Raw genomic sequence first — 141,673 nt, 5'->3', positions numbered from 1 at the left:
AAAAAAAAACTAAAGTAGCCTATTTTTACGAATCTGTCAGTCTGAGGTGTCATTGCCATAACGCGTTGCTATGGGTTGCGTCACTTGCGTGTGTCTTGCTTCGGGCTTGACTGACGTGACCACAGACATAATAAATACTTATGTTACTTATATCTATGGAGGTGACGGGGTCAGTCTGCGTGATCAGTCCAGCGATGACTCGCGTCTATGGCTCATCATTGGTCAACTCAATCAAAGCGCTGATTGGCCTCACATCATCGCTGAAACCCAAAATTCAAAAGGGATGCACATGTGTATATACAAAATTTAAAGTTACACAGAATATACAACTTCTATAAAAAAGGGTCCATAAGATGAATTAAAAAACATGTCATAAAACTATGTAAATAAAAAAAGATGCTTTTTTTTCCTTGTGCAGTTGCTAGTGTTAATAGTGTACAAAATAAATATGATTTTAAACGCATGCGTGCTCACACACACACACACACACACACACACACACAAACCAAAAAGGAGCTTAACAATGAGAAAACTACACGCTTTACTGTATGAAACAAATCTACAAATACAAGAAAAAGGTTAGTCAAAAACAAAAATTTTGGGGGATTCTTAATTGTTTAATATAGTTTTGCAAACAATATGAATTCATAACCTGCAGTCCTCCTACCTAGCATAACATTTAAAAGTATTTGTTTGCATAAAGTTAATGATTACCAATGATCACAGAGCTGATTGGCCACACAAGGCTGAAAGATTCTGACAATTTGTGGCGTACCCTTACAACCCTTTTCCCTCCTTTTCCTGAATGTCTACTGTAGTCATGCTCTAAACCAGAAGTACTTTTTCTGGGGCGTCCAGCTGTCAAATGCTGCCTCGAACCTCGAACTCGTAAGAATTTCATTTTCTTAATGGCATAAACAGGCTTTACTCCCTTGAAGCTTAAACTGGAATCTCACTGTTTCTGGCACTGCGACTTCCCGAACAGGCGAACACAAACACAGACGCGCGAACGCACACAAACACTTAACAGCCGTTGCATATAACATACCCAGCACTCGATTCATCCTCGTTAACCACTTTGCTAAAACGCTCCCACACGGTACTTTTTCTTTCCTTACTTTTGTTTTGTTTTTAATTCTTCTTTTTTAATTCAATCTCAGACCTGCTCCATTTCTGCTTAAAAAAAGCGGACCCCGCACAGCGTATAAAGAGAGTGCACATTAGTGCCCGTCTGCCTGGGGGGGGGGGGGAATTACATTTTAGACATGCTCATATTTTAGAGAATGTAGTTAATATTTTAATTAATAATGATTTATCATATCCACCCGTGACCCACCCGAAATTAATCAGAATATTATTACTTGACCCGCCCGATCCGCGTGTAACCCACCTAAAAAGGGTAACCAGTTAATTGTGTGTAATTATTATCATTATTTATCCATACTTTACGTTTATGAGTAATGGGGGTTTTATTTTGAAAAATATTTTTTATTTTGTGGGAAACCGGAAGTAGCGCGCTAAGATACTTCCGTTAGACTAACGCCGCTAAAAGCAGATGGAGCACTGCTTCGGTTTTCCCCGCGAGTTCAAATAAACTGAGAAGAAAAGAATTTGGAGAGCCGTCCAGAAATCGCTTTTATCTGTCCTGGCTTCTCATACTGAAAATCCTCTCTTGGTCAGGTCTTTTTTTGACGAGGTGAGCAGAAATTCCAGAAGCTCCAGTCCTTGAATTATACCAGGTGAACCATTGATCCATAGATGGCGAGCCTTCCCAATGAGCCGTGAATCTCCACCACAGCATTCCGGAAGCCTGTGGTAGGATTGTGTCAGTTCAACTAACCGGCACCAACGATTTTTTCCTACAAATTTTCCCTTGACTTTGACTATTTCCCTTGACTAACTGACTTGAATTCTGGATTTAACTTTGGAATTCCTAAGGAAAATTTCCAAGGAACATTTTCAACAAAGAAAGGACATTTTATTTTATTTTATTCTAAATTTATTTTGGGCCCATAGGTATTGTGAACAAAAATTGTTGTGAAGTGTTGAAACATTTAGTTGAACTAAAAGTTTACACATGTCAAACGTTACACCTGTGTTGCTTGGTTATTACTGTACTTCTCAGCTCCTACGAACCTAGGGTGTACATACTCTGAAGTGGGTTACACGCGGATATAACCGCGATCCGCGCATCACTAATACACACATAAAATAACGAAATCAGAAACAAATGCACACAAAATATTTTTGAAATATTACATCTGATCAGAAATTTGCTCTTTTAGAGATCGCCGGAAAGATCAGTCAGTTTTGATCCATTGCAAGGCTTTTCAACGAAACGAGTCGTCAGAAGGATTGTCTCAGAGTCCAGCGAAGATTATCTTCGTCACTGAAGGAGAATTAATCTGAGATCCTACGGTGATGTGCGCTGTTATATAGACGGGTGGCTCCCCCATTTCGGCAGGCTTTATCTCCATAGGTTTGTGCAGTTTCAGGTTAGGTTAGGCAGACTTTATTAATCCCACACTGGGGAAATCCACTTATTACAGCAGCTCAAAAACAAAAATCAAGTATGGAAAATATTTTGAACACATTGAACATTGAATACACATTGAATAAAAGGTTACACTTTATTTCAATAATCCACTTTAGACATTCAACTAACGATAAGTAACTTTTCAACTACATGTCAACTAACTCTCATTAGAGTATTAGTAGACTGTAGTAGACTGTAGGTTATGGTTAGAAGAATAAGTTGACTTGTAGTTGCCAAGTTACTTATAGTCAGTGTAATGTCTGTTGGGGGACCATCAAAATAAAGTGTTAGCAAATTAAGCAGACAGTCTACTAATCCTCTAATGACAGTTAGTTGACATGTAGTTGCAAAGTTACTTATAGTTAGTAGAATGTCTAAAGTGGACTATCAAAATAAAGTGTTACCGAATAAAAATATTAGATAGAATATAATAAGTGCTACATAGTGTTGTTACTAAAGAGTCATTGATCATGATTGTCGTCCCCTTAATGAAACGGTTCGAGCTCTTGTGAGTACTCACAGCTGAAGATTAATTCATCCTCGCTGTTATAAAGAGCGTTTTAGGAAGTATTTTTTTCCAACCACAATTAGATTGTACAACCAGCATTATACAAGATGATAGACTATATTCTAGGATTACTTGGTTGTATATAATCATAATGGTTTGTGAAATTGATACTGGAGAATAAGTCTTGTTGCTGTTGTGAATGTTGTTTAAGTTTTCTATTTAGTCATTTTATTGTTGTGCTGCTGTGACATGTACATTTCCCCCTGGAGATTAATAAAGTTTATCAAAGGAACTGGTCAGGGACCCAGAGTCTCATGCAGGGGGTGAGAGATGTTGTCTATGATGAAGTCAGCTTAGCTAACATCTCCTCGATGGTGTCCAGAGGACAATCCAGGATAGAGCTGGCCCTCTTTACCAGTTTATTAAGTCTCTTTCTCTCCCTCTCAGTGCTTCCGGCTCCCCAACACACTACCGCATAAAAGAGCGCAGAAGCCACCACAGTGTTCAGCAATGACCTCCACACACCAAAGGACCTCAGTCTGCTCAACAAGTGAAGGCGACTTTGGCCTTTCTTGTACAGAACCTCTGTATTGTTAGACCAGTGCAGTTTATTGTTGAGGTGAACACCCAGGAATTTGTATGTTGTCACCATCTCAATGTCCAGACCCTTGTGTCTGGAAAAGATAGAATGATACTGAGAGATAAGCTGCACCAGTTTTGCTTTGCAATCTGCAGACACATCACAAGACTCCACATCCAAGTCAGCTAAGCCCAAGTGGTGTAAGACTGCCGTGTCATCAGCAGAACAAGAGTTGTTGGGTCCAGATTTGACTGGTAAACTCAAAACATCTGTTACATCTCATCCTGTCTGTCAGTGAAAACATCAGCTGTTCTCTGAACTTTTTGCTCTAAATCAAATGAGGAACCATCAGAAAAAGGCCATGCAAGGAAAAGCCTCAGCAAGTGTAGAATTCCTTTTCTAAGTCACTGCTTTCTCTGAAGGGTTTATCACTTTAAGCGGAACCCTTCCATCGTCACGTATCAAAGCTACTGTACTGTTTTTCCCACCAGCACTGTCCTTGGCCTTGATTTTACTCTACTGGGCTCCAAAATGACAGCGCTGCCAGCTGAGATGTATTGAGTGCTTTGCAGTTTGCCCCAAACTAAGTTTTCAGTCATGGGCTCGAGTGACACTGCCTTTTTGATCTTTACTGTTCCCTAAGTCAGGGACAGTACCATTTTTCCACTTCTCCACATTGGCTAGTAGATCAAGTTCCTTGTTTTGCTCATTGATATCACACTTACGTTCAGACGCAGCTATTAGTAACTCTGAAGAACTTCTCAGCTGAAGAATCAAATGTTTCAAGAGGATACTGCCAAGAATTAGATCATCACCCTGGCCTTTGCCTTTGACTATCAAAGTTGGGACAGTGACATGACAGCCGTACACATTCATATCTAGCTCGGACAGTCCTAATGGGTTCGTTCTTGTGCCTCCACATCCAACCAGAACAACATCTGTTGGGGGCCAGGCTTGTGCACAATTCAGAATTGAATTGAGAATGACTCCTTAATTCCAATTCAATTCTTGAATTTGAATTGAATTTGAATTGATGTCAAAAACAGGATCTAGAATTACAACACTCTGGGCAGCTTTTGAAACATTGTGGAGGATTGTAGCTGGTTTATCTGAAATATTTATATATCATGGCATAATATCATCAGAGCCGCCTTGTATTTATTTGTTGAATAAACAAACTTAACAAATACAAACAATAAACAAACAGCTTTAATTTTAACTCTTAAAATTCACCTTTACCTTGTATGCATTGGCAGTTGCAGACTTGCTCCCAAATGCTGTGATCACCCAAGAAATAAATGCAATACACATTACATATCCAATCACCATACTTACAAAAGCTATCCACCGTTCATCCACACCTAAAAAAAACAAACAAAAGGGAATCACTTTAGTTCAATGTAAACTACTTTTTTTTTTTTTTACAGTTCTTCAGTGGTGTTTGCTCATGCAAAACCTTATGCCACAATGCTAGGGTGCCATGGCATGGCTAAGCCATTTCCTTTTTTGTTTTCATCTGGCAGATGGAAATCATTTGTCTGATCACTTAAAAGTAATCATAGATTAACTAACTTTGTATCACAGGTTTTGAAAAAAAATCCCAAATCCTGATCGTAAAAGTGATGGTGTCCTTAGCAAACGCCACCGATTAAAGTGATTATTTCAGGAGACATTTTTCTGTACCAAAGACTGATTATTAGATTGATTATCATTTCTCAAAAAATAATGAATGTGGAAAAAATGTTGTGCGGCGTACGTGTTGGTGAGTCAGTTGATCTCCAGACCACTTGAGAGAAAGCTCTGAAGGAAGGATAGTTGTATTTTTCCCCGATTGAGGTATTCTGCAAAATGTAACAGAAAAAAAGGAAGACATGTTGAACACATCATGTCAAACAAATGCCTGCATAAGCAATAAAAAGTGAGACATTAGACATACCTAAATTATCTCTTTCACAACTAGCAGTCTTGGGGAAACTCTTCCATTCCAGATACGAAGTAGTGAACACAAGTGTTCCAGTGCCAAATGAGGACCATCATCAGGAAAACTAAGACAACCCTGAATAACTTCTTGACTTCAAGCTGTACAGTACATCAGACACCTAAAATGATAGATAATAAAACAAAGTATCCATAGAAAAGTAAGGGTGTACAAAATACAACCAAAAATGTCTTGTTGCTTGCTGGTTTATCGTGTTATGACAGAGGCGGAAAAATGTGGGAAAATACTACAAAAATTAAATAAAAAATCCTTTCATCTTATTTTTAATTTTAATTTTTAAAATGTTATTATTAAATACATATTTTGTGTAGTCATTCTATATCAGAACCCCTGACATACAATCCAAATAGTCTACAAGGAACTTCAGAGTGTTACCTTTCATTTGAGACCAGGATTATGCTTCTACACCAGGAGGTTGCCACACAGTAAGCCTTTTATTGTCAGTATGCATTTTGGGTAACCAAAAGTCCTATGGGGAGTTTCCATAGGGCATTTTACAAAACGCATGAGCATACCGTGGCAAATAATGGTCTAAAGTACTCATATTTCATTCTATATTGATCTGCTTTTGCACACAGCTTCACAAGACCTGGTGCTAGGGCTCAGTTGTGTTTGTAAAGTCATATCAAGTGACCTAGAGGGCTGAAATGTGGTCAGTTCAGAAATGCTTGTTATCCGGCAGAAAGAAAAAACAATATTCTAGCCTCTATAACTCTGTGCCAGTACTTCACACAATTATTCTGATTATTTCCTAAGAAACTGCAGGGTCTCAGATTTCTAAAGAGGTCAGGCATTTGATGGTAGGCCAAAATAGGTGGGACAGTGATCTCTGGAGTAGGCACAGTGCAATGTCGGGGGAAAAGCTTAGAAGTGGCCCGACCAAATTTTAACTGAAGAAGTTAAAATAAACGTGATAATTCAAATTATTTTATTATAATATATTATAAAATGTGCCAGGTACCACAGCCACATGTGCCCTCCTTGGCCAGCGTAAGCTTACTCATGCACGTGCCCTTTATGGCCAGTGTCAGCGTGCTGCAGCTGGCGGACTGTGACCGCATACATTTACTTATTTTGGACTGATTCTGATTCTCTAGATGGGATTGAAATGTGCAAAAAAAAAAAAAAATTATGTATCCTGTTACTTGTTGCAAAAAACACGTAGCTTTTTATTACAACAATTTAACTGCTGCAAAATCAGATAAAAATGTTTATAATTGTTTTGTTTTTTTTACCTGACTGGTGATAATGATAGGGCACTGAGCATGTTATTTCAAAAATAGGACCAACATGTTTTGTGGACTGACATTTTTAGAATAATACAATTATTTACTTCCACATCAAATGACACAACTTCCTTTTTATATACTACATAATTTGGACATAACTAACACAAGTTCCATAATATGTTGGTGTAATATTAATGTTACATCCAGGCTTTCAGTGCCTGACTGCTGCTCTGATACAGTAGATATAATGGATACATTTTGTACCAACCAGTCCACAAAGTGTCAAATCAGAATTGTCCATGAGTTTCTGTGGGCTAGCCGAGTAAGTGATTTAACAATTGGAATAAAACACTGCTAAGCATCTATCCCGCTGCCATGTGGCAGAAAAAGAGCAGCAGCACGTGGCTAGCAAATTTAAAGTTTATCTGTGCGTATGTGCTTTATCATTATAAAAGCTTATGGATTCATGCAAAACTACTCACTAGATACTCCTTAATGAGTTGGTCCAGGTCTTCTCGGAAGTAGAGAATTAGACACTTCAGCAGACACTCTTTTTATATTGACTTCAAGGCTCTAGATGAGTACACACACATACAAATATATATTTTTACATTTTAAAACGGAAACATGGACAATATTATAAACATTTTTTAACATTTAAAAAAATGGAAACAACACAAGACTAAGATGGGGACAGAGTTATAGTAATTGTGATCACATTTAGGTCTTTACCTGAGGTCTTAAAGTATAAAGGTAGAATGAAAAGACATAACTGTGATGTTTTGCAGGAACAATATAAAAGGAGCTTTATCCTGCTTTTTTAAGTCTTTCACAGTCAACTATAGGTACATATACAAATGATAAAATGTTACCTTTGGCACAACATAGTTCGCATTTGCACTGAAATATTACTTAATTTCTGGCGCTATGGCTTCATGGAAGTGCTGCCCATTTCAGGAAGTTTGTATCAAGCAAACTTGACATTAAACATTTTATTAATAGCCTTGCATTTTGACCCAGTGTCAAATCATAAATTTAACCTCTTAAGCCCCACCTAAACCGAGCACATTTTCTCCAGTTTGGCATCACCCAAATCTAAAATAAATCTTTAATAAAACTATAGATAAGACATCCCCACAGTAATCCACTGGAGAAAATGGCAAGCTCTGGCGGCCATGTTGTGAGTGGCTGTTCTCCTGTTTGAAATCTTAGTGGGACTGTCTCTCCCAACTCATATAGACTAATAGGAAACTTCTTATTTCTTTTCTTGGAATTAATGAGTATTTGACTGTGTATGTGCCTGATCTAACTAACCTGGCAAGAGCCAGATTGATATTACAGTGCCAAGAACATTTGCCCTGACATCAATCTGGGACCACGCCGGCTTGAATCGTTCGGGGAGAGGTTTCATGTTTGGAGCAGCATTTGCTGCTGATTGGATCAAGAACACTGCAAATCCATTCAATGTTTAGTTTTGAAAAAAGTTATGTGTGTTTGTGTTACGTGTTGTTCAATAGTGTCTTTTTCGCCAGAACCAATTTTGGTTCTGTCCGAACGGTGAAGGCGGGAGCGGTTCAAGATGGATTCTCGTGTGTTTGTAAACTCACAAATACAGCGAGAATTCAGCTTGCTGGAAAGGTAACGATCTAACAATATTAATAGGAAAATATCTTAAAAAAATATTTTGAAGTTTGACATGGAAAGATACTGTTTAATGCAGAGCTCAGTGCAGTGTTTTTGGAGGTTAATATTCCTGTTCAGTGTAATTATGTAGAATTATGTTCAGTAGAATTATGTCCTGATAAAGACAGATGCCCTTCCCTGTGTTGTTAGGACTCCAGCATTACCACTGGATCTCTTCTTTGACCTTCATTCATTGACATTTCTGTCCCTCTTCTTAAATTACTTAAAATAAGAATCCAGCTAATCAGCCACTCACAAAATGTCCGCCACATTTGCCACGTTAACGGTTACCATGTCCTATCTAGAGTTTTCTTAAAGATATTTGGAGGGGCTGCTTCTCAGCAAGCAGGATCCACGAAGATTACTCAAACACGCATGAATCAAGTTAAAAAAAAGTTTGCGTGATATAGCTCCTTTAAGTGACAAAATTGGACACATAACCAACATATGATAACTTTTACGAGGGAAATAAAACCATGAGAGCGTCACTCGATTGGAGTGCATTTACCATATCGAGTAAAATGGCACTTAATTTTAATTTTTAAAACTAATTTCAACCCACAATTGTAACTTTCTAATTCAGAATACAAGTTACAAGGCAAACAAAGGATCAAAGGATAGGCATACAAATGTATCTAGATCTATCTATATATACACAACATACCCGAGTACATACCAGATCAAGAACTTTAAGTATCTTCTGGGTCTTCTCTCTGAGAACTCCTCCCTTCCTTCTGAAGAGCTCGATCAGCTTGCTGTGGTGCTTGTCCAAAGAAGCCAGGAATCTTGTCTGAAGTGAAACCGTTGTAATCCGAGAAATTCAGCGTTGATCTTAAAAATATGAAATAAAACAAAACACAGAAGAATGATTACATGGCAGCTACATGTGAGATACATTCTGAAATACAAAATTTTTTTTTTTTTTAAAAATGCATGTCATTTTGAACAAAATTGTAATATTTCATAGCAGATTTCTTATAATAGGCAATTAGTATCCTCTACTTTACAGGCCATTACTTATAGTTCAAAATACTACATGCCTCATCCTCTGTGAACAATGCAGGCCATCTTTCTATCAACTCTTCAACTCCTTTTCCACAATTTCTTGTCTTTGTAGTGAAAAGGTTTTGGCCATTTTGTCCTTTACCACGGCACAATTGTCTCGTTTCTTTACTTCTGTTAAAAGTGAGTGTCTCTCATTTTCCAGTTTTTCTCGAGTCTCTCCAGTTGGAATGTCGGGTATGTGGTTAGCTTCTCCTCTCTTTGGTCTCTTTACTTTTTTTGCTGGCAAGACATCCTCTGGGGCTTTGGACTTAAATGAATTTACAAGTAACTCAGAACACCCAGTGCCCTTTAGCTGAGTTCGGTAGTTACCCATTTTTGTCTTAAACCGCTGCTTCCAACCATAGCAGCCATTGTCAATGTCAATGTCAAATTTATTTATATAGCACCATTTATCCCAACCAAGGTTGTCCAATGTGCTGCACATATTGTAATAGACAATTGCACAAAACAAATAAGCAATAAAAACATCATAATAAAACAAACATTTCAATACCACTTCCTCACTAAGTATATGCTAATTCAAAAAGATGCGTTTTTAGCATAGTTTTAAAAACAGATAAGGATGATACAGAGCGAATACACAGAGGTAAAGCATTCCATAATCTGGGGGCAGCTACTGAAAAAGCCTGGTCGCCTCTGCACCTCAGCTTTGATTTTGGGATACATAGCAGTTTCTGGTTAGATGACCGGAGAGAAAGAACAGGATGATACTCAGTAAGTAATTCCGAAAGATACGGAGGGGCCAGACCATTTAATGATTTAAACACCAAAAGAATAATTTAGAAATTTACTCGGTAACGCACGGGCAACCAGTGCAAAGAACGTAAAACTGGTGTAATGTGCTCCCGTTTTTTAGTCCTGGTTAAGAGTCTAGCAGCTGCATTTTGAACTATTTGTAACCAGGATAAAGCTGACTGGCTAATCCCAAAATATAGTGAGTTACAGTAATCCAGTCTCGTCGTAATGAAAGCATGGATCAATTGTTCAAAATTTTTACTCGTCAAAATGGGTTTAACTTTAGCTAGTAGTCTAAGCTGAAAGAAACATGATCTAACCACAGTATTGATGTGTTTGTCAAATTTCAGCTTATCATCAAAAATGATCCCTAAATTTTTAACCCAAGGTTTTACAGAGGAAGATAACTCACCAAAATTTATTTTTGGTGTACTAACAGAGTCTGAAGGACCGAATACTATTATCTCAGTTTTACTCTCATTAAAATTAAGAAAATTTAAAGACAGCCAGGCTTTGAGTGCTTCTAAGCCATTGGAACTCTTTTTTAAAGGCAAATATATTTGAGTGTCATCTGCATAGCAGTGAAATGACAGACCATGCTTCCTAAAAATAGAACCCAATGGTAGCATATACAAAGAAAAAAGAATTGGAGCTAAGATGGAACCCTGAGGTACACCACATGCTAAAGGAGCTGACTCAGATGAGTGTTCACCCATATTAACATTAAAACGTCTATTTAAAAGATATGAATTGAACCATTCAAGAGCGCTTCCTGTTATGCCTGTGCAGTGCTCCAGGCGAGTAAGAAGGACTGCATGGTCAACAGTGTCAAACGCAGCACTCAAATCTAGGAGCACAAGCACAGAATGGTTTCCAGAGTCGCCAGCAAGTAGAATATCATTTAAAACCTTCAGGAGTGCAGTCTCTGTAGAGTGGAATTTTCGAAAACCTGATTGAAAGACCTCAAATATCTTATTTTCATCTAAAAAACTCTGCAATTGTAAAAGCACTATTTTCTCGAGGATCTTTGTAATAAAAGACAAATTTGAAATTGGTCTATAGTTTTCTAAAACAGTAGGATCTAGATTATGTCTCTTGAGCAAAGGATATACTGTAGCATGTTTTAACACATCAGGTACAGAACTAGTTTCAAAGCATCGGTTAATCAAAGTCACAAGATATGGACCCACTGCATCAAAAACTTGTTTCAGGAAATAAGGAGGCAAGATGTCAACGGTAGAGACTGACGGCTTAAGCCGGCATACTATTTCTTGGAGATATTCAAAAGAAATAGGTTTGAATTGACTAAACTCTGCACAACAAACAGAGTAGATGGACGGATCAGAATCAGGGTGAGATATCCCCCATCTGATAGAATTAATCTTGTCAACAAAGAATCTCAGAAAATCCTCACACATTGTTTTTGACACAGCAGGGTACTTTGAGACCGTTGGGTTGACAACAGTGTTAAAAACAGTAAAAAGAGTTTTGGGCCTATGGAAATTATTATTGATAATGTCTGCAAAATACCTTGATTTTGATACTTGTACCATTGTACGAACCAGGTTCGGAAAGGCATGGATGCTTCTTGATTAGAGCTTCTGCAACTTCACTGAAGTCAGCATCTGATGGGTAAGCTTTGAACCTGAATATTTCTTCAGCTACCTTTTCCAGAATATCGGACTTTGTTTTTGTACTGTGCTTAAACCTCGTCTTGTTTGACCTATACTCTGCATTTCCTTTTTCTAACTGCAGTTCAGTGTCATACGAAAACTTGGGGATTGGAAACTCTCTAGGCCACATTTCACGTCTTGTAGACACTGAGCTTGATGGTGAGGAAAGGATCTCCGTGTCATCTGAATGGAAGCTTGAAGATTGAGCATCCTCCAAGACAGTGACATTGAATCTTTGGCTGCAATCATCAGTTACCGGGATGACCTTGATAGTTGTCAAATCCTCTAGTTCAGCTGTAGATGTCAAATTTACACGTGCATCTCCAAAGTCTTTGTCTTGGTACTGTAGTCTGAATTCCCCATTCAAGTCACACACTTTCCTGACTTCATCCGTGAGTTGCTCCATTGTTTTTGTTATTCCATCTGGCAGAATTAACTTCCTGGTGTCATCGGACTTCAGAATAATTCACAACTTGACTGGCATCTTCACTGCTGTGTCACCCAATACAGAACAATCTAAAAACAACAAGAACAAAAGGCGAATATTATTACAAATAATGGATTACACTCATGTTAAGCTTTACAAGCCTGTGTGTCAGGTTTAAGTGCTACACTGACATAATTTTTCTTTCACATGGTAAGCTACTATTCTGGCCACATCTGCCCTGGGGTAGACTAACAGATGCAAGGCTGCCAATCTGCACCATAAACCCCTCCGACCAACATTTCACCAACACACACTATATTCACACAGGCTGTAAGTGTCTTATACTGCTAAGGACATCTTATACTGCTCAGCATTAAACTAATATATTTATATATTTTTAAAAGATAATCAGTAAAAATATATATTCCATTCACACACCTATATACTCTATACAACCTTATGCATGGATGTATCTCTTCAGTGAGATGAGGCGCCGTCCACCAACCATGTAGTAAATTAGAGGGTAGTGATCTGTCAGTTCATGCAGTCCAACAAGCTTTAGCACTCTAGTAGTAGACATGACCAAGTCATAAGCTCGATAATGTTCCAGGTACCAGGCATCCAAGTTTTTTTTACAATGAAAAGCAGGGTCTCTTGTTCAACAATCATATGAACAATTTCACAAAACTCTGGAAGTCCAGACAGCGATCCATGGGATAACACCAATCCAATCCTGTAGTTTAAACCATTGTAGAAAACGTTTTTTGCAAGGTTCACAGTCTCCATTTGTGGGTACTTCTGTTTCACTGCCCATGTTATATATTCGTTAATAACATCAAGTGTTGATACCTCACTGACCTCTAAAGATGGTTTAGGAAACCTACAGATGAGCAGATTATGTGCAGAATACAAAACGTTTTTGTAACAATTTGTATGACGTATTACTCTTTTGAAGAAACTATGTTTAGCTTCAAATCTCATAGTCCATAGTGCAACGAGCGGGCCAAACTGACGGATCAGTCGTGGATAATGCTCCAAGAAAAAATGTTTAGGTAGAATTCTTTCATGAGGGAATACTTCTTGAAATACTGTCCTGTGTTCTGATATCTTAAAGTCTAGATAACAAATGGAGTCCTCAGTGTGAAAAGGTGCAACAGCAAGTTCTACAATGTCCTTCAATTCACAGAGTACTTGCCACGCTGGTTCATTGGCAGGAACTTTGTGTCTGATTAAGAGAGGGAGAAATCTTAAAAGGTTCCAATTCTCGTGCGCGTTTCCTCCTATTGTTCTCTTTGTTGTGTAGGTTTGGGGCACAAGATGGGGACGGTTTGTCTTGTCAGTCCATTTAAATTGAAACGATGTTATTGCTTCATTCAAATTGGATAATGCAAAATATTTTTTGGAAATTAATACATTAAGACAAAGAGCAATCTCAACCGGTATAATCCCTTCAAACAAATCATGAACAATATCAGGGGGAAAGCTTTGTGTCAAATTGAAATATGACAGATTTTCTGACAGCACACACTTCCTTTTTACACCAAAATAATTAGCCAATATTTTTTCTCTAATTTCTTTAAGATGAGAAGCATGAATTTCCTTGCTTCTCATGCAAAATGCTCCCGAGTTCACTTCTTTTGTTTGAATATCCAATCTTTTTGCAGTACAAAATCTGCAAGAGTATCTGCCAGAAAAGTTTTCCACAAATCCTGCTATACTGTGTGCTCCAAGATTGTCTGCTAAAACACAATGAACAAAGCCTTTCACATTTTCCCCAATTTGGCAATAAACAGTCCTTCTTGTTCTAATATAATAAGATCCTGTACTAAGGGCTTCAAAACATTTTCATAACCATAACATTTAACATCATCACTATGAAAAAGTGCAGCTAAATATATGTTAGACAGTGAGGAGTGACAGCTAGCAGGTAAGTTACCCAATGTCCAATATACCCCACAGACCTTATACTTTTTTCTGGAGGTACCGAGGGGATTACAGATTTCAAAGTCATCTATGTACAAAAAAAGTGAAATAGCACACCCTTTTGACAATTGAAAATTTTCTTCGTAATTACTCCCATCATAAAATGACTTGTACTGTCTTTGACCAGACTGAATTTGATTTGGAGATTTCAAATTAATGGCAATATCCAAAAATGTTTCACAACTTAAAATCTGCTGTAAGGATTTTAGTAAAAGGATGTATTGAAATGATTTTTTGTTTTGGGGGTCAAGCACAATTTCCAAATGTTTTTTATAATATGCCTTTCTCTTCCAAGCAGTGGAAAGAGTGCCTGGACTTCCAAGAGAGGCTGTAATTGGATGTGATTTACAAAGAGCAAATACTAGATCTTTTACAACCGTTTCATGACTGTTACCATTCCGCAAGTGCTGAACTATACTTTGATGGATAAGAGGGACAGAAGCAGTGCTTATCAAATGGACAAACTCTTGAAAAAGTTTATCAACAGCAACACTAGAAACAAGATAAATATGTTCGAGCTTCAACAAGAGAGAGGCTAGTTTGAGCTCAACGTTATGGTTCAAGTCAATTAAATGTTCCCCATCCAAAGACGTATCATTGAAATCTTCGGTACTGAAATCATCTGTGGGCTCAGGAAGAATGCTATCAATGTGGATATGATCAGAATTATTTGTTTCAGCAGAACATGTAGTTTTTTCAAGAATTTCAGGTTTTAAGTCATTCACAAAACGTGACTGATCGCCCCCACAAAGACCAGACTGGTACGCATCAACTTGCCTAAGCTCAGGTAAGAACATATTTCAGTATGGAAAAACGGTGGCCTGTTCCTTTAATGCTATTTTCATAATGCAAGAGATAATGCTTTTGCATATTAGTTCAAAAGCCCAATTACGACCCCGCTACCGATTAAACAAGCGAGCTGACTGTGGCAAGATGGCCACCAGGTGTGGACGTCGACCTCCATTGGCCAGCAGTGCAGACGAGACATCTAGCCTTTATTATTTATATCTATGGTCACGACACCATTGTAACAGTGTTGTCTCTGCACTGTGTTGTGTTTAACTCATGATGGACACCAATTCATGCTTTATGATGGATTTTCATTCTGTTGATCACATAGAACAGAGGTGATCAGATTCAGGAATCACCCTTGTGCATATTCTATTCACCTTATTTTTTACGGAAATACGGACGCAGCCAGTTGACGGTATTTTGTGTGAGACTTCCGGTCAGGCACTTCCGGTCACTGGCCCGCTAACTCACTTTTCACCATAGCGGTTAATTAAACAAGTGTTCGTAACACCTAACTCATGGTTATGGCTTCGGGGAAGACCGGGATTGTTTGTGCAGTTAGAGGTTGTCATAATAACTGGTACAAAAGAAAGGTTTACTTGGAGCAGGAGTGTTTTAATCATCGAAATCATTGACATTTTAATTATCAGGCGCCCTACGACCAGAGACACACTGACTGCGTGGCGTTTTACATGTCTTTGCACACCAGAAACGTGTCTGACGCAGCACTGCTAGGTGACATATGATAAGCCTCATTCATTGGTGATTATATTCGACATAATGGGGAGAGAGTTGTGGAAGGCCTATACTTAATGTTAAACATAAATATATAGCAGCAAAGACAACGTCGGCAGTATTGACGGCAAAATAGGCTACAGAATATTTCGTTCTGTATTGACAGGTGCAATATTAGAAAATCGATTTTTTTTTCATTGCATTATATCTGCATTTGTCAAAACCTAAACTTTCAAACATCAGAATGTCATTTATTAATATGTATTCATGTCAAAATGAAATACAAACATCTTTTCCCATTCTATTTTGCCTGGAAACGCTTCCAAAACGCTTGCGTGTCGCGTGAAAAATAGGCGTCGATTCTATTTATAGCATGCACGCGTTTTCCGCCTGTGAGACGCGCGTGTCACGCAGGCAGTGTGCACGTTCTAACCGGTTCTAACCTGTTAACATGGGATAAAATCTAGTGATCATGGCATAATGGCATGATCATGGCATTTATTTTGTATGATTTACAATTATTTATAGCCATCTACTTATTGCTATCCTATGCTTTGGTTGCACTCTGATGGCATTATTAATACATTTGACATGACAAAATACCTCCATAGATATATTAGTCCAGCTAGGGCTGGGCGATATGGACCAAAAGTCATATCCCAATATATTTAGGCTGAATATCGATATACGATATATATCCCAATATTTTTTTCCACAAAGTGAGAGCAAATGTTCAGTCAAAGTCAAAGCCAAATATGACATGTCACAAGTAGCCTAGTTTTATTGAAACAGGCTATTTCAGTATACTGTTGCAAAATCAAATGAATAAATAATAAACAGGTTTCTTCACCTTAGGGCTGCACGATTATGACAAAAATCGTAATTGCCGATTATTCCCATGGAATTGTAATTGCGATTTATTAATTATCATTATCAAAGTTGAACATTGAATATATATATATATATTAGGGCTGCACGATTTGGGGAAAATGTCATATTGCGATAATTGAGGTCAATATTGCGATTACGATTGCGATATGCGATATAATAAACAAATGGTTTCATGAGTCAACTTGCTTGGTTCTCAAGGAAAATAAATGCACACACAGATTAGTGATAATCAGCCTAAAGAAAAAAGTTCTTTAGTCAAGAGCAGTGAGTGTTTTTCTCTGTTCCCTTTGTTCTTTGATTAACTTAGCTACAGATGTTTTTTTTTTTATTGCATTTTAACAAGAACAAAACATAATTTACATACAAGAGTACATATAACCATACATGTCAGGGGTAAAGAAAAATAATAATAAAAAATAGAAAAATAAAAAAATAAAAAAGAATAACTTTAGCACATTAGTGGCTACTGTACTGTCCCTTTAAGACCAGCCGCTGTCAGAGACGCGGATCTCACACGCGCCTCATTCTTTCATGAGTCATCACAACTCTTCATGTTCATCATAAGACTACTCTTATGTTATGAAGACATTCGACAAAAAGACATTTTTGCATAATTGTGTGTGTTATTGTTCGTTCAAGCTCGAAAGAGAACTGTATTCTATCATGCTGTTTTGTGCGCACGCACGGTATTAGAACGAGTCTTTCTGTCTGTCACAGTCAGGACGTTCACAGGCAGCGCGTTCATTTTGGCATACATGTGTGTTGAACGTTCTACCGCGAAAGAGAACTTGATACTGGCGCGCGTCTATCTGTGTGTGTGTGTGTGTGTGTGTCAGGAGGACATTCACAGGCAGCTCGTTCTTTTATGTCTTATCGCGCATGAATGGTCTAAAAGCATTTGCATTAATGAGTGCGTTAACAGCGCTAATTTGTTTATTTAATATAAAATCGCAGCATTTTGCGTCATATAATCGCGTAGGCTTGACATCGCGATTGCGATAGGCTACGATTAATATATGCAGCACTAATATATATATATATATATATAAAAAAATTGTGTAAACGTTATAATTTGCCTATATATATATACAGGCAAATTATAACACGTTTACACAAAATTTGTTAACACACACAAGTACTTTTCCCCTTTACTTAATGTAGCAGATTGGGAATTTCCCTTTGTTTCTCCCCCTTTGTTTCTCCCCCTTTGTTTCTCCCCCTGGTGGAGGACTGAATTATCTGCCCAGTAAATTTAGTGGTGTCAGGTAACCGTCTGGTGAGTAATTACCATGATTGCACTCTAAATAAAAATGCAGTATTCAAATGGCTGGGGATGTTATTTTTTGCATCCTGGTTGCCTGTTCCTAGTGGAGTCATGTGGTTCGGGGCATTTAGTCTGCTCATTGCGTGATCAGTCACTACACAATTTGAGTGCAGCGAGAACCTGTACAGTCGTGTTACAATCATTGAAAACGCAGTTGGAAGGAACGTGCATAACAGGCTTGCTTCCAGCTCTGAGCGGTGTAAGCTTATCTTTAATGGCAAGACGCACGGCCCCGGATTACGCTGCTGTTTTGTTTCTATTTTGAATGTTTTATTTTCATTAATGTTTCTGTTTTGTGGTATTTTCTTTTATTAGTAATTGTTATAATCTGTATGATTTGATTTTCTTTCTTTGTTTATATAATTTGTAATTAATGTAAGCGCTCGGGTCTCCTGTGGCCAATGGTAAAAAAAGGGTACTTTGCCCACCTCTCTTTTTGGGGGTATTGTGTTTAACACTTGAGTGTGAGTTTCTCATTCCCTTTCTAGTGTGCAACACCAGTGTGAGTGGTTGGTTGTAGTGAGCGATTACTGTTTGAGGTGGGGCAGGATTCTTTTTCCCTGTTAGTGTCTTTTGACGACCCAAGTGCTGCCCGTAGTCTTTAAATCTTTTTTTTTCTTTATTTTAAGTACCTTTTTTTTGGTATGTGTCGGTAATGTAAGAGGTAAATGTATTGAAGGTACTTATTAGTGACTGTCATGTGCAATAAAACAAAAACTGTTTTAATTTGCAGAGCTGTCTCAGTCCTCTCTGGAAAGAACGAACCTGGGGTTTAGATTTTCTGAGTACTAGTATATCCTGGGGTGAAAGTCCCTAGGTGGCGTAGTTGGCTACTGTTAAGACTTTGAGTATCTTCATGTGAGCTTTTGCTTATTTTAGTTCTCATCTTGCTCTCCGCCTCACCATCGCGCCACATTAACATAAACTGTAAGAATAAGACTAATAGTAAAGACTAGTACTAATAAATAAACATTAGGCCTATGCTAAAGCTATTAAAGAACAGTCCCAAACTAGTTATTGTTAATACAATGTTGGTATGAGCCACTAGTTATTTAAAAATATAAAAAATAACACAAAGAAAAAAAAAGTGGCATTTTGGGGTTAATATGGAAACGACAGTAGGCTAACAATACACAATACTAACAAGAACTGTTACTGAAACATGGAAACCGCTCCTGGTGAATAGAATGAGAATCATACCTGCATTACTTTTATTTCGTGTAATTTACAACGTAATGGCGTTGCATGCTCGTAGTTTCTTTTGCACAGTGAGGTGATACACAGTGGGCGCCGCCACATTTGCGCGTGTAATTGAAGAGTGCGCTAACGTTACGAGTACAGGATAACGGCTGACAGGACAGGAAAGTCCGTTTTTCTGAGGTGAAAGACTTTATTTCAGCGTACACTTACGTCACTGCCTGGTAGTTCCTATTGTACTTGGTTTTCTGAATTAATCATGATTCGCCTCTCATAACATAACTTGCTCTAAACACGCACGCAGAGTGGAAAAGGAGGCACCGGGAGCAAGGATCACAGCGCAAATTTGAACTTTATCGATATATGCGATATGGTCTAATTCCATATCGCATTTCAAACATATATCGATATATATTTTTATATCGATATATCGCCCAACCCTAAGTCCAGCATTGGCTCGACTGTGTTTAGGGCGGTGCTGAAGGCGTCGGCGAAGTTTTGGCACTCTGCCAGCTAGATGCATGAGTGTTTTCAACCAGGTCCGGTACCCTAACTGAGTGAGGCGGGGCTTTATGCTGCCTTCACGTGCTATGGAAAAGATGATATTTTCCACTTGGTATTTACCAGTGTGTTGTGTTCAAGTGCTTTTGTTGTCGTAATGTAGTACCCGCAAGGTCTGTGTCAGTAGAGTATCTTTTTTATCTTTACAAAAAACAAAAAAACAAACAAAAAAAAAAAAAGTAAATGTGGTGCTTTCTGATGATTAAAACATAATTAATAATAAAAAAAAAAAAAACATGACATAAAATGATTAAATATGAACCAAGGAAATTGCGGCGAAGTTGAAAATTGAGTGTTAACGCATTATATTACAATCGTTAATGACACAACATTGTATAGGCTACAAAAACTATCCGCTAACAGTATTCAAGACTCTTGCGTTGCTCTCCGCCATTTTGAAAAGGTCAAAGGTTATCTCATCTCGGCAACTCGTGCATCAAAATATTCTACGAGTTGCCCAGTGGAAAATACCACATGAGGGGGTGTTCATGTGCATTTTCCATGTCGGCTTTTTGTATTTACCATAATTACCATAGCACGTGAAGGCACCATTAGTTCTTTGTAGTATTCATTTGCTACGACATGTGTAACATTTTTCTGTCAACCTATGCATAATCCTTCGCGATCGATATCGTTATTTAGCCCAGGGAAGCGAGGAAACGGAAGTGCCGCACAAAAACCGGATATTGGACCCATGTTTACTTCCGCGTTCGAAAATAAGGTGAATAATGGAAGTGAGCATTAAACTTGATATTACAATCTAACCCAAATCATATAACATACTTCTAAACACTAAGTATTAACCCATACAATGGTTATACAATTCCTACAATATATTTTACTCATGGAGCGCTCACTCACCGAAGTCATTCACTCTCTCGGCTGGCGCAAATCTAAATGACCCTACCGGAACCAGTTCATCACACTACCAGATCTGGACGGAGAGTGCGATTAAAGGAGCCATACATGAAAATAAATGTAGCGAGTGGAAGCAGATATTTGACCCGTTACACGAGCACTGAGCCCTGTGGGACCCCTGTGCTGCAAACCAACACATCACACACACAGGTCTATAGCCTCACACACTGTGGTCTGTCAGTGAGAGAGCTGATGGTCATGCAGCAGATGGCGGTCGTCTCCGGCTCCTAATAGCTGAGCCCTGAGCAGTGACGGCTGTATTGAAAAAGAAATCTGTATTATGAATTTTTAAGGCCAGACGGGTAGTTTGTTGAGGTCAATTTATAGAGAAAGACTACACGCCTGTGAACATATATATTCAAATGCGCATACCTAGACTAAACACATACACAAGCGTACCTTTCCTGGGGATCCGCCATTGGTTAGCAAGCTGTTACCTGCTGTTAGCATTCCATTGACTCCCATTCATTTTGGCATCACTTTGATAACGAATAACTTAAAGACTCTATTTATCCATTGTTTATTTCTAAAGAAACACAACAATGTATAAAAGGCTCCATTACCTTGTATCTTGTGTTATGGCCCCGTAGAAGCAGTTTTTGAAAAAATAGGCTAACGATTGCATCATAACCACGCAACTCTCTGTCGCACAGTAGAGAAATTACTGTATAGACAGGAGAAGCTCACAGGCAATCGGGGGGACGTGGAGGCATAAAGTCCGATAAAGTCAAGGGAGAAGCCCATAGAGAGTCATAAAGTTTCTCCTGCTCTTCATGGACAGGTCCTACTCACGCTCTCCATCTCTGCAAGATTCGGAAGGGAATGATTCAGATTTCTCTCGGCACAGCTACTAGAAGACAGACGGGTTGCTCACGTCACATCTACGTCATCAAGCTCAGTTTGAGTCTGCGTACGCTCAGCCATCAGGAAGTGAGTGCTTCTAATTGACTTCACTTTTCTCCGTTGAAGTCTATGGGGTCGCTGTGTCCATTTCTTATACTGTCTATGGTTAGAACGGTGTCATGTAAGCGGCCCCTAAGTTAATAACTAATGATCTTTGCAACGGAAGTGAATCAATCAAAACTAACTGGACAATAACTTTATTCTAGAGTTGCTGTAAAGCCAAAACAATCTTTGTTAATGTAATATCCTATAATCTCAGTAAAGCTGCTTTGAAACAATCTATGCTGATAAAAGCGCTATAGAAATGAAGGTGTTGAAAGTGCTGGAGAAATCACTGCTTCACTGCGTGATTCTATAAGGCTTCAGTAATCAGAGGAAACAGGAGTTTTCCCATTGCTTCTAGTGACGCAGTACGAGTGAACCGTATCGATAACAGAAGAGATCACTTTACAACATCAGGATTTATTCATTAGTATTTCTAAATAATTTCTGTCCTTTCCTCTTAATGACTTTTGACCATTTCAGTTATTAAATTAAAAGTGGTCCAAAGTGCAATAAAGTTATCAGTGCAGGAACAATACATTAAACCAACCATTAAAACTGTTAAAAAGTTTACAATACAGTATTTTTTACAGTATGGCTTTAATTGATCTGATTCTATTGCTAAATTACTAAATGTAATTATAAACATGATTGGATGATGACAAACGTATTTCAGATGTGATCAAACAAAGTTCTTTATGATTTATTATCAGGAACTCTACGGAGCCCCTAAAGGGACGTGGTGGTGGAAAATTTTTTAGGTTGGGAGAATTTTTTTTTTTCAAATCTTTTGCGTTACCTCGCAAAACTTTTGCGTTCCCCCGAGAAACTTTGCGTTCCCTCGCAAAACTTTTGCGTTCCCTCGCAAAATTATTTACGTTCCCACGCAAAACTTTTGCGTTCCCTCTCAAAGATATTTGCGTTCCCACGCAAAACCTGTTTTGAGCTTGGACAGACACATCCTGTTTAATGTCCCGCTGGCAGTGTTTCAGAGCTCCGTACGTTAATGGAGCGTTTCATAGTGTTTGAACTTGGACTCAAATATAAAGAAATGCGGTCAGTGCTTAACTCAAGGCCAAGGGGTTCAGTGAAGCGGGCAATATTCACATAGGCTATTCGAACGTCCCTATTCTTGAGCTAAACGTTGTTAAAACACAAACGACACCTATTTACAATCATAGTAACCTAGACAACGAGCTACAACCCAATTCTCAGCCCAATTATACGAGCTTTATAATATTAATTTGTCTCTAACCAGACGAATGAGAGACAAGTCCAAATAAGGGACCGTCTGTAAAGTGCAAATCCCCAAACCTTCTGCACATTTTATATTATTGAACATATTCAATAGCTTCACTGTGATCACACTGTACTGTCACCAAATTCAGTTCACACATCACTGCTCTCCTGCTGGTTATACTACATATTTTGATTTAAAAAAATGCATAATTTTTATAATTATTTATTATGAAATAAAATCAATAACTTCACCCTTTTTAGAAAATATATTGTGATGCCATCAAATTCAGTAAGCAAATATAATGCAAAAGCTGCATACAGTACCAATATAATTTGTGTAAAGAATAGGCCTACTTATTTTTTATGTGCAATTACTTCCCAAACTAAGTGTTGTAGGCCTATTACCAACATTAGAGTGGTGATGTGTGAACTAAATTTGGTGTGTTACAGTGAAGTTATTGAATATTTTTCATAATATAAAATGTGCAAAAGCAGTGTAGTATGACCAGTGGGTCACCATTGATATGTAAATTGAATTGGGTGGCACTACAGTTTGTAACATTGAAGTCAATGACTATTTCTGACTATGAGTTGAGGTGTAGTCGTTTTTGGGTTATATTGCACTTTGCAGACGGTCCCTTTGAACTTGCCGCCTGCTCATAGAGATCAATTTAGCCTATATTATAAAAGCTTGTTTGGATGATAATTGGGTTGTAGCTCGTTGTCTAGGTTACTGTGATTGTAAATAGGTGTCGTTTGTGCTTTAACAACGTTTAGTTCAAGAATAGGGACGTTCGAATAGCCTATGTGAATACTGCCAGCTTCACTGAACTCCTTGAGTTAAGCACTGACCGCATTTCTTTATATTTGAGTCCAAGTTCAAACACTATGAAACGCTGCATTAACGTACGGAGCTCTGAAACACTGCCAGCGGGACATTAAACAGGAAGTGTCTGTCCGAGCTCAAAACAGGTTTTGCGTGGGAACGCAAAACTTTGCGTGGGAACGCAAATATCTTTGCGAGGGAACGCAAAAGTTTTGCGTGGGAACGCAAATAACTTTGCGAGGGAACGCAAAAGTTTTGCGTGGGAACGCAAAGTTTCTCGGGGGAACGCAAAAGTTTTGCGAGGGAACGCAAAAGATTTAAAAAAAAAAAAAAAAATCTCCCATCCTAATTTTTTTTTCCACCACCACGTCCCTTTAGGGGCTCCGCAGGAACTCTGCGTTCTGCAGAAAGATAAATGAAAGACAAAACTGAACAAATGAAGGCAAGGATGAACAAATAAAAATAATGAACGAGTGAAAGACAACAAAATAATAAACAAAACAAATAATGAAGAAAAACTGATGAACAAACAAAAACTAAGAAAGTATAAATTAACAAACTAAATAGAAGAGAGAAAAAAATCAATTGAATATTTAAAAATAATAATAAAGTAACACAGATAAAAGCAAACTGAAAAGACGCGGGTGCTTTGTTTGCGAAAGAAAAAAAAACATAATTTACCACTTAAATATTAATCTCCAACGTGCGTTCAACAACGTCTGCTCTCACGCGCATGCGTCGTAGTGCTCTCGTGAACGCGCGTCTGTTCTCTCTCTCTCTCTCTCTCTCTCTCTCTCTCTCTCTCTCTCTCTCTCTCTCTCTCTCTCTCGTCACACACAGAAAGTGAAAGTAAGTTTTCCTGTCGCAGAGCCAGACAGTAACTGAGTACATTTACTTGAGTACAGTACTTAAGTACAATTTTGAGGGATCTGTACTTTACTCGAGTATCATTTTTGGGGAGTACTCATGACTTTACTCAAGTACATTTGAGAGGCAAATATTGTACTCTTTACTCCACTACATTTCTATCCATAACCGTGAGTACCCGTTACTTCTTCTTCTAAAAAAAAAAATAAAAAAAAATAAAAATAAAAAAGAAACATCTCGGAAAACCTCTCAAATGTGATTGGATTGTGCAGGCGCCACTGATTGGGACAGCCTATCAGCAATCACCTTCAGCTTTCCGCCAAAGTCAACTCCATGGTCAGATTTAGATAAGAGAAGAAACCATGGACGAAACAATGGATGAAGACGCAGAAGGTCCATCCCGGGAGCGATATTTTTTTCTCCAGGATGGTAGGGGAAGACTCATGAATATTCATTAGGGAAGTCATCCCTGATTGGTCTTAACCCCAGTGACGGGTAGGTTTAGGGGCGGGGTTATGGAGGTCATAACACCCCCAGTGACGGGTAGACCAATCAGGGATGACTTCCCTAATGAATATTCATGAGTCTTCCTCTACCATCCTGGGAAAAAAAATATCGCATCCCGGGAACGTGCCAAGCCGTGGCCCCACCTAGTTTTCTCTTCAAGTGTTTGCTGTGTTTACCAATGTAAGCACTGTGGCAGTAGTAATGCAATATTTAGAAAATGTACTCTTGTACTCTTGATACTCAAGTACTTTTAAAAACAAGTACTTTAGTACTTTTACTTAAGTAGACATCTGACTGTAGTACTTTTACTTGAGTAAAATTTAGCAAGGGGTATCTGTACTTTTACTCAAGTAATGTAGCTGTGTACTCTGTCCGCCTCTGGTTTTCCTGTCGACATTTTAAGCAGGACAAATGCGAAATACGACACGGAAAAAACAGAGCAACAATGTTAATGTTTATCAACCATTATAAAGGAATTTACGTGTAGTTTTATGATTATAAAGCTGGAGGATTTGAGAACCTGTATTTTGTAAAAGTTTGATCAAGGTGAGTGTTCATGTGTGACTTTCTCATATTAATATGAATCTCTGGACATTTTACGTGATTGTTTATGAAACCTTTAATAAAGGGTTTCTTTCACTTCAATGTTTCCTTTGAGTTTCGTGATGTTTGTGATTCTTCAGAAGTTTAGCTTATGTGTAAACGGCCAATTCACACAAACGCCAACAAAAAGTTTTTTTTTTATCGCATCAGTGTGTGTCGATGTGGGTCGGGGTTTGTTTTCTTTTTCACCTGAACTTGTTTAATCAGTGTTTCTCGGTGTCAGTTATTTTTCATAAAATTCTAAATCCAATGGTCGACTTGTTTGTGTGTGTAAAGACCCAATGCTTGAGTTAACGCAGTCACATGTCATGATCCTTTTTCTCCCACACTCCAGAAATGTTCAGCTAAATTATGAAAGTTGTTTAATTTAACCATTTAATTTAGTGTCTGAATGTTTTTCATTCAGAATCAGTGGAGGAGATCAAACTCATCAGATTCTCCTGCAGCTTCATCATGGCTGATTCACAAGGATCCAGAGATGGAGATTTTTCTCCAGGGTAGGCACTTTCAACAAACATTACATTACCTCCACCACCACCACCACACACACACACAAACAGTCAAACACACACAGATCAAAAAAAAGTTTACTGAAATAATGTTTTTTAGCCTATTTTTGTTTTGAAACTTACATGAAATATTAAATAAAAAGATAACTGTTTCCTCAAAGTACTTTTTGATGCTAGATGAATGTAATCACAGTAATGTAAAGGATTAAACTGAATCTGATCTCTGTTCCAGTTCAGTCCAGCAGAAGAGCTCAAACCCAGAGTCCAGCTGTGTGTCTATGAAGAGTAACTTCTCTATGGAGCTGCCACATAACTTTAAGAGTGGAGACAAACGGCCTGATCTCAGGTATATGATTTCTATAAAAGATGTGCTTATAGTATGACACTTTTGAATTAGTATTATATTTTTTTTCTCAGTCAGTCTAATACTAGCAATGACATCAAGTAAATGTAAGCTGAGATTTTTTCCACCTTTATATAATGGAGTAGGTGTACAATTGAGTGGATTTTTTTAATTGCTGGTTCAGGGCCCGTATTTATCAAGCTTCTCAAAGTGTCATTTTAGTTTTAAAGGGTTAGTTCACCCAAAAATTAAAATTCTGTCATTAATTACTGACATTTCATTCATCTTCGGAACACAAATGAAGATATTTTTGATGAAACCTGAGAGCTTTCTGTCCCTCCACTGACTGCAGCGTCATTGCAACTTTCAAGGCCCAGGAAGGTTGTAAAAACATCGTTAAAAAAGTCCATGTAACTAACTACAGTGGTTTAACCTTAATACGTCAGAACGTAGACTCACTTTTGGCCGACGATGGTATGATGCGTGTGATGCTGGCCAATAGTGAGCCTACGTTCTGACGTACAACCCAGAAGCGCTGCGCTGTTTATACTACGTCAACAGCGTTGGAGAATGACATTGAAAGGAAGAAATTGTTGAATAAAGTCGTTATTTTAGGGGTTTTATTTGCGCACAGAAAGTATTCTCATCGCTTCATAACATTAAGGTTGAACTACTGTGGTCACATGGACTATTTTAACTATGTCTTTACCACCTTTCTGGGCCTTGAAAGTTGCAATGACGTAGCTGTCAATGGAGGGACAGAAAGCTCTCAGATTTCATCAAAAATATCTTCATTTGTGTTCCGAAGATGAACGAAGGTCCTACGGGTTTGGAACGACATGAGGGTGAGTAATTACTGACAGAATTAAAATTTTTGGGTTTAAATGCTGAGAATTCAAAATTGACTCCTACTTTCAATCTTAAGAATAAAAGCAAGTTATCAAATTTCTTTAAGCTAAGAATCACTCTTACTCCTCCAGTTATTTAAGACAGCTAGAGAGGTCTCTCAAGTGGTTAGAAGGTGCCAGTAGGGGCTTGTGACGCACTGAGGAGACAGAGACATGCGCAAATATTTCAGGAGAGGAAGAATGTTTTTGAAATTTTTGACAGATATCGTTTGGATAGAGCAGCATCATCTTTGTCAGCGCGGGTTAATGTTGGGTTGAATTGGCCTTTTATAACATGTTTCCGCTGTTTGACTAATTCAGCAAGCGGTAGCACCTCTTCCTCCCGCCATTTCAGTTTTCTTTTTGGAATCCATGGCGTCTGAATATATCATAACATCTAGCTTTCGGTATATATAGGCTGATCAGTTAACAGCACACAGGTTTAAAATTTGTAATTAAGACATGGTGGAAAACGTGTTTGTCTTTCATTTCCAATGTGTATCATAATGTATTCTCTTTAAAATAATTTATTGAATGATTATTAGTGTTGAATGTAAACTCCTCTTAGGAATTTCACCATTCAACGGGAATTTATTGGATAATATTCTTAAAGGAACACACCAACTTTTTGGGACTTTAGCTTATTCACCGTATCTTTAGGTTACTTACGTAACCCCGGTTCTCTGATAACATGAGTGAGGTATCTCACTATGGGAAACGCCTCTGGGCGTGACAGACCTGGAAGCACCAATCACACCACGTCTGTCAGTTGTAGGGCTTGCATAGACTAGTCGAGTAGTCGATAGATCGACTACTTCAACCACTAGTCGACGCTGTCGGAAACAATCGACTACTCGAACGTCCATTAACCATAAATGAATTAAAAATGGCGAACGTCACCAACAGACACCACACGACAGATGTGTGGAAGTATTTCATCAAGGATGACAAAAATATTGTAATTGGTCAACTGTGCAAGAGGGCGTTCACATATTGCGTCTAAAAACGTGTGGAAAGCGCGGCCGTGCCGCTTTCTCCTACAAGCGCTTGCGCTCCCATGGCGTCTGTCGTTGCTATGCAACATGTACTGCGCTCTCCATGATGACGACGAAGAAGTATCAGCAAAGGATTAATTGATTTCTAGCCCTTGCATTAGCTTTACTATTAGATATATTTCTGGAGATGAGAAGGAAAAACCCGCCTGGAAAAACTAGCGCACCACGTTGCTTCCATTATGAGTGCGCTCGCCGCGCGCCTACATTTGAAATAACGACCTTGCTTGAGCGCGAAAAAGACGCGATATGTGAACGGCCCCTAGAAGCAGACGTCTGAAATGAAAGGCAAGAACGGCTATTTATTTGGCTTTAGACTGTTACATGAAAATTTAAAAATGAAATGTCATAATTATAATGTTTTGAGAGTTTACTTATGTAATTGTTGCATTAGGCTATGAATTAATAAATGTTTAGTGATAAGATCTAGCTATTTCACGTCTTTTCATTTACAGTAACATGAACCACGAGTAGTCGAGTAACTCGAGTATTGTTTTGGTAAAAAATCGACTAGCAGAAATCAGTAGTCGTGCAACCCCTAGTCAGTTGACAGACCAATCACGACAGTGATGCGGGAGCCCGGCCTCCCTTATATATACCACTGCCGAAGGTCCCTACTCCATTCTCTGCAGATCTCTTCCCCGTGCACTGCAAGGAGGGAAGTGTGGTGAGATACCTCACTCATGTTATCAGAGAACCGGGGTTACGTAAGTAACCTAAAGTTCTCTTTCAAACATTCGCTCGGTATCTCACTATGGGATATAGACAACTCGCGTATTGCAGATATGCTGTCTGAAGCAGGCCTGTCAACCAACTCAGTGATGTATGTAACATAAACACACCATAACGAGTGTTTTTCTTTTTTTTATACACTTAGGACGGAATGAGCCAGCGATGGCTCAGTGACATCCAGTCTATAAAATCGGACAAATGTGTGAGGCGAAGCCCAACTTGCTGCAGCACATATGTCCTGAACTGAAACGCCCTTAAACAGTGCCCATGAGGTAGCCAAACCTCTGGTAGAATGAGCCCTCAGCCCTTCCGGAGGACAGAGACCACTGCTATTATAACCTAATCTAATAGCTTCCACTACCCAGTGGGACAGGCGCTGACGCGAAATAGGTTTCCCTTTATGAGAATCAGCCCATGAAACAAACAACTGATTACTCTTCCTTAGCGCTCTTGTTCTGTCCACATAGTGACGCAACGCACGGACAGGGCACAATCAATGAAGCCGCGCATCCTCTGATGAGAGAAAAAGGCTGCGGATGGAAAGCCAGTAAATCCACCTGTTTACAGGCGAGAGCTGACTCACTAACTATAGGCACAAACGCTGGATTCGTTTTGAGCGTTACTCTCGAGAGATCCATAGCGAACTGCATACAGGAGTTATGAACCGACAAAGCGTGAAGTTCACTAACATACTTTGCGGTCGAAAGAGCCAATAATAAAGCAGCCTTTAGCGAAAGGAGCTTTAATTCAACACCCTCTATAGGCTCAAAAGGGGGCTGAGATAGTGCGTTAAGGACCACCGACAGATCCCACGGCGGAATCAGTGGCTTTGAAACCCTGTTCAAACGCCGTGCACCTCTCATAAACCTGCATACAAGTGGGTGTTGACCTACAGTGTTTCTGTCAACCCCCACATGACACGCAGAAATTGCGGCAAGATAAACATTAACAGTAGAAAAAGGCTCTGCCCTTATCCAAAAGTTCCTGCAGAAAACACAACATATCCACAACAGAACAAAGAAAAGGAACAACATGTCTGTGCGCACACCATCGCTCAAACAGCCCATATCCGATCATATGCCGAGCGTGTTGAAGCCGCTCGCGCGTTCTGAATTGTTTCAATCACCCTCGGAGGCAAACCTGTCACACTCAAGTTTAACCTCTCACGGGCCAGGCCCAAAGAGCCACTCTGTCTGGGGCTGGGTGAAAAATCTCCCTGCGCGCTTGCGAGAGAAGGTCCCTGCGCAACGGGAGGGGCCAGGGCTGTGCGTAAAGGAGCTGAATTATCTCCGTCAACCACAACTTCCCTGGCCAGTTCGGGGCAACCATTATGACCGAGTGACCGTACTCTCTTATCCTTCTTAAAGTTGGAAAGATCAGACTCAGTCAGGGGTTAAAGTGAAAAAAAATCCTGAGCCTGAAATTTTCTTGGGGGGGGGGGGGGGGGGGGGGGCTTCATTGGCACCATTTATTTTCAAGCATGTTAATGGCATATTTTTATGAATGAAGACCAGTATCACTGATATAGCTACTTATGTCTGGATGAAAATGTATTTTTCCAAAATTTGAAACATTTATTAGGCTTAAAAAAATATAACAACTTTTAATTTAAGTGAACTTAAAACAATCCTCACTTAAACCCATAATAAATGTCATATTTACCTGTACCTTTCCTGTCTAACCGATGTGAATTATATAGAAATTGAATACGTTTATAAAACAGTTCGCACTGCATAAATTATAAATGAAAAATAGATTAATCCTTAAGCGTTGAGCAGTTAGTAATTTTCTCTGTTCCCATTGTTCTTTGGTTAACTTTACTAACAGAGAGAATTGCTGTCACTTTAATACCCGCCGCTGCTGACAGGATCTCACGCATCTCATTCTCTACTCTTTACTTCCATTTAAGATTGTATTTAACTCATTTGACTGTTCTTGTGAAGATACTCGACAAAACTGACATTTTGGCATAAATGTGTGTGTTATCGTTCAAGCGCGAAAGAGAACTCGATGGCGCGCTGTCGACTGCGATCCTGGCGCGCGTCTTTCTATGTGTGTGTGCAGGGCCGTTTCTAGCCTTTTTGGCACCCTAGGCAAGATTCCTATTGAACCACCCCCCCCACACCCCACACCCCCCACCCCACACCCACACCAACACCCACACACACACCCACACACACACACACACACACACACACACACACACTGTACCTCTAGGGGGGTTCGGGGGCATGCTCCCCCGCAAGAAAATTTTGTACATTTTAAGGTTAAATTAATGCATCAATCTGGTACTTTGAGAGCAAAAAATTAAGAGCTTCAACCCATGAACTGTGCACATTGAACAAAGAAAAACCATTGACTTGTACCTGGACACTAAAGAGGGCTCAAACATCTTATTAGTTATCATGATATAGAGTCTCTGTCTACATTACATTATCACCGGTGTTTATGATTTATATAAGTATTCCTATAATGTAAAATCCATATAGCCAATAATATGTAGGCTACTTTATAAATTAAAATGAATATTTCAAAAGTATATTTTACATTACACTATAGTATCGGAAAATTACAATACTTTTGTCCTCCTAATTTCTTCACTTGCAAGAAATAAACCCTTGAGCTTTTATTTTGGAGAAAAACACCAGATCACCATGCTGATCGCATGAGCAAAGTGCGCACTTTTCTTTAAATCACGCAGCACAAACAAAATGTCTAGGCTACTTAATTAAAGTCTTGTGCTGTTTTATAAAGGCACAAAGCCATATCACAATTTCGATTTTAATTCGTTGACAAAATATAACGCTAGAGACCTTTATGTTAGGCTATAAATTTTACATCTCAAGTGTTGGGAAAAGGGAGAAGAGCGATTTCGGCAAAAGGCGGATTCGAACTCGGGTCGAACGCATCCAAAGCTACTTTCAAGCACCTCACGCCTTACGACCTACGCCACTGTAGATATTTAGAGATGGGCGTATTTTTGCTAAAAAAGACAGGCACTTAGTGCAAATATACGCTCCATTATCGGAAATGTAAAAAAAGAAGGATTTTTCTTCCACTCGCTTGGGCAAAAATCTCTTGGTGGGGTGGGGTCTCTCAATGGCGCCCCCAGCTGTTTGCGCCCTAGGCGACCGCCTAGTTTGCCTATGCCTAGAAACGGCCCTGTGTGTGTGTGTGTGTGTGTGTGTGTTTCAGGAGGACATTCACTGACAGCGCGTTCTCTTTTATCTTCTCGCGCATTGATAGTTTAAAACATTTGCGTGAAGGAGAGCATGATCATATAACCCAAAGGATGACAGAAAGAACGGACGCTGCAATAAATATTTAAACACGTTAAAGCTGGACAAAAATTAATCGCATGCGTTTATGTTGTCATACATTGCTGACAGAAAATGCTGCGGTTTAAAGTGGACTCGTTTTCATGGTAGGCCTACACAGAATGTTTTTGGTTTTTTGTAAGCTACACAGAATATTTAATTAAATATTAAAATTAAATAAGTCTGAAGTTACCAAGCAGCAGTTAGCGTTAGCTCAGTTATCAACAGGTGTAGACAGAAAATATGATTATCCTGACCTGAGCTAATTTACTGAATCAACCAACTCACATCTCCTTTCTTTCTTTTCATCCATGATGACATTAAAGTCACCTGTTGTTGTTTCTGGCGTTTCATCACTGTCTGTGCCGCAACCGCGTTTGCTCATTAGAACATTCAGTGAGCTTTTACACAGGCTCGGTCCTGCTCCTCCGCGGCAATGACGGCGTGCGGTTAAACATAACAAACGAATTTGAGTGGGAGTGGGGGTGGGGGGGACAACGGGATTTTGGAAAGTGTCCCCATAGGAAATTACGCCCGTGGGTAAGACATCATCTCCAAGTTTCATGAACTAGCGCTCCTTTCACCGACAACATATAAATCTCAATCACACTGTGTTGCCAGGCCCCGCCCTGCTCCGCTTCTGATAGGCTTGTAACGTTAGTAAGAGCTGCGTTCCTTTCATATGATTGGTAGGTGAAATCAATTGACTCGAAAATATTAAACCGCATGCAAGTTACAATTTTTTTTATTTTTTTTTATTCCTCACGGCCGCACGCCGGAGATCCGGCACGGTGCCGGAATACTTTAAGCCCTGCTCAGTGGAGGAAACGCGTACAGTAGTGCGTTTGGCCACGGGTGCGCCAGAGCATCCACACCCATAGGCGCACCGCTTCTCGCCAGAGAGAAGATCAGAGGACACTGAGTGTTTTCGTGCGAGGCGAAGAGATCGACGGCAGCCCAGCCGAACCTCTCCCACAACTGGCTCACTACCTGAGGGTGGAGAGTCCACTCTCCATACAGAGGATTCCCCCTGGACAAGAGATCCGCCCCCACATTCATTATTCCCGGGACGTGGGTTGCCCGTAGTGAATGAAAATGCTTCACGCCCCACAAGATTATTTTCTGTGCCAGACTGTGAAGCAGATGGGAACGTGTGCCTCCCTGGCGGTTTATGTATGCCACCGGCGTTGTGTTGTCCGACCTGATCAAAATGTGGTGGTTCCTTAGGAACCGCACAAAATGATTCAGAGCCAGAAAAACCGTTAACAGTTCTAGGAAGTTTATGTGTGCGTTTTGTAGCGAGACGGGCCATTTCCCCTTCGCTATCCTGCCCTCGCACACTGCACCCCAACCTGTGAGCGACACATCCGTTGTCACCACCTTTCTCAAAGAAACTGTTCCCAGCGTAGTCCCTGACTCGAGAAAGGACCGATCTCTCCATTGACGGAGAGCACGCATGCAGAGTGACGTCACTATCACTTTGCGGTTGAGGTGTCGTTTTGGACACAAGCCCTGCGCCGCTGTCCAGTTCTGAAACTCTCTCATTCGCAACAGTCCCAGGGGAATGACAGAAACTGTCGAGGCCATCAGACCTAGAAGACGTAAACACAGTCTGAATGACACTCTGTTTCCTTTCTGAAAAAGGGACAGACAACCGCGAATTGACCTGACGCGCTCCTCGGACAGATAAGCTCGATATAGGTCTGAGTTTAGTCTGAGACCCAGGTAAATTATCTCTTGTGTAGGCACCAAGCAGCTTTTCGTTTCGTTTATCTTGAAACCTAAGCTCTGCAAATGAGACACGAGCATTGTTGTCTCTCTCTCTGCCTGTTGCCATGACGGCGCACACAGCAGCAGATTGTCCAAATATGCTGACACTCTCAGACCTATCACTCTCAGCGGTGTGAGCGCTGCTTCCACACATTTGCTGAATACCCTGGGCGCTAAACACAAGCCGAAGGGGACTGTCAAAAACTCGTAGGCTGTGTCTCGATAGGCAAACCTGAGGAATTTTCTGTGTGCTGGGTAGATGCTTATGTGAAAATATGCATCCTTCAGATCGACTGACGTAAGCCAGTCTTTGGGACGAATAGTTTGAGATAGCGTCTTTAAGGTCAACATTTTGAACTTGTATTTCCTGAGGTGTTTGTTGAGGTTCCGTAAATCCAGAATAGGACGGAGACCCCCCCTCTCTTGGGAATAACGAAATACCGGGAGTAAAAACCCTGATGGCTGTCCTCCGGCGGCACAACTCGAATAGCTCTTTTGCTCAATAAAGAGGCTATTTCTTCCTCTACAACCTGAGCTGACTCCCCCTCTGCTGCTGACATTAACACACTGTTGAAAAGTGGAGGTTTTACAGCAAATTGAAGACAATAACCCCGGCTTATTGTGGATAAAACCCAGGGGTGTACTGCGCATGCGCGCCAGCTCTCTGTATGAGCAGCGAGCTGCCCACAGCCGCTCTCGTCCACTAGTGACGCGGTGGCGCCATCTAGCGGTAGAGCTGGGAACTGCAGCTCTGATCTGGACATTTTTGTTTTTGTGTGTGCTTTTACATTTACATTTACATTTAGTCATTTAGCAGACGCTTTTATCCAAAGCGACTTACAAATTAGGACTAAATTAAGCGAGTCATCATGAAGAGGCAAAAACAACAACAACGCAAGAAGTGCTCAAAATACGAAGTTCAGGCATTATTCAGAGTAGCATAAGCCTGATAAGTGATGTTTCAAAGGGAAAAGATTTTTTTTTTAATTTTTTTTTTTTATGAGGTTAACCTGTTAAGCTGCAACCCCACTTTTGAAAAATCCCCAGAAATGACATACCCAAACTGAAACAGATACAGTTCATGAACCCTTTGTACTAAAAGCACAAGTATGATCTCATTTGAAAGCTGACACCTGGCAGTTTATTGTAAATGTATAATTAATTATTGTCATAATGAAAAAAATTGTTATAAATAGCTTCAAAGTTTTGTAAAGTTATTAGAAATTATTTTTTATGAAACATCCTCATGAAAATAAAATTGAAGTTGGCACTGGAGCAATCTAGAAATGCACTATAGCTAAAGCCACATGTCTAAACATTTTATGTTTAAAATCTGAAGATAATAAGTCCAAAACTCTGTATTTAGTTAAATGTTTTTCAAGACCATGTCAATGACTTTATTTTGATTTGACGCTAAGATGCTTCTGATGTTTATTGTCATCTTCTAACCATCTATCCAGTATATTGTCTCTATTGTTTTGTGGTGCAAACGAGCCCCATTCAGTCTCAGTCTCCCCCTGCACACATTCACACCTCTCCAGCCTGGTTATGGCTCTAAATATGCATTTCTTTTGTCTGCATTATAGCTACTAACGACTGGCTATTCACAGGCTATTCATAGGGTTTCAGTCCCTAATTTCTTTTCTCAAAGTTCACCACACATTTTAAACTGTATCAAATACATTTCTTGAATAAAGAAACTTTCAGTAAGCATTCGAAAAATAATAAAAGTATAACTTCAAGATGGCAGGTGCACCTAGGGCTAGCTAGCATGTTAGCTTAGCACACCATCAATACACGACAGTTTATGAGATTAAAACCATGTTTGTGCTCCAAACTTACTTTATAAAACGCAAGTGAGTATTTTAAATAATCTTCTGTGATCTAATTTGGCTTCAGATAAAAAAATCAGAAAGAAAATATACTATTGTATGGTATTCTGCACAATGACAGTCTATATAGATTAGCATTACATTATAAATATAATCTATTATTATGGAAATACCTGGCATGGCTTGAAAAACACAGGTAACTCAAATATCATTGCAATCATGTTTATTGTCTTCAAAATGTCTGTATCTGCATGTTACAGCGATCTCTTGTTAGCTTTGTGTGTATCAGTGACGTCCTGGAATGTCACATGATCATGGCTCTTCTTCATGTTCCATATATGGACTATTATTGTGCATAATAGCGCCCTCAGGCTATTGGTATGAATTGAAAACCCAGCACATCTCAGTAAGAAGCGCTCATAATGATTACATCGACGCATTTGGGTATAAATTCAATAAATATTATTCCTGTCTATAGAAATCTGATGTAAATCTATGAGAATCTATCAATATCTCTCCAAATATGCACATTTTTGAGCTAAAGCCCTGAAGGACGTTGTTTTGTGTATCGCTGTCATGACAACAGCACGGGAGTTTTTTATGAATGAAAGCGGCTGACGCGCATAATTCATATCAAAGGTATCGACTCATTTTTTCATTTCATAACTCCTGACACAAATTAAGACATAACTGTCACTATGAGTTTCTCAGAATACAATAGTGGTCAAATACTGAAACTTGAGTCTTATATCTTTTTAATGATGTATAGTTTGTCAAGGTATAACATTAAATCTGATAGTAACTTTGAACTATATATTAAAAAAACCGCTTCAGTGCGCCCGCGCACTGGCAACGGTTAACAGGTTAAGTGCTCACGGAATAGATAGGTTTTCAGCTGTCTTTTGAATGTTGTCAGGGATTCTACATTCCGGATGAGGGTGGGGAGTGCGTTCCACCAGCACGGAACTGTGAATGAGAATGTTCTGGAAAGTGATTTTGTGGCTTTCTGTGATGGAACCACGAGACGTCGCTCGTTGACCGATCGTAGGCGACTGGTAGGGATGTAGACTCGTAGTAGTGAGTGAAAGTAGGAGGGAGCTGAGCCTGTGACAGATCTGTAAGCAAGCGTCAGTGCCTTGAACTTGATGCGAGCAGCGAGAGGTAGCCAGTGCAGAGAGATGAACAGAGGAGTGACGTGTGCCCTCTTGGGCTCGTTGAAGACAAGGCGAGCTGCAGCATTCTGGATCATCTGTAGGGGTTTGGTTGCACATGCTGGAAGTCCAGCCAGAAGAGCATTGCAGTAGTCAAGCCTAGACATGACCAGGGCCTGGACGAGAAGTTGTGTTGCATGCTCAGTTAGGAAAGGCCTGATCTTCCTGATGTTGTGCAGTGCAAACCTGCATGATCGAGCTGTCTTTGAAATGTGATCTGTGAAGGTCAGCTGGTCATCAAACGTTACTCCAAGATTTCTGACCGACCTTGATGGGGTGATTGATGATGAATCTAGCTGGATGGTGAAGTCGTGCTGTAGAGACGGATTGGCAGGGAGGACGAGAAGCTCAGTCTTTACAAGGTTGAGCTGCAGGTGATGTTCCTTCATCCATGTGGAGATGTCCGCCAGACAGCTTGAGACCCGTGCAGCTACTGTGGGATCATCTGGTTGAAACGAGAGGAAGAGCTGTGTGTCATCAGCATAGCAGTGGTAGGAGAAGCCGTGTGCCTGTATGATGTGTCCCAGTGATGTGGTGTAGATGGAGAAGAGGAGGGGACCAAGAACTGAACCCTGGGGAACACCTGTGGTCAGTTGATGTGCTCTGGATACCTCGCCTCTCCAAGCGACCTTGAAGGACCTACCTGTGAGATAGGACTCAAACCAGTGGAGTGAAGTTCCTGTGATGCCCAGTGATGAGAGGCTGGACATAAGGATCTGATGATTCACCGTGTCGAAGGCAGCAGACAGATCCAGGAGAATGAGGACTGAAGATTTGGAAGCAGCTTTTGCGATCCGTAGGGCTTCTGTGACTGACAGTAATGCAGTCTCAGTTGAATGCCCTTTCTTGAAGCCAGATTGGTTGACATCTAGCTGGTTGTTTAGAGACAAGAAGGATGTTACTTGGTTGAAAACAGCTCTTTCAAGTGTCTTCGCAATGAATGGTAGGAGAGAGATAGGTCTGTAATTCCCTACAAATGATGTGTTTAGCGTTGGTTTTTTAAGCAGTGGAGTAACCCGAGCATGCTTGAATGCTGTGGGGAAAGTGCCAGTATGGAGGGATGAGTTGATGATGTGTGTGAGTGATGGTAGAAGTGTGGGAGAGATGGCTTGTAGAAGGTGTGAGGGGATGGGGTCTAGAGGGCAGGTGGTAGGGTGACTGGAGAGGAGAAGTGTAGATACTTCTTCCTCGGTTAGCGGAGAAAAGGAGGACAGAGGGTTATTGGCTGTGGAAGGGGTCGGTCTGGGTTCCTGTGTGTGTGGTGCTGAGAACTGACTGCTGATAGCTGTTGTTTTGTTGGTGAAGAAGTTCGCAAAATCGTCAGCAGTTAAGGAGGCGGCGGGTGGTGGTGGAGGTGGACAGAGGAGGGAGTTGAATGTCTTGAAGAGTAATCGTGTGTTGGAGGAGCTGTTGATCTTGTTGTGGAAGTATGAAGATTTTGCAGCATGAACATCAACAGAAAAGGAAGAGAGGAGAGATTGATACATACTCAGGTCAGATGCGTCTTTTGATTTGTTCCATTTCCTCTCCGCTGCCTTGAGTTCGGTCCGGTGTTCACGAAGAACCTCAGACAACCAGGAGTTAGAGGGAGTATCGCGTGCTGGCCTGGAGGAGAGAGGGCAGATAATGTCTAGAGAAGAGGTTAGAGTGGAGCATAAGGTATCTGTTGCGGTGTTCACATCCAGAGATGAGAATTGTGAGGGTGGGGGAAGAGAAGATGACACGGCAGAGGAGAGATGGGAGGGGGAAAGTGAGCGCAGGTTTCGTCTGAAAGTGACTGGTGGTGGGGGTGGGGGTGGTGGTGCAGGGGTAGAGAGTTGTAGACTGAAAGTAATGAGGAAATGATCTGAAACATGGAGGGGTCTCACCAAAATGTTCTCTGTGGTGCAGTTGCGTGTGTAAACCAGGTCCAGTTGGTTGCCTGATTTGTGAGTACCTGTGGTGATGAGTCGTTTGAGATCGAAGGAGGCTAGGAGAGAGATGAAGTCAGTTGCATGCGGCTTTTCGAGATGGATGTTGAAGTCACCAAGGACTAGAAGTGGGGTGTCGTCCTCAGGGAAAGAGGACAGCAGCACATCCAGCTCATCTACAAAGTTACCCAGCTGACCTGGGGGGCGATAAATGACTACAATATGGATCTTAATGGGAGTTGTAAGTGTAATAGCATGATATTCAAATGAGTTGTTGTTGCATAGAGAAGAGAGTGTGGAGTATTTGCAATTGTTAGAAACGAGAAGCCCTGTACCCCCACCTCTCCCAGACTGGCGAGGGGAGTGAGAGAAGGAGAAATTGCTAGAGAGAGCAGCGGGGGTTGCTGAGTCTTCTGGACAAATCCAGGTCTCAGTCAAGGCCAAGATACTAAGAGTAGAATGAGATGCAAAGGCTGGAATGAAGTCAGCTTTATTGACTGCTGACTGACAATTCCATAGACCCACGGAAAGAGAGAGAGGAGTGTGTGAGGATGAGAGAATGGGACGCAGATTGGCAGTATTGCGCTGCCTTTTGCGCGTGATGAAAGGGCGTTGCCGAGAGATAACAGGAATGTATTGAAAGCACATGTTGATTAAGGTGAACAATAGGATCAAAAGAGGGAAGGAAAAGGGAAAAGGAGATACTTAAGTGCCTTTCTGGTGTCCTTGCTCGGTGGAGTCGCGCAGGTAGAGTCGATGGTCTTTACCCAAGTCGGTCTTCACACGAGGAGGCTGAACACGAGAGCTGAACGCTTCCGCTGACGCTTCCGCTTCCTTTTCTTTTCAAACATTGCTGTGCCCTCGGCCCACTGCCTGGATGCACAGGAAACGTGTTTATTATTTTCACAGCACACATGTCTTTTTGAAAACAGCCCTCTGCCCTCTGTTGTAACCCCGTGGGTGGAGGGAGGGAAACTTCTCTGTGAGGCACTGGGGGAACTGGTGCAAACTTCACAAACGAACTGGTCATCGGATAACTTTCTGTGAACAATTCCCGTGTCCAACGCCTTCTCTTGGCTGGAGGGGGAGAAAATGACCGCTCTTTTTGAGGGAGGATAACAGATACTCCGTGAGTGCTGTTGTTCATCCCTTTGTCCTGAACATAATGAAGCATTAGGTTGCTCGCCGTTTCTTCCCTCCCTGAGGGTTTGCTGGTCGGTGTCTGGCTGCAGCCGCTGCGAAGGATGGCTTTCCCCTCGGCTGAGCTGGCTTAGACTGTGACTCAGTCTGCTGAGGCTGAGAAGGCCTAGGGCCTCTGAAATCTGACCGACCACTCCTCTGGGGGGCTTCAAACCTGGACCGTGGTGGTTGAGGAACCCTAGCAGCGAATCTGCGAGGGAGGCAAGTTTGGAAAGCCTCTCCCTCCTGCTTTTTCAGATCACACCGCTGTCGCATAGCAGTGACAGATGCCCCGAAAAGGGCTTTGGGCTCAACCGGAGCATCTAAGAATTCTACCTTTTCTCTGTCTGACAACCCGGACAGTCCCAGCCAGAGAGATCGCTCGCCGACCACTGCCAGGCCCATGCTGCGGCCGCAGCTCTGGACCGCACCTCTGGAAGTTCTCAGGTTGAGATCTGCAATGACACAAATCTCTTCCCAGAGTGCTGGGTTTGGTGTCCCAGCATCCATTTGCCTCCCCATCTCTTCCATGAGCTCTGCTTGATAAGCAGTGAGGAGAGAGTTGGCATTAAGAGCTCTCACTGCCAGTGCAGAAGAGCGATAAATCTTCTGAAACACTGAGGCCGTTAGACGATCAGTGCGTCCTGGCAGTGAAGCTGAAGCTGAGGAAAAGGCTGCCCTGCGGTTAGGGTGGAGATGATGTGCAACTGACAGCTCAACAGGAGGGGAATTTGACATCCCTAACTCCTCCATGTTATCCACATCCAGCCTAGAAAATCCTTTTACAGGAACCCTGTGTGAAAAAGGCTTATCCCAGAAACGTTTCATCTCTGAAACGCACGCGGGGACCGCTGGAATGAGCTGTTTCACTGGTGGGGCACGTGACGGCAGTCTCTTGCCGTCATAGAGATCTCTCTCTGCCCCTTGGCCCGTCTGCTGCGACGGCCAGTCTATGGAGAGTTTAGCGGGGTTAGCGAGGGCTGCCTGAGCGTGTCTCACCCCCAGGCATGCGATGCACAAAGGATGATAATCCTTGCCCGATATCATTGAGCCGCACGCACACGGACGTGAAGTTTCTGCTTTCGGTCCGCCGCTTGCAGAATTAGTAACGTTAGTTGCCATAGCAAAATAGTAGGCTATCCAAGCTCACCACAACGTGTCACTCAGAAAAGGAATATAGAGAATTCGCCGTAACACGTTAATTTTCTAGTAGACCAGAATAAAATCAAATCACTGTTACAGTGAAGAAGACCCGCCAACAAAAAAAAAAAAAGCTGCGTTCGGTGACGTACCTTGACGGCTCGTCTTAGAACAGTTAAACAACTCTTTTTGAAAACAGGTCCTGCTGAAAATAGCTTCCAATTTCGATCTTCACGGGGAAGAGAACGAGAATGGAGTAGGGACCTTCGGCAGTGGTATATATAAGGGAGGCCGGGCTCCCGCATCACTGTCGTGATTGGTCTGTCAACTGACAGACGTGGTGTGATTGGTGCTTCCAGGTCTGTCACGCCCAGAGGCGTTTCCCATTGTGAGATACCGAGCGAATGTTTGAAAGAGAACCCCCAGAGTTAGATCCATAGTCCATACATACCCTTCTCATCTCCGTGCGTGAATTGTTTTACTCTTAAGTCCTTAAGTTGCTCTTGTTCCATTCTTAGCAGTGTTCTTGTGAGTAATTCTCAGAGGCTTGATAAATACGGGTTCAGATTTGTTGAAAGCTTCACGGTGTCTGGTCAGAACAGTGATGTTTCACAGCAGGACTACCGTTACAAGAGTACAGTAAGGTGGTTTATCTTTAAAGGTCAGCAAAACATTGGTTGAGCCTTCGTCCTCCATTGTGCCTTTGAGAAAAGAGTCATGTGATCGTGGTTGATGTTCACCTGAGTTGAATCATTCTATAATTCTATAGTTGATTTCAATTGGTTTGTTTTGAATTCCTAATTCTTAATATTACTGGTTTTCTCAGTCGCTTTGGTACAATTGTTGAATCATGCTTAACATTTGCAAACCAGTGAGTTAATTTATCAAAATAATTGTAATCAAAGTTTGAAACACAGTGCAAAACAGTTACAGACATTAAAGCAAAAGTAGACAACATTTATGTGGTCTTTTATAAGTCTGTATTCTTTATATTTTACTTAGTTTTGAAACCAGTTCAGTCCAGCAGAAGAGATCAAAACCAGAGTCCAGCTGTGTGTCTATCAAGAGTAACGGCTCTATGAATCCGCCACAAAACTTTAAGAGTGGAGACAAACAGTCTGATCTCAGGTATATCATTTCTATAAAAGATGAGCTTATTGTATGTGATTTTTATGAAATTGTTATTAATATACAGCAGTTTGAGTTACAATCTTGCTAGTTTCAGTCACTATTAATGATTGTCATTGTGCTCTTGTGTAAAGCTCTATATATTGTATTGTTAATACATTCACTCACTGTAAAAGCTGTTGGTCTGTTACTCAGTTAATGACACAATTACATCAATATCAGTGTGTCTGATTTTTAACCCTCTTCATTCTGATTTAAGGTCAAACCTTCTATCCAGACCAGTTAAAAACAAAACTGTGTACAAGCCTGTGATTCAAGCACAAGACTTTAATGAAAGCATGTATCCTGGTTTCAGGTAAAATGCAGGACTTTTTTGTTGTCGTTGTTTAATTTTAGGTGCTGCAATTCACATCACAAATCACTCAAACACATGATTAATGATTAACACATTTCAGAAACCTAATGATGTTCTAGGGCTGTGCAATTAATTGAATTTCCCAACGATCACCAAAATTGTACAATCGAGTAAAAACGATTATTTTGCCATGTTCTGTTTTGAAAGAACGCTCTAACTTTGTCTTGTGTTCTGAATGACACGCACACATCCGCCCCTCCTGAAGCAATGCACTCTCTCAGCTTGAATGTTTAAACTGATAAGAATTAAAAAGAAGTGAAAATTATCAACTTTAGTTACGATGCAATGCTGGCCCGATTGTGCAAGTGACAATTCCGTCATGTCCCGACTCCTAAACGCGAGAGTGTAGTTTCAACGCTTGCTTTGTCCAACCCATTTTGAGCGACAGAGAGAGAGAAGACGCAGCACCGCTGAACACTCACGCGCTTTGTGAAATTGCGTCTTGGAGAAAGTTTTAAAATGATTGATTTGATTTTATAATCTGTGTGGATTAATTTAGGCTACTCATACAATCTACTTGTTACCCTCTGGGGACCAAAAACGCGCCCGCGCGTTTTGCTCGGTTTTTTTTTAGCAATGAAAAATAAACACTAAATGCTCTGTTAATTTTGATCTTTCATTTTCGTGTAATACATCAATCGATCCTGTTCAGTTTCTATTTTTTTTCTATATACTCACAATAAAAATAAAGTGTTTTGCTTTTTGACAAATAAAGAAAAATTAACATGATGCGATTTCTGCCTTCTCTCTGTCAGTAAACTCCCATTTGAAACGCGTTCGAAAATGATCAATAACTCCGCGAAAATTCAGTCAAACAGGCAAACAGACCCACGGGCATAAAGCTTGAGATCGCATCTTTTAAATGAAGTAATTTATATGAAAAACAAATATTCTCATCTTCTGTAATCTGTATAAAAAGAGAGCGACTCCAGTCGAGCTCATTACGAGATCATTCAAAAGTAATGTGACCACTCCCCGGAGAGCGCGTGCTATTCAAACGCAAATTCTGAGAACCATTTCAGAGCTGTGAAACGCCCACATCAGCTGTAAACAAAGCGCGTCGCGAGTGAGGCATGATAAAGCCTACCTTATGGAGAAAAGATTCCTCAGAACAGTGCTGATATGAGGAGCAATATCTCCTGATATGAGGAGCAGATCCCGCTGAGGAGTGAGGTAGGCTGTTTTCTTTTCTCAATGTTGATGTGGAATAACTTTATGGAATAACGTTAGTGTAGGCCTATGTAAACCGCAAAAAGATGATTCGCATTTCTATAATATGACTCGCCTTTCTGTGAGATGAATGAAGGGTACATATTTGTAAAGACTGTTTAGCCTAAATAGGAATCGCGCGTCTGTGTGTGAAAGAATAAACTGCTTTGCTATAGCCTACTGAGATGAGTAAAAATCGACTGGAATATGTTGAAATAAAATGTATTTGTATAAGCAACGTATTAAACTGCAAATTAGCATTTATATGCCCTAATATTTCATAAAAACAACGTTACAGTCAGGCGAAGTATGAAAGACAACATTTTGTTGACTATTTGGGTACAGTTTTTAGGCTACTGTAGAATATACTGTCACATCAAATAAGCTTTTGTTTAGCAATTTCTGCTCATATCTAACGTGTTATATATATATATATATATATATATATATATATATATATATATATATATATATATATATATATATATAAAATACTATTTTTGTCAAAAATTAAGATGTTAGATGTTCCAATGTTGGCTATATTCAAACTAATGAATACATATGATAAAATGTAGGCCTATAATCTTTTTTTGTTGTTTTTTTACAAAGAAAGAGTACACTTGAAATATTGTTGAAATTGTAATTATTGCTGTAATTGTAACATTTTTTAATAAAATAGCAAAACATATTTACAAGAGAGATGTAAGCGAAATCTTAAATGGTCAATATAAGTCTAAATACATCTTTTGTCCTTGCATTGTGGCTCAGTCAGTGTCACACCTGAATGCATGGCTCATTTTGCAGAGTCATTATGCAGAGTGGGTGGGACATTGTAATCTAAGGTGTAAACTACTCCTCCTTCACGCCCCCCCCCCCCCCCCCCTCGCATATTGGCTTTCCAAGCAAAACCTGTTTTACACCATTTAAATTAATGTATTCTTTTTTGGTGAACGATAAAGCAAGACTATTTTCACATCATTTTGAAGCTAGAACTCAAAGGGACAACATCCATTAGTCAAAAGTCTTGTGGACACATATTTAATATGTGTTTTGTGGCCTTAATTCAGCAACTTTCATTTTAATTTTTTCCAATAACCACGCATAAACATTATTCTCTTAAAAATACAAACATCTACATACACGTTGCTAGCATATTATGGTAGCCCTGTTTGTGCTATATAGAGTGAATTTACACCTTAGCCATTAACATGTTTATAAATAACTGAAAAAAGCACAAATGTCAAGGTATGTCAGAACATCTCAAGGACCCCAAAAACAGCTTGGTCCCCAGAGGGTTAAAGTGAATCAGTGTTTGCGGGGGAATTTTCCGCATTATATTAAGTGGTAGACCTGCTGGAAGTATTAAAATACTCATTGAAGTATTATCTGTTATATTATTTATTTTAATAGTTCAAAAAGTACAATAAATGTTCAAATTTCGATTTTTTTAAGAATTGTTGAAAGGTGTCTTTTTAATAAATGCAACACGTTCCCAAAGTCATGTGAAATAATCGTGTTACATAATCGTGATTTCAATACTGACCAAAATAATCGTGATTATGATTTTTTCCATAATCGAGCATCCCTATGATGTTCTGTGTCCCATAAATAGTTTTGTAAATTATGGTTATTTACTTCTCTAACTTGTGTAATAATGTGGTATTTTAATCTTACAGCAATGACTCTAAACCTGCTGAAGTCCTCAACACACTGAGATCAAATCTGAGAAAGAAGTTTGAGTGTTTGTATGAGGGAATATCAAAGCAGGGAAACCCAACACTCCTGAATGAGATCTACACAGAGCTCTACATCACAGAGAGTGAAAGTGGAGAGATCAATAATGAGCATGAGGTGAGACAGATTGAGACACAGTCCAGGAGAGCAGAAACAGAGGACACACCGATCAAATGCAATGACATCTTTAGACCTTTACCTGGACAAGACAAACCCATCAGAACTGTGCTGACAAAGGGAGTCGCTGGCATTGGAAAAACAGTCTCTGTGCAGAAGTTCATCCTGGACTGGGCTGAAGGGAAAGAGAATCAGGACGTCCAGCTCATATTTCCACTCGCTTTCAGAGAGCTCAACTTGATGAAGGACAAAACACTCAGTCTTTCAGATCTTCTTCATGTCTTTTTCCCTGAAACAAAAGAAATGGAAATATCCAGTGATGAATATAAAGTGTTGTTCATCTTTGATGGTCTGGATGAGTGTCGTCTGACTCTGAAATTTAAGAGCAAAGTGAAACTGTGTAATAAATCTGAATCAGCCTCAGTGGACGAGCTGCTGACGAACCTCATTGTGGGGAATCTGCTTCCCTCTGCTCTCATCTGGATCACCTCCAGACCAGCAGCAGCGGATCTCGTCCCCTCTGAGTGTGTCCATCGAGTGACAGAGGTACGAGGCTTCAGTGACACACAGAAGGAGGAATACTTCTGGAAGAGAATCAGTGATCAGAGTCTGGCCCACAGGATCATCTCACACCTGAAGTCCTCAAGGAGCCTCTTTATTATGTGCCACATCCCAGTGTTCTGCTGGATCTCAGCCACTGTTCTAGAGAAGATGTTGAGTGAAGCAGAGAGAGGAGAGATTCCCAAGACTCTCACTCAAATGTACACACACTTCCTGCTCATTCAGACCAACATCAAACATGAGAAGGACTATGAGAAGAAAGTGAAAGATGAAGACATGATTGTCAAACTGGGGAAACTGGCTTTCCAGCAGCTTGTGAAAGGCCACCTGATCTTCTATGAGGAAGACCTGATCGAGTGTGGCATTGATGAGACGGAAGCATCAGTTTACTCAGGATTGTGCACTCAGATCTTCAGAGAGGAGTTGGGCTTGTATCAGGGGAAAGTCTTCTGCTTTGTTCATCTGAGCATTCAGGAACATCTAGCAGCTCTATATGTGCATCTCTCCTTTATCAACAATAACATCAATGTGTTTGACCAGATTACCAAACCAACTAATGGAGACAAAGTTTCACTATCTGATCTCCATCAGAGAGCTGTGGATGAGGCTTTAGACAGTAAAAATGGGCATCTGGACCTTTTCCTTCGTTTCGTTCTGGGTCTGTCAGTGAAGTCTAATCAGAGTCTCTTACAAGGACTAAAGACACAGACAGCAAACAGCTCTCACAACAATAAGAGAACAGTTGACTATATTAAAGGAAAGATCAGTGAGAATCCCTCTCCAGATAAATACATCAATCTGTTTCACTGTCTGAATGAACTGGGTGATCTTTCACTTGTGAACGAAGCTCAACCTCATACGTCTGGAGGATTACGTGCTGTGAAACTCTCCTCGTCTCAGTGGTCAGCTTTAGTGTTTGTGTTGTTGTCCTCAGAGGAGACACTGCAGAGGTTTGACCTGAAGAGCTTAATTGGAGACAGAGATGACCAGTAAGTAACACTGAGTACAATCATTACAGCCTAAAACATTTTGAACAAAGGGAAACTAAGAGATCAGAGGTGTTTAAATCACGGGACACAGATTGATTTCTGGGATATTGTACATAATTTGCGGGTGTTTCTCAAACCATGGCTGTGTCCTAGAAAGGCTGCATATCTCGACTGCCACGTCATCAAGCCTCTGAAGGCCGTCTCAGTTTGAAGGATGTTTTGAAGACAGACTTCATTTTGTGTCTTTAATTCAGCTCATTTTGAAGGATGTATCAAGTATATCCTTTGTGTTCTTCAATCTCTCACAATCCTTTGCACACATTCTAATTCATGTAAAAGAACTGATGGAAAACGAGTCGGCACTGAGTTTATCTGCGTTCATTATGAAATTTAAGACACAGATAATGTATTCTGAGATGAAGGCATACATGTTATCTTTTGTTTTTCTGTGTAAATTAATCACTGAATACTAAACTGACAATAATGACACTGGGAGACACAGACGGCGGTCATTCACTGTATTGCATTAATAAAAAAGGCAGTTAATATGAAGATATTTAATAGCAAGTATTTTTCCTAAATTAAGTTTTAATAGTATTTTTGTGCCGTGACCGTGGGGCAGAGTCCTGCACGGGTCCGATTTTGTAAATCCGCACCCGCCCGTACCCGCAGTGCTTACAACCGCATCCGACCCGTTTTCCGACAGCAGCACTAATTAAAATCCGCACCCGACCCGCTTACAATAGAACCGACACCCGACCCGCAACCGAAATAAAATCAGTTTAGACTATCACATTATAGGCACACATACAAAAATGTTTATTGCCAGGTCATACAGAAGTTATTACACGACAACTTCAGCCGAAGCTGTCAAAAGGCTGGTGCATGAAGAACATGGCTAACGTTACCACAAAACTGAGTAGCCTTATAACATTTTACCAATCAAACAGACACGGCTACAACACTATATCTGCCACCCAATTTCGGCTAGCCTACATCTGACAATTTTAGGTTCAAACACGCCCTGTACACCACACATACTTAAAGGGTTAGTTCACCCAAAAATGAAAATTCTCTCAGTAATTACTCACCCTCATGTTGTTCCAACCGCGTAAGACCTTCGTTCATCTTCGGAACACAAATTAAGATATTTTTGATGAAATCTGAGTGCTGGGTCACTCCTCCATAGGCTGCTAGGTGGCCGAAACTTGCTGGCCCAGAAAAGTTATTAAAGAGATCGTTAATATAGTCCGTGGTTCAATCTTAAGTATATCAAGCGACGAGAATACTTTTTGTGTGCAAAAACAAACAAAAATAATGACTTTATTCCACTATTCATTTCCTTCTCTCTGGACCTCTAGTTGGTTCGCGTAGTGTTTTTGCGCAGCGTGTCTGTATTACACGTCACCACGTAGGCTCACTATTGGCCGACGCTGGTCATGTGTGTGATGCGTGATGACGTATAACACAGACGCGCAGCGCAAAAACACTACGTGAACTATTAGAGGCCCAGAGAGAAGGAAAGAAGAAGGTCTTACCGGGTTGGAACAACATGAGGATGAGTAATTACTGACAGAATTTTCATTTTTGGGTGAACTAACCCTTTAACAGTGTTAAATTTGAAGAATACTGTTCGACAGAACGGTTTGGTTTGTTCCACAGTTATCTGCGTGCTTCCTCAGCGATAAAGCTCCACATTTGCTGCTATCCAACATGAAAATGCAGCAAAGCCACTGTCAGTCTTTTTACATCATTGCAAAACTAGGGTATGCAGATTAAGACCACAATTCATCAGCATGCATTGATTAATCCCATGGCATGTAGAAAAAAAAAAGGTGCGACCAAATCATATGCTGGTGTGACCAACTGAGAAAGTTGGTAGCACCAGTGCAACCAGTGGAAAAGTTAATCTGGAGCCCTGGTAGGGGAGGGTAGAACTCCCTCACATGGTACAACCCATGAAGAGGCTGCGCGCTGCGGTGTCAGAATGCGGAACGTGTGTAGCCTAATGTAACTAACGAGACATTGTAATGTGAAAAAAAAATAAAAATAAAATCCTCGACCGGCCCAAAAGTGAAGCGGCCCACCGGGAATTCTCCCGATTCTCCCGATTACCCACTCCGGGCCTGCCCGTGTAACTTCATTTTCCAGTTGAGTGCACAAGCCTTTCAAAGTAAACTCATTTGACTATTGTGTGCGCACCGTCTGCACAATCACAAAAATTGGGCTGCAAGCGGATCCTCCTGATGATGAAAATTAGGTCACGCGGACGCCAAAGTAAACTTGATAAAACAGTTAATGGCCTTGATGCCGTTCCTGGTGGCGTTTAGCTCTTCACAGTGGCATAGCGGACGGGCAAGCAGGGCATATTACATTACTGTTATTATTATTATTATTATTAGGCTACTTTTATCATTAATATTACAGTTCATTTGCCCCGAAATAATTTCATAGCGCATCACCGCATAACTGACGGGCTGTGAGGATAAAAGATTAGATTAGCTTACTTCTCATTTCAAAGACAACTTGTTGAACACAAAACACTTCTTGATTCATGAAAATATGCATTTTTTTCACTAGGGGCCACAAGAGAAGTATTAAGACAATAAATTAGATTAATGTCTCAAAATCATTTTTCTTTATCACCAGTTGCTTGCAAAATGATGGACAATGATTCACATTTTGTGCGCATCATTTCCTGTGACAATAAAACTAAGTAAATTATTAAATAAACAAGTAGGTAAATAAACAAGTAACAAACAAACAAACTCGTGCTTAATTTTTTAGGAATAATTTGCTGATGCAGGTACAAAAAGACTTTTTCTTTAAAAAAAGTTAAATGTCGCCATGGTGATAACCACAGCAACGGACAGGACAAAATAATCTGATATGTCAAAATAGTGTAGTGGTGTAAATGCAGACTAATAGACCTGCCACAGCAACACTGACAAGAAAAAGAAAAAAACAAATCTGTGATGGCTGAATACGAGGCTTCTACAGTTATCGATACTAACACAACTTTTTCACGTCCTTTATAAAGCAGTGTTTAATTAAAAAACATATTTGAGGGTATTTAGGAATGTATAATGTATTATTTACTTATGATATGAATTATTATGATTATAATTATATATATATATATGAATAATTAACTTGTGTATTTTTTTATTTTTGATTAGTGTCACACAGAACACTGGAGATGAAGTTCTTCAGAAGCTGATGCCTGTGGTTACAGCAACTAGATACGCTCGGTAAGTCACACTGAGAACAAGCATCACTGTTGAAACATAACAGTTCTTACTTAAACCATTAATTTATAATGTTTAACAAAAAATATGAGTCACACTTCAGCTTTTAAACCCTCCAGTTATCTGACCTGATTTGTAATCTACTTAACCGTTTTTTATGATATATATGTGAGAAATTTATTTTAAAATATATGCATTTATAATGTATGTATATAAACATTTATATGTAGACTTTTTATATTAATTTAAATGTAATTTAAATGTTAATACATTTATATTTAGTGAAAAAACGGATGTTTTCAATGTATTTCATTTTATCAGTTTTATATAATCTTTCTCCCTCACATAGAGACATAATCTCTTAGAATAACAGTTAAACTTACTGATATATTTAATTCATTGTTTAAAAAAATAGATATTACACAAATTATAAACACAATTACGAAAAACAAAGATTTCTGTTTTGATCTGAGAGTGAAGAGTGTGTCATTGTTCTCTACAGGTTGTGGGATTGTGGTGTCACAGGTGAAGGTTGTGCTGCTCTGGCTTCAGCTCTGAGATCAAACCCATCACACCTGAGAGATCTGAATCTGTATAAGAATAAACTAGGAGACTCAGGAGTGAAGTTGTTCTCTGATGGACTTGCGAATCCTCACTGTAAACTGGAGAAACTGGGGTAAGATCATACGTGACTGTCGCATGAAACTATCACTGTGAATTCATAAAGTATAATCAAAATGGAATAAAATGCAGGGAAATAACTATTATTTCATAATTACAAGCAAAGCTATTAAAACAACATGATCAAATTCATCAAATTATTTTTACATCTGTTCATAGGATGTAAGAGAATTAATATTTTTAAAGCGTTTCTCCTGCTGTGAGTTCATGTGTTTGATCTGTAAATGACTGAACACATGAGCTGCTCCTCATTAAGGTGATTCTGCAGTGCTGATAGTCACACTGAAAAACACACTTTGAAGAGATGGCAAAAGTACTCACTTTCCCTACTCAAGTAGAAGTACAGATACTTGTGTTAAAAAAATACTCTGGTAAAAGTAGAAGAACTGAATTAACTTCTTTACTCAAGTAAAAGTAACAAAGTACAGGCTTGTAAATTTACTTAAAAGTATAAAAGTAAAAGTAGCCTTGTGAATGACAACCATTTTACCTGGACCACACAAATGTTACTAGAGTGCAATCTGAGAAACTTAAGTGGATTTGGAAAAAAAGTTCTTTATATGCCATTTCCTTCATTTTAAACAGATGTCTGCCAATAGGCCTAAAACATTACATATATGATTATTGTGACGGAGACTGGGACTCCAGGTTAATCAGATTCTGACTGAGTAGCAAGATATGAATTCAATTGTGATTCTGTGAGAATTCACAGATCCAGTTTCTCTTTTTTAATCTTCCCCTTAACATTTAAAGGAATCTACATGTATGTGTGTGTGCTCAAATATGGCTTCTGGAACGGATAAAATATGATTTATTAAACAGACATTAATTAAGAAGTTCCCCATACTTTTAGTTATAACTAACAACCACTAGATGGCAGCAGTGTATAAGAAATGAACTGACAGCTAGTAAATCTTTGAACATAGAGTGCTAATAAAAAATAAATGTAATTGTCAGTCTCACAATTTTTACAATTGAAGTGCTATAAAAGTTCAATGTGCATTGTATTAAAAAAAATCTTTATTGATATGCAAATAGACAATAGACATCCAGCAAAAGAAAAATGGGCAAGTGATGTATGCTCTCAAATCTGTAGATGTGCATGGATTTGTCCTGAATCCCTTCAAGAACTTGGGAGCAACTAGGGTGTACAGACCTTCTGTAATGCGTAACATGTCATAACGTAATTGTGTGTAGGACAGTGAGTGAGTGAAAAAACGTGTGTGTCTGGGACGGACAGGGAGAGAGAGACCGCAAGTGATCAAATGTAAACCTCAAAGGATGATTGGGAATGTCTTGCTGTTTGTCTGCCGAATCTCTGGGATCTCCGTTTTCTTCATTTTCAATGATGTCGCCGTCCATACTACTATGTGCTAACGTTACCGCCATCAAGCCGCAATGATTTGCCGCGAATGAATGCCGCCGAATCGGTCTATATGGGGAGGCTGCAGACCTGGAGCCGGTAGATCTACGCCCCAGGCAGTTTTACGCCCCAGCAGTTTTACGCCCCTGCTGTTCCAGATGCGTCCAGTAGGGGGATATACTGCGAAATAACACCATTAAATCGACGCTCAAAACTTACACATTAATAACCTTCCCGTTAACACACTTTGCCCAATTGTGTGTTTTTTGTTAATTTAAATATAAACTTTACAGTGTAGATCTGCACTATGGATAATATATCTGTAGATATTCAGTTGGGCTTCACTCTCTTCACTCAGCCTACAGAAGACTATTTGTTTTTGTGAATTAAAAAATTAATAATACACATAGTTGAATCAGATGACAAGTAATGATATATGACCTACTGTAGAATAGTTCATTGAATATTGAATATAGAATATATTTTTATAATATAGAATATTTTTATATACAGGAGACTGAGTGAAATATGTTGTTGTGAATTTATATAAAGTTACATTTAGATATTAACCATATTCAGCCCATTTGACATACAGCACCGTGTAATCATATGGATCCTCGATGAAATATACTGTACTATTCACTATTGGTCATCATACAGCTACAAAACAGTGTCCTACATAGCATTTTATGAAGACAAACACAATGTATCCCTTTTCTAAAATTCCAAGGGCCATTTAGAAGAAAGAGACAATATTGTTGTTCACAAAAACATTATTTATCAACACCATTTATGAATTATGATGACTCCTGTAGATGACTTCCCTATGGCTTGCCACTCTTCTTTAACTGTTTTTCTATCCTCCTGTCAAAGTGTTTCTGCTCACTGATAAAAAAAAAAAAAAAAAACATTAAAAAAAAGGACATCCATGGTGAATTTGATTTTGTCAAATTCACACGCAGCAGGACTCACTGTTAAATTTTGTATAAAATTCCTGAATACTTAATTTTTTATCACAGTTGCTTTGGTACATTTCTCAGATCACTACTGAAATTCTCATAACACTTTTGAACAAATTGCCAATGCTTTGGTAAATTTATGCAATTGATTATGAATTGCCTTGCTGCTTCCTAATTTATCAATTCATTATTTCCTTCATTAGTGAAATTCTAAATACACCTCTGCAATTCATCAAATCAGGACACATTTACAAAATAAAGTCTAATAGAAATGTATTGAAAACATGCTTGACAGTTTATAGTCAACCATTTTGCATTTAATGACTTATGCAAGGAACTAATGCCTATGTTTTGAGAAGTATGACAATTCAACAGAGAAATAGTATAATAGGCCTATATTTTGATCAACATGACATAAAGAGTTGATAGGAAACAGCAGACAGTTGTACATTATCAATTGCATGAATGTACTGAAGCATTTGCAATTTGTATAAAATAATGAGAAATTACTTTTATGATGTGCACAAGTGACAAGATGATGTGATTTCAGTTGTGATCTGAGAAATGCATCAAAGCAAATTAAGATAAACTATAAGACTTATTGGAGAACCTGCAGAATCACTGTAGACCCCCTAAGAGTCACAGACCACATAAAAGAAAGTGTTACGAGAACACAAACTGCCTTTTTAATTTAAGTTTCATATCTGTGGGTATTTCATTAAAAAAAAAAAAAAAAAATTAAACATTAAAAAATGTAAAAAGGACATCCATGGTGATTTTGATATTGTCACAGTGTGTGTGGGTGTGCTGCCCAGAATTTATGTCAGGTGAGTATGGATTGCATCAATTTGCTCCTGATTTTCAAAGTACAACGGCACAGGCACTTGTTGGTGGAACACTTTTGGAAAAAGTGTCAAGACTCAAGACACTTTGATTTCTTTTGGCCACTGATGATGAACTGTGCAGAGAAAATTGAAAATGACATTAAAAACATGTCCATGTATGTCTCTGTAAGTCATTTATTTACTAGAGAAGCTATTGGTTTGGAATGCAGTTAAAAAAAGAGATGGGTGTTTATTAAAGATTATACAAGTTGAGAGAGAGAGAGAGAGAGAGAGAGAGAGAGAGAGAGATCAGTAGTCCAGATCAGTAAGCTATTTTAAGAAAAATGTTTAGATATAAATTAGATAGTTAGATCATCTCATTTATAAGAAACAACTCAAACCAGAAAAGAGTAAACATAGAGGAAGAAGAGGCCATCTCACGCAAGATAAAGACAGGCAACAAAAGAAAATGCAAAAGAAAATTAATTTTGAAAGTGACTAGGGCAGCTAAACTTACACGTGGTTAGCTAAGTTTAAGCAAGACATACCATCAACCTGACCGTCCAGAACTTTTTGCTCTATCAAGCTAATCGTTTATAAATAATAAATGGTGTGGCGCAATGGATAAGACACCTGCCTTTGGTGTGAGAGACCCGGGTTCGAATCCACTGTGAGACACCAATGTGTCCCTGAGCAAGACACTTAACCCCTAGTTGCTCCAGAGGTGTGCGACCTCTGACATATATAGCAATTGTAAGTCGCTTTGGATAAAAGCGTCAGCTAAATGAATAAATGTAAATGTAATGTAAATGTAAAATGACATAACATCTCGTTATTGCGACATAATAGAGTGGAAAAAATAATATGTAAATGGCAGCAATGCACCACCGTACAAACTGCCTTGAGATCAGGCTGAACTATTAGGCCGAGACTTCTGAATATATAATACAAATACATAAATAGGCATAATAACATAAAGTTATTCCAGTTGTGGTTAAGAATCAGGCTGGACACACTGGAATGTAGAAGCTAAAAACTGCAGTGTAATGCCACAAAAGACACACACAAAAATCTGTTGTGTAAATGTATGACCTCTTTCAAAAAAATAAGAGCTTTGACGTGACCATTTTGTCGTTTTTTTGTGTTAATTGAATTTAACCAAAACCTTATTATTTCTATTCATTTAATGTTTTATTGGGAAAAATAAATATTAGACAGATATATTAAAAATGTGTCACTTAAATATTACAGATTAAAAAACAAAAGAAAACGTGCTGAGTTTCAGTTCATTGTGGCGTGCTCAAAAAATCTATAAAGGAAACGGAGACATTCTGTTTGTTTTCATTATTTTACAAAATCTGAATATCTTTTGTAAATTTATAAATTATGTCTTGCTTTTATATGTATGACCATAAATTACGGAGTAAGAGTTTACTCTCTTGGAAGGAAAAAATCCAGTGGTCGCGCCGCCGCCTCACACACACACACACACACAAATCTTGAATTGCTAACTTGATATCGCAGCCTGTTCATTATTAAAATAAAATACAGTCAACCAAACATATAAATTGTTACACCACTCAATTTGAATAGTCTGTAATATAATCTGTGTTTAGCATGACCACCGCCTCACTGTGCTGTTATATGGGAAAATTATATTTTATGTCAATAATGCCAAGTACAAAGCTTAGCCTACATAACAGGCCTAATAGTTTAGCTTGATTCGCAAATAATGAAACACTTGGATTCGTGCCGAATGAGAAATGTAGGCTTTTTCACTTTAAATTAATTTAAACTTATTTAGTTTTATTTAAATAAATAAAAACCTGTTTCTCGCCTTGAATATATAACCATAGAAGCAGCCATGCTCACCAAAACCCGCCCACTACAAGAAATATTTTACTGCCAAAATAATGTGATATAATTTCATTACCATGTCATTTAAGGTTGATAAGCACAATTTGTATCTCCTTAAAACAAAATAACGATGATAAAATTAAATAAAAAATAAATAAATTTTCCAGGAAAACAGATCAAAACAGGGCAATAATTAAGGAGAATTAACCAATATGACTAAAATGTCCAGGTGGACACTGTCAAAACGGCAATCAAGAAATGAACCGATGACTTTAACCCTCGGATGTACACATTGCAGAACATAACGCAGAATTTAGCTGTCAAAACTGATTCATCGTTGATTCAAACCTTTTTCAGCAGCTGTCAGGGTCGAGTAGAGTGCATGCAGTCTGGACGGTGTAAAAGTTGCAGATGTCTGGTTAGGCTAGTGTGCACATGACCATGGACAGAAGTCGTCCCATATTTGATTTCAATTCAAGTCATTCGACTGTGCTCTCCATAGTGCTCTCCTCCAAGAGTTATAGTCACCATCGAGTCATCTCCCACCACATGTGTACGTTTTTAGAGTTGCTCACTATCTCACTCTTTACTGTAGATACAACTTACTGTATAGTCGGCTATGTCACTTTGGCATTAGCGATCACTTAAATATACAGCTACAACTTATCGCGCTCAATCACAACTGCCTGCGGATCGCTGATTGGTGATGTGCTCGTCTGTGATGTCAACACCAACGCCAGCTGACTCTGCATGGGTGTGTGTACAGTAATGTCATGATGACTGATTTTATGGACTACATGCACACTTTAGTTTTTTAACCAATTAGGCTTTGAGTAGACGTAATTAGTAGACGTTTCAGCCATCCAGCTATTCTCAATGCTCATAATGAGCATTATGAGCATTGAGAATAGCTGGATGGCTGAAACGTCTGCTCTTGCTCTATTAAAATAATTTTATTCTTTTTGTTAAAGACTTTGTCTAGTTTTTCAGAGTACGAACCATCTACAGTCTCTTCTATATTTTATTGGTTTTCACGCACCTGGACTTACAACTAGCCTTCATCTGAGCGCAACAATATTTCCTTGTCTTCTAACCAATTAGGCTTTAAAATGTAGATGTTTGAAAACCGCCGAACTGACCCCAAACCATTCCAAATTTTGTCCACCCGCCCAAACCCTTTTTTTACCCTCACAATCAAACACTGCTGATGAGTTTAATAAAGTTTATTGTACATCACACAAAAGATGATGCGTCAGTTTTACTTCAGAAAATCACCGTAAGAGCGGAGTAAACACAGTAAGTTATAAGAAGTGCGCAAGTACATAAACGAATTTCGGTAGAGTTGAGGGAGCATTTTCTTTAAAAACAAAATAATCCCACCTCGTTTTCAGCGGCTGCCTCAGATTTCAGGAGTAAATAGAGAGAGCTATGTGGATTAATACATCCAGCCACAAAACACCTACAACGCTTGGGAGATATTCTCGTCAGTGCAGCAGCTGTGAACGCGATCAGGGCGGGGCTATGTTAGAACGGCAGTGTCTGTCAACACTCGTGGGCGGGGCCTGTGCTTAGTGATGTCACTAAAACAGCATTCTGAAAACAGGTCGTTGGGAGACACTGCTGATGATTTATGGGGATTAATAAAAAAGGAGTGAGTGGATTTTTATCTCTATTGGCTGGTTGTGTACACACACTGCCAACACACATTTATGTCCAAACAGCATGCAAAAGTGAATTTTGCATAATAGGGGACCTTTAAAGAATTGCGATTTGTGATTGTTTCTAACAAAAGCTGATTTACTCAATTTTGATCACTACCGTGGACATCAGTGTTTATATTTGAACGTTACTACTTGTTGCAAAACCATGTGAAAAAAACCTACAAAGTTTGCTAGGCGTTAATCGCGCGATAAAAAATTGACGCTGTTAAAATGGGTTTGCGTTAACGCCGTTAATAACGCGTTTAACTGACAGCCCTAATATATATATATATATATTAGGGCTGCACGATATGAGGAAAAGCTGCGATGTGCAATAACAATGTTTAATATTGCGATGACGATATGACTTGCGATAAATATTCAAATGTGAATGTAGCTATACTGTTCCCATGTCCCATGCGATTTTGGCACGATCCGTTTGACGTAGGGTGTCGTGGGGATTCGTAAATGACAACGGGCGTCAGGACGCAAGATTCGATCGTTTCATCTCGTATAGTGTGTCATAGTGGGCGACAACCTACGTCGCGTCTGCGATGCTTCACAACACGACAGAAAGATTAGCATGTTTAATTTTTTAACGGTCCTCCACGACGGTTCCGTCAAGAGTGAGTGAGTATGTGAGCGAGAGTGTGTGTGCGCCAGTGTGTGTGTGTGTGTGCGAGTGAGCGAGTGTGTGTGTGTGAGTGAGTGAGAGCAAGTGAGTGAGTGAGCGAGGGACTGTGTGTGTGTGTGTGTGTGTGTGTGTGTGTGTGTGTGTGTGCGCGCGCGCGCGTGCGTGCGAGTGAATGTGTGCGTGTGACGGCACACGATGACTGGTCGGAAAGCAACGTGTAGTCTGACATGTTTCTTGTCCACGACAGGACAAGATTTTAGGAGTCAAAATCGTGTAATCTGACACCGTGACTATCATAACAGACACAAAAATCTTGTAATCTGAACCAGACATTATTCATCGTGTCAGGCTGTCGGTTGCGATGTGTTCATCGCGCGAGTTCATATCGCGATGACGGTGAAAATTCGATGTATCGTTCAGCCCTAATATATATATATATATATATATATATATAGAGCTGCCAACTCTCACGCATTCAGCGTGAGACTGCTCTCACGCCACACATCCATTTTCTCACGCACAGAAAAATCGCGAAGCAAAGAGGACACGGAGACTGACAGACTAGACAGAGCAGGTTACTTATGATATAAAAAAATCTCAGCTCTCAGATTCTGTCACTTTTATTACGAAATTCAAACAATAAATACCGTTTTGGCGCTTGTAAATGTGACGTGACAGATCCCTAGCGGCACGTGAACTGATCATCTCTAGCTAATAGTAAATAAACGCGAATGAACACTGTTGAAAGATACAGCACAACTTACTGAAATGAAATGTACACTCACCTAAAGGATTATTAGGAACACATGTTCAATTTCTCATTAATGCAATTATCTAATCAACCAATCACATGGCAGTTGCTTCAATGCATTTAGGGGTGTGGTCCTGGTCAAGACAATCTCCTGAATTCCAAACTGAATGTCAGAATGGGAAAGAAAGGTGATTTAAGCAATTTTGAGCGTGGCATGGTTGTTGGTGCCAGACGGGCCGGTCTGAGTATTTCACAGTCTGCTCAGTTACTGGGATTTTCACACACAACCATTTCTAGGGTTTACAAAGAATGGTGTGAAAAGGGAAAAACATCCAGTATGCGGCAGTCCTGTGGGCGAAAATGCCTTGTTGATGCTAGAGGTCAGAGGAGAATGGGCCGACTGATTCAAGCTGATAGAAGAGCAACTTTGACTGAAATAACCACTCGTTACAACCGAGGTATGCAGCAAAGAATTTGTGAAGCCACAACACGCACAACCTTGAGGCGGATGGGCTACAACAGCAGAAGACCCCACCGGGTACCACTCATCTCCACTACAAATAGGAAAAAGAGGCTACAATTTGCACGAGAAATTGGACAGTTGAAGACTGGAAAAATGTTGCCTGGTCTGATGAGTCTCGATTTCTGTTGAGACATTCAGATGGTAGAGTCAGAATTTGGCGTAAACAGAATGAGAACATGGATCCATCATGCCTTGTTACCACTGTGCAGGCTGGTGGTGGTGGTGTAATGGTGTGGGGGATGTTTTCTTGGCACACATTAGGCCCCTTAGTGCCAATTGGGCATCGTTTAAATGCCACAGCCTACCTGAGCATTGTTTCTGACCATGTCCATCCCTTTATGATCACCATGTACCCATCCTCTGATGGCTACTTCCAGCAGGATAATGCACCATGTCACAAAGCTTGAATCATTTCAAATTGGTTTCTTGAACATGACAATGAGTTCACTGTACTAAAATGGCCCCCACAGTCACCAGATCTCAACCCAATAGAGCATCTTTGGGATGTGGTGGAACGGGAGCTTCGTGCCCTGGATGTGCATCCCACAAATCTCCATCAACTGCAAGATGCTATCCTATCAATATGGGCCAACATTCTAAAGAATGCTTTCAGCACCTTGTTGAATCAATGCCACGTAGAATTAAGGCAGTTCTGAAGGCGAAAGGGGGTCAAACACAATATTAGTATGGTGTTCCTAATAATCCTTTAGGTGAGTGTATATTCCTCATACATAATATCGACCATTCAATCAAACAAAGGGGTCAATAAAACAGCTGGAGAACAATTATGTCACATAACATTTACCTCAGGAAAGCCATTTGATGACCATCATAGGCTATAGCACGTTAGTTGGCTAGAAAAAAACAGCTATAGAGAGTATTTTGCTACATATGTGTACTATATTACATATTTATTATATTTTTACTTATGTCATTAAATAAAGTTGTTATTATAATAAAAAAAAAACGCATTATATTTATAAGAGTTATTTTAAACCTTAAATAATACTGCCAGCTGACAGGGCTCTCTGTATGTTTACAGCATTAGGTGAGTTGTTTTTTTCTTGAGAAAAAATAATGCCTATCTTGTGTATCCTACCTAATATTTATCCAAATCAGTCAATATTAAATCAAATCACAATAATTGATTTGAATTGAAATAATAAAAAAGCGTAGCTTACCAGAAATTGTACCATGTAAACATTGTAACATGTTGTCACTAAACCTAATAAAATTCAGTTTAGTTACTAAAATGGTTTGACAATCACAATACACTCGCAAAACTCAAAAGTTGGCAGCTATGTAAATATATATATATATATATGTAACCCAGGTCCCATGTAGTTAGAAAATAAAGCTGGAGTGGTTAATACAATGAGACTGGGCCTGGGCTCGTTGTAGAGAAATACAACTTGTTAAAACATTAATGCTTCCCACAACCACGATGCCTCTCCTTCATTAGCTCTCTCATCATTAGCGTCTGTTCTCTCTCCTCATGCGTGCTCACTACTCCTCACACAAACCTGTCCCACTAGTCCCGCCCCTTACACAGTGATGTTACTCTGATTGGCTCAAGTATTCACACAACCAAAAGCAAAACAGGAATTAAATGATTGACGTGACAGGTAACATGTTAGGTTACACAGATAAACACAGCTTCTTCTTCTCTACTTTTCTCGCAGATGAAACTTAAAGACTTTTATATGAATTTATCTTTAACTGTAAATAGTCTTATTTATTAAACTCTACATATTATATTTATACTTTTAACCAGCACACCTTTTAACTAATTTTAACTAACATGAACTCTATTTATGAACTTTTAATTTTGTGTTACACTGTTAATGATCTTTTATACTCTGTTTTTTTTGTACTTCTGTAATTTTGTACATCTTTTATACTGTGTAACTTATAGGAATTTTGTGCAGGGCTACACCTATATATATATATATATATATATATATATATATTAAAATACATGTTTACACAAAAACAATTTTACACACAAGTACTATCCCTGTTTACTTAACATACACATAAATTGTAAGAATATAACTAATAGTAAAGACTACTAATAAACATTAGGCCTATGCTAAAGCTATTAAATAGCAGTCCCAAACTTTGTGTTAATACAATGTTGGTATGAGCCACCACAGTCATTTTGTCACGAATTCAGCCTCTGTGGCTCCCTCCGCTCACCACCAGAGGGCACCATCACCTGAGTACTAACTCTTTGGACTTCATTTCCCCCCCAGGGCCATGCACAGACATTTTGAGGGGCAGTGGCCTAACCCAAAAAAGGGGCACTAAGGGGGTGGTTGCTTGTTAACACAAATTATCCAATTATTACAAAATATACAATTAAAAGAGATTTTTTTTACATTTTTATATTTACCTGTTCCATTTACAGCAACACTTTTTTATTTGGTACCATGTCCTGAAAGATCTTGATAACCTAATTTTTTATGATTCACAATTACACATTGGTGATAATAACAGAAAATATTTACCGTTTTACATTTTGGTATTTACCTTTTCCTTTTACAGCAAAACCTTTCTATTTGGTACCATGTCCTGAAAGATCTTAAAGGTCCCATTGCATGGATTATTTTATTATTTTAGAATGTTTCCTGGGGTGCCCTTATAATGTTAGTATGTTAGTATGTTTTTTAGATCAAAGGTTGTTATAATTTAGAAATAAAAGGCACATTTCCTAGCCTGATTTTAGCCTCTGATTTGAATGCTCTGTTTGAAGGGGTGTGACACCATCATTAATTTCATAATGAGTTTTGGCAAGTGTCCAGATAAACTCGCGCTGTGTGATTGACAGCTTGGGCGATTGGAAAGGGATTGTTCTTCAGTATATATATTAATCACAGTTTAAGCAGGATTATTTTCATCCTACTAAGAGAAACGACGTGAAGTTGATTGTTTAGTCACTGGCTTGATTTACTGATGCATAAAGAGTATTGAACGACTTTGAGAGAAAGATTATCTGTCTGAACTTGAACAATTACACATCAGAAATTTACAACCCACTGGTTCTTCAGAGGCTCGGATGAAGGAACTAAACAAATATTTTTGTGTATCCAAACACTGAGAAACTGCCATGCTACGCTCATTTGCAAGCCATGATGTCTCTCGAGGAAAAAACAGTATCGTGCTCGCACAGCTCATTTTCTCATGGGCGGGCCAAATTCTCTTTGCGGGCAAAGAAGAGAAAGGGGAGGTAACCTTTCCCCTTATGACGACATAAGGGGAAGATTTCTAGATTCATTTTCTCAAAAATACCCAGGGCTTGGTTTACACCCATCAAAACGTCTAGCCACTGGGGGACCATAGGTTTGTTATAGTTATTTGTATTAGATCTGATCGAGAGTAGGCTACTATAATTTGATTAGACAAGCAGCTAATTCTAAGAACGTGGATATGTTGTACAAGTTGTTAGCACTAGTAGAAGACTGTTGTGGAAAAATGAATCTTTTCTATATTTTATTTTCAATAATTTAACAAATGAATGCCATACATTCATTTGTCTGTATTTTGAGTTTCTTTTATGATGATGGTACAGTTGCAAGGGTGTGTGTGAGACTTCAGAGGTGGAAAGATTCCCGGGGGTAGGGGAGCCACAGGGGTTCCCCTGTTTCTTTTGTTTGGTGGGGGCTGTAAGAAATAGCTTTGAGGAGAACATTATAAAACTGCCAGCCAAACACCTCTGAGGGGTCTCACTCCGCCTGCAGCTGGACTGTGGATGGACTGGGAACATTCTTGCAAGATCTATCTTTTAAGGACAATTTGAATCATGATGTCTCTTATGCCTGATGCTGTTTTGTTAGTTATTTGTTTTTGCCTCAACAAAGACCAAGAGCAAAACATTACCGACATACAAAAAAAAAAAAAAAAACAACAACAACAAATGACTAATTTTGCAGATTCAACCACTGTACTGCATAGCCTACCTTTTAATGCGATAGCTTTTGTGAACTGTCGTGTTCACTCTCAGTTTCAAGAGAGCGCCGCAGACACTTATACTGTGAGTGATGCTGCGGAGCAAGCGGGAAAACCTGGAGCAGATTAGCGGAATCAGCGAAATGCTTTGATCGGAGCGAAGCGGTGGGGGTGGGGAAGAGGGGCACCTCAGTCGATGAGGGCAGAGGGGCAGTGGCTCTATCCACCGGGACACCCCCCTGTGCACGGCCCTGCCCCGTACCTGTGGCTGATTTCACTCACAGGTGTTTTCCATTGACTCTGAACTATTTAAACTGTTCTCCCAGCTTCCTCATTGCGAAGACTTGTCTTGCCATGCAAACATTACCGAGCGTTTATTCCATGTGTGATTTCCCGTGTATGACCTGGACTGGTTACTGGACTCTGATTCTTTGCCGCCTGCCTATTCTGATTCCATCTGCCTTGTCGTTTGATTATCGTGTGTGTTTGCCGCCTGCCCTGATCTTCAGCCTGAACTCTGACTTTGATTCTGCCTTATCTACATTGTGTTTGAAGCCCGTGATTGAACTCTGCCTGTTTGACTCGCATTCTGTTTTAATAAAGCTGCATATGGATCCTCACGAAACAGACTCCTCGTTACACATTTAAAACTATAAAAAATAACACAAAATGAAAATAAAGTGGCATTTTGGGGTTAATATGGAAACGGCATGGTGAATACACGATACTAACAAGAACTGTTAATGAAACATGGAAACTTCTCCTGGTGATTAGAATGAAAATCATCCTGCATGCAAATCCTTCTCAGCTAACACACGACGTACCAGTAACGTGATTTATTGGTATTTTACTTTTATTTCGTGACTTACTAATTTACCACGGAACGACGTTGCATGCTTGTAGTTTCTTTTGCACTTTATATACAGTGCTGACATGACAGGAAAGTCCGTTTTTCTGAGGTGAAAGACTTTATTTCAGCGTACACTTACGTCACTGCCTGGTAGTTCCTATTGTGCTGGGTTTTCTGAAGTAGTCGTGATTCGCCTCTCATAACATAACATGCTCTAAACACATGATTCGATTAATTGTGCAGCCCTAATTAATATGTACAGTAGATAGTGTACAATATATCTTTGGTGTAAGCCCCATCCGGTGGTTCAGCGACAGATTCCAGCTTGAGCCGTCATATCCTGCCGGCGGTAGAAGGCAGCGGTGAGGAGTCTCCCTGAAGAGGAACATTTACATCTTACTATATTATTAAACCCACCACCAGAAGGACACAGGAAGACTCCTCACACCAGGCAAGGGTTGGACACTAGCAGTCGACCTTGGGAAGCAGCTCCATTTTCCCAGGGAGATAGTGGAAACGTCTTTGCGTCCAGACCTTGTGTTGTGGTCTGCTGCTTGCAAGACTGTCCTGATGGTGGAGCTTACAGTCCCATGGGAAGGAGGACTTGAAGCTGCCCATGAGCGGAAGCGGGCCAAATATGTTGAGCTGGCTGCAGAGTGCAGGGAGGCTGGTTGGAGAGCAGTCATATACCCTGTGGAGGTGGGGTGTCGGGGGTTTGTGGGCTCCTCAACCTCTCGTCTGCTCCACAACATGGGTGCAACAGGCATAAGGCACCGGAAAGCCATGAAAGAGCTGGCAGAAGAGGCTGAAAGTGGCAGTTTCTGGCTGTGGCTGAGAAGGAAGGCAAAGAGTTGGGGTCCAGTCTCCACCTAGGGCATCAGCAGGGGGTGGCAGGGAGAAATCCCTGCCATCGCTCCGCCACCATGAGATGTACTGGGGTTAAAGGAGCGAAACATCCGTGAATGGTGGTCCCCAGCTGATGACCCATAAATGCCCTCTGTAGTGTTCCCAAACACGTACACCTTAAGTACACCTTAATCTCTTAGGCACCGGGGGAGGTGCGACAGGCAGAAATGCTCAGCAGGTTTCACCATCTACCTGTATGTTAAACTAATATCTGGTTTTCCAGTGACTGCTGTGAAAGTGCAGTTGGCAGCCAGGAAAGACTGGCTGACAGCAGGAAAGTCTGCACTGGGAGTGGAAGGCTAGTCACCCAATCCACTTGTCCCCTTGGGGACACCCCTGACCTGACTACGAAAACGAACAAAGAAAAACAACCCGGCGGCCCTCCGAGAGGCGGGATGGAAGAAGGGCCAAATCGGACGGATTTCTCGGCAACGACTGGATCGAACATGGACAATGAGACTAAGAGGTTGAGGAAATGCAGGTGTGGGTGGGAGAAAAAGACCACGTTTAGAGGATTACGGATCCATCAGGGAAAGATGAAGTGTGGAGAAGAGAGTCTCCAGCAGCGTTGCACTGCAGCACAATCTGCAGGTAAGACAAGTGGACCCCAGAGCCAGGCCACACACCACAGTGCTGAGGGATCCACAGCTGAGGAGAGGGAGCAGGAAGTAGAGGGAGGAGATCTAATTGTGGAGAGTAATCCTGTTGAAGGCGGTCTAGCGGAGAGCACAGCGATTGGGCCTGACAACCAAGGGCCAGTCCGTAGAGGGGAAAGAAGAGAACCAGGGCGGAGACAAGCGATCAAGTGGCCAAAGGCCAAGGAAGTGGCAGAGTGGCAACATCTGGATGCGGAACTCAGTACCATTCTGGAACACTCACTCCGTGGCGATGTTGAGGCCAAGCTCAATTTCATCGGAGACATCTTGTATGAGGAGTGTAGAGGCAGGTTCGGAACAATCTCGGGGAAGAAATGCGCAGGCCTAAGGCTGAAAGGAAGGAGGGAACAACAGATCGAGCAGCTGGTGAAGAGGCGGCGGCAGCTCCGAAAGCAGTGGAGGAAAGCAGAGGAAGAGGAGAAGGAAGGTCTGAAGCTACTGTGGAAGGAGGTGAAGGAAAGTCTGGCCAGCTTGCGAAGAGCTGAGCGCATTCGTAAGCGCAGAAAACGAAAGGAGAAAGAGAGGAGTGATTTCTTCAAGAATCCCTTCAAACATGCAAGGCAGCTGCTGGAGGATAGGAGGAGCGGGAAGTTGGAAACAACAAAGGATGAGCTGGAACGGCACTTCAGTCAGCAGTTCAGCGATGCTGGTAGACTGACTCCACTGGGCTCCCCGGGGTATGTCCCCCGCCCAGCCCCCCCAGCCGTGCCCTTTAATACTGCACCCCCTAAACTCAGTGAGGTCGCAGACATCGTTCGGAGGGCAAGAGGAGCCTCAGCACCAGGCCCCAATGGGATACCCTACAAGCTGTACAAGCATTGTCCCGGTGTGCAGAGGATCCTGTGGAAACTCCTAGGAACAGCATGGAAGAAAGCAGTTGTTCCTGTAGAGTGGCGGAGAGCCCTGTCTGTCCTCATTCCCAAGGAGCAAGATTCAAAGGATATCGACCAGTTTAGGAACATAGCCCTTCTAAACGTAGAAGGAAAGATATTCTTTTCCATCATGGCCAAGAGGATGACCTCGTTTCTTACGTGCAATGGGTTTATAGATACCAGCTGCCAGAAGGCTGGCATACCAGGCTTTCCAGGGTGTGTTGAACATTCCTCAGTAATATGGGAACAGATTCAGAGGGCAAAGAGGGAGAAGGGCGATCTGCATGTCGTCTGGTTAGATCTTGCCAACGCCTATGGGTCTGTCCCCCACCAACTTATCAAATTCGCCCTGGACTTCTTCTATATCCCTGATCCCTGTAAAGGAATGATATCCAGATACTTTGAGGACATCCAGATATGCTGCATACATGAAAACTTCACCACAAAGTGGCAACGACTTGAAGTTGGCATTGCCATGGGGTGTTCAATCTCCCCCATTTTGTTTGTAGCAGCGTTTGAGATCATCCTCATTGGGGCAAGGCAGGTGGTTGGAGGAGTGAAGTTGCCATCAGGCCAAAGGCTACCTCCACTGAGAGGGTACATGGATGACGTTACCACCATACTCCAGACAGCTCCATGCACTGTGAGACTGCTTAAGAGGTTTGATGAACTCGTGGAGTGGGCAAGAATGAGGATCAAGCCCTCAAAGTCACGAAGCTTGTCCCTTCAGAAAGGGGTCAGTAGTGACCGCACCATCTTTAGCGCTGGCGGTGAGGAAATCCCCTTGTTGTCTAGCCAGCCGGTTCGGAGCCTCGGCCGAATCTACTCTGCAGATCTCACGGACAAACAGATGGGGAACGTGGTGAAGAAGCAGCTGGCAGATGGCCTCACCAGGATCAACCGCAGTCAGCTCCCAGGCAAATACAAGGTTTGGTGTTACCAATTCACGCTGTACCAGAGGATAATGTGGCCACTCAAGATGAGCGAAATTCCCTCCTCCACAGTGAGCAAGTTGGATAGCTTGGCAAACTCGTACATCAGGAAATGGCTCGGGCTACCAAGATGCCTTTCTGATGTAGGCCTCTTTGGCAAGACCAAGCTCCAGCTGCCCCTGCGTTCCATCAGCGGAGGATATAAGCAGGAGAAGGTGCGGCTGATCATGGAGCTAAGAGAGTCCACAGATCATCTGGTGAGAGCTGCGGACGTCCAGGTGTTAACCGGGAGAAAATGGAAGGCCAAGGAGGAGGTTGACCTGGCAATAAGTAGGCTGCAACACAGGGAGGTGGTTGGCAGAGTACAGGATGGCCGGACAGGCCTCGGTTGGGGACAGGCCCCCCTCTTCTGGTCGAACGCATCCAAAGAGGAGCGGAAGGCCATGGTGGCAGCAGAGGTGATGAGAGCTGAACACGAGAGACTTACCATCAAAGCAGTGTCCCAGGGCCAGCAGGGAGGCTGGCTGTCGTGGGAAGGCCTTCTAGACAGAAAGCTGGCTTGGTCTGACGTGTGGAAGATGCCACAGGCCAGGCTAAGTTTTCTCGTCAGAGCAGCATATGACACCTTACCCTGCCCCCGCAACCTCCACCGATGGTTTGGCAACGAGGAATCTTGCCTCTTATGTAACACTGCCAACGCGAGCTTCCAACACATCATGTCTGGCTGCAAGACAGCATTGACACAAGGGCGCTACAGGTGGAGGCATGACCTGGTGCTGAAGAAGCTTGCTGAGGTAGTGGAGATATGCAGGCAGGAAGCGAATAGCAGGCCCCCGGCCCTAACCGCACATTCCATCCAGTTCGCGAGGGCTGGGGAGAGGGTGAACACCCACCACCAGAAGGACACAGGAAGACTCCTCACACCAGGCAAGGGTTGGACACTAGCAGTCGACCTTGGGAAGCAGCTCCATTTTCCCAGGGAGATAGTGGAAACGTCTTTGCGTCCAGACCTTGTGTTGTGGTCTGCTGCTTGCAAGACTGTCCTGATGGTGGAGCTTACAGTCCCATGGGAAGGAGGACTTGAAGCTGCCCATGAGCGGAAGCGGGCCAAATATGTTGAGCTGGCTGCAGAGTGCAGGGAGGCTGGTTGGAGAGCAGTCATATACCCTGTGGAGGTGGGGTGTCGGGGGGTTTGTGGGCTCCTCAACCTCTCGTCTGCTCCACAACATGGGTGCAACAGGCATAAGGCACCGGAAAGCCATGAAAGAGCTGGCAGAAGAGGCTGAAAGTGGCAGTTTCTGGCTGTGGCTGAGAAGGAAGGCAAAGAGTTGGGGTCCAGTCTCCACCTAGGGCATCAGCAGGGGGTGGCAGGGAGAAATCCCTGCCATCGCTCCGCCACCATGAGATGTACTGGGGTTAAAGGAGCGAAACATCCGTGAATGGTGGTCCCCAGCTGATGACCCATAAATGCCCTCTGTAGTGTTCCCAAACACGTACACCTTAAGTACACCTTAATCTCTTAGGCACCGGGGGAGGTGCGACAGGCAGAAATGCTCAGCAGGTTTCACCATCTACCTGTATGTTAAACTTAAAACTAACAGTTAAATAAACCGGACGAACTACAAACCAGACAACAGATGCAGGATACAGTGAAGAGGGTTTTAAATTACAAATGTTTGCTGTAAATCAACTTGTCTTGTAATGCTTGTGCAAACAGACCCTTGTAAAAGCTTGAGCATCGCCTCAAAATGTGTGTGTGCAGCTGAAAAGAGGGAAGTGGTGTGTGTTTCACCTGAACCAGGGCTGTCACCATATCAGATTTATCACTACATGATTATCATGGCCAAAATAACACACAATTAGAATATATCACCATATCTATGGAAATCTTGAAAAAAATAATAATAATGCTATCAGTCAAATTCATCTTTACTTTGTTTATTTTGTGTTATTTTTGAAAAAGAAGAATCACTCCATCACACACAAAAGGAACAATTACACTTAATGCGACCGGTTTGAAATAATGGCAACACTTTATCACAAGTATACAGTAACACAGCGCTTATAAATCATTTTCAAACTATTACCTTATAGTTAATGAATAGTATATAATAATATATAAGCTGTAGTTAATATATTAAGAGACTATATACAAATAGCAAATTCTTGGTTCACTGTAATTAACCAAGTATTATTGTTTAATTAGCTCTTATGTAAAGAGTTAGATAATGCTTTGTTAACAACGTATTAAGTAAGGGTTAATGCCCGACGAGGTGTTCATTAATACCTGACAATGGACACCTCGAAGGGCATTAACCCGCTTATACCATGGTCACTTACGAAAGAAAGAAATATTTAATCAATTAATAATATTTTAATGTGTTTTAGAGTAAAAATCGTGAGGGTTTTTATTTATTAAGTCGAGCGCACTATTTAATATCTCCCGTATGCAGGCGTTGCCAAGCAACGTGGCCACAGCGACCCGACCGCAGCCGTTGATCAGTGAGTTTGAGCCAGCGCAATCATTTAGAACTGTCATCAGGCAAATTGACGGGACGCGTTTCCTAGGTGTCCATTATCACTTTTTAATGGACACCCTGCAGCCAATCAGAATCGAGTATTCACCCAGACCATGGTATAACCATAAATAGTTCTCACTCTAGATTAGGTGACGGAGAATCAGAAAATGTCATTAAGTGCTTTAATACAGCCTTTATTGGACATTAATTACATTAATATTAAGAGTTCCTTAAAACTCCTTAACACACACACACACACACACACACACACACACACACACACACACACTCTCTCTCTCTCTCTTTCTCACACACACACACACACACACACACACGAGGGCTGGATACGATATGTACTGCAATTTTTAAGAATTGCGTTTCTACAATATTGCGATTCGATATTGCAATGTATTTCTTTTTTTTTACACTAGACTATGGGTAAAAGTTAAATCATACACTTATACAGACTATACATGATGTATAAGATGAGTCATATTTACAAATTCAATTCATCAGGTCTTTCTGAGTTTTATGTTTCATGTTTTAACAGTCACTTGTCGCCACCTAGTGGCAGAATAATGTAATAGATAAATGCGTTATTTTAAGCGCCAAGTTTCTATCAAAGGCTGATTTACTCTATTTTGATCGCTATCGTAGACATCAATGTTTATATTTGCACTTTTAACTTTTATCCCAGTACTTCTATGATAATTTGAACTATTGTATCACAGAAATAATGATACTATTATGAGGTTTTAAAGACCTTTTGTGAAGCTGTTTCATGACAACTCTCTCTGGGTCAGCGGCAGCGCCAACACAGATTTGAATGTTGCGATATGATTTTGTCAAAGGTTTAATAGACAAATTGAGAGATCGTGTGGGTGTTTGAATGGAGATCACAGTATTTTAAAGATGAATCGTGCAGTTCTACTGTCTTATCTCTCTCTCAGCATATGAGTAGCGCGAGGGCTTTTCAGTGCTTTCAGTCTTCCACACGTCCACTTGAAAGGGATATTACGTCACTCAACACTCATATGGTGCGTTCATGTCATCTTGTAAATACTGAGGGTCTCTGGAGTATGGTTGTAATGTAATGACAATGACGATGGCTGTTGTTAATGTTTTTTTTTTTTTTTTTTCTGTTATGTTCTACAAGCATTTAATAAAAAAAATAATTAATTAAAAAAATGTCATCTTGTAAAGATTGTATTTACGAGTTGAACGCACATGAACGCCTCCACAATAGTCGCTTTTCCTCCGTCGGGCCGAACGGTTCTTATAATGGTAATGAATCCTCAGCTGAACCGTGCTGGTAGAATCCGTGAAGTAAAGTCTCCAGGATTGGTCACTTGTCTGTTGCCTGGCTGCCAGTTTCTCTGTAGCTGGTTAAGCGCTCTTTAAGCAAAGTAAACAAAGCAATAATAAAATTAAAAGCAATAGCTGATCATTCTCCATAACGCGATCGCTATTCACATCTCATATCATCAGTAAACCGCCGCGTTACCAAGGCAACGACTGACGCGTTTGCATTACATTCCAAAGAGCGGCTGCTGTCAAACCCACAGTGGAGAATGAAGCCGTAACTGCACCAGCTGACCCGGATCGGCACGGAATGGAACGGTTACGCAATGAGAACCGTTCGGCCCGACAGTGCAAAAGCGGCTAATGTCGTAAATACGAGTGGGAAGCTCTGGATTTTCTATAAACCCTTATCTTATCTTTTTGCCACATATAACAACAATAATTATTACCGCCGCTAGCGTAGCTAGCGAAAGCGATCATATAGGGATTGTCAAAGTTTTTTTTTTTTTTTTTTCCTGTCATCTACTGAATTTTTCGTCAACGATACCAGGGACACCGAAACACTGGAGAACATGAAATTTGGTGGGCATGTAGCCCCACTAGACTTTTACGGAAAAATTTCGTTTGGTCCCCGGGGGCCACTCCCCCCCCGCACTGGGCCCCCCGAAACCCAAACAATGCAGTTTTTTCTAAATAACTACCTGAACCGTGGCACCGAGGATGAAGAAATTTTTATGGTATGTTGGTCTTAAGGGCCCACATCAACCTAGCCCATAATCACTCATTTGTGATTTGCGCCCCTTCCCATAAAAAATGAAAATGCAATATTATTCTGCTTTCATCGCCCCTATCTTCAGTTGAGATGTTCAGAACTGCACCATATTTCATGTGTATGATTAACTTGACATCCTCTGGGGGTATGCTAAGTTTCGTAGAATTTCATCCATGGGGGGGGGGGGGGGTATAAAATAAATTCATTTATCTGCACATTTAGTGACTGTACACTCATCGGCCTGTAGATGGTGCTGTTGAGCGAAGGGTTGCTGGTTTAGGATGATACTGTCACACACACACACACACATGCAGGAATACAAACAAACGCAAGCATGCACACACACTGACATCCACACGCACAGACACACACACACACAGACACACACATACACAAACACACACACATACACACACAGACAGACATGCACATACTACTACTTTTTTTAGGTATCAGCCATATACCCGATTTACCAATACCCAATGTGTTATGCTTGGGCAGTATACTAATGAGGTGGGTGGGACATGTTTCAAGCCATGTTAGATCACATCCTGAGAGTCTACGCTTTCAGAAAATATATAGTTTATATAGTTGAATCAGTTTTCTCTTCATGGTACAGACCAAAATGTATTATGTGTACACTTTCTTCACCTAAATCCATAAAATCCCAACACACTCAGCACACAGTGAACACACAGTGAGGTGAAGCACACACTAATCTCGGCGCAGTGAGCTGCCTGCAACAACAGCGGCGCTCGGGGAGCAGTGAGGGGTTAGGTGCCTTGCTCAAGGGCACTTCAGTCGCTTTTTACTGTTAACCACTGTTATGGATGTGACGTTTTCACATTATGGATGTTAAGTGTCTAAACTAATGACTTTTGATATAAAACTTAAATAGTAATGGTAAATAATTACAAAACTCTAAATTATCCATGATCCACAGGAATACTCCAGACAGTCTTTTAAAATATACAACTTATATACATAAACACGCAATACAGCCAAATTGCTCCACGTCATTTATTTTTGTGGAAAGCCAGTGCAGGCCTGAGCGGCGGTCATATTTTGTACCGCCATGCGGTACATCTAGTGTTCCTTAAAATGCTTACAAATACATTAAGCACACACTCACACATACACACACACTTACACATTTACACGTTCCTTAAAATGTTTACAAATACATTAAGCATTAAAGCACATTCACACTCACACACACACACACTCACACACACGTTGGGTTTCCATGTTTTATGGGGATTTTCCATAGAAATAATGATTTTTATACTGTATAAACTGTATATTGAATCCCCTAATCCTAACTGATGTAGTTTAACAACTTGTTTCTAATGAATATTTGTATATATTTCATATTGACAGCATTATGTTATTTATTTTTTAAGTGTCATGTTTATCTCTGGATATAGGCTTAATGTGTGTCATTGTTCTCTACAGGTTGGAGGAGTGTGGTGTCACAGATGAAGGTTGTGCTGCTCTGGCTTCAGCTCTGAGATTAAACCCCTCACACCTGAGAAAACTGAGGCTGTCTGGGAATAAACTAGGAGACTCAGGAGTGAAGCTGTTTTCTGCTGGACTGGCGAATCCTCACTGTAAACTGGAGACACTGTGGTAAGATCATCTATACCATAAAGACTCGGAGTAAATAAGGATTAATATGAACAGTAGATAGTGTATACAATATATCTTTGGTGTAAGCCCCATCCGGTGGTTCAGAGACAGATTCCAGCTTGAGCCGTCAGATCCTGCCGGCGGGAGAAGGCAGCGGTGAGGAGTCTCCCTGAAGAGGAACATTTACATCTTACTATATTATTAAAACTAACAGTTAAATAAACCGGACAAACTACAAACCAGACAACAGATGCAGGATACAGTGAAGAGGTTTTTTAAATTACAAATGTTTGCTGTAAATCAACTTGTCTTGTAATGCTTGTGCAAACAGACCCTTGTAAAAGCTTGAGCATTGCCTCAAAATGTGTGTGTGCAGCTGAAAAGAGGGAAGTGGTGTGTGTTTCACCTGAACCAGGGCTGTCACCATATCAGATTTATCACTACATGATTATCATGGCCAAAATAACACACAATTACAATGTATCACCATATCTATGGAAATCTTGAAAAAAATAATAATAATGCTATCAGTCAAATTCATCTTTACTTTGTTTATTTTGTGTTATTTTTGAAAAAGAAGAATCACTCCATCACACACAAAAGGAACAATTACACTTAATGCGACCGGTTTGAAATAATGGCAACACTTTATCACAAGTATACAGTAACACAGCGCTTATAAATCATTTTCAAACTATTAGTTTATAGTTAAAGGGACTGTATGTAGGAATTTCTCCCATCTAGTGGTGAAATTGTATTTTGCATTCAAACGAATAATGCTCTCCAGCGCCTCACTTTTTCAAATGCTCCTCACTTTTTCAAATGCGCGTTGCATCTACGGTAGCCGTTATGTACCAAAAAGCGATGACAGTTTTTCTTTGGGTGAACAGGTTTGTTATTTAAAACAAACTGAAACTTGAAACAACGAAAAAAAGATTGTTACAGTTATCAATTATTATGAATTATTTTTATTTTATCATATGTCATTTTACAAAAGGACATTTTACAAACCTACGTTTTGTGCATGTGCTCCTGCATGCACTTTTTCAGTCAGAACACAGCAATCAGAGGACGCGCTGAAAACTGTAATGCTGTTCTCTTCCTTCATAACTCGTACTGAGAAGGTTTGAGTTGCAGAGGAATTTGTGACTGTTTCACCTGTTCAACCACATCAAAGTTTCTTAATTAGTAAGTCCGTGCTTTTTCTCTTTTTTTTTCTTATGTGCTGAAGGGCCGCTGTGCCTTGGTGAAACGGTGTTTGTACGTGCAAGAGCTTTTTTCCAAAACGCCATAAACCTAAAAAGCTGCCTCAAAGATCCACCAAAAGTAATGATTATGAATATGTAAAATATTGCAATAAGACATTTTAATTGTTTATTAATTTCTGTGTCGGCTGCAAAGATGAAGTTGACAATACGCTATTGACACTCAAGTTGACAATACGCTATTGACACTCAAATATAGATTTGAGTGTCATCAGCATAACAATGGAATTAGTTTCCATTGTTATGCTGATGACACTCAAATCTATATTTCATCACGGCCAGATGAAAACGCTAAATTATCCAAATTGACAGAGTGTGTTAAAGATATAAAAGATTGGATGACGCGCAATTTTCTTTTATTAAATCCAGACAAGACAGAGGTAATACTTATCGGTTCAAAAAACCACCCACAAAACCTCTCACAATACAACTTTAACATAGTAGGATGTCCTGTTACTTCATCCTCTACAGTAAAAGACCTGGGTGTTATACTTGACTTCAACCTGTCTTTTGAAAATCATATTTCATATGTTACAAGAACAGCCTTTTTCCACCTTAGAAACATTGCTAAGCTACGTAATATGCTATCAGTTTCTGACGCAGAAAAGTTAGTTTATGCATTCATGACCTCGAGACTAGATTACTGTAATGCTTTATTAGCTGGTTGTCCTGCATCCTCAATAAACAAGCTACAGTTAGTCCATAATGCTGCCGCTAGAGTTCTAACTAGATCAAGAAAATATGATCATATAACACCAATTTTATCATCACTACATTGGTTACCTATAAAGTCCCGTATTAATTACAAGGTATTGCTACTGACTTATAAAGCCCTAAACGGCTTAGCTCCAGTCTATTTAACCGATCTTCTATCGCCCTATAATCCATCGCGCTCTTTAAGGTCACTAAATTCGAGGCTTTTGGTCATACCTAGGATATCCAGATCCACCAAAGGAGGGAGAGCATTTTCACATTTAGCACCAAAACTCTGGAATAGCCTTCCTGATACTGTTCGTTGCTCAGACTCGCTCTCCCAGTTTAAAACTAGATTAAAGACGCATCTCTTCAGCCAGGCATTCATATAATACTTTTAATCTTACAGTTAAATCCGGTCTCTAGTTCATAAACGCCAGAGGAGAACTGGCCCCGACTGAGCCTGGGTTCTCCCAAGGTTTTTTTTTTTTCTCCATTAGGTCACCTGATGGAGTTTTTCGGTTCCTTGCCACTGTTGCCTTTGGCTTGCTCAGTTGGGGATATTTGGGGATATTTAATTTAACTAATCAATCAACGATACTATTGATCAGCATTACCAAACATGGACGTTCCACTAGAAACAAACATTGATGTATTGTTTTAATTTATTACTGTGAAGCTGCTTTGATACAACCTATGTTGTGAAAAGCGCTATATAAATAAACTTGACTTGACTCGTGATCTTCGCAGTAGGCTAGTGAACGCACCAGAGAAATGCACATTTATTAGGCTACATAGTTTTATTTATTTTATTTTTTTTGGATGGTTTTGTTTAGAACCAGCTTTCTGTAAATATATTTCACATTTTTTAGACCTGTGAGGCGAGTAGGCTACGGTCCGGTTCATGATGATCTCCAGTTCAAGCACCTTATGTTGTGATTGCTAGCCTATATTTACTTTTTATGTATTAAATCCAGGAAATTGGTTAATGAAAAATGTATTAAAATTAAGATACAATTAATACAAAACGAAATTCGTTTTAAAGAAAGAATTTGTACTTTCTGTTTTGAGATCTCTGTGAAACTTTGAAAGTCTTTTAGTGCTGCTTTCAGAGCGCTCGCGTCCATAATGGAGAACTGTCACGTAATATTGTTTTTTCCTCATAAATGCGAACACGAAAAATAAAAGACAAGACTTTTTTAAAAAGACAACCCATCAATTTAAAAAAAAAAAAAAAAAAAAAAAAGATGGATTAATAGCGTTTTGGAAATAATTTTTTTTTACTTTGAATTTATCATCAACATTGTTGTTTGATTTAATAATCACTGTTGCAAGAGGTGCCTAGTTCTGTTTTTTTTTTTTTTTTTTGTAAGTGGAAAAATAGGGCTACCTCAGATTCTGTTTAGTTAGCTCCTTTATTGTTTTTTTCTATAGCCTACAATAATAGGTCAAATGCAGCAAGTCAAAAGACCAACTGGACCTTCTTTGCCAGTTTGCACACATTTCTTTGAAGGATGGCAAAAATATCTTCTGAATATCGATATCGAGATAGGCTATTGGAAAAAAATATTGAGATATTCATTTTTGTCAATATCTCCCACCCCTAGCTGCTATTCATCAAAGAGCCTGTATAACTTTTAACTATAAATGTTCTACTGTCTATATAAGAAAGTAAACAAACAAGCAATGAAAAAAAAAAAGCTTGTAATTAAGATCGTAACATTGACTTACCTGTCGAGAAGAAAGCAGGCAACTTCAGGGTCTCTTTTGAAAGCTTTCTCCTGCATTAGCTATCCTGACATTAACCCTTGTTTTTGTAATCTCCGGTCACGTTCCTTTTACGGTCTATTTTGGACTTTTTTGACGACGAGGACTTCTTATCCTGTGACTCAGCATATGTATAAATGAACGATGTATAAATAACCGTGCAGTGCAGCCTTTTAAACTTGCCGGGGCAGTGACAAGCGCCTCTCTCTGCTCTGCGCCTCCGCTTCTGCTGGCTTCAGTCACGTGACGCTGGTTCTGAACGAAAACGCGTTGTGGAAACGCGTTGGCCTAGTACTTTTTGTCCCTCTCTGCTATTATAGTTTTTCAAGATGGCGGAACTACATGGAAGCCTCCGTGGACCTACCCGTCCCATGTATATAAAGATAATAAATTCTTCGTTTACGAGGATTAGTCTGATCATTGGCATAGGTATTTGTACACCATTGAGGGCATATTTATGAATAAAAATATTGATTTTAGATAATAAAATACCTAAAAAGCTACACATAGTCCCTTTAATGAATAGTAAATAATAATATATAAGATGTAGTTAATGTATTAAGAGACTATATACAAATAGCAAATTCTTGGTTCACTGTCACTGTAATTAACCAAGTATTATTGTTTAATTAGCTCTTATGTAAAGAGTTAGATAATGCTTTGTTAACAACGTATTAACCATAAATAGTTCTCACTCTAGATTAGGTCACGGAGAATCAGAAAATGTCATTAAGTGCTTTAATACAGCCTTTATTGGACATTAATTACATTAATATTAAGAGTTCCTTAAAATGTTTACAAATACATCAAGCACACACACACACACACACACACTCTCTCTCTCTCAAACTCACACACACACACACACGAGGGCTGGATACGATATGTACAACAATTTTTAAGAATTGCGTTTCTACAATATTGCGATTCGATATTGCAATGTATTTCTTTTTTTTTACACTAGACTATGGGTAAAAGTTAAATCATACTCTTATACAGACTGTACATGGTGTATAAGATGAGTCATATTTACAAATTCAATTCATCACATCTTTCTGAGTTTTATTTCAGAAGCATCATACAGTGCTACATTCTCTTGATTAAATAATTCAATTACAAATACATGTTTTAACAGTCACTTGTCGCCACCTAGTGGCGGAATAATGTAATCGATAAATGCGTTATTTTAGGCGCCAAGTTTCTATCAAAGGCTGATTTACTCTATTTTGATCGCTATCGTTGACATCAATGTTTATATTTGCACTTTAAACTTTTATCCCAGTACTTCTGTGATAATTTGAGCTATTGTATCACAGAAATAATGATACTATTATGAGGTTTTAAAGATCTTTTGTGAAGCTGTTTCATGACAACTCTCTCTGGGTCAGCGGCAGCGCCAACACAGATTTAGTTAGTTTATTTTATTTCATCAGGGACAATGTGCAAAAAACATTAATTAAAGATGCTTTGCACCAGATTTAGCTTGAGCTAGTTTCCATCTGCAGTCCCCGATTTAAAATGTTGCGATATGATTTTGTCAAAGGTTTAATAGACAGACAAATTGAAAGATCGTGTGGGTGTTTGAATGGAGATCACAGTATTTTAAAGATGAATCGTGCAGCTCTACTGTCTTATCTCTCTCTCAGCATATGAGTAGTGCGAGGGCTTTTCAGTGCTTTCAGTCTCACGTCTCTTCCACGCGTCCACTTGAAAGGGATATTACGTCACTCAACACTCATATGGTGCGTTCATGTCATCTCGTAAAGATTGTATTTATGAGTTGAACGCACATGAACGCCTCCACAATAGTCGCTTTTCCTCCGTCGGGCCGAACGGTTCTTATAATGGTAATGAATCCTCAGCCGAACCGTGCTGGTAGAATCCGTGAAGTAAAGTCTCCAGGATTGGTCACTTGTCTGTTGCCTGGCTGCCAGTTTCTCTGTAGCTGGTTAAGCGCGCTCTTTGAGTGAAGTAATCAAAGCAATAATAAAATTAAAAGCAATAGCTGATCATTCTCCATAACGCGATCGCTATTCACATCTCATATCATCAGTAAACCGCCGCGTTACCAAGGCAACGACTGACGCATTTGCATTACATTCCAAAGAGCGGCTGCTGTCAAACCCACAGTGGAGAATGAAGCCGTAACTGCACCAGCTGACCCGGATCGGCACGGAATGGAACGGTTACGCAATGAGAACCGTTCGGCCCGACAGTGCAAAAGCGGCTAATGTCGTAAATACGAGTGGGAAGCTCTGGATTTTCTATAAACCCTTATCTTATCTTTTTGCCACATATAACAACAATAATTATCTATAAGCATAGCAATTATTATTCAATAAGAGACAATAAAGAACTAAATGAAAGTTTGAAAGTTTATTAACTTAACTAAAATTATACATTTATAACTATACAAATAATTACGTGCTGCATTCAGTTAGGGGTGTGACGATAACCGCATCACCGCAATATCGCGTTGATGAGATGCCTACCGCGGTGTGAGGTCATCACCGCACGTTTTTTTTTTTTTTTTTGCTGAAAGTTACAGGAGTGCATATGGTGTGTGATATGAACTATAAACACATTAATATTTTGCTTATAATTTACTGTATTCTGCGAGTCCCATGTTCAAGGGCTTCTGGAGAAAAAAAAACGCTTCCTGTGCAAGGGAGGGAGTCGAGGGACAGTCCGTTAAACATAGCCTATGGGGGATTTATTTTTTTGTGTGTGTCTGATTATTATTAATTAACTGCTAGGTTTTGTGATGTTTACAGATAATGTTCAATTAAATACAAACAAACACAGGAATAAAAGACAAGCATAACATAAACAGTTGGAGTTAGATTTTAATTGCAAGTAGCGATCTCTCTTATATGGTATAGGAAATAACAGTTGACGGCGCTAGCCGAATGATTCAAAAAATAGCCACGAATCTAGTGTCTAAGCCAAATACTGTGTCGCCTTTGAGGCAGGTGACAATTAAGGGGAAGCCGGTGAATTTGGACAAGGCGCACAAAAGTATCCGTCTCGCGAGGAAATACCACTAACCAATAACTAGACCACATCTTAGAAAAATTAACCATCCTGTGGCGTTTGCAGGACTTAAGTGCAGCACACCTACCTTAGGTCGGCGACACACTGGCTGCGTGGCGTGTCCGTTTTTATTTCGGCTCCCATGTTAACAGGTTAGAGCTTGAGAGCGTGAGACGCGCTTCTCAGTTGCGGCACGAGCCGCGCTGAAAACGCGTGCATGCCAGAAATAGAACCAACGCCTATTTTTCACGCGACACGCAAGCCTGTTGGAAGCGTTTCCTGGCAAAATAGAATAGGAAAAGATGTTTGTATGTCATTTTGACATGAATACATATTAATAAATTACATTTTGATGTTTGAAAGTTAAGGTTTTGACATAAATGTAGATATAAATGTAATTAAAAAAATATTATCGATTTTCAAATATTGGACCTGTCAATACAGAACGAAATATTCTGTAGCCTATTTTGCCGTCAATACTGCCGAGTGCCGACGCTGTCTTTGCTGCTATATATTTAATTTTTAACATTAAGTAGCCTAGGCCTTCCACAACTCTCTCCCCATATGTGGAATATATCACCAATGAGGCTTATATGTCACCTAGCAGCAGCAGCGCTGTTTCTGGTGTGCAAAGACATAGAAAAAGACACGCAACTGACACGCAACAGAAACGCCACACTCACACCACACAGCCAGTGTGTCGCCGGCCTTAAGACTACCTAAATAATAGTTAATTATTAATATTTACAATTTAATATAAATGTTAATTTGTTTATTTTTTTAATAAAGAATACTGCTTTATGATTATTCATTTCCATTGTCATTTACAAGCTACATGCGGTCTTGATCGCGTCTGCAGTGTGTGATGCGGCCGCGGGTGATTTTTTTTTTGGGGGGGGGGGGGGATGTCGGTTAACCGCCAAACCGCGATATTTGTTGCTTCTTCACCGCGGTAAGAAAAAATCCCATACCGTCACAGCCCTACATTCAGTACAACACCATTCTTTGATCAGATCTTTGAAAATAAGCCGTCGTGCTAAATCGTGTTTAATAGACAGCATGACCAGACCATTTAGTCTTTCCTGAGACAGTGTTCACTAAAACATTGACAGGATCATTGAATCAGTGATTTGAACTCGGTTATCCAAATCATCTAGACTGGTTTATTAATGGGTTTCTCCTATTCACTGCAATGAACCGACTCAAATGATAAATTCACGAATCGCACATCATTACAAATGTATACCTATGACTAGAACGAAATCATGAACTTTGATCGATTCCTCACAGAAATTGGCTCAGAGGCTTCAGAAAGCCTAAATATATACATCACTGGACTAGTTTTATTGTCGCTTGGTGATTTTCCATTTCTGAATAACCCGCGAACGAACACACACACTTGGCACACACTATAATGAATACCCGTTCTTTATAGTGTGCTTCCTAAAAGATTATTTTACAAAGTAAATGCCAAAATCATCCAAGAAATTATGAAGTTCTGCTGGACCCTTAGAATCATCCCAATCCTCCCCTGCTAACACACACACACACACACACACACACACACACACACACACACACACACACACACACAAATGTTTCTCAAAATGCTTACAAATACATTAATCACACACACACACACACACACACACACACACACACACACATATGCTCCTTAAAATGTTTACAAATACATTAATCACACACACACACACGTTCCTTAAAATGTTTACAAATACATTAAGCATTAAAGCACACACACACTCACACACACGTTGGGTTTCCATGTTTTGTGGGGATTTTCCATAGAAATAATGATTTTTATATTGTACAAACTGTATATTGAATCTCCTAATCCTAACTGTTTTACTTTAACAACTTGTTTCTAATGAATATTTGTATATATTTCATATTGACAGCATTATGTTATTTATTTTTTAAGTGTCATGTTTATCTCTGGATATAGGCTTAATGTGTGTCATTGTTCTCTACAGGTTGAAGGATTGTGGTGTCACAGATGAAGGTTGTGCTCCTCTGGCTTCAGCTCTGAGATCAAACCCCTCACACCTGAGAGAACTGGATCTGTCTAAGAATAAACTAGGAGACTCAGGAGTGAAGCTGTTCTCTGCTGGACTGGCGAATCCTCACTGTAAACTGGAGACACTGTGGTAAGATCATCTCTACCATAAAGACTCAGAGTAAATAAGGATTAATATGTACAGTAGATAGTGTATACAATATATCTTTGGTGTAAGCCCCATCCGGTGGTTCAGCGACAGATTCCAGCTTGAGCCATCAGATCCTGCCGGCGGTAGAAGGCAGCGGTGAGGAGTCTCCCTGAAGAGGAACATTTACATCTTACTATATTATTACAACTAACAGTTAAATAAACCGGACAAACTACAAACCAGACAACAGATGCAGGATACAGTGAAGAGGGTTTTTAAATTACAAATGTTTGCTGTAAATCAACTTGTCTTGTAATGCTTGTGCAAACAGACCCTTGTAAAAGCTTGAGCATTGCCTCAAAATGTGTGTGTGCAGCTGAAAAGAGGGAAGTGGTGTGTGTTTCACCTGAACCAGGGCTGTCACCATATCAGATTTATCACTACATGATTATCATGGCCAAAATAACACACAATAACAATATATCACCATATCTATGTAAAATCTTGAAAATAATAATAATAATGCTATCAGTCAAATTCATCTTTACTTTGTTTATTTTGTTATTTTTGAAAAAGAAGAATCACTCCATCACACACAAAAGGAACAATTACACTTAATGCGACCGGTTTGAAATAATGGCAACACTTTATCACAAGTATACAGTAACACAGCGCTTATAAATCATTTTCAAACTATTAGTTTATAGTTAATGAATAGTTTATAATGATATATAATCTGTAGTTAATATATTAAGAGACTATATACAAATAGCAAATTCTTGGTTCACTGTCACTGTAATTAACCAAGTATTATTGTTTAATTAGCTCTTATGTAAAGAGTTAGATAATGCTTTGTTAACAACGTATTAACCATAAATAGTTCTCACTCTAGATTAGGTCACGGAGAATCAGAAAATGTCATTAAGTGCTTTAATACAGCCTTTATTGGACATTAATTACATTAATATTAAGAGTTCCTTAAAATGTTTACAAATACATTAAGCACACACACACACACACACACACACACACACACACACACACACACATACACACACACACACACACACATACACACACACACACACTCACTCACACACACACTAGGGCTGGATACGATATGTACTGCAATTTTTAAGAATTGCGTTTCTACAATATTGCGATTCGATATTGTAATGTATTTCTTTCTTTTTTACACTAGACTATGGGTAAAAGTTAAATCATACTCTTATACAGACTGTACATGATGTATAAGATGAGTCATATTTACAAATTCAATTCATCAGGTCTTTCTGAGTTTTATTTCAGAAGCATCATACAGTACTACATTCTCTTGATTAAATTACAAATACATGTTTTAACAGTCAGTTGTCGCCACCTAGTGGCGGAATAATGTAATAGATAAATGCGTTATTTTAGGCGCCAAGTTTCTATCAAAGGCTGATTTACTCTATTTTGATCGCTATCGTAGACATCAATGTTTATATTTGAACTTTAAACTTTTATCCCAGTACTTCTATGATAATTTGAACTATTGTATCACAGAAATAATGATACTATTATGAGGTTTTGAAGACCTTTTGTGAAGCTGTTTCATGACAACTCTCTCTGGGTCAGCGGCAGCGCCAACACAGATTTGAATGTTGCGATATGATTTTGTCAAAGGTTTAATAGACAGTTGAAAGATCGTGTGGGTGTTTGAATGGAGATCACAGTATTTTAAAGATGAATTGTGAAGCTCTACTGTCTTATCTCTCTCTCAGCATATGAGTAGCGCGATGGCTTTTCAGTGCATTCAGTCTCACGTCTCTTCCACGCGTCCACTTGAAAAGGATATTACGTCACTCAACACTCATATGGTGCGTTCATGTCATCTTGTAAAGATTGTATTTACGAGTTGAACACACATGAACGCCTCCACAATTGTCGCTTTTCCTCCGTCGGGCCGAACGGTTCTTATAATGGTAATGAATCCTCAGCCGAACCGTGCTGGTAGAATCCGTGAAGTAAAGTCGACCAAGTCTATTCTTTGATCAGATCTTTGAAAATAAGCCGTCGTGCTAAATCGTGTTTAATAGACAGCATGACCAGACCATTTAGTCTTTCCTGAGACAGTGTTCACTAAAACATTGACAGGATCATTGAGTCAGTGATTTGAACTCGGTAAACCAAATCAGTTCTGTTCATGAATGAATCATCTAGACTGGTTTTATTAACGGGTTTCTCCTGTTCACTGCAATGAACCAACTCAAATGATTCATTCACGAATCGCACATCATTACAAATGTACACCTATGACTAGAACGAAATCATGAATTTTGATCGATTCCTCACAGAAATTGGCTCAGAGGCTTCAGAAAGCCTAAATATATACATCACTGGACTAGTTTTATTGTCGCTTGGTGATTTTCTGTTTCCGCACTGCGTCGTTTCTTGGAGTTCTGCTGGAACCTTACAATCGTCCCAATCCTCCCCTGCTAACACACACACACACACACACACAAATGTTCCTCAAAATGCTTAAAAATACATTAATCACACACACACACACACACACACACACGCTCCTTAAAATGTTTACAATAATGTTCCTTAAAATGCTTACAGATACATTAAGCACACACACACACACACGCACGTTCCTTAAAATGTTTACAAATACATTAAGCATTAAAGCACATTCACACACACGTTGAGTTTCCATGTTTTATGGGGATTTTCCGTAGAAATAATGATTTTTATACTGTACAAACTGTATATTGAATCTCCTAATCCTAACTGTTTTAATTTAACAACTTGTTTCTAATGAATATTTGTATATATTTCATATTGACAGCATTATGGTATTTATTTTTTAAGTGTCATGTTTATCTCTGGATATAGGCTTAATGTGTGTCATTGTTCTCTACAGGTTGAGGGATTGTGGTGTCACAGATGAAGGTTGTGCTGCTCTGGCTTCAGCTCTGAGATCAAACCCCTCACACCTGAGATATCTGTATCTGTCTGAGAATAAACTAGGAGACTCAGGAGTGAAGCTGTTAAAGAATCTGGAGGATGATCCACATTATAAACTGGAGACACTATGGTAAGAATAGTTTTTAACGATTTTCATCATCATATTTTCATTTAAAGTTCAAATGGCTGATTTACTCACTAGAAATATAAGTAAATTGGACCAGGTTCAGTAACACCACGTGTGTGTGTGAATATGTTGTCTGAGATCATCAGAGTCTTAAATTCAGCTTCAGTTTCTGCAGGTCTCTGAACTCTAAACTGTTTAATGTGAGTTTAATTCTGCTCATACTGTTGTGACTGATATTATGCGACTAATATTAATGTTATTTTCAGCTTTTCCCCTTTAACTGTCTCTATAGGCATCTTTACACAGCCGAGTTAAGGCTGCTCTAAAGCGGCTCTGTGTCTGCTCAAAGTTCTGTGTAAAGACACAATAAAAGCATAAAAGCAAACTTAAAATATGACGGGTCTGACCCACCTCAGCCCCTAGTATCAAAGATGACTCTGATATTGTTTTGGTCAGGGCTGGCCCGCGGAATAGGCAAATGCTAGGGGCGCCACTCATCCATAGGGGCGCCAAAATGAGTGAAAGAGTGAATTATTATTATAATTTTTTTAATAATACTATTTTAAAACCATTAATTCGAAATACTACCAAATAAAGAAAAAAAGAAAAAACCTCCACAAAAACGTAACTAAGTCCCCCGACTCCGGTCCGGCACATCAATCTTCCCCCGCCCAGCGAGTGCTTGAAGTGCGTCAGAAACAGAGCGCGCGCGATCAGTTGTTGGAAATCTGTTGTGTTGCGTCGCCTCTCGCCGCATCCAGTGTAGACAGCATTGCTTTTGTTTGAGGGCGCTTAACACACTCAGGCTCCCCTGTAGAAACGGGCCTGCAGCTCACGCCAGGTCTAGACACGGTGAAAGTTCCTGATTGTGACGGATGGCCGAATTTACATGACACATTATAAATTAGCATTATAGTCTGCGATAGATACAGTGCTAAAAAGAAGAGAAGTGGATAAAAGGGGATAAAGACAGAGGTAAAGTGATGTAGTGAATGAACAGTTTATCTTATTGCATAGTAGTAAGATACTATAATTTAAAGGTATAGCGGAGGATTTTTTTACTTCCGAGTGGATACCCTATACTATTGGTCCACCTAATTGTCAATCATTGTGTTGAATCAATCAAACTTTTCAAAAAGTGGAGAGGGCGGGACTTATCTAAAATTCGGAAAGATCCTCCGCTATACCTTTAATGGCAGTAATTTTTAATGGCCCCAGACTGTGTGATTTTGTAACAATCATGTCAGTTTTGTTATCACTTTTTTAAATTAATGTGTTACTCTACAGTCGTGCAGTTTTGGGGGGGATATATGGCATTTAAAAAAAAATATTTTTCCAAAATTAGTAATGATATTTATATACAGGTTTATTAAAAATAGCAAAGTTTTATGTAAAATTCACATTAAATCTGTATTGTAAAAAAGTGCTATAAAGATAATGGGGACTTGACTTGAGTGCTAGATGTAATGCTCTTGCTATTTGTGTTTAGGCTGTAATGTGTGTATATATAGTATATATATATATATATTTAAGATAAATAATCATGAACACAGTGACGGGGTGAAATAGGCTGTGATGCATGGGGCACCAGGTAAAATCTTGCCTAGGGCAGCAAATTGGTCTGGGCCGGCCCTGGTTTGGTTCAGTGTAAATGAACGTGACCTTGTGCCGCTCTAAACTACGTTATTGTCATGACAACCAAATGCGCGGCGCGAGAATCAAGAAGCGGAAGACTAAACATATAGGCCTAGCTCCATATTGTTTTAGCCAAATTAAAAAATGTCAGCCAACAAGGGACAATAAAGTGAAAGTGTCCTGTACTCACATCGTGAAGCAAACCACCAAAAATAACAGAGTCGTCACGTGTGTAATCAATTGTCTTTCGCCGTTTGTAATCTTCCTTTGAAGAGACTGGCAGATCAACGCGCCGCTACATTTCTCTCAGATACGGTAAATGCTTATTCGGCGTCACTGTGTTATATTATATTCCAAAAATCATCTTCTTGAGGACGATATTTCACCCACACACGACCTGCCTGAAACGCTAACGATAGCAGAATTGTTCTTTCTGGCTCTTTGAAAAAAAAGAGAAAAAAATCCTGCGGTGATCGACCCGGTGTAATAATTCATAATTTCTTTGTAGCATTTATTCCATCTGGAACAATTTTATTAAGAAATAGAAAATAGCTATCAGTACCACAGAATTATGACAAACATCAGAGCGTGAGATCGCTATATCACGCAGAGGAAATCTAAAATTCTGTATTTTTATTTATCTTGAGTTTTATCTCTTTGTCTATTTAATTACTTTTAAATTCATTTTATAACACTCTGTTAAAACTGTAGTTTTAAAATAGTAATGTTCAAAGTATTATTTCCCGCGATTTTAATTCCTGTGTAAATGCATTTATGTTCTCCGCGTCAGAGAAGCAATAAACATTCTGTGTAAATGCACATTTTGTGAATTTATGCCGCTTCAGATTTGGTTTCTGTGCCGCTTTTTCTATGTAAAGACGCCTTATGTGTGTGATAATCTGAGATTTGGGTTGTTATTAACTGATATTAAATGTGTAGTGGAGTGTAATGATCATTTCTGCTGGTTCTGTATCAGCTGTCCGTTGTGTGAAAGTGACCTTTCATGTGCTTTTGATTTTGTAAAGTGACTTTGAGCATCAGATAGAAGCTATATGATCATGCTTGAGAATTAATTAATATAGATTATCTAATTAGTTTTCTAATGAAAAGATGTGACAGACGTAATATCTCATACTGCATATGTGACTGTTTGTGTTTTATTTTAGGTATTAGATGACAGTCTGATCTTCTGATGATCATCTGATGGTGAATAAGGATCCACTACAGAGACTCACAGTCAACAGAATCAACAGAGACTGAAGATACAGTGACTTCACTGTTATAAATTAAGACTTCATTTAGATTTCAACAATCCTCTGACAGACCTGATGAGGCGGCAGTGAAACACCTTTTATTTCACTGCAGCAAATTACAGTTTCTCATTCATAGACCATTTTATTTGTATAAACGCACAGTAACTCAAAAGGCTCTGAGTTTTGTTACAGAGTAAATAAAGAGCCTGAATATCTTTGTGTTGTACCAGCAGAGGGAGACAAAGACTAATTAAAATTATTTTTTCATAATTATGAGAAGAAGAAACAGTTCAAGCTCACTTTTAGAAAACAATGGAAGCTTGAGTTTATACATCTTGTTTTTAATAATAGTCGCATTACATTTATATTAATGTATTAAAGAGGTCATATAATGCGTTTTCATGTTTTCCTTTTTCTTTAGTGTGGTATGTTGCTGTTTTTGCATGTATAGGATCTACAAACTTACAAAGCTCAAAGTCTCCTACAAAAAGATCTTGGGTGCTCGAGCCCTTTTTCAGAATTAATCAAAAGTGCCCCTCTCAAACAAATATCAATGATAATATTGGGGCCAATAAAACAAAATGCATTCTATTATAATTAACATGACAATGTGAACAAAACTAAAGTAGCCTAACCTAATCCCACACAAATACAGGATTGGATTGATGTTTTAAAATGTATTTTCAATATGGAGAGAATTACATTTTATGTGAATTTTCAAAAGAATTTGTTTATCAATTTCTGGTCTAAATTGATTGAGTACATAACTCCTGTTGAACCAAATACTTTTTTGATTTAGAGTTTTGTCTTTGTTTTTTGTGATTTATTTTTTTTGTTTTTTGAGTAAAAAAACTGTAAAGGGATACGTTGAGGTGTTTTTTAATTTTTTGTCACTGTCACTGCCTGGAGAGTTTTGCTAGTCCTGTTTTAATATTTATGTAAACCGGTAAAGCTGTAAAAGTGACAAATGTGATCAGACGTGAATTTTATCCCTTCCCAATAAAAACTTCAAAACTAAAGTAGCCTATTTTTACGAATCTGTCAGTCTGAGGTGTCGTTGCCATAACGCGTTGCTATGGGTTGCGTCACTTGCGTGTGTCTTGCTTCGGGCTTGACTGACGTGACCATAGACATAATAAATACTTATATTATTTATGTCTATGGAGGTGACGGGGTCAGTCTGCGTGATCACAGAGCTGATTGGCCACACAAGGCTGAAAGATTCTGACAATTTGTGGCGTACCCTGACAATCATTTTCCCTCCTTTTCCTGAATGTCTACTGTAGTCATGCTCGAGTCTAAACCAGAACTACTGTTTCTGGGGCGCCCAGCTGTTTTTTCAGCTATTCAATGCCATTACAAAGCTGGGAAGGGTCAGGATATTTTTATAGGAACTCTGATTGGCTGAAAGAAGACAGACAAATACATCTAGGATGGCTTGAGAAGTACATTTTTGGCTGAACTGTTCCTTTAACTCTTCTAAGCTTCATGAACTCATACAGGGTTGGTTGGAAAATGAGTTCTCTAGAGTAGATGAGCTGGGGGAAGACCGGTCCAGCTGATGCAGGTCTACTGTTCATATGATACACCATGAATATACTACTACTACTACTACTAGGAAACTACGATGGTACCTCAACGTTTGTTGTTGAACATAACAAATGTGTTCCCACATTAAGTCTTTGAATTTGAGGGTATTGGACCTGGAAAGTCCTTGAAAGGTCCTTGAATTTGAAGTTAACCGAGGTGTGTGGGAACCCTGTTTTTGTGCTCAAACCCCCCCCCCCCCCCCCCAAAATAACAACTTTATTCAACTTTTCATTTTCTTCTGTGTTTCTCTGAGTGAGTTCACGTAGTGTAACAGTGCAGCGCTTCTGGATTGTGTGTGTGATGCGTGTGATGCTGGCCAGTAGTGAGCTTTGTAGACACTCTGAATGAAGGGTGGGATCTTGTGTTTTCAAAGCTAGCTTGCTATTGCTAGCCTCTACAAAATTGCCTACCCTACCTTTAAGTTTAAAAAGCTTTTTTTTGGAAGTCATGCATACATCTAACTCATTCTTTCCAGCTTGGTGTTATACTATCCAATGTCAAATGACCTGTGCCAAGCGATCAAGTCTGCATCTCTTCATTCAGATGGGTACTACAAACTTCCCTGTTCAATCATAGATGGACCTCCTCCATGAGGAGCTTCTCCCTAATCACAGTTCAATCAATATAGCAACAAATCTACTTAATCTACTGACATTATCTTTTAACTGTAAAGCCAAGTTAGATCTGTGCCCTGGTCTGTAACCCGACCGTCACTCAACCGTGCAATCCCTCCGAGCCCACACTTTTGGTGACGTCATGCCGCACACACTGCGCATGCGCAGTATTACTCCTCCTTGTTCCAAAGGGAATCATCGGGCGCCTTCATTGCTGCCGACATTCTCACTGTTCATGAACTGAATTCAGTTATTTTGGGGACCTCGTAATGGACTCTCAGAAAGTAAGTGGCACATATTTAAAGTGTTAGGAAACCAGTAGCTAACTGAAATATCTCCGCGGTCCATCTGTGATCGAATACTAATGTGTTTATTGCACTATCATCGCTCATATGCGCAGCACCGTTAATAATCGTACGACTCTGTAAAATAGACACTTTTCATTCAACAACAATGAATTGTAAAACGAATACCGTGTGTCTATTCACTGTAAATGTTATCTGGGGTTGTGGCCTTTATGACATTGAAGTTAGATGGCGTTTTAGAAACAGTGTTTGACTTGTAGCTGTAAAGAAAACTGGAAGATTGATGTTAGAATAAGGGCGAAACTGGCTCCCATGTGTTTTGTTGTAGAAATGTTACCTTAATGTCTTGTGTTACCTTCTATTTGACTGATCCCTTGTTGCATAATGCCAATATATTCTGTGCTATATATAAATGCTGTAATGTGTTATATAAACGATATAAATTATATAATGAGGGAGTAGATTTAAAATGATATTTATTTAACCAGCATTACTGGAGCAACAGGTTGCATAAGATTAGTAAATATTGTATCTCATAGGTTTGTAATTGCAATGCACCTGCGCTCCCAAGTTTACTTAGTCGAAGTAGATAAAGAGAGGGGAAGTGACATCAGGAATGAAGAGTCTGCGCACACTAACATTTACAGATCAGATTCTGCTCACTGTGTTGTTCTTCCACACTTTATATGAATGATAACATCCCTGTGCGATATTGGCTGCTGAGAATTGCTACCTTATCTTTGTTTTGAGCAGTGTTGGGGAATGTTACTTTTAAAAGTAGTGCGTTGCATTGTTGCGTTACTGTTACTTTTAAAAGTAGTGTGTTACATTGTTGCGTTACTCCCTAAAAAGTAACTAATTGCGTTATTTTTATGGAAAGTAATGCATTACGTAACTTTTGCATTACTTTTTTTTTTCTTACCTGGGCTGGGTTTGTAAGTGTAACAAAAGTCATTTTTGTTTATTTGTATGATTGAAATTGGTATTTGAAGGTCAGCAGCACCAAAGACATTGGTTAATAATGTGAGATTAAATACATAAGGTATATTTGTGTTAACATACTTGGCTAATTCTGCAGTTTTGCATAATATTGTGACTTTGCATTTCACTGTTTTATATTCATTTTGAGGAAACTGAATCTGTTTTTGTGCATGTGAGATGAGTAAATGCGTACTCACATTTAGTCTAGAGCTACAATAATCATGTTCACACACAAAGCCTCTGAACGTACTCACGATTCCTCTGAACATGAGGACAGGAGAGCTGTCAGTCAATACATGGGAAAACAAAGTAACTTGCGTTACTTATTTGAAAAGTAACTGATATTTTGTTGTAAATTTAAAAGTAATGCATTACTTAAGTGGCTTGAGAAAAGTAATCTGATTACATAACTCACGTTAATTGTAATGCATTACCTCCAACACTGGTCTTGAGTGCATGCGGGTTGGAAATAATTTTAGCATTTTTTAAGAATGACTAATTATAATGCAGTTAACTATTATGCAGCTTTTGTATTTGTCATGTTTTGATTACTGAATTGAGTTGGAGAAGATCATTTGAATATGATAGATAACATTATAAATACACATTTGTGCAAGTTTCCTGAATCAGGGCTGGGAGGCAGGGAATATACCGGCACACAGTCCGACTGTATTGTCACGAAGTGGGTCATGCCGTTGTGGGTTTTGTGAAGGAGTCCGATTCCACAGGGTTTGAATGATGTAACGGTTGGACTTTTCAACAGGCGGGCTGTGACATTCACTTGGCTGCGACTTAAAATTAATCTAACCTGGAGTCTAGCAGTCAGAAGAAACACGAGGGGATCAGATTTCAGCCCTGGAAAGTTAGATCAGGTTTACTGGCCTCCATAAACCCCTCAGTGATACGCGTGTGTGCATGCAAATCTGTGACAAAGGTGGACAACATTGTTTATGTATCTTTCTAATTCTGCAGGTTAGGGTGTGGATCTGTGGTGGTCAAAGAGCAAATGACAGATAGTAGTCTGACTTCTACTGTATGTCTGAAGTAGGTCAGCTCGTCCCTCTCATGTTTCCCGTTGACTGTCAATAGTTCTGTGTTGACCAAGCTCAGAGTTGAGGAAAGACACTGTAAGCCGAATGTAACAGACAGAAAGTGTCTGGATATTTCGATCAGCTGAATGGCAAACGTCCTCTACAGATCGAGACAAATGTCAGTTCCGCTGTTTCTTTTAAACGGCCTCCTCATGTGATATTGATTTAGATATTTCTTTGTTTTTCTTCACACATCACATGTCTCGTTGTCTCATATTTCATCTCAAGCATGTTCCTCATTGACAGTGTTGTCTCCTTGGTAAACAAATAGATTATCTTCAGAATTATTAGATGTATGATTATTTATTGTGCTGTGAATGATGTGGGATTTAAAAAATATATATGGTTTTTAAACTGCAATGAGATATGAAGTCAGCATGAAATTCACTCTATTTTCTAAATGCGTGTTATATACCTTATATTGAACAGTTAATTTGTGCATGATTCCTTTTTTAATTTTTTTTTTTTCTTCTGGTGAAAACAAGAACTTCATTTCACCTGCTTAATCCTCCTCATGCAATGTGTTCATTTGCCACTTTCACATCTCAACATCCAATCAACAGTCAATGCATAAACATGTCCCATCCTACATTTGTTCTTTTACGATGATCCGTTACAATATGGAAGAAAAATTTATCTTTCACGATTTTGTGATTTATTTATTTTGTGTGTGTGTGAGTGATTTCCCCCTAAAAATGATTTGTTGATGTATTAATTAAACCCTGATAAGCATTTAGAATATGTTCAGTTATGTGCAGATCTAGCTGTGGTAATGAAAACGACACAATTGATTGCTATAGTGGAAATGCAAGCTGGGAAAAACCCAGTTAATGTAAAGATTCTGTATATTTGACTCTAGCATATAGAGTCAGTATGTCTCTGGATTAGGCCCAGAAGTCTTTATCCTTAACTAGCATTGTCTCCTGGATTTGAAGGATTTAAGGGACCGTCTGACACTGACCAGAATAGTTTGCTCTACGTCATTCTGTCGTCACCCTATTGTGGACTTTGTGTTTGTGTCTGCTTGCGGTGATCATCTCTGTGATGAGAGGAATTAATTAGCATCAGTGCATGCTTATCTTTTTGTGTTTCATGTTTTATATCTGTCATCGTTTACTCACCCGCATTGTGTCTAGGCCTGTCACGATAACAAATTTTGCTGGACGATAAATTGTCCAAGAAATTATCGCGATAAACGATAATATTGTCGTTCTGAGACCATTTTCATTTAATATAATTATAATGGCATAATAATGCAGGTACACCTTTTCAACGATCTATAAACTTTTATTTCTAAAGAATATTAAACACTGAAAACGGAAAACATTTTAAATATCCAAAAAAATGAACAAAACAACCAAAAACAATAAAAGCAATGGACTCTTAGTGTCTGTTAACAAAATAAATGTCTGTTAATAAATAAAATGGATGTAAACAAAATTGCACTTCAAAAAATATTAAACATTAGGCTTTAGACATTAGGCATAAATAGTGATACATTCCATAACAGGCAAAACTGCCGGTTAGGACCTTTGTAAACAAATAAAAAAAGCCTCAACAAGCCATATCACACCATTCTGCACTGTCCTCCTGTTACTTTGTCAAGTGATTGTGTACTGTCGGGAAGACGGAGACGCACTTTATTGCGTGTATGCTACGCACTGAAAATACTTGGTTAGGATTAGGGGTGAGGAGTGCATGCGTATTACACGCCATAAAGAGCGTATCATATGCACGCAAAAACTATTTTTGGCGTATAAATGGCACGAGAAATAACATTCGTGGTATAGATACGCATTTTCATGTGATCGGGCTCGCTGTCGCAACTCACAACTAGCGTCTTCTCTCTCTCCCGGCAGTAGCCGCAAACAGTCCCGCCGGCGCTTTCCCATACGTGACTGACAAGCGCCTGCCGCCTCCCCACACAAAGACCATGCAACTGACAAGAGACGAAGAGAGTTCACTCCTCCTATACGCTAAAGAACCGAGAGTGGTCATCCAGTCTCTTTGGTAGAGAGAGAGAGACGAGGAAAACAAACAAGCATGCAAATGGAATTATCGCGGCCGGAAAAATTATCGAGCTCTTTTTTTTTTATCGTGCGATTAATTGACTTATCGACTATCGCGACAGGCCTAATTGTGTCTATATGATTTTGCTGTTGCTTGACAGAAAATATACAACAAACAGGGACATGAAACAGAAGCTCATCCTCCATGAGGTTTACACAGCATCAACTTTAACATTATTGCATTAATAAGGAAATAGCCTACCTCCTTTAAGTGACGAAAGGGTCATTTTATGTCACTTGTTAAACTAGGGGCCCTATTTTAACGATCTGAAAGTATCAAACGCGAAACACAAGTAACTTTGTGGGCGGATCTCGGGCGCTGTTGCTATTACCGGCGGAATAAATTACTCTTGCGCCCAACGCAAATGTAAAATGGGTCTGAAGTAGCTTCATTACTCTTAGGTGTGGTTTGGGCGTAACGTGAAATAAACCAGTCAGAGCGACATCTCACATTCCCTTTAAGAGCAGGCGCGCTTGTTCCATGGCGGATTGCTATTATAACGGCGGATTTGCCAGACGCACACCAGGAGCGGTTCACAGCCGAGGAGACCGACGTTCTCGTCAGGGCCGTAAAACACAGAGAAGTGACATTGAATGGGGATGGAGAAACACACCCAAATTAGCTTCAGTTAAACAGGCGTATATTAATTTGGGTAAATGTGTAAGCTAGATTTATGCCTATTTTTTCACATCTTCATGGACACAACAATGATTTCCCTCGTGTGTTAATATTTTTCCTTGTAATAATGTAGCCTATGATTTGCAAAAATGAAAACGTCTGTGTCTGTGTAGATGAGAGAAGCAAAGTGTATGTGCGTTGTGCACACGCTACATTATGGCCAAGCATGCGCCCTTAAAATAGCATCTGAACGCGCCACTGAAAACGCGCCACTGACTTTAGACGAGGTTTCTCCTGGTCTGTGGTGGAATTGTTTTCTGAAACTGCAAAATAGCACCAGGGAACATTTGCGCCGGAACACGCCTCCTCTTTTCTCTGAACCGCCCCCGGGAGTGCAAGTTCATTCCCTAATTTACCGACGTGCGTCTGTGAAGGGAAAAGTCTGCTGTGCGTTGGGTGCAAAATAGGAATGATACATGCGTTGGTGTTCAAAGTCAATTTGCGCTGGGTGCAAGATAGGGCCCTAGATGTTAAATGTTAAACGTGAAGTTTAATGTTAAAACAACAAAAAATGTTGGCCTTCCTGCCAACGTCTGACTCTGCATATAATCGTAACAAAAACAACAAAGTTTAATGTCCCAGGCCCATACCATGGTGCCGGGTTTAGGTGGATAGCTAGGCATGTTTTAGTTTAGTTTAGTTTGTACCAAATGTGGGTTTTATGCACATAAAAATAATCGTGACAGCCCTAATATACAGATAATATGTAATATAAATAAGATTTGGAATCAATAGATAAAGCTTTAAAAATGACTAGATGTGAGCTTACATGTTCAAGTCTCTGTATTATACCTAGGAGATATATATATATATATATATATATATATCTCAATCAATCAAATGCTCAAATGTTTTTTTTTTTGTACTTCAAATACTTCAAATTGTTTTCTAGCTATGTTAAATCCAGAAATGATGTTGAGTAACTATTTTTAGCTCTGATTAGCAGGGGAGGTTCTAGGATGTTATCATTATGTGGCTTAGCTGATTGGCCTCTGCTGATTCTGCAGCCAGTGAGCTTACTTGCTCAACATTTAAATAGTTCAGTTCAGTCTAGCTCATTGTTCGCTGTAAGCTAGTTATATCGTGGAATCGGAGTTCTTCTGGGACCCTCCACCTCCCCCAGCTCCACCTGTCTAGATCTACTATAGGATTAATTAAAGGAGAACTCGGCAACTCTAGCGAACTCTAGTCACTTCTTCGCTGATTTTCCCTTTTGTTGTCGCATGTTTTCCCCACGAGCTCCCCCTACAGCTGTGGGGGGGCGTATATTTCACAACACGGACGTAAAAAACTCACTTGCGGCAGCCTCCTCCCCCTCTCTACCGCTGCTCATGTGCGTTTGTTATGATCGGAGCAAGCCAACTGTATCGTGTGGAGCTATGTCTACCGAGGTGGGTAATCTGGTAATACATCATACATGCGTGTGTGTTTATGTCGAATTGCCGTAAAGCAATTCGTGTTTCGCGCTTGCGCTCGTTCTCGTTCTCGCTTCTCACGAGACTTCCAATTTCTGTCTTACCGGGACGGTAGTCCCCAAGTTGCAAGGTTGGTTTTCCACCTGGGAACGCTGGGGGGAGCAGGGAAAGTCATCAATATCACCAGAATAGGTTGTTTAACCATCCAAATGATTTCTAGACAGTTTTATTAAGTTAAAAAAGTTACCAAGTTCTCCTTTAATGCTATTAATGCGGCAGCAGCGTATCTTATGCACACAGCAATTTGTCTGCGTATCTATGTATTGGCAGTAGCAAGATCTCCATACTTGCTCTTCAGCAGCAGCACTCATAGCAGATCTAGTCTGCCAAGACCAAATATTAACATTGTACATTAAAATATACATTAACATGCTAAAGCTATTCAGAGAGCTGTCATGATTGAAATGACAATAATGTAGTGGGCTAATTTAAATTTATTTTTATTTGAAATGTATTTGCATTTATGGAAGAAACAGACACAAAACACAAACTTGCAAACAATCTTAAACAGTAAATCGCAAACAGCAGGGCAAGGAAATAACTAAAATTCCCTATAAGATCTGAATCACAACCACTAACCTTGCTTGCTGATCCACAAAGTGACTGGATCACAAACTTCTCCTTTCGTTTTCTTTTTCTCCTTTGACCGGAGAATTGTCCTTCCACTGAAATTTGATTAGCTTTGCATGTGGCCATGTCATGGAAAGCTGCAGAGTTGCCATCACTGCGTTTCTCCTTAAGTGAGTCACATACATGTTTGTGCTCTGGCCGTGTCAATGATTTTCTTCTGCAGATATTGGTGAAAGCCTGCTGTTAAATATAGTAGAACGCAATATATTTGCTGCTTTGATTCAACTTCTCGTAAAACCACACAGTTTTACCAGAAGCATGGAGTCTAAACCATGTGTTTAGCTTGCTCATAAATCTTAAATGGTTCTGATTATTGGTGTTTAACCAGTAACTACACATTTTATGTTAATTGATCTTCCTAAACCAGTGGTACCTATAAAATGGAATGGTTTTGAATGACTTATACATGTAATATACATGCTTGCAAGCAGGGCCTAAATATAACCCTCGCCAAGCGACAAATATGTGTAAAAATCGGTGTTGGCCTTGTCAATCGCCAGCTGGCCTGTCATATTTTTAGTAATTCTAGCAATGCAATGTTGTGAGAACATGAACGTAAACAAACATGAACAATGTTCAAACTCTTTCACGTCTTCTTGCGCTTGAAAATGCCCATATTGGTGAGTAACCTTGTAAACAGTCAGTTATGTAAACAGCTGAGAAAGAAAACGCATGTGTATCATTATATTGGATCCGTGCATTCACTCTTAAAGTAACAGCAGTCTAATATTAATGTTATTAATGTCCTTAATATTAATCAAACAACAAAAGACAAAGAAAAATCACTCAATGCTCTTGACTGAATAAGTTTTGTAACTTTAATAAGGATTAATCTGTTTAATTTACACAGTGAAGACTATGTTGTGTTATTTTACATTTGGTTACTTTATTAAATTTATCTACCTGAAAATTGTGAATTTTCACTGGCATCTAAAATTTAGTTGTTATTACTGCCTGTATTTGCAAAAACAGTTTCATGGCCGGTAAAAAGTATTTATGGCCGGTACATCTTCTGAAGTCACCGGCCATTGCCAGGTGTGGCAAAAAGTTAGTTGCTTGCAAATATGCCATGATAACCCTCACGGCTTTTTGAACTCTGTTTGGTGGTATTAGTTTTTAAAAATATGATTTTTCTGGATTGCAAAACAAATGAAGACCAATTTTATTCCTCAAGCAGAGCACCAGAGTGGTTTCCGCATGAGTTGCTATATAGGGCACCTAACAAGCCTCAGAGGACAGATATGGCTGTATATTAAATGAGGTCAGATGTTTTGTGCTTCATATAGGAACCAAAGCCGCATATAAATGGTGCTTTGATTTTAAAATAGATTTACTGACTAAAGGACCACATAATATGGAAGGAAAATGTGATGAGTGATGATATGTGATGCGATTAACCTAAGATTGATGTGTCATCAAATAAATGTGAACAAGTGAAGGATACTTTGGGCTTTAGACTTGATGAATGCCATGTTAAATATCACATTTTTAATAAATAATCCTGCTGAAGCCTTCTGGTCTTCTGTATAAAAATTATATATATAAAAAAATATCATATAAAAATTATTCCAAAATGCCAAAAACAAAGATGGAAATATTGACACCTTGCCAGATACATTAGTGCATGTACAGATATGGCTGTCGATGTAGTCATGGGGTGGCCGATATGACCAAAATCCTTTTACTTCACAATAATGATATTTATAACGATAGATATTATGATTTTAGATACAGTGAAATCTCTCAATTCCCAGTGCCAATTTTAGTATCACATGAATAATGAAAGTAAAAAGTTCTCAAGGAAATATTGAGAGCAAGTAAACCGTCAGCATTAAAATAAGAGAAAATAAACAAATCGCAAGCAATAGCACAAATAAATGTAATAAAACAAACATATCAATGCTATATATTTTTTTTCTTCTTTTTTTGCAGGATGCCTTACAGAGGATTATTACCACATTAGCAAACAAAAATGAGGAGCTCAATCATTTCATTGAAGTCCTGAATCACACTTTGGGTCGAGTTCAGGTGAGTCTTCGAAGAGCATAAAGAATTTACTGAACAAAGTCAAACTTAGCAACTCTGCACTGTAAACATCATTACTGTAAATCCCATTTACACCACATGTACTGGTGGGTGCTCGGAGATATTCCTAGTTATGTTTGCCTAATAACGGGTATGAATGTTATTACAAAATAAGAAGTAAAAATATGAACATTCTGGAGGGAAGAATCTGTGTGTACACAGAGGCTATTTGTGACCCTGGATCACAAAACCAGTCTTAAGTCAAATTATCGATTTTTCTTTTATGCCAAAAATCATTAGGATATTAAGTAAAGATCATGTTCCATGAAGATATTTTGTAAATTTCCCACCTTAAATATATAAAAAAAATATTTTTGTAAGTGGATGCAGCACTATCGCCAATAGAAATGGACAACTTTAAAGGCGATTTTTTTAATATTTAGTTTTTTCTGCACCCTCAGATTCCAGATTTTCAAATAGTTGTATCTCGGCCATGTATTGTCCTATCCTAACAAACCATACATCAATGGAAAGATTATGTATTCAGCTTTCAGATGATGTATAAATCTCAATTTAAAAAAAATTACCCATAAGACTGGTTTTGTGGTCCAGGGTCACATTTGTGTCTAAACACACAAAATGAATTGTCATATATATGCAACATAAGATCTCAGACATTTATTTTCACACATGATTTTTATAATGTTAAAAAAACTCAGCTCTGCTTAGGGTCACATAGTTATGGAAGCCAATTTCCACCACACAATAAAACATAATACTTTGGTAAATCATAATTCTGACATAAAAAGTTGGAATTATGAGATACTGAGCCTAAATTATGGCCTAAAAAGTCTCATTATTTTGACTTTGTCATATTTGTTTTACTTTTCCTGTAATAATTGTGACTCATAATATACTTTTTGTCATAATTATGAATTTATCTCATAAATGTAACTGATGTCACATAATTTGTCTCATAATTTTTTATCTCATAATTTCAATTTGTCATAATCATGTTTTTTGTCATAATTTTGACTTATCTGATCTGATATCTTTACTTTTCGTGTTACAATTATGAATTTTATGTCAAAATAATTATTTACCAAAACATGATTTATATCGCTCGTATTGATATTGCTTAAAGTTAAATGTTAGAGACTGCATCCTGTCACTAATGGCTAGTCATTGGAAGTTGCCAGGTTTAAAAAAATAAATATTTCAGGTCACTTTGTCTCTGCAAGTCCCTGGTGGTGTGAGTAGGGCTTAAACGATGGCAATACATATCTAATAACTGTTTTATTACTATAATGATGCTTATACAGTTGAAAAGTTAGCCACAGTAAACTGTTTGTCCAATCAATCATTTGTTCTCTGGTTTAAACTGATGTTTCTCCCTTCATTTTGAAATGTTGTCTGGTTTCAGGTCAACTCCACACAGGTGGTGTCGGATTTAGAGGAGGAATTCGACACGCTGTACGCCATACTGGAAGAGATGAAAGAGAGTATGACGAGTACCATCAAACAAGAAACCGTGCGGAAATCACATGAGCTTCAGGTCAGAGTCTAAACCCAAACCACCTCAAAGCACTCTGGGAGTGGCTCATGTGAATGCTTTGTGTATTTAGACATATTGAATCCCCAAACCAATGTAGAACACACACAATATGTCATTTAGATTATATGTCTTTAATGGCATCTTTATACCAAGTGTTATCAAGACCAGTTCCTCCAAAGTCGATGACAATGCTGATATCGATGCCTCTGAAATCAACAATTTAGTCATCAAAAATCTGGATTTAAAAAAAAAATGTAATAGACATAAACTGCATAATGTCAGAATGGTTACACTTTATTTTAAGGTGCCTTGTTGCAGTGTAATTACTGTAAGTACTGAATAATATTATTTAACTACATGTACTTACTAAGGTTAGGAATAGGGGTTGGTTTAGGGTTAGTTGCATTATGAATATTTTATAATATAACATATTTACATTTATTCATTTAGCAGACGTTTTTTTCCAAAGCAAATTAGAACAATAGAAGCAGTGAAACTAACAATAGGACAACAATATGCAAGTGCTATGACCCTTCCCAGTTTAATCTAACGCAGGACATAGATATAGGATATAGAATAGAAGAGAAAGTGTTAGTATTAATGGATCAAGTGTTAGTACATATGTAACAAGAACACTGTAAAATAGTGTCACCAAATACATTAACAATCAAGTAAACTCATTATAATATCACACTAGTGAACTAACTCCAGATGATCTTCAATATGATTTGTTTGTTTTTTCAGGATGAGAGCTCTCTCTGTTTCTGTGAACGTATTAGCAATTTAAAGCTTGTTTAACGCAATAATTTTCATTCTAAATACGCAATGCGACTTAAAACAGTGTGTTTATGTGAGAATCGACATCTATGTGAAGATGATCAACACTTCATCGATCTGTCAGATTTAATGAGCTTGATCAGATTTATTATACTAGCAGAATTTGCACCTGCACAGCTTAAACTTTGAGACAAGCACATATTACTGACACGACCAGCCAGGAGTCAGACGTAGACCGTAAAACAACGTGCAACCGATCATGAGGCGCATGCGGGCCATTATCCACTGGCTGCTCTCTCTGGAAAGATGTACTTTGTAATTTTTCTAAAGACATAAGGAGCCCATATTATTCACAGAAATCAACACATAGTTATAAAGTCACACCAGCACTGCTCATATGTGACCCTGGATCACAAAACCAGTCACATGTCGCACGGGTTTATTTGTGGCAATAGCCAACAATACATTGTATGGGTCAAAATTGTCGATTCTTTTTTTATGCCAAAAATCATTAGGATATTAAGTAAAGATCATGTTCCATGAAGATATTTAGTAAATTTCCTTCCGTAAATATAAAACATTTATTTTTGTGAGTGAATGCAGCACAATCGTGACATAAATGCACAACTTTAAAGAAGATTTTCTCAATGTTTTGATTTTTTTGCACCCTCAGATTACAGATTTTCAAATAGTTGCATCTCAGACAAATATTGTCCATCCTAAAAAAATTTACCCATGTGACTGGTTTTTTGGTCCAGAGTCACATATTTCAATCAGGATTACAGGCTCTGTTATCAGAGAATTTTTATTACATGTTTCTGCAGTCAGGTTTTTATTTAATTTTTAGTTTCTGTTAATTATGTGTGTGTGTGTGTGATATGTGTGTGTGTTTGTGTGTGTGTGTGTGTGTGTGATATGTGTGTGTGTTTGTGTGTGTGTGTGTGAGAGTGAGTGTGTGTGTGTGTGTGTGTACTTGTAAAACTATCTTTGTGAGGACCGGTTTGAGATTTAGACCATTGGAGTGAGGACAAAGAGAGTAAAGTGAGGACATTTTGGCCGGTCCTCACTTTCTGAGAGCCTTTAAAGGCCTGTTTGAGGGTCAAGACTTGGTTTTAGGGATACGGTTATAATGAGGTTAAGGGTCGGTTTAGGGTCAGGGTTCGGGTTAGGCACTTAGTTGTGATGGGTAAGGTTAGGGTAAGCGGCTAGAGATTGTGTCAATGAATGTCCTCATAAAGATAGATGTACAAGAATGTGTGAGTGTGTGTGTGTGTGGGGGGTTGGCTTTGGTCGGGCTGGTGATGTCATGGTGCTGTAATGGCAGTATTGAGCCCAGCCCTCTAAGTCCACTGAACAGGAACAATACCAGAGAGAGAAATGAGCTCAAATAAGTGATTAACCATCAGCTCCCTTCCCATCCTTAACCACATCACAGTACGTAAACACACTGGGACCTTTGTATAGGGGTCTTTTTAAGGTTATCTGAAGCTTCTGTATGTCTTTCATGTTTCTCTAGTTCTTTAATGTTTTATCACTATATTTTGTTCACATGAATCAGTCTTATACACCAATATCTAAATATTTGTCATCGACAGTTTGACACTTTCTAAACTCATCTCTCTGACCATCCTGGTTATTACTGTAATAATATTTTACTTGAAAGTCCCTCTGTAGTTTTAATAACAATAATTGTATCCCTTAAAACTCATCTTTGATCACCAAAATTACATATTTAAAAGTTTTTTCCTTGAAAAAATTCTCCATGTCTTAAAATATCTCGAATGTAACTCGACACCCTTGCCTCATTTAGTATACACGGTTCTATGAATATGCAAATGAGCCCCGCCTCCACTCACTCACTCAGCTCAGAGATCCACTGGTTGACGATCACACGTTGATCTGATTGGTTACAAGTTTGTGACGTCAGAAACACCAGCGATTTCAAAGCGTGTTTTTGTGACTGTCTTTGGTTCACTGCAGTTTTAAGGAGAAAATACTCAGCAATGCTGTCGACTTATGAATTTACACACGGTTTGTCTTAAAGCATATTAAAAACACCACATAGACACATAAACAACAGTAAAAGCTTGATTTTCACCACAGGGGGACTTTGAGATGTTTTACATTTTTAACCTATTTCAAAGGCAATTGAATATTGAGCATTAAATATTAGTGGTGCACTAACAGTGTTTTTACTATTATAAAAATTCTGGCTGATGAAGAGAATTATTATTCATGTTATGGCTGATAACCAGCCTGATGGCTGATATTATGCACTATTTGTGTTTACCAGATAAATTAATTACATAAATTGTTATTATTATTAGCAGCATTACTATTAATGCCGGCTTAAAGTATAATAATAATAATAATAATTTGTTACATTTTATATAGCGCTTTTTCTGAGACCTCAAAGCGCTTTACATAGATGGGGGAATCTCCTCAACCACCACCAATGTGCAGCATCCACTTGGATGATGCGACGGCAGCCATATTGCGCCAGAACGCCCACCACACACCAGCTTACTGGTGGAGAGGAGACAGTGATGAAGCCAATCAGTATATGGGGATGATTAGGAGGCCATGATGGACAGGGGCCAAGGGGCAAATTTGGCCAGGATGCCGGGGTTACACCCCTACTCTTTTTCGAAGGACATCCTGGGATTTTTAATGACCACAGAGAGTCAGGACCTCGGTTTAATGTCTCATCCGAAAGGACGGTGCTCTTTTGGCAGTATAGTGTCCCCGTCACTAGACTGGGGCATTAGGACCCACACAGACCACAGGGTGAGCGCCCCCTGCTGGCCTCACAAACACCTCTTCCAGCAGCAACCTGGTTTTTCTCAGGAGGTCTCCCATCCAGGTACTAACCAGGCTCAGCCCTGCTTAGCTTCAGTGGGCAACCAGTCTTGGGCTACAGGGTGATATGGCTGCTGATCCCACTTATATACTTATATACTTCAAGCCGAAGGATCTGGATGAAATATTCTGAATGCTCAATCCACAATCTGACTTGTGATGCAGCCTGAATCAAAATCACACCAATGTTCGTTCATTTGAGTTTTTTCATTTTTTTTTTTTCATTTTTGTCATCAATGAAGTTTGGGTTTCTTGCCACTGTTGCATCTGGCTTGCTTATTTGGAGACACTTAAAGGGTTAGTTAACCCAAAATTACTCTCCCTCATGTTGTTCCAACCCCGTAAGACTTTAGTTCATCTTCAGAACACAAATGAAGATATTTCTGATGAAATCTGAGAGCTGTCTCACTCCTCCATAGGCTTCTATGGGATCGAAACTTGCCGGCCCAGAAAGTTAGTAAAGACAATGTTTAAAATAGTCCAAGTGACTTCAGTGGCTCAACCTTAAGTTTATCAAGCGATGAGAATACTTTTTGTGCGCAAAAAAACAAAACAAAAATAACGACTTTATTCAACTATTGATTTTCTTCTGTGTTTCTCTGAGTGAGTTCACGTAGTGTAACAGCGCAGCGCTTCTGGGTTGGACGTCAGAACGGAGGCTCACTATTGGCCGACGCTGGTCATGTGTGTGATGCTGACCAATAGTGAGCCTCCGTTCTGACGTCCAACCCAGAAGCGCTGCGCTGTTACACTATGTGAACTCACTCAGAGGCGGAGAGGTGGAACATGAAGAGTTGAATAAAGTCGTTTTTTTTTTTTTTTTTTGTGCACAAAAAGTATTCTCGTCGCTTGATAAACTTATGGTTGAGCCACTGTAGTCAATTGGACTATTTTAACGATGTCTTTACTAACTTTCTGGGCCAATTACAGAGAAGTCTATGGAAACAGCTCACAGATTTAATCAAAAAATATCTTAATTTGTGTTCTGAAGTTGAACAAAAGTCTTATGGGGTTGGAACAACATGAGGGAGAGTAATTACTGACAGAATTTTCATTTTTGGGTGAACTAACCCTTTAATAGTCAGTAATTGATTTGACTGTACTGACAAAATCGTATGAGATCTGAACTGAGCTGGATGATGACATCACTGTTTCCTGCAGAGCTGAAACAGATCTGAACCGTTCTGTGGTGTATGAGCAGATTTCTTCCAGTTCAGTGGATATGTAGGGTAAAGCTGTTTTTTCTTTTCTTTTCAGTGTCAGGTCATGTTTCTTTAGCTCTCATTTTTAGGTGCTAATAAAAAGTGTAGTGTACTGTAAAACAAGAATCTGTGGATCAGAACCTCACTCTTGAAGGATCTTAGGCATTTACACCTGATCTTTTCACAATCGGATAGCTATCCCATCATAGTGTAATATATTGTTTTTTCTTCTTCTGAAAAACAAGGAAATAAGTAGAAATTAATTGTTGCCATATGGGGTTCAGAAAAATTATGCTCCCAATTGTGATTAACACAGCTCTGATTTCTGTAAATGGCTGAATCACAGTAATGTTGAAATTAGGAAAAACAATTGCTTGTGTGATTTTTGCTTAAAGCTGCAGTCCGTAACTTATTTGGGTTAAAAATTATGATAAAAATAATTGTTTGAGCAAGTACATAACCAGCCAGTGTTCAAAACTCTCTGCTTTGCCTTAGCTTGATTCAAAACGGTAAGCTTGTAATAATGTTTTTAATTCCAGTGAAATTCCGCGGGAAATTCGAGCATGTCTTTGCGTCATTACGTCGTCACATCTGTCCACATAAAGAAGAGTCTCGACTAGTCGGCTATGAGTGTGAGGATGTTGGAGGTGGAGATTTATAGCTTTTTCTCATGGCACTCGATATAATTAAACTTATAAATTTGATGGCGGATCCAGAAAGGTTCAAACGACAATCACCAGTGACAACTGCAGATTCACCCGATGTAAAACGCAGAAGACTTTGGACTTCGGAGAAAAAAAAGAGACTGCAACCGGCCCATGCGAAAACAAGGATCAATATCGGAAGGGCATTAAATGTCACCCAGTGCTGATGTTGTTAACATTAACAATTTGAGAGCAAAGTATAATTGGTCAGAACATTAGTGGATGTTACTTATTTGTTCAGATGACATTTTCTGGTGAAAACTCTTATGTTGGTCATTCTTCCGAAAAGTATAATCTGTGATTGCGAATGCCAGTGTCCACACTGGCGGCGACTGACAGCCGCACATTCTCCTCTAAACATTGGATTCGTCCACTCTGTGCCGTGCCGAGGCACAACCCACGTAAATTTGATAATTACGCAAATAACTGCAATTGCAGATTTCGAACAGAGATGGCGACAAAGAGGAAAAACTACGGACCGCAGCTTTAAGTGTGAAAAATGTACAATTGTTTATCTCTTTGCAAGCCTTGAATAGAAAGAAATATTATACTTTTCAATTTAGAAAAAATGAGCTTGGATATTATCAGCTATCACAGATCATTTCAAAGTCTTATCTTTCTCTGTCCTCCAGAACCAGCTGACCCAGAGCACCAGTGCATTAGAGAGCGCAGAGGAGCTTCTGGAGTTTGCTAACAATGCGCTGCACATTACAGACGACGCCGAGTTCACTAAGGTAGGCGCATACTGATGTGTTTGATAAAGGATAGTTGCAAATTCGGACATCTGTTATGTAATTTATTAAAATGCTGGTTTTGTTGTCTCTTAAAATCCCCGTTTACTTTACTGTGGCTTGTTTAAAGTGCCCCTATTTTGCTTTTTCAGATATGACCTTTCATGCAGTGTGTGATAGAGCTGTTTGTGAATGTAAAAGGTCTGCAAAGTTTCAAAGATCAAAGATAAAAAGAAAGAACGGCCTGAAATGAGTCTCACTGCTTGAACCTACATGAGTTTTTAACAAATCTGCATAATGGTTTTCATCGGTTGCTCACGAACAATGTCTACTTTGACGCTCAAACACTGCAGTTGTAGCTGACACTGGAAGAGTTTGGTTTGTGTTGTCGACATGTCGCTGCCAAAGCAAATCCAAAGGATAAGGACTCATGCTGGATTTGATACGGTAAAACATGTATGAATCAAGTGTTTTGAAAGCCTCTAGAGCTGAAATTCAAATATGCTAATGTGCGTTTGGTTTCACTGTGAGAAATGAGCTGATGCTATATTATGAGAAAATTACACTTTTTTTTTTTGGTTTTACCCTTGGATGCATGTACACCTATTGAAGGAGACCTGAAAAACAAAATTAGCAACCTTTTAAATAGCAAAATAGGGGCACTTTAAAACTGCAGGCAGAGAGAACCAAGAACAAAACAGGAATTATACATAATAATTCTGCTTGATTTTTCACATTAAGTATTATTTCACTTCAGAATTAAATTTACTCACCCCGATGTCATGCAAAATGTTCGTGTCTTTCTTTCTCCAGTCAAAAAAAAATTTAGTTTTTTGAGGGAAACATTCCAGGATTTTTCTCCATATAGTGACTTCAATGGGGTCCAACGGGTTGAAGGTTCAAATGTGAGTTTCAGTGCAGCTTCAAAGTCTCGACACGATCCCAGCCGAGGAATAAGAGTCTTATCTAGACAAACCATCGCTCATTTTATATAAAAAAAATTAAAAGATATGTACACTTTATAACCACAAATGCTCGTAATTTTAATTCTGAAGTGACTGAATCCTTTAAGTAATGCTAATGGACAACAAAAGTCTGTGATTCTATGATCTGTTAATTAAAAGTGAATCTATGAAAATCTAATGTATGTACAAAAAAACAACAACAATCTATTAAACTGCTCATTAACCTGTGCTTTTTATGTTTAGGATCCTACTTTACCCTGTGTTTGTGTGTGTATATCCAGTCCAGCACTGAGCCGAATTGCATGCTTTCACTTCACCCGCATGGCGATACTAACGACCTGCTCTTTTTTACTCTCTTCCTCTTTTTCTTCACCTCAATCACTGTTCCAAGGCTGCCAAACAGATCAAAGATAGGTACAGTATATGTTCCACTCTCTGTGTGCGGTTGTGTGTCCACTGCATGACACATACATTCACATTTTTTTTGTTTTGCACTCCTAACACCGTGTCCTAACCAGACGCGATGCGATAAGATTCCTGCGACAAATAATTTTGTCTGTCCACACTAGACGCGACGCGACTTCGAGATGCAACAAAATCAATCAAAACCCACAGCCAATCAGAACAGCGTGTGGGCGGAGTCTCGCGGCGAGTGCACTGCACCAGAGAGTAATCTTGACGGCACTCGCAAGAAAATTTATAAGTAGCTACATAATCAAATTCACAAATATTACACAATTTAAACATTATTAAAAATACATAGGCAACAGTTTTAACATTCTTGTTTTCATTTGTTTAAAGGGATACTTCACCGATTAGCATTAAGCTTTGTATCAGTAGAAACCTGGTAGTATTCTGGAATGACTGTGCTTCCCTCCCTCATGTCCCCCTGAGACGAGAGATTTCTGTATTGTGTCTGGAATCGTCATTTAGCGTCATGATCATTGGAGGCTTTTTTGTCCAGAGGCGAGAGACTGCAGCCAGTAGGAGGAGCTCGTTCCGCATGTGTTCAACCGCCCATAGGGGGATCTCACGATAAAACGCCGTCTTTTCAGTTTCGAGTCGACTAGTAGCCTAGTTGTATCATTTCTCCCGATACTGCCCTCTGTAACCGGTAGGCGTGGCTTGGGAGTGGCCTCGTAGGGCAGCGAAGCGTCGTGGCTGGTTAGAACAAACACTCTGATTAACATGGAAAAGACGCCTTTTATCGCACGTCGCGTGTAGTGAGGACACGGTGTAAGCCCTATACTGACGGTAATTGTTTCTTATGGGGTCGTAGGGTGATTTTATTGCCGTCCAAATCCACAATGTCAGTGTTTTTCTCCCAGGCTTCAATCCCTTGCTTCATTAGTTACTGTTTTATGACAAACGTCTCGGGTTACGACTGTAACCCTTGTTCCCCGAGAAGGGAACGAGACACTGCGTCATCGCCGTGACGACACTTTGGGAACGCCCCCAGCGTAATGCATCTGAAGCATGAATGAAATCTGTCCAATCCTGATTGGTGCTGCGTCATGACGTAGTAGATGACGGCATAACCGGAAGATACAAAGGGATGCCGGCACAAACACACATTAGCTATTTGCGATGAAGCAAGCGCTCTGACCGTGATAGGTGTGGCGACGAGACGCAGTGTCTCGTTCCCTTCTCGGGGAACAAGGGTTACAGTCGTAAACCCGAGACGTTCCCCTTTGAGGGAACTCGCACTGCGTCGTCGTCGTGACGACACTTTGGGAACGTAATACCCACTATGCCACACTTTAATCACACTTGCCCTAGTATGAAGCTGAGAACAGGCATACTTAGGACGCGAGCACTCTGGCGCCAGGCGTCACAGGGAGTTTCAGACTGTAAAAACGTATGAAGGTGTGCGGGGTGGCCCACCCGGCCGCCTCGCAGATCTCCTGAAGCGAGACGCCAGAAAGGAGGGCCACCGAGGAGGCCATGCCCCTGGTGGAATGAGCCCTCATGGCCATAGGTGAAGGCAAATTGCGCACCTGATAAGCCGTGGCTATAGCCTGGACAATCCAATTGCTGATTGTCTGTTTAGATGCAGGCAGCCCTTTCTTGGGTGAACCAAGGCACACCAACAACTGGTCTGACTTCCTCCATTGAGAAGACTTCTCCAAATAAACCCTCAGGGCTCTGACTGGGCAGAGCAGGTGAAGTCTCCCCTCTTCCGCCGTCCCATGAGGCGGAGGATGGAAGGCCTGAAGAACCACTGACCGTGCCACATTCGATGGCACCTTGGGCACATAGCCCGGTCTAGGATGTAAGATGGCCTTAACTCCGCCAGGGGCAAACTCCAGGCAAGTTGGCATTATAGCGAAGGCCTGGAGATCCCCCACTCTCAGAGAAGTGATAGCAAGGAGAAAGGCCACCTTAAGGGTCAGGTTCTTTGCATCAGCCGACTCTAGTGGCTCGAAGGGGGCCTCAGCCAACCCTTCAAGTACCACCGCCAGGTCCCAAGTTGGGACTCTGGAGCGAGCCGCAGGCCTCATCCTCCGAGCCCCACGGAGGAAACGTACAACCAGATGGTGCTTCCCCAAGGGCCCATCACCTACAGGCGAGTGGAAAGCCCCAATGGCAGCCACATACACCTTAAGTGTGGACGGGGTAAGACCGGCGGAGAAACGATCTTGGAGGAACTCCAGCACTGAAGCCACTGGGCAGTTAACTGGGTCCACCTCACGCTCTCTACACCAAGTGGAAAACACATTCCACTTCAGGCTGTACAGTCTCCTGGTGGAAGGAGCCCTGGAGCTGAGTAGGGTCTCGACAACACCTGCTGACAGGCCAGCCTCTAGGTACCGAGCCCCCTCAGGGGCCAGACCCAGAGGTTCCACAGCTCTGGCCGGGGGTGAAATATTGTGCCCCCTGCCTGCGACAACAGATCCCTCCTCAGAGGGACCTGCCACGGGAGGCCGTCCAGCAGTGCTACAATGTCCGAGAACCATACCCGGGTCGGCCAGCGAGGTGCTACTAAGAGTAGGCTGATCCCCTCCTGGCGGACCCGCTCCAAGACTCCCGGGAGCAGAGCGATCGGGGGAAATGTGTACAGACGCAGCCTCTGCCACGTCTGCATCATAGCGTCCAGCCCCAGCGGAGCTGGATGCCTGAGAGAGAACCACAGTGGACATTGGGACGTCTCTTGAGACGCGAACAGATCCACTTCCACTGGGTCGAATCTCACGCACATGGCTTCCACCACCTCGAGGTGGAGTCGCCACTCCCCGGGCCTCAGCCCCTGCCTCGACAGGACGTCTGCTCCCTGATTTTGGTCCCCGGGGACGTACATCGCTCTGAGAGACGACAGTTTCCCCTGGGACCACAGAAGGATCTGGTGTGCCAGTCTGCATAGAGGGCGCGACCTCAGACCCCCCTGATGATTCAGATACACGACTACAGATGTGTTGTCCGAGCGTATCAGGACATAGTGGCCGCGGAGGTCCGGGAAAAAGCTCCTCAGAGCTTTCTAGACCGCCAGCATTTTCAGGCAGTTGATGTGCCTGGAAGAATGCCGGGTCTCCCACAGACCTCTCGCAAAGCGGCCGTCCATGACCGCGCCCCAACCAGTGAGGGAGGCATCTGTTGAAACGGTTTTCCGGCAACATGATGCTCCCAGCACCGGTCCCTGGGACAGGAACCAAGGTTTCCTCCATATGACAAGGGAACGAAGGCATCTGCGCGTTACCCTGATCATACGGAACGGATTTCCCCTCGCGGAAAACCCCTTGGCTCTCAACCACCACTGTAGGGGTCTCATGTGTAGCAGGCCAAAAGGTATGACGTTGGACGCTGCTGCCATGAGCCCCAGCAGCCTCTGAAACTGCTTCACAGTGAGGTTGCGGCCTAGCTTTGCTCTGGAGACCATCGCCCGTATGGATTCCATGCGCGCGGGAGACATTTGTGCCCGCATCGTCGTGGAGTCCCATACAACTCCCAGGAACATAGTCCTCTGGGAGGGCGGCAACACACTCTTTTTTGTGTTGAGTCTCAGCCCCAAGCACCTGATATGGGCCAGAACGACATCTCGATGCCGAACTGCCATCTCGAGCGCCAATATTAGCCAGTCGTCTATATAGTTGAGAACACGAATGCCCTGGAGTCTCAATGGAGCCAGCACTGCAAAAACCCGATATTGGTACGCTTCGCCCCCGAAAGCGAACCTCAGGAACTTCCTGTGACATGGAAGGATGGATATATGGAAGTATGCGTCCTTCAGATCTATCGTGACGAACCAGTCCTCGAACTGGATCTGACTCACGATGGCTGGAATTGTGAGCATCTTGAACCTGAATCTCCTCAGAGAACGATTCAAGTGCCTGAGATCTATTATTGGACGCAACCCCCCCATCCTTCTTGGGAACTATGAAGTACCGGCTGTAGAACCCGGACTCCCTGTCTGGCAGAGGAACACGTTCTATGGCCTCCTTGACCAACAGGGATTGAACTTCCTGTTCCATAACCCGAACCTGCTCTGGGCCGACCACAGTCCAGACCACCCCGTTGAACTTCGGGGGAGGGGAGCTGAACTGCAGTCTGTAACCCAGCTCTACAGTATGCAGGGCCCACGCAGATATATTCGGAAGGCATGACCATGCGCCGAGATAATCTATTAAGGGAACCAGCCTCTCGAGGCTGGCCTCGGGTGTCAACCGAGACTCGTTCATGACCCCCTGAAGCGGCTGACCGGCAGGGAGCAGTCGGGAATGATTTTCGGTGTGCGGACGCGTTCGTTGCCCAGCCACAGGTCTTTCTAGAGGTGGCTGGAGCGGCGTGCGTACGCGGGAAATCAGTGTGGCCCGAAGCGTGCTGGACGGCGGGAACACAGCACTGATTTCCCGAGAGCTCCGGGAGGGAGGCGACCTCAATCGCTCCAGCCCGGGGGGGACAGCTCTCAGCGGTCCGGCCGCAACTAGGACCGCTTAGAGGAAGCCTTCTTTGCCTGAAGGACGGTCCTCATATCGACCTTAGGCTCCGAAGGCTTACCTCGAGAGCGCCGCCTCCTTTGCCAGGCTCCCTCGGGAGGGGCGCGGGTGGCGACACTCTCTTTCTGCACCTGTCGGTGCGAGGAGCTGGTAGACGGCCGAGGCTGCCCTTTAGAGGCAGCCTTCCTCGAGGAGCCGGATCGACGGGAGAGATATTGCTGGAAGGCCGCCGACTGCTTTCTCACCTCCTGAAACCTCCTGACGACGGTATCAACCGCGCCGCCGAAAAGGCCAGAAGGCAAGATTGGGGAATCTAAGAGAAAATGTTTCTCCTTCTCTTTCATCCCCGACAAATTCAGCCACAAATGTCTCTCCACACACACCAAACCAGCCATGGAGCGGCCGATGGCACGGGCCTTCTCCTTGGTGATGCGGAGAGACAAATCGGTGGCCTTCCTGAGCTCCACTATATCTTCTGGAGAGGGACCCTGGCCCTATTTGGCCCTATCCAGCTATTTGAGGAGGTCGGCCTGGTATGCCTGCAACACCGCCATGGTGTGCAGACAGCTACCAGCCCGCCCGGCCGCCATATAAGCCCTGCCCACCAGCGCTGAAGTATCGCGGCACGGCTTAGTGGGCAGTCTCGGGGCCTTAAGGGACGATGCGGCCTCGGGAGAAAGGTAGCTCGCGAGAGCCTCCTCCACCCGAGGCATTGTCCCATAACCACACTCAGCCGCCCCCAATACGTTAGCAAAATCAAGTACTGAGGGGTTGGAGAGCCTGGCTGAGTATGGTTTGTCCCATGACTTGCAAAACTCATTGTGCAAGTCAGGGAAAAATGGAAGGCCCCGTCGTGGAGGTTGAGATTTGCGCTTGAAAAACCTCTCATCCAGCTTACTAGGCGGCTGGATTTGAGGTTCTTCTTGTGGCCAATCGATGTTAAGCTTGGCCACAGCGCGCGTCAAAACCTCCACAAGCTCCTCTTGAGCGGGTGCGTGAGGTGGCGTTTGCGTGCTCTTGCGTGTTCCCCACGAACCGCGCGGCTCGCGAGCCTGGCCGTGCTGATTAAACACAGCGAGCCGTGAGCGCAACACCCTCAGCGGCAGGTTCTCGCACTCGCTACAGGTGGCTCCCTCGAGATCCGCCCTAGCGTGCTGCACGCCGAGACAGTGCACACACAGCTGGTGTGTGTCCGAGCCCGAAAGATAGCGCGGACACTGATGCACACACCTTCTGAACTGCTCGCTTGCCATGCTTATAAAATGCTTGTGAAACTGTATGAGGACAGACAACATCAAATAAGACTGACAGAAACACAGAGCGCTTTAGCTGAAGAGCAAAAAGCTAATGTGTGTTTGTGCCGGCGTCCCTTTGTATCTTCCGGTTATGCCGTCATCTACTACGTCATGACGCAGCACCAATCAGGATTGGACAGATTTCATTCATGCTTCAGATGCGTTACGCTGGGGGCGTTCCCAAAGTGTCGTCACGACGACGACGCAGTGCGAGTTCCCTCGAAGGGGAACACCAAGACCGTGTGGTGATTTAATTGCCGTCCAAATCCACATCACTGAGTTTACAAAAAGAGATAATTAAAAATTCACTGTTTAAATCCTTTTTGAGCACTGCAGAGCACCGTACGTTAACGATTGCGCTTCGATGTAATTTGGATGCATTTTAAAGATCTAGCCTTTACTTTTATTACTGAAATGCTGGAAAGTATTCACAAGAACAATATTTCATCACCACTCAAAGGAGAAAGAGAAGAAATGCACATAAACATTTGAAATGGCAGCAATTATATACATTAAAAATATAAACCAAGCAGCATAATGTTAACCTCATGTAAATACCAGGATGTTTTAACTTATTTATGCTAATTTCCACATTTTTAAAATGACATCCATCATTTTGAGATAATGTACGGAAGATAGACAGAAAACCATTTTAACAATGATGTGTCTATCTTCCCATTTTTAAACAGATTTAAATAAATAATAATTAGGATATGATTTTTCTATTATTAAATTAAATATGAACTTATTATCATTATTCCAAGCATATGACATTTTATTTACAGCAGAAAATCATCAAAAAACTCGAAAAATCGAAAAAACTCGATCCTCCACCATGAATAAATCGGCATCGGAATGCATGAGTTTTATCACTGAGGTGCCGTGAAATGAATTTTTTACAGACGTCCACATACAAAACTATTACCGTCCGAATAGGGCTTTAATCAAAGCAATTTTGGGCTGTGTTTGTTGAATGTTTGTTTTGAATTTGAATAAGGAAAATTCAAATTCATGTGTCAATTACAGGTTTAGCATGCATGATGAAAAGTTTGTGGGACAAAAATGATTTATTATCATTATTATTAAATTATGGGACACAATTGTCTTTGCAATATGGGAAAACCTGAAATCTGTTCATCCCAACTGTCCTCACAATTCAAAAAGCTAAAAAAGCATAGTAGATCTAATAATGTCAATAATATAAAAATAGCAAAAAGGTTCAGTAATGGTAAGGTTTAGGCCTGCACAATATATCGAAATTATCGGAATATCGCAAATGTATATATCGCGACATGTATATATCACAACAGCTTGCAATAACTGGGGTCATGAACAAAAGACGAAGAGAAAATCACTCGCTGCTCTTGGCTAAATAACTTTTGTAGCTTTAATAAGAATCAGGATATATTCAATTCATACAGTGAAAACTAAGCAGAGTTTATTTTTACATTTGATTATTCAGTTTCTGTTGTTAAATAACCCTAATGTAGGATAACCTGAACCCCTAAACCCTGAGGTTTACACTGATGTTAAAATAGCACTTCTTACGCTACAGTAAAACACTGATGTTCACTTTCAGAAGTTTAGTGATGTTTTCTTGTCACAAAAAGAATGTGAAACACATGTAGGTTTTATAATTTTAAATATATTTTAAAATAATTTAAGTTTATTTTACACACTTTAAGCATTAACGAGTTATCGCATATCACATTTTTCTTCAATATTGTGCAGCCCTAGTAAGGTTAGTCAATGAGAAGTTCTCTTAGGGTGTGTTGTTCACACTTGGCATGTTTGGTTCGATTAAAACAAACTCTGGTGCGATTGCTCTGTTGGTGCGGTTCAGTTGAATAAGCTGCCATCTGAACCCTGGTGTGCATCAAACAAGTGGACTGAGACGCTGAAACGATGGGTCTCATTCCGCTCCCAAACAAACTCTGGTGCGGTTCGACTGAAATATGAACACAACACAGAACAAAGACATCCAAACACTAAATATATGTCATTAAAGCCTTTTTTTAATCTTTAGTTTCGGTCTTAAAAATGACAGTGTGAACGCTAAGTGAACCAGGACTAAATGCACCATTTTCTTTTTTGAATCAAGGGCACTACAAGCATGAACACACCCTTAATGATATTAATGCCAACGTGTGTGTGTGTGTGTGTGTGTGTACAGGAGTCTGATCTCAGTCAACTGTCTGTGTGCCATTATGTTGGTCGTTCAGACACTTTAGTCATGTGCTGCGTCTGAAATCGAATACTTCCCTATGATATATTATGAAAAATACTATGCCAATAGAGTAGTATGTCCAAATACATAGTATGAATGACAACATAACACAACTGGCGCCGCATTAATCTTACACACTTACACTATATAGAACATACTTTAACAGTCACAAAGTAGATTTCAAGCCAAATGTTGTATCTACTATACCGTATGCGATTTCGGACGCAACTGTTTTTTTGTGATGCATGTTAACAAGGATTTTCACTGTTTGCATTAGGATGTGTGCTGAAACTATATTTGCTTTTAATTTGCATTTGCAATTGATTCTCAGACACTTAGTAGCAATAATACAGTAAGCTCAATTTTACCTTTTAGTGAAGGGATAACATTAACATTAAATGTAATATGTAACATTAAATACATAAGCCACCAAAATAAGATCTACACCTCTGCCATACCTCTTGTGTATGTCGTTTGTGTGTAATAGAGCTGCACGATTCATCGCTAAAAAAGATTGCGTTCTCAATTCAAACACCCACGCGATCTTATTCCTAAATCACAATGATTCGCCTGTCTATAAAACACTTGACAAGTACGAGCAAATAACGATTTTATCAAGTACATAGCTACACCAGTAGGTGGCGACGAGATACTAAAAAATGTATTCGTTATTTAATCATTCATTGAAGAGATTTGTTCAAAAATGCTGAATCATCCAGTAATGATAAACTTATAAATTCAAATGTATTAAACATTTTTAAATAGACTGTAGCAATTAATGTTTTGTCATAACCTTTTGTAAATTACATTATACGTTATTTTATTTAGTCTTAATCTCTATTTTAAACAAAAAAATGGTGATTCTCAATTTATCCAGAATCGTGCAGCTGTAGTGTGTTATCAGCCTCAACGCTTTGTAACCCGAGATTCTCCTTATATATAATATATGTAAGCCTATCTGCGGTAGCTTTGCATTCATTAGGAATGAAAAGCTTCTAATGAAAGCGGTGAGGCTGATTACACAGTTCTAAGGCATCAATTTATTCCACATGTATGTACAATGGGAGTGTTATCCTTAAAATTGGATGATTACTGAAATAAGATCTGATAACAGACTATATTTTACTGCAAACCAGCACACTAACTCCTGTTTTACACTGTGTGAACTCGTTGTGTTATTTATGGGATACTGTGCCATATATTGTCTTTAATATCAAAAAATATATAAAATTAATTCATTATAAAAGTACAAACTTGGGTTACGCTCAATTTCAAGGTGTCCTTGTTACAGTGTAATTATACATTTAAGTACTGAGTAATATTAATTAACAACATGTACTTACTATAGGGTAAGGTTAGGCTTTTTTACATGTAATTATGCATAATTTACTGTTTGTAAAGTTTGATAAGAACCCATATGTAGTTTATTTACAAAAACATGAACAAATACAAAAATAAATCAAGATGTGGCTTGACGATAAACATGAACAAACTCACACAAGGTAACAGGGAACAAAGCTAGACAAAAGACAATGGTAACATAAGGGCTTATATATACACACACACACACACACACACACACACACACACACACACACACACACACACACACACACACACACACACACACACACACACACACAAGACACACCTGAAAGCAATGAACCAATGACCAAACAGAACAGAAAACCACATGACAAAACCAGGAAACAAAGGAACCATGACTACAAAATAAAAGACATGAACATGAAACAAATCCCAAAAGATTACACCTGTATTTAGCGTCATCCACTTGTGATCCGATTGACCAAAACGCATCTTAATACCAGGTGTAAACAGGGCCAAATACACTGTAAAATAAAGTGTAACTCAAACTTGATCCTCATGAAATCATATGTGGAGGATGAAGACCAAGTTTACATCACATTGGTAAATAATTTACATAGACTTGTTAAATCTTGTGAAGGGCTGTGAAATGAAAACGCAATGCTTAACACAGTAAATGCCAAAGTTCACAGAATCGTAGTTACATAAAATATGTTTTATGGAATATGGTGATTTAGAACACATGCTTGAAGATTTTAAATCATGAATTTATGAAACTTTAAACTCAATGAAACAAACTCGACATCCGGTTCATGCAAATAAAATATATATATTTTAATTGATTTAATTAATTGATTTTTTTTTTAAATACACTGCAAGAACAGTTATATAAGCATGTAAATGGCTACTCAGAGGTCTGAAGCACAAGGATAAATTAGCCTTAAATTATATTCATATAAACATATTAAGTGTTATCCAAAAATCTGAGAGCACTTAAATAAAAGAATTTTTTTTAAAGCTCAGATTAAACTGAAATATTTCTTCCACAGTTAATATGGAAATAAACAAACTGAACACTAGAAGAGGTCACAGGAGGTCTGAATAATGGAACGACTCAGCTGTATCTAAGTAAGCAATAAGGTACTCGAGGCTGTGCTGAATCGTGAATCACTGAAGGGCGTTGTTAGGCGCGACGCGAAGCGGAGTGACTTATTCACGATACACAGCCTCGAGTACCTTATTGCTTTTATAAAACGGTTACCACACAATATAAATATTAAAGCCAATTTTTTTTTTTTTAAATAATGTTTTAATGCAACTTTCATGAAGTAAAATCACTAAAAGCCTTCCTTCCGCTGGAAAAAATAGTCCCTGACACATTATTTCGCCTTTAGATGGCGGAAAAGACTGTCTTTATGAGTGAGTCAGTCAGTGGAGAAGACTTATATATTGAAAGGACTAAAACTGGTTGTGAACATGGAGAAGCAAGACGCTAGGGAAGGAGAGAAGGAAAACCCCATAACTGTTAAGGACGAGATATCGAAGCGGACATTCAAACGGATTTTATTACGAATATAGGACTGACCTGAAGGAAGATGCTATATCTACTGTAAATGCAGGTGCACTCGCTTACTCGATCTCTCACAATACTCTACTCTATAAGCTTCAATGAACAATATTAATGAGAATGCTAAGAGTCGTTGCTAAGAGTGGTTGCTACTTGCTAGCGGTGTTGTGTAGTGATACATATAAGCATTGGGTGAAGCGGCCAAAGCCGTGTTTTATTGTGAATAAACCACAGCTATTGACCAATCAGAATCAAGGATTGGAACTAACCGTTTTATAAAGTTATATATATCAAATAACCATACCCTTATTATTTTGCTCTTGTAGGGTCACAATGGCTCCTGCCTTCCGCTTGACTATGAAGCCCAAAGCCACAGATAACATGACGCACCTGATGGTGGACTTCAGTCAGGAGAGACAGATGCTGCAGGGCCTCAAGTTCCTCCCCGGTGAGTTCATTAATTACTAACTGGTTATTTCGCTGCTTGCATTACCGGATCAACCTCTCTTGAGTTTGAACCTACAACCTTTCAGCTACCAACTCAGCATCCACCATCTGCATCTTAGTTACTAAACCCGTGATAGAAGAATCTAACTCAGCGGTGCAAAACAGGGCCAAAGTCCTAGAATTTAGATTTAACTCTAATTAAACGCAGCTAATCAAGTATTTCAGGCTTATTTGAAAACTACAGGTATGTATGTGTTCCTTTTCCCAGGTATTCATGCAATAGGCCCGGTATAAAACCTATATTGTATTAAATTATAAACCTTATCAGAGTTCTTAATTAAAGATGCATTGCTGGCAAATGACCTAAAAAAGCATTTGTTTCGTGAGTTTAAGGGCCAGATTTACGGATAATGTGCAAATTAAAGAACAGATGCAGTAGCTCATTCATTCATTAATTATGACCAACACAATCTATGAAGAGCAGCTCATATCAGCGTAGGGTCTAGGATATTCAGGTGCACTTTATCTGCTAGCAATACATATGAAGTACATAAAAAATAATGTGGCTTGGCAAACGATATGTTCGGATAATGTCTTACTCTGGCATATTAAATAAATGAAGACGAGTGGAGAAAATTCCCTCCCTTCTACCACATAATAATGCCACAAATACCAGTAAATTGACTAGCGCAAGCTTTAGTAAATCACATTGCATGATTCATTTAAATACTGTCCTCCCATAAATTTTACGTCTGAAAGGGAAACTCCTTCAAATGCATATGCAATAAGGTCAGCCGCAAAAATAACCCTGTCCATGCATTTTCAGCACTAATGTTTCCCTGCATTTCTTCAGTAGTTCTGACCCGAAGTCTTAAAATTGCACAATCAAAAGAATCAATATTTTAGATTGTATTTGCGTGTGTTATGATGAGCTCTGCTGATTTGTGGCTCATCATATAGGGTAAGCGCACTGATTTCTTGCTCATCTGCTCTTGTGGTTTGTATGTCATGATGACTCTGCTCTTTTGTGAGTCACTCTGGCTCACAGGTCTACAAATGCACCAAATTTCGTCAGCATTTTAAAAATATCACTGAAAAATAACACCCCTCTCAGCTCTGATATTACAGTTCAGGAAGAGGATTCGGGTAGTGCATTACTGATTGGCTTTCTAAACGCTTCAGTAGATCAACTTTTCTGCTAAATCTTTCTGCCTCGTCACTTATGAGCCACCTTTACATTTGACGACCCCTGATATAAGTCTCTGCGTTTAAGTATCTCTCTGCTTCTGTGTCCTTATGACACCAAATGACACATTTCATGAATATTCATTTTCTTAAACTGACATTCCCAGGTAATCTTCCCAGACTGTGCCAGTTTAATATTTGCACAGATATTGTTCCATTGCCTGGTATTCATTAAAAAATAATTTGGAGTACGATTTAGTCAATCAGAAACAAAAGTACTTTACAATACTTGTTTTTTTATTTTATTTTTTATATTTATTTATTCTTGCTTTCCATGGTTTAATTTTTGGAAAGGGAGAATATATATATAAATAATTTTTTTGGGAGATGTGGGATGTGATGTGCATTGAGAGCTAATTTCTGCGATGTCAAAACTCGATATGGTTAGATCAGATAAAAATATTCAATATCATTTTAACAGTTAAAATTCTCAGTGCATTGATTGGATATTTCTTACATAATTGTGAATTTGATCATCATACAATTCCTGAGATTTGTGCAACGTTGCAAAATTCTTCTTGCTCGATTGACATGCATAAATGAACGTGACACATTATTTGCAAACTTACAAAAATACAAAATACAGAATCTATGTCAACGTCAAATGTGTGGAGATTTAACACCACACATTTTCTGATTTCCTGACCTTTCAACATAGTCTGGTACATTCTGACATCTGCAGAATTCCCCTCATGAAATAGCATCAGCTGCTAAAAATATAGTGAAATAGCCAATGACAGATCTGTGCTTTTAATACAAGCCGAGTGTATCAGAGTGACCGTACAGCGTAACTGCAATAGAGCAAGTGAAGAGTGGTGTTATTTACGACTGGATGTTATCTTTGGACGGGGGTCTTTAACAGGTTATTTAGGATTCGAGATGATCTCACACACACATCATGATTTTAGAACATATTTTAATATACATAAATAGAATAACTCTCTATTAATGTGACCACCTGGTTATTACTCTGTCCCGCAAAATCACATCTACGTCCTACAACAGTGTGGGACACGTGTGAGAGAGATGCATTTACTACTATTATACTATGTAAATACTGATTTGCATTAGTTGGAAAGCATATTTTTCATCATGTTGGATAATAACTATTTAAATTGCCAATAAGCTTTATTAATTGTGAATGGCTATGTGAGTTGCACTCAATTTGTCCAGGTTCGAGAGACACAATATAATTTACTCTACTGGACCTATTCAGTCTGCTAAATATAATGAGGCTAGTTGGTAAAAATCACATTTTATACTAAAATCAATTTCCTTAATTAGCAACCAGTTTATTTTCCTTCCTTCACAAACAGTATTTTCATCCACACAGTATTAATATTTCTGTTACAAATATTCAAATTATCACAGAAGTACTGGTATAAAAGTTTATAGAGGGTATATGAACACTGATGTCTTCGATCAAAATTGAGTAAATCATCTTTTAAAAGTAAATTGACCATATTCACAGAGAAGAAAATGGGAGTTTTCACAAGTGTGCCGAAATCATTGAGCTTGCGCTGCACTGACGGACGGCTTCTGTGATTATAGAGGTGCTCGCTTTCAGTGTAATTCATTCTCAAGAAAAGTTGCTGTTTTTCATGAGACTTTTGTGAGTACTTCATACTTCACCTTGACAAAATTAATTTTTAAACCTAGTGATTTTATAATGTTTAATATTTATTCAGAAGTGAAACTAAATGAAAAAATATTACAGGAAATGGCTAATATGAGCCAATAAATGCTCCTCTGCCACCATCTACAGGTTATAGTGGTAATTAATGTATTTTTTTAAATAAAAGTGTTTCCTATCAAATGTTGGATTTCCTACATCTTGAAACGTTCAGTTTTACAAATAGGGACAATCTCAGAAGGATGAAAAAATTATGTTTTTGGTCATCACATTAAAAATAACATTTTAAGTGCTGTTGTGTGTGTGTCCAATTACAGACACTGTGTTTCTTATTCAAACCTTCCCATTAGCTTCAAGTCAATAAAACTGGTTTAATGGCAAATTAGGTATGTGTGATTACTGCATGAAAATATAAATACAACATTAAAAAGTCAACCATTGATGGTTTAGTGTAGATGTACAGTGAGGACAGAAGGACAGCTAAGAGTTCACTGGAAATGCCCAAGCTGGCTTGTCGAAAACCAGGAAGTAACCGCGCAAATGGCCAATTAATGCTTCAAATATAAAGATTGTATCAATTACATCATTACACCAATAAGTGGCGACAAGTGCATGTTAAAAATATATATTTGTCATTTAATCATTCATTCAAGAGATGCTGATTCATCCAGTAATAAAACAAGTGAAGTCTTTATGAGTAGGGTTGGGTACCGAAACCCGGTTCCAATAGGGAACCGGTTCCGACGTAAACGGTAGTAACCAGACCGAATAAGAACGAAACTTTAGGTGCCTGATTTCGGTGCCTGACGTTTTTTTCCGCCCCCTATAAAACATCTCGCGGCACGAATGATCCAATAATAAAACATCTCCAGTTAACCAGCAAAGCATTCATTTAGTTCGTTTGTTAAATAAGAGACGATCTAGCGCTGAAATGTGTTTTTTTAAATCAAGTGATCAAAGTGCTCGTTGCCGCTGCGATCAGTGGCTCGGTGTTTTCTCGTGGCTCGCGCACACCGCACTTCACTCGGACGCGCGCTTCAATACGTTGCGGAGATCGATCTATTTATGAGGCGCCGTCTATATGATTATGTGCGCGGAGAGTTTGTGTGTGTGTGCTCGCGTCTCAGATGAGTATGTGCGCGGAGAGTTTGTGTGAGTGTGTGTGTGTGTGTGTGTATGTGCTCGCGTCTCAGATGAGTATGTGCGCGGAGAGTTCCGCGCGTCTAGTGTGTGTAGAGTTTGCGTGTGTGTGCGTGAGCGACTTTAGAAGTTGTGCATTTCATATATATTATTTTGAGCATTCAGCAGTATACATGTATGTGTGACTACCTAGTATACGTGTATGCAAGGGTTTCATATGTGCGTGAATGAAGTTTGATTTAAGCCCTAGATGGCGCCTCATAACCTATCTATTCGTTCTGGTGAAATCTCAAAATATAATGGACACAAAGTGTCCCTGCTTGATATACAACCACTGATGAGCATAATCGGTTTAAAAAAAAAAAAAAAAAAAAAAAAAAAAACAACTACAAATGCGGATTATAGAACCCAAAACCTCTGACACGCTTGACTAAAGTTCAAGTTCAGCTGCCAGTGTTCCTCTTCGGGTAAGTCTAGTATTTTAATGCCAACTGCAAATCTTGCATATCAAGTATGAAGTATATCAATATCAAGTATATTTATATGAGGCTATACTGTGTGTGTTAAATATTTCTGCTCAGTGTCAGATATTTCTCTGTTCTGTAAAAGTCATAATATGAGAAGACAAAATTTTGATCTTAACTCAAGTGTTTTGTGCTACATCAGTAGCCTTTTAAAGGGCACAATTTTTCATTTAATCAGAAAATCTTTTTCAGAAAATCACACACACACACACACACACACACACACACACACACACACACACACACACACACACACAGAGGTATTATTTTTTTGATAAAGTGTGTGCAGTTTAGTTTTCTTAAGTACCGTTTCAAGAACCGTTTAAGCACCGGAACCGTTTGAAAAATACCGAGTAGGTACTGGTATCGGATAAAACCCAACCGATACCCAACCCTATTTATGAGTGAGTCATTGAATCATTCACTCAACCCGATTTTTTAAAAACATCTTAAAAAGACTGCAGCAATTAGCATTTTGCCAGAAAATCCAATAAATTACATGTTATTTTGTGTAGTTGTCTGCAGAACTAGAATCGTAGGAAACTCATGATCTCTATTTGAAACACACAAAAAAGTGATTCTCAGTTTATCCAGAATCGTGCAGTTCAAGGTGATACAGTAAGTATGCATGAAAACACTCAGTGCACTGTTGTGATCTTCCCCACTTAGTGCCAAGAGCCCCAGAGATCGTGCTCGGGGACTGTCTGGTGATGGATAATGAGGTGACCGTAAGCTGGAGAATGCCGATGGAGGACAGCAAGATCGACCATTACATCTTAGAGTACAGAAAGACCAGCCACGAGGGTCTGCCGCGTGTGAAGGACGAGCAGTGCTGGGAGGTGCTGGACGACATCAAGACCACTGAACACACACTACAAGGTGCTGATGGCATTGTGCAGCTGCAGTGTTTCTTTAGCACAGTTGATGCAAGGAATAATTGATGACGGGATGCGTGGTGCATCATGGCCATTACAGCTCGGGTGTGCATTATTTTCAATAATTCAACGGCCCAATCTTATAATTCAAGTCAATTATTCTGCTTATACTGCAGTTACCACAACTCAAGACATTGTTCAGATGTTGTATTTCGAAACATTTGTCAGGTTTTTGTCCTTTAAACACTCTTGCATATAGGAGTAATTTATTACGCATCTCATCCCATGCCTCCGTTGCTTATTCCAAAGCGTCATTTTAGAGCTAGTAATGGAGGCTTGAGCCACTGATGGTAGTCTAATCAAGTTATTAATGCAGTTATAGAGAGAGAGAGAGAGAGAGATTGATTAAGCGTGTGTGAATTACCTGAGTCTGTGCGTCTCTACTAATAGCGAAACTGTAAGTTTATCTGCTTCAAGAACAGCGCCGTTATTACCTCACTAGTGAGAAATGTCACGTAGCTTTTAAGTTGCTAAACTATTTTACTGATAAAATCATCAGAGCAGCGCTGACAACACGTTTCTGTGCGAGTGTGTGTCTGAACTGTGTGTGTTTGTGTGTGTGTGTTTGAGCGGGAGAAAGAGAGTATGTGTTTTCCGTTCATAATAAAATGTCATTTTGTGGCAAAAACATAGAAATAATTGGACATTTTTATCCTATTGTTTACTAAATTGTTTTTGCTCAATCAGTGTGATTTTAGGTTTTGGTTCTTTTGCTGTTGTCAGCTGCCTGGAACTACTTTAGCCGTGCGTTTCCCTGAAAATAATATAATAATAATATGCATACTATTATAGGTTTTGTTAATATTTTGAATTAGATTTTATTGTTTATTTTATTTATTAGATTTTTGTTTTTGTCATTTTTTTTATTATTTTTTTTTATATATATATATATATCTATTTAGTTTTATTTAGTTTTAGTTATTTTACTATTTCAACTAAAATTAAACAAAAATGAAAATTTTTGGCTTTGCAACTAGCTGAAATAAAAATAAGTTTATTTTAGGTAATGTTTGTTTTATTTCAAGTAATGAAAATTTTGATAAGTTTTAACGTTAATAAAATTAGCAGTTATGTGCTGCTTTTCATGACCTTGTTTAAAATATTCTACATTTCCCACTTTTATGCACAAGCATAAAATATTCTATTCATTCGGCAGGGTTAAGATTTGACTCCAAATTCATGAACTTCCGGGTACGAGCATGTAACAAAGCAGCCGCAGGTGATTATTCGGACCCGGTCACCTTGGAAACTAGAGGTAGGGTTGTGTATTAAACTATGTAAAATCATTATTTATATATATATATATATATGCATATGCATATGTGTTTGTGTGTTTTTTCAAAGGTATGGGGTCAGATTTATAGTAGAGACATTTATAATGCTGTTCTTTTGAACTCTACATTCATCAAAGAATCCTGAAAAAAAATGTGTCCTGCTCAGTTTCCTCAAAAATATTGTTTTTCAACATTAATAATAATCATAAAAGTTTCTTGAGCAGCAAATCATCATATTAGAGTGATTTCTGAAGGATCATGTGACACTGAAGACTGGAGTAATGATGCTGAACATTCAGCTTTGATCACAGGAATAAATTACATTTTACAATATTTTCAAACAGACATTCAAACATAAATTATAAAATTATAGCTATAATATTTCACAACCTTATAGACCCCAAACTTTTGACAGTAGTTTTATTTGTAAAAAGGAATGTTACTGAATTGTCCTATTAGTACTTCTGTGATATTGATGGTTGTGTCTCTCTGTGTTAGCATTTAACTTCAGCTTTGACTCCACGTCATCTCATCTGAATCTGAAGGTGGAGGACCGGGGCGTCGAATGGGATCCGCAGGGAGGAAAAGGCCTAGACAGCAAAGTCAAAGGGAAGGAGAACAAGGGCAGGTAAGAAGTTTCAAATATAGCATTCGTTCTTTCATTGAATCAGCCATGGATGAGATTGAACAAACATGTTTTTGCACTCTCAATTTCTGAGTTAGCAGACAGAGACCTGAATGTCGGGTGGAAACCTCAGATCTCCATATTTCATCATTTTTATTCAGTGACGTCACCCTTTACGTCTGTGGGTTTTGCAAATATCTAAGCAATGAAAAATATTAAAAAGTGCATGACTAAAACCTCATAACTCCATTGAATACTCAAACTGTCAGTCAAACCTCATAACTCCGCCCACCTCTATCGTGAATGAAGTGCTGCACACACTTCGTCACTGCTTGTTTGCAATGCAATGATACATAAAGACCTGGTTGTTTGAAAAAGTACTGCATTTTCGCCCACATAGCTACAATAAACTTCATAACCTGTACGTTTTTTTTAAACGTAATGCGATGCCTTTTCTGCCTCAGATACAGCTGTTCTAATGATGGACAACACACGTACGTCTGAAATTATCTGAAATTCGGTGGTCAAAAACCTCGTAACTCCATTTGAGCTTGATTTTGCTACAATGTTAATAATAAAATGACACATTCAACTGTCTGACCATAAATTATGCCACAATATCAGCTTTGACAATGCGATGTTTAATTATTTTAAAAAGACAGTGGTTTTTTTTCATTTCCTGAAAAGTAGCGTTTTTTGGAGACACGAGGGTTCCGCCCGACAGTGACGATATGTGATGTGGTGTGTGTTAGTAGATTTATTAATAAAAACATCAGTTAGTGTAAAGCCCTATCCGGAGTATAATGTGTTGTTAATGTTACCTAAATTGTTTTGGTAATTGAAATAAAGATGAAATCAAATAAAATATAATTATTAGATGAAACAAATCTTCAATTAAAATGAAATGACTGAAATAAGTGTCTGTTGAAGTACTAAAATTACTACAACTAAAATTTAATATAAACTATAGTATTTAAATAATACTATAATAATACACTGAAATGATAATGTGAATAATTACTAACCTTCTCTGTCACTTTAATCCCATCCAAATGGCCCATTCTGAACTTTTTCCAGACTGCAGCCTTCTTTACCTTTTACAAAACCTAAAAAGAAAAGCAGTAGACGTTTATCTCTGTGATTTTTACACTTATTCTGTGCAAATCGCCGATATACATTACAGACGCCCGTCTTTGCTGTTATGTAATGCTCACTTATAATTAATCTCCACAGAACACTGGTACTTTAATTACGCTTTTGAAATGAGTCTTTAGCAAATCTCAAAATAAATATATCTTATTTTTATTACTATACATTATAACTCTGTAATGTAGCATTTAATGTAGCATCTCTTGTAGCATTTAATATGTAGTTTATAGTGTTTTAAATTATTAATATTTTTTTTATTAATTTCATTTTAAAAAATTACTATTGGTTTTGTTTTGTACTTGTACAGCACTTTGGTCAACTTCGGTTGTTTTTAAATTGTGCTTTATAAATAAAAATTTTATCATATTTAAAACAGTGTAGAATTTTAAAATCTGCCATTATCAGTTATTGGCAATAACTTAAAAAGCATTATCGGCTTATTAGTCCTAGATGTCGATGCATCCCTGATAACTCCCTGCTCTTGTTCTTTCCTTTCTACCAATCAGCAGTGCACATTTCACCAATCTGAAGAATATGTCCAGGTGACCGTGTGTCTGTTAGCGTTGGCCTTTAGCTCTCTCTGAGCGCACTGAACGACCGCTGGCTTACCTAGAGCTCCTCTACGGGCTGTGTGTTCACTGACACTGATCTGAGCAAAGCACTGCATGAAAAAGGATCACAGATCACGGCTTTAATACAGTATCTTCACACATTACCTACTTAATTAGTGCTGAATTAAAAGAATTTTCTAAATAATTTATGTGTGATCCTTATTTATGGAGTGCCTGTTCTTCTAAAGGGGTTTTCTGTGTTTCTAAACTGAGTGCTCTTGTATTGATTACGGATTTTGCATGTGCCACTTGTGTTACTGAAAGTAGAATATATAAAAAGATCTATTATGATATATTTTTGTATTATTATTATGATGATTCTGACCAAAAATTCAACCTGTACTTAACACCTTTTCTATCACTTCCCTCTTTCAAACTTTGCCATTTCTTGAAATGTTTTCAAATGATGACCTACATTTTGGTTGTGCAACTTTTAATTCAACTTAATACTAAATATAAAGTTGCTTTTCCATGCTCACATCCTTATGACTGTGGTGAGTAAGCGTTCGCCTGAAATCACCGCTTTTATGCTTTTCTCATCAGTCATTTCATTACGGCAAACAAAGTGCACTGAACTACATCAATTTTGCATGCAATTACACCTGTCATGCTCTGAAACTAAAGCATCTGGTATGTTGTTAAGTATCTTGAGATAATGCTTAGTCTTTTCGGACGTTTTTAAATGCCTTTTGTTTGAGTCGTCCTTCACCGGCCAGCTGTTCTTTTGCTAACGTGTGGGATCTTACAGATGGCTAATGGAGGAAGGGAAAGGAATTAATCACTCCTTAATCATGCTTCAATAAAAATACACTTATTTGTGCACTTTGTTGAATTCTATATCAAGTACACTACAAAATACACAATCAATTGCCTGTAGTGTTGCGTAATTGCTCTATAATAGCCATTCATAGTCTGCACAGCCATTATTGTTCAAATTATTAAGAGACATAGAAGCCTTTTTTGGTGTTTTTTGTTTTTGTTGCATTAAACTATTTGAGTAGCATTGCATCATTTGTGCTACTGTGGCTAACATGTTACGCATTGCTTTTTTTCATGAATCTCTCCAGATTTTCCATAGTTTGTTCCCACCACCATCACGAACAGTAGGGTTGGGTTGAAAATATAAATTTCCCGATTATAATCAATTCTAATTTTGATTAACTGATATAGATTCTTAAATATTTTGTGCTGCGCTGTTTTCAGTTGATGTGTAAACCAAAATTGACCAAACATTGTCCGCCATCCAATAAATTGCAATAAGTTGAGAGCTTTGTTGCTTTATGAAACAATGTCTTGGATTTCAAATTATGTAAATTTTATTACAAAATTCAAACGTTTGTTGCTCTATAATGTGGCGTAACTGATCGCTGTGGGAAGTGAACCGATCAACTCTTCCACTTTACTACTAGTTATAGCACAAAATAAAGATAAATGAACATAAGAAGGTATGTTGAAAGATACTTACTCAATTGTACCATGTCATTTTAAATGTTTTTATACACAATTAGTTGTTAACTTTGTCTTTAATATTAATATACTGACTGACAGGTTGCTGTATAGTTTACAGCAATTTGACACTGTACTGACATATATCCAAATTAATCGGTTATTAAATCTTATCAGGATCTGATGTGAATCGCAAGCATGTGAATTTAAAATCGAATTGTGAAATTTGTGTCAATACCCAGCCCTAACAAACAGGGACATGCTGTGTTTGATAACTAAATGAAAGTGTTCTCTTCTCGTCTCGTCTCGTCTCGTCTCGTCTCATCACTTCTCTTCTCTTCTCTTCTCTTCTCTTCTCTTCTCTTCTCTTCTCTTCTCGTCTCGTCTCGTCTCGTCTCGTCTCGTCTCTTCTCTTCTCTTCCCGTCTCTTCTCTTCGCGTCTTGTCTCTTCTCATCTCGTCTCTTCTCTTCTCGTCTCTTCTCATCACTTCTCTTCTCTTCGCGTCTCGTCTCTTCTCGTCTCTTCTCTTCTCATCTCGTCTCGTCTCTTCTCATTACTTCTCTTCTCTTCTCTTCTCATCTCTTCTCATCACTTCTCTTCTCGTCTCTTCTCATCACTTCTCTTCTCGTCTCTTCTCGTCTCGTCTCGTCTCTTCTCATTTCTTCTCGTCTCTTCTCATCTCTTCTGTTCTCGTCTCATCTCTTCTCATTTCGTCTCGTCTCTTCTCTCCTTGTCTCTTCTCGTCTCATCTTGTTTCTTCTCGTCTCGTCTCTTCTTGTCTCTTCTCGTCTCATCTCGTTTCTTCTCGTCTCATCTCTTCTCGTCTCGTCTCGTCTCTTCTCGTCTCATCTCTTCTAGTCTCGTCTCTTCTGTTCTCGTCTCTTCTCATCTCGTCTCTTCTCGTCTTGTCTCTTCTCGTCTCGTCTCGTCTTGTCACTTCTCTTCTTGTCTCTTCTCGTCTCATCTTGTTTCTTCTCGTCTCGTCTCTTCTTGTCTCTTCTCGTCTCATCTCGTTTCTTCTCGTCTCATCTCTTCTCGTCTCGTCTCTTCACTTCTCTTCTCGTCTCTTCTCATCACTTCTCTTCTCTTCTTGTCTCTTCTCGTCTCATCTTGTTTCTTCTCGTCTCGTCTCTTCTTGTCTCTTCTCGTCTCATCTCGTTTCTTCTCGTCTCATCTCTTCTCGTCTCGTCTCGTCTCGTCTCGTCTCGTCTCTTCTCTTCTCTTCTCTTCTCTTCTCTTCTCTTCTCTTCTCTTCTCTTCTCTCTGTGTGTTGTGGGATTAGTAGTGTGTGTTTAGTGTTTTGATGATTTATCTCTGCACTCAAACCATCTGATGCGTGTGCATTGTGTGTGTGTCCAGTATGTGTAGTGACGGTTTGTGTGTCTATGATGATTTCAGAAGTGGAACTCCGTCTCCTAAACGAACATCAGTGAGCCGCTCACCGGCCACCAGAGGAGCCAGGGACCGCTTCACCGGAGAGTCCTACACAGTTCTGGGTACCACAATAGCCTTAGAAATGTTAAGATGTTTCAGTCTACACTGCCATCCAAAAGTCTGGAATCAGTTTGGAAGAAGTTTTTTCAAGTGATCAATTTCTTTTCATGTCTTTTAAAGAGGACCAATTATGCCCTTTTACAATGTCTTGTTTTTTGGCTCTACTAGAACAGGTTTTTATGCTTGAATGTTCAAAAACACATTATTTTCCCCATATTCTCCATTGTTGCAGCTCGTCTCTTCCCAGTCTGTCAGTAACGCTCTGTTTACTTCCTGTCTCTATGAAGCCCCTCCTTCTGAAAAGCACACTGTGCTCTGATTGGTCAGCTGGAGTAGTTTGTTTTGATTGGTCGAGCGCTTCGAGTGTGTTTGGGAAATGTCCCGCCCCTTACCATAACCGCCATTTTAACACACTACTACCTAACTCAACCAGGCCCCGCCCCTTTATCCTGCGTATTAATTATTTAAATGAGGAATATTGTGACGTGTTCGTTCCCGGAAGAAACTCAAGACTACAATGGAGGCGTTTCAGGGAGTTCATAAACAGTGACGCTGATATAGAGAAGAACTCCCGCTGGAGGGACTTTGGAAACATTGTTCATGCTCAGACAGCAACATTACACACTAAAGAAAGATGACCATGTAAAAAAGCATAATTAGTCCTCTTTAAACATTTGAGTTTAAAAGTGATTCATATTCAGTAGTAATATCGATTTAACAGCACTAAAACAATTGGACGAAAACAACACTTAAAATGAATTGAGCTGAATAATGACACTGTTGTCTTCTGTAGAGCTGAAATTCAATGTGTTTCATAATTGATTAACTTTCCAACATTGACAGTTATTGAACTGAATTGAATTAAGCTGAATAACGACACTTGTAGAGCTGCTTTACAGCTGAAATTAAATGTATAATTGATTAATTTTGCACCATTAACACTATTATTTTCTTATTTATTAATGTGAAGCTTTTAAACAATCTGTTTTACGCGCTATACAAATGAATGTGACGTGACTTGAAAACAACACTTGCTACACATCTCTACACAAACGTGTTTGCTGGAATAACGCCACTTTATTGACATTCTAATAATATGAAGACACTGTTGTGATTAAACTTGTATGTTTGTCTGCATGTTTAGGTGACACGAGTATAGAGTCTGGGCAGCATTACTGGGAAGTGAAGCCTCAGAAAGACTGCAAGTCCTACAGTGTTGGTTTGGCCTACAGAAACCTTGGGAAATTTGACCAGTTGGGGAAGACCAACACCACCTGGTGCATCCACATCAACAACTGGCTGCAGACCTCATTTGCGGCCAAACACAACAACAAGGCAAAGAATTTGGATGTGCCGGTACCTGACAGCATAGGAGTCTACTGTGACTTTGATCGGGGTAATGTACAAAATCTGATCTAAAATGGCAAAAATCTGTGTAGCAGTTGTTTTATGCTTGATTAACCCTAAGGCCGTGTGTCCACCAAAGCGTTTTTTCACGCGGCTGGTGTATTTTTTCAATTGTTTTCAATGGGAGCGCTGCGTTTTTTAAATGCCATGAGCGTAACAAGGCGCTGAGCGTTTTTTTCATGCTGAAGCGCTGATCACCCACCGTTTTTTACCAGTCGCCGAGAGTTGAAGAATGTTAAGCAGCGCTCATCACTGTCACTTTTTGCTCACCCGTCCAATCACAGTGGAGGAGGGGCGGGACTAACGACCAACCGCCACATTCTGCTTGTACAACGTCAACAGAGGACAACAACAAGCATAATAACAGAACAAAATAATTTATAACAAGATCCAGAAAAAATACGTTACATTGTATCGACATTTTAATATAGAATCAACACAGAAACAAAATATGTGTGAAATGAGATACTAGTAACACTTTCACGGATATTCCGTATCATAACAAGCAAAGCATTAGCCTAGAAATCTAGACGCACCCTAGCTAGACCCAGGATCATCTAGCAACTCTCCGTTGGCTTGCGAGCTGGAAAAACCAAACTCTAGTCAGGCCAATCACATCGTGTATAGAGTCGGTGGGCGGGCTTAACATAATGATGGAAGAGTTGCAACGGTTCCGCGTGAATTCCCTGCTACTTGAAAACAAAGAAGAGCTGTTTCTGGCGAACAGCGGTCTTTCCAATCGGCTTTGGCCGCGACTCTGGAGGACTTGGAGTTAAGCTTTTCTTTGAGAAAAGAACAAAGAACGGCACTGAAGTCATTCTTAAAAAAGGAAGATGTTTTCGGAGTTTTGCTGACCGGATACGGCAAAAGTTTAATCTCTCTGACTACGTCACCTTTGTTGCTCTGGTTGGTTGTAGCACTATCCTATTGCGTGAAAGACAACCGTTTATCCCGCCCCTCGGATTGAGCCCTGCCAATGGTGTGTTCCCAGACCCAACATCTTGATCTGGGTCTGGCTTGTCAGGCTAGCAAAGCGTCTCAACTGAAAAAAAATGCTGCGCTGCCAAAACGCTCTCAAGCGACCATGGCTAGGTGTTTTCAGCTGGCTAAAAACGCTTTGGTGGACACCTGGCCTAAAGCCTACTGTATCACATTTGATACGCCTCTAAATGATCAAAACTTTGATTAAAAAACCTCTTGCACACAATCTACTACATGTCGTCTGATTGATAGTTTAAACTTTTTCAGCAAGTAAAAGGCCTTTTAGTTTAATTGTAAAAACGTTCACCTTCAGCTCGTGCTTCACGTGTCTGAAATCTACTGATTTTGAAGTAAACATGAGAATAACTGTTATATTGTTAGTAATATTTCAAGTTGAACACTTACTAGACTGAAGCAACTCAGTTTACTTGATTATCCATACATTTTTTTTTTTTAGAAAAACCATGTTATGTGAGTCTCAAATATGATCAGGCTTCAAATATGATGTCGAGGCTTCTGTGTTGTTATGGGTGGTTTATTTGAGTGTTGTACATTCATGTCATGCTTCATTCCTCCGAGGAAACATTATAGCCCACCCTCAGGTTTCTCACTCGTGCAATTAGATCCCTCCAGATTGAGTTTCAGCCATGTCCATTCATGCTTTCTGTGAGCTATCATGCGTCACCTGAAGAACTGCAGCATGTTAATGTGACCTCGGATATTTATTAAAGGCTTTGTGTGTGTGTGTTTTTTTTTCAGGCCAACTTGCTTTCTATAATGCTGAAAACAAACAATTACTCCATACTTTTAAGATGAAGTTCACCCAACCTGTTGTTCCAGCTTTCATGGTGAGTTTGGAGTACAGACAACATGCAAATATGGGTTATTCTATTGCAAACCATGCACAAGCATTTCCATGAAATATGTTTAAAAAGATGATGTTTTTAATCAAATCAGGCAACAGGAAAGAATTGATTGTTTACAAATAATACAAGCTTGTAGTAGTATTATCACTGAAACACCATTTCATCTTTGAGATAATGATATTTAAAAATAAACATGAAGCATTCAGAATTATGCTAATTGCATTTATTGAGCAGTAGTGGTTACACTTTATTTTAAGGTGTCCTTGTCCATGTAATTATACACTAAAGTACTGAATAATGATAACTGATGCACTTACTTTATGGTTAAGATTAGGGTCTGGTTTAGAGTTAGCTGATTGTAACTTTGCATAATTTACTATAGTAAGTACTTTTAACATGTAGGGCCCTATCTTGCACCCAGCACAATTGACTTTGTACACCGACGCATGTTTCATTCCTATTTTGCACCCGACGCACAGCGGACTTTTCCCTCTACAGACGCACGTCGGTAAATTAGGGAATGAACTTGCGCTCCCGGGGGGCGGTTCAGCGAAAAGAGGAGGCGTGTTCCGGCGCAAACGTTCCCTGGTGCTATTTTACAGTTTCAGAAAACAATTCCACCACAGACCAGGAGAAACCTCGTCTAAAGTCAGTGGCGCGTTATTCAGATGCTATTTTAAGGGCGCATGCTTTGCCATAATGTAGCGTGTGCACAACGTGCATACACTTTGCTTCTCTCATCTACACAGACGCAGCAGTTACATAATACTAATACTAATAATGTAATACATAATTACAAGGAAAAATATTACCACACGAGGGAAATCATTGTTGTGTCCATGAAGATGTGAAAAAATAGGCATAAATCTAGCTTACACATTTACCCAAATTATTATACGCCTGTTTAACCAAAGCTAATTTGGGTGTGTTCCTCCATCCCCAATGTCACTTCTCTGTGTTTTACGGCCCTGACGAGAACGTCGGTCTCCTCGGCTGTGAACCGCTCCTGGTGTGCGTTTGGCAAATCCGCCGTTATAATAGCAATCTGCCATGGAACAAGCGCGCCTGCTCTTAAAGGGAACGTGAGATGTCGCTCTGATTGGTTTATTTCACGTTATGCCCAAACCACACCTATGAGTAATGAAGCTACTTCAGACCAACCCGCTTTAGATTTGCATCCGAGATCCGCCCACAAAGTTACTTGCGTTTCGCATTTGATACTTGAGTTTCAGATCGTTAAAATAGGGCCCTTACAGTATAACAAGGACACTACAATAAAGTTTTACTACAGCATCTTTATGACCTCAAACAAAACATCTCTTCGTCATAATACATTTTTTGTTGTTGCTAATGTTTCTTTGGTAAAAGATTAAAAAATTGGCATTTTATGTCTTCTTCACTGCTGAAATAAACATGAACACAAACTGAACCGTAACTTAAGAGATGTGCTTGTCATTCCCGAAATGCCATCGTTACTTGAAATGCCAGTCAATGAATCATTCGCTCAACAGAATCAATTCATTAATTGACACAACTGATTAAATGTTATGAATAAATCACAAGCAACAACAAAAACAAATCCTTCAGTTGTTTGTATAATTTATTCAAAATTAGAATAACAGTTTTGTTTTTCATGCTGTTAAGAAGGCTGATGTGAAGTTAACCAGTTATTCTTGAGTATTGTAAGTAAATATGGAAAATGTAATTAAATGTATTATTTTCTATTGTTCATCTTCTCTTCTTTTCTGCATTAGCTTGTGTACCACTTTAGTTCATACTTTAAACATGGCATTGTGTATTATTGGCTCTTGTATCAATTTGCTTGTAATATTCCTCATTTGTAATTTGTTTTGGATAAATGCATCTGCTGAATGAATACATGTAAAATTAATACACGTCCCATTGCACTTGCTATCTGTGTGCATTTCATCACGCATCCACGTCTCGAAACACATATCACCATCAACCAGTGTGTATGTAAAGCCATATATATACTATATAGCAAATCTTTACTGCTTGATTTTGTTTTTTACGTCACAAAATGTAACTATTATCGCCCATTAAAATAAAGGTAATTGTGACTTTTTATTTCACAATTCTGACTTTTTTACTCACAATTGCGTGATATAAACTCGCAATTGCAAGTTATAAAGTTCTGCAAGTTATATTCTGACTATAAGACACAAAAAAGTCAGAATTGCTTTTTTGTGTTTTATAGTCACAATTGCGAGAAAAAAAAAAGTCAGAATAGTGTGGAAAATAAGTCAGAATTGCGAGTTTATATCCCACAATTCTGTCTATAAGACATAGTCTTATCGTCATATATACAGACATATTATTTTATAGACATATAGTCTTATATAGTCACAATTGCGAGAAAAAAAAGTAATTCTGACTTAATTTTTTGCAATTGCGACTTTTGAATGCATTGCAGGATAAAAAGTTGCAATTATCTTTAAAATTGTTTTATTCTGTGGTGGAAACGAGCTTCCATACCCGGCTCTTTATATAAAAGTCCAACTTTATCTGCTTGCATTTAATATTAATATAAAATCTCAACTGCTTATATCTTCGCAAAATGTTAACTACATTATTGCCCAGATCTTATCTTCTAAATGCGACTATATGACAAGCGAAAAGTGCTAAATCGGCTTGACTTTACATGAAATATGATTACACCTGGATAATTTCATGTGCAGTTTTTTTCCCCACGTCAAAGTTGTTATCCGATGTGGTGAAGTTGCAGGTTTTGTTCATATTTTCAGATTATACTATCATCTGGATTTGTTGTGTTTTTCTTCTCTACAAAGAAACAAGCCGTGATTTCAAACTAAGCATATTAGAGTCGTGTGGCTTTGTAGTTGAAAATCTAGGCCTGTTTCCTAACGGTGGCTTGTTCAAACTTATGAGGTTTCTAAAGTGGAGACCACCATCTCTGTGGTGAAAATGCATGTGTTTTGTATTTCAGGTGTGGTGTGGCGGTCTGACTCTGACTACAGGCCTGCAGGTTCCCAGTGCTGTAAGAAGCTTCCAGAAAACAGAAAACGGTCTGGGAGGATCGAACAGCAGTATCTCTCAGCAGGATCCTTCCGTGGCCTGTGATATCTGCTTCTACGATAAACTGCCTTCAGTGGACGCTTCCCTCCTGCCGTGAACACTCCCCAAACCATCAGGACAACCTGAGAACTGGACACACCTGCGATGGCCGAGGCATGTAGACTTCCAGGACGAGGACAGCTTTGACCAGCAGAAAAACACGGAGAGACGTTTCCCTTCACGTTCTCTTTGACAGACACTTGCTTTCATCAGGAGATGTTTGCATCGGAAAAGCTAGTCGCTTTATCAGGGAATAGTTGAGTGCACTTTCTTTTACTGATTTAGGTTGAATGAAGACATGCTTTTTTGAGTTGTTTGTCTTTCACTACTTGATTCTCATATTATGTTAGTTTTGTTCTGTGTAGTGTGAGTGTTTTACCTTTTTTTCTGTAAATGTCCTGAGATCCGAAACTCTGTAGATCATCCTTCAGTTGGTGAATTCGACTCTGGAAAGGTTTGCACAAATGTAAAAATGATAAAAGCTGCTTTTAATGTCCTCTGATGGTCATATACTGTTATTATATCTGGATAATAATTTTGGATGTGGACTGTACGTTTTTGTTGTATACATGTGTCATCCCGAGTTTAAGTTGATTTTTAAAAGTCATTTAGGTCTTATTTTTTGAATGAAGCAAGATTTTGTCAAACATTTGTGCAGAAACTAATAATCAAGCCTCTGTTTGTTTCTGTGTAACACTCCTAATGAGCTTAATTCCAAACATTAAAGCTCACCAAAGACTTCTATTCGTCTCAGTGTTGACTTTGGTCGCGCCATCTGGTGTTGGTATCACGAAACTGCAAGAAATTGGATGACCCTTTAAACTGCTACAAATTAAAGGGTTAAATCACCCAAAAATTAAAATTCAACCTTACAAAACTTTATGGCTCTTCCAAAGCCACAAGAAGGCAAGCCTGCTAGGTTAGTAAAAAAAAAAAAAAAGAAGAAGAAGCGAAACACGAAGGAGACTAGAGGCCATTTTTAAATGGATGTCAATGGAGGAGAGGCATCATCACTATGCTGAATAAACTGTTTTTGTGGGGGAAAAATCACCTTATTATCATTTAATTGATTGGTTATCAGGGCACACGTGATCCAAGTTGAGCCATGAACACTCGTATCTCCCTTTTTTCTTTTTTGCAGATTTATATAACCAGAAAAAAGGAACAGCACAATAATAAGGTTAAATAATTTCTTTGAATAAATCGTCAAAATGTCTTTGTTATTTATAAGTCTAAGGGATGAAATAAGAGTTAAATTCAGCAAGAAAAAGAGGACTACAAAGGAGGCATAAGCCATTTAGCTTGTGAATTGGGAATTTTACATGCAAGATAAAGAAATCAACCACAAATGCAAGGGACAACATCTTTGGGATTTCATAATAAAAGATGACCTCTTTGAGAACGAAGGTGTGGGTCACGTTTGTAGGGTTAAACATAAGAACTTGAGTCAACCCAAAATGTATTGGTTATACTACTCATATCTATTTCCCAATAATAATAAGACCATCGCTGGCTAATGGT

At 39.6% G+C, this 141,673-nt stretch overlaps 2 protein-coding genes across 9 annotated transcripts; both read left to right on the top strand.

Annotated features, from left to right (window-relative positions):
- The first annotated feature begins 24,678 nt into the window (after window positions 1-24,678).
- On the top strand, window positions 24,679-90,701 carry LOC307159019 (NLR family CARD domain-containing protein 3-like). Of its 5 annotated transcripts, none has more exons than XM_079872111.1 (12): window positions 24,679-24,883; window positions 26,230-26,320; window positions 26,565-26,678; window positions 42,708-42,833; window positions 43,093-43,188; window positions 46,134-47,858; window positions 51,038-51,109; window positions 51,609-51,782; window positions 74,611-74,784; window positions 83,537-83,710; window positions 86,622-86,795; window positions 89,594-90,701. In XM_079872111.1, the coding sequence occupies exons 2-12, from the start codon at window positions 26,277-26,279 to the stop codon at window positions 89,598-89,600; spliced, it is 2,880 nt and encodes a 959-aa protein (XP_079728237.1). In that variant the 5' UTR covers window positions 24,679-24,883; window positions 26,230-26,276; the 3' UTR covers window positions 89,601-90,701. The 5 variants fall into 5 exon arrangements, with proteins under 5 accessions (XP_079728237.1, XP_079728239.1, XP_079728236.1 ...); XM_079872110.1 differs by lacking the exon at window positions 24,679-24,883 and adding an exon at window positions 25,371-25,766; XM_079872113.1 differs by lacking the exons at window positions 42,708-42,833; window positions 43,093-43,188 and having other exon boundaries at window positions 24,708-24,883.
- A 1,350-nt stretch (window positions 90,702-92,051) lies between these two features.
- Window positions 92,052-141,190, top strand: fsd1l (fibronectin type III and SPRY domain containing 1-like). 4 transcript variants are annotated; one of them, XM_079872159.1, is made up of 14 exons: window positions 92,052-92,168; window positions 101,047-101,142; window positions 102,563-102,694; window positions 108,869-108,970; window positions 110,324-110,346; window positions 121,605-121,726; window positions 126,937-127,146; window positions 128,359-128,457; window positions 128,975-129,104; window positions 130,760-130,792; window positions 133,707-133,804; window positions 134,947-135,198; window positions 136,950-137,038; window positions 140,025-141,190. In XM_079872159.1, the coding sequence occupies exons 1-14, from the start codon at window positions 92,154-92,156 to the stop codon at window positions 140,208-140,210; spliced, it is 1,587 nt and encodes a 528-aa protein (XP_079728285.1). In that variant the 5' UTR covers window positions 92,052-92,153; the 3' UTR covers window positions 140,211-141,190. The 4 variants fall into 4 exon arrangements, with proteins under 4 accessions (XP_079728285.1, XP_079728284.1, XP_079728287.1 ...); XM_079872158.1 differs by having other exon boundaries at window positions 130,757-130,792; XM_079872161.1 differs by lacking the exon at window positions 130,760-130,792 and having other exon boundaries at window positions 133,710-133,804.
- Window positions 141,191-141,673: the final 483 nt, after the last annotated feature.

This window comes from Squalius cephalus (genome assembly GCF_949319135.1).
Source record: "Squalius cephalus genome assembly, chromosome: 5".
NCBI lineage: Eukaryota > Metazoa > Chordata > Actinopteri > Cypriniformes > Leuciscidae > Squalius > Squalius cephalus.
Note: the sequence above shows the minus strand (reverse complement) of the source record. Positions and strands in the feature narration are given on the sequence as shown.

Bases quoted from the DNA above. Each gene is read 5' to 3' on its own strand.
- LOC307159019 (XM_079872111.1), top strand. From the start codon at position 26,277: ATGGCTGATTCACAAGGATCCAGAGATGGAGATTTTTCTCCAGG. The intron at 26,321-26,564 runs GTAGGCACTTTC...TCTCTGTTCCAG, and splicing joins GATGGAGATTTTTCTCCAGG to TTCAGTCCAGCAGAAGAGCT. The intron at 83,711-86,621 runs GTAAGATCATCT...TGTTCTCTACAG, and splicing joins TGTAAACTGGAGACACTGTG to GTTGAGGGATTGTGGTGTCA.
- fsd1l (XM_079872158.1), top strand. The intron at 128,458-128,974 runs GTAGGGTTGTGT...TCTCTGTGTTAG, and splicing joins GGTCACCTTGGAAACTAGAG to CATTTAACTTCAGCTTTGAC. The intron at 129,105-130,756 runs GTAAGAAGTTTC...TCTACCAATCAG, and splicing joins GGGAAGGAGAACAAGGGCAG to CAGTGCACATTTCACCAATC.